Here is a 131,433-nt window from a genome sequence, read left to right as displayed (position 1 = left end):
AAGGCCACACAGGAAGCAGGGCCAAGGCTGGACTTCGGAGCTCCAAGAGTGACATGAAGTTGGGAACTTCTGATCCCTCCCCAGCTCTGCTCTTTCTCCATCTGAGGCCAGCTCAGCCACAGCTGGTGAAGATATTGTCCTTGAGCCCACAAATCATTGATCACTGGGCCTCTCTTGATATGATAACAGAGGGCATTTCAGGGCAACAATGTGCATGTAGACACCAAGGGCCCCTAGGGAAGGAGAGGAGGAGTGAGATTTAATTTCCACTTGAATTAATTTAACAAATGTTTATCAAATTGCCTGCTTCTTAGGACATGGGGAACTAAGCAAGATTTTCACGGAGGAGTGACTATCTTCTCCCTGGACCACAGGCCACATTCACAGCTAGAAGTGTGTCCTTTCACATCTTTCTCTAAAAGGTCATTTGAAATAAGGAAACTCAAAGCTAGAGGTCCTTCAGGCCCAAAAATGGGGAGGCAAAGGAGGGTGAGAAAATGGGGGCAAAGCAGTTCAGGAGAGGGGTGGCGTAAAGGAGGGTGGGAAAATGCAGGACAGATAAGGGCAGGGAGGGTGGGAGGCAGAGAGCGGTGTGGACCTAGGGGCAGGGTAGAGCGCCTACCTTCAGAGGCGAGCAGCCCCATCGGGAACTAGAGAAAGCAGGACCCTGTGCCTGCATTGCCCCTCCGAAGACCCGCCCCCAGGCAGCCCCGCCCCAGCGTCACCGCCAAGGCAGAGGCCCAGGTCCCGGCCTCGCGCACCCCCTGGCGGCCACCAGAGGAAGCACGGCCCTACGTTCGCCCTGACTCCGGCGTCCCCCAGCCAGAGGCATATCCAAATGTGGAGCCGTCCCCGAGAGCCGCCGCTCAGCCTGACAGTGTGAGGAAACGAGAGGCAAGACCCACCCCCAAAGCCTCCCAACACAACCATTGAATTGATGCGAAAAGACAGAATAGTGCAGGCATCCGGCCAATTGCAAATACAAGACATGTGGCAAAAAAAAAAAAGCATGCAGAAAACCAGTGCAATTTATCTGTAGCAGATCAAAGGTTCTAGAAAACAGTGAAAAGCTCCTCTTGAAGTGGCGCTACAGAGCGATTAGGAGGACATTGAAATACCACTGTAGAAAACAGAAGAGCCACTCCAGTATTTCCGTAATTATAGGGCTTAGGGTGTACTGAGAGTCCTAGTGTATTTCTCCACATGCCTTGGTCTCCTTTTATTTTAGGAGATTTTTTTTTAAAAATACGATTTCCAAGAAAACGATATGTCTTAAACACACACAGACTATTTATGTCAATAACCCATGTTGATCTATGAACTGTCCTTAAATTGGAGTACTTGTCACCAACAGCAACAACAGGTGGCTCAGGAGATAGGTTCGCTTGGCCGATTGTTCATGTAAAATTAGTAGCATTGATATACTTGTGTGTTAAGTCCCCACAAAACCTGGATCCACCCCTGACAAGGGGAGATTTTACGGTTTAAGGTATTTTAGTAGCAATCACTGAAGGAGGAGGTGTCAAATCAGAATCTACCATCCAACAGAAAAGTCTGGAGCACAGGAGAGAAAGGTGCCTGTTCAGGGTGTGGCTGGTCCACTTCCTTGACATTATTCATTTGCTCTGGGGCTCCCAGGCCATGGACCTCAGCCTTTCACAGGGATGGAGGCATGGGTGTCACCAGGTCATAGCATCATGGGCTGAAATTTTTGACAAGATAGTAAAGGATCATAGTGACAATCATTGCTGCCAACTAAAAAGGAAACGAAAAGCATTTCCACCATTAGGGATTTTTTTGTTTGTCTTAATAGTTTTTAAAATCCTTTTGCTTCATCTTTTTTTACATTCTGGCTTATTTTTGAGTCTTTATGCTTGCTCTGAGGGCTGAGAGCCTGTGGGTTAGGGGGTGACAGGGAGGCAGGCCCTTGTCCTGTAGGGGATACTCACTGCTCTCCAAGATTCTCTTTTTCTCTACTTAAATATCTGGAATTTCTACGCCCTCAGCCTATCAGAATCTTAGCTTCTGGTAAAGAGTGGAATAAATCAAGAAGCACTGAAAGATTCTGGATTATATTCAGAATACTCAGCCACTCGGCTGGAACTGTCCTTCCTCGAGAGAAGATGGCAGGCAGGGCCCATCCACCATTGAGATCATTCAGAACCTGATCACTTACCACCACTTTCCAGGTCCAGCCCCTGTCCTCGCTGCCTCCTCCCAAGTCTCTGAGTTTCCGCCCTCCTTCCCACAGTGTGTTCCCCTCGACCGCCGCCAGAGGGCGGGTTTGGGCACCTGAGTCATTTCAGGCCATCCTCTGTTTAGAACACACACCCCCTCCTCCGCCGCCCCCTTCCCCCGTGGCTCCCACCTTACTTGGAGCAAAGCCTACAAGGCTCTGCTGTGTCCTCAGGGCCCAGAACAGTGCCTAGGTCCTCAATAAGTGCTTGCTGAGTGAGCAAATTAATGCAATGAGCAGACTTCCACATCTGATGATTATTGCAAACCTTCTGCGACATGAGGTATCATTGCCCAGTCAAGCTACTGCACATTAAACTGTGAGGGTGTAACTATTTTTGTGTCCATTTTAGAGATGTAAAAACTGAGGCCAAAAGGGGTGCCTTACCTGTCCAAGCTCATCCAGGGAACAAATAACAGAGCCGGGGTTTGAACCAAATGTGTCTTTTCCTCAAAATTTCCCTTCTGTTATAAGTCGAATTCCTCAAGTAGATTTGCTGACAAGCCTTCCAGACTATTGCTCATTGTCGGCATGCATCTCCCCAGGGGTTTTATCCTCCTGTCTGTGTTCTGGGCTCTAGCAAACTAGTCACCAAGAGACAGACCCACAGTCAGGCCAGCATGCTGAGATTCAAGGTCATTCACTAGCCAGGCAGCAAAGTTAGGCAGGGACGTGCCATATTTGCTTCACTTCATTTTAAAAATTTTTTTAATTGATGTATAGTTGATTTACAATGTGTTGATTTCTTGTGTGATTCAGTTATACATTTATATATATATTCTTTTTCATTTTAGGCTATTACAAGATACTGAAGGTAGTTGTAGGACCTTGTTGTTTATCTATTTGATATATAGTAGTTTGTGTCTGCTAATCCCAAACTCCGGCTTTATCCCTCCCTCCTCACTCCACTTCTTTCTATCATCAGTATCTGAGATCCTGCAAGATCCTGCTCCAGCCTCTACAGGCCAAGGGATGTATTTGTATCTTCTGCGAAGAACGCTAAGTCATGCGCATCAGCCTAGCTGTTGTATCCACAGCATTTCGTCTGAAATGGAGGAAGCTTTATTTGTGACCTTGAACTGCCAAGTTGCCCTGGAGTGATTCAGCAGTTGATGGTGTCGATTCCGGAGCTGCCTCCTTGCACAGCTCTAGGAGGCGCTGCTCTCGTGGAGGGGCGGGGAAATATATATATATATATATATATATATATATATATATATATATATATATTATATCCCCTCCTGGAGATTTCTAGAGCAGCAGTCCCCATCTTAGATGTACATACCATTCCTTCTGCCTGTGTCAGAACTTCCCCAGACACTTCCCTCGGATGGCGGTGGGTGGGGCAAACTTTTCTTCTTAATTGAAGAGGAAACAAGCCACAAAGCTTATAGAAGTCCCCTCAAGAACGCATCTCGCTCATTTTACCGGAGGTTTGGGAAGCACTCCAGGCCAAATCAGTCCCTGGAAATCCATCCAAGAGGAGTTAAAATAGAAGGTCAAGCAGGGTGCAAATTGTTACATTTAACAGAGGGCAGGTTGGCAGGAGGTATTGAAATTGACGCCTTCCGAATTCCACTTCTCCTAAGGAAGCCCAAAATTGTGGCTCTGGAGATGTTCGTCCGGTCAACATTTATAAACATGAGAAGGGGGAGTGACCTAGATGCCCATCAACAGGAGACTGATGATGACTGCTGGTTAAAGAAAGAGGCTGTATGTTAATTCAGATATTACTTCTGGGGAGGAGAATTGGTTGAGGAGGAAACTTAATGCGTATTAACAGAAAAAGGTTAAATGCATATTGCTAAGTGAATGAAGCCAGTCTGAAAGGGCTCTGTACTGTGTGCCTGTACTGTACCATGCATCCTGGAAAAGACAAACCTATACAGAGAGTAAAAACATCAGTGGTTACCAGGGATTGGGGGTGGGGGCAGGGAGGAATAGTGGTAAGCATGGGGGGTGTTGAGGGCAGTGAAACTGTCCCCTGTGATACTGTACTGGCCCATCTAGGACACTGTGCATTTGCCAAGACCTGTAGAATGTACACCACCAAGAGTGAGCCCCTAATGTGGACTATGGACTTTAGTTAATAGTAATGTATCAGTACTGGTTCATCACTTGTTGCAAGTGTACCACACCAATGCAAGATGTTAATAATAAAGCCAACTAGGAGCTGGGAGAGAGGAGATATGCGGGAACCCAACTTTCCATTCAATCTTCTGAACTTTTGTCCTTTTTTTTTTTTAATCACTCTGGGCAATTTTTTTTTTTAATGGAGGAGCGAGGGATTGAACCCAGGACCTCACGCATGCTAGGTATGTGCTCTACCACTGAGCTATTTCCCTCCCCCTGTAAGCCTAAAACTTTGAAAAAATTAACTCTATTAATTAAAAATAAAAAAGCAGCGGAGGGAGGGGTAAATTAGGAGTTTGGAATTTGCAGATACAAACTACGATATATAAAGTAGATAAACAAGGTCCTACTGTACAGCACAGGGAACTATGGTCAATACCTTATAATAACCTATAATGAAAAAGGTTATGCATATAAATGTATAACTGAATCACTATGTTGTACACCAGAACACAACATTGTAAATCAACAGTACTTCAATTAAAAAAAAAAAAGTTCAAAAAACAAAACAAAAGCAAAAACCTGAGACTGGCATCTATTTTTTTGCTCCAAACTCATCTGTACTGTTTGACATTTAATTTATTTTTGAATCTTTTTTTTCACAAGGACATAGGACACAAATACAGAAAGGGTCATAGAACATGTAAACCGGAAGTAATGAATCACAGCAAAGCAGACAACTTTGCCATGGGATGCGTGTTTTGTGATTTAACATAAATAATATAGTACCAGAGGGTGATTTTTTATGACTTGCTGGGGAGGCAGTGCGGTGTGTTTCTTAAGAACATGGAAATCCCTTTTCTGCAGTTGACTCACTGGGGGCCCCAGCATTGTTGTGAGAGTAAGTGGAATAATACATACCCATTTTACAGATGAAGAAACTGAGGCACAAAGATTATACCTCAGCAGTAGAGTGCATGCTGGGCGTGCATGAGGTCCTGGTTTCAATCCCCAGTACCTCCATTAAATAAATAAATAAACAAACAAACAAACAAACAAACAAATAAACCTAAGTACCCCCCCAAAAAAACCAAAAAAATACTATTAAAAAGAAAAGCCTCACAGAGTCAGAAAGTGGTGGGAGCTAGAATCTGACCCCCAGGGCTTCAGTATTAACCACCACATAGAAGTTTTGTTGTCCATCCATCCTGCCCCCCATTCCTGAATATGCAAAATCTTTCTTATCTTAAAATACAGACTCCATGATGGCCTTGGAGGGTCACTGGTGTCGGAAAACCCAGGTAGGAAAATCCAGACGTGCTGCTAAGAGGAGGTAGGCAGCAGGTTCCAAAGTCATTTGTTCAGAACAATCCCAACTTTTGAAAAGTTAGAACAGATACCTGTTCTGTAGGGGAAAAAAAAAAAAACAGAAGGAAATCCACAAAAATACCGGCATTGGTGGAATTTGGGGCAACCTATTTTTTTTTCCTCACATAGTCTTTTCTGGAAAATGTTCACAAATTGTCTACAGTGAGCATGTAATCCTTCGGCACTCGGAATAAATTGTTGTCAAGAAAATGGAGGGATGTTATGATTGTTTGTGAAAGGTGACCCAGAGGACCAGAGGACGGGCAGCCTCTTCCGCAGGGACCTCTGCATTCCTGGGAAGGCTTCCCGCCCTCTCAGCGATGCTCCTTGCTGAGCCTGGCGGGGATGTTGGAAACTACGACCTCATCTTGGACCATGCAAGTGAGAGATGATCTGTGGAAACAAAAAACAGCTCTGACCCGAAACTTAGCCAGGATCTCAGGGGTCATGGAAAACAGTCCCGCCCAGCACAGGAATTTGCTTTGCAGGCTGTATGCAGCCCATTTTCTGTGGTTCTCTCTTAAAAGATCTGAGATAGTTGGTGTAGATGTTTCTTGGAGCCCTCACTTCAGGCCAGATGCTCAGCGGTTGGTCTGAACATTGCCCTCCCATCCTTGGAGGTGGGTGCTGTTGTTACATCCATTCTACTGATAAGACACTAGAGGCACAGTGGGGGAAGCAATTGCAACATTGGACTTGGCTTCTTTCTGAGAACACTGGATGGTGGGGATCTCACTACCTGACAAAGCACCCTGGTCGGTTACTGGTGGACTCCAGTCTGAACCCCTTATTCCTTGCGCTGGGAAGCCTGGAGGCTTCCATGAGGCAGAGGGGACTTTGAACCCACAGGTGTCCCCTTCGGAAGTCCAGCCGTCCATCTGCATCCTCAGATGGAAACTCCTCTTCCTGGGCCTGGCTCCCAGAGCTCTTCATCTGAGCACGTCTAACATCCAAAGACCTAAGAGGCATCTCCTGACATCTTTTGTGTGTTTGATGTGGGCAGATGTAACTGCTGGCAGCAAGTATTTAAAAACAAAATGAAGTCTGGCCATTTTTCATCATACAAGACGCCTGTGATAAGATTTCACTTATATGAAACATCTAGAATGGGCAAGCTTACAGAGACAGAAAAGAGAGTAAAAGTTACCAGGCTCGTGAGGGCAGGGGAGTTCTTCCTAATGAGTGCAAAATGTCTGCTTGGAGCGATGAAAAATTGGGGGGGCTAGACGGTGGTGGTGGTCGCATGACATGGTGAATGAAATTAATGCCACTGAACTATACACTTTAAAAATAGTTAAGGGGGAGGGTCGTATTGCTCAGTGGTAGAGCAGCGCTTAGCATGAGGTACTAGGTTCAATTCCCAGTACCTCCATTAAAAAAAGAAAAGGAGAATATGATCACGTGTTACCTTATCCCCGTCTTATGAATGTTCAGGAGGGTAGGTTAGTGGTTGCTCAGGGGATGGGGACAGGGGACGGGGGACTGAGAGCTAAGGGAACAAGAGTTTTTGAGATGATGAAAATAGTTTACAATTGACCATGATGAGGTTTGGATGTGTCTGTGATTATATTTTTAAAAGCCATTGAATTGTACACTGTACACGGGGCACTGAATGGTATGTGAATTATTTCTCAAGAAAGCTTTTTTTTTTTTAAAGAACAATTTTTGCTTCTGAGCTGGGGACGAGGAGAAGCTGCACGCCGAGGGCAGCCCAAGGTCCGCTGTCCATCCATGGGAGCAAATCTGAGAGACCGAGGAGGGAGGAGGCGCCTGCAGCTCAGCCCCCAAGGCTGAGGTCAGGTCAGCCCATCCCTGAATCAGTAACAGTTTCCTTTGTGGCCTTAGAGAAACAGGCTACAACCTTACTTAGTGGCCTGAACCCACAAAGGAGGTTCCTGTTGTGGGATCTCCCCTCCCACATCAGAAGTTTTTCCTTGTGGGTCTTTGAAGCAAGCAGTGTGGCTTTTGTGGCTCTCAGGTCTGGCCCTGCCCGCCTTGAAGACCGCCCGCCCTCTGCATCACTTGAGCTGGCCTCGTAATCCCAGTTCCCCCAGACCTTTGTCTTTACCCAGGCCACCTCTGTACCCTGGGGTGGCTTTGTCTTCACTGAACCTCATTTTTAACTTATCTCTTTAAAGACCCTGTCTCCAAATACAGTCCCATTCTGAGGTCCTGGAAAGTAGGGCTTCAACATATGACTTGGTGGGGGGGTAGGGAGGAACACAATTTAGTCCATAAAAGGAAGTGAGACAGGCAAGGAAGTAAAGGGGGTTTAGGATAGGGAAACAGTGGAGGACACGAACCTCAGGCATCCCACCAAAAGGCGGGGGAGCGGGGGTATTTATCCACCACCCCAACCTCCCGTCACCACTGGCTGAAGGTTGCTCCTAAGGGGACATGAGTTCTCAGGTATTTCTCCCCTGCTCTGTGTAACCTCCAGAGAAAACCATCTGACAAAGTCATCTGGATGTTGGAGGATCTCAGTGGCCAGGTCCTCATCTACCATACTTCTATTCATCCCTCAGCTTTTAGTGTCACCTCCACAGGTGGCCTTCCTTGATTTCCCCACCTTTTTCATGTGTGCTCATTCAAACCCAGGCCAATCTGACCCCAGAATCTGAGCACTTAATCCTGTGCCATAGTTGTCCCCAAGGTCACATCAGGGGATAAATGACCACTTTGCTGAGTCTTGGTGTCCTCAACTGTAAAATGGGAAGGATGTACCAGTGAGAGAAGAAAGCCAGGCTAGGTTCACAGCACAGGGCTGAACCTGGCATGCAGCTGCTGGGGTGGGATCCCAGGTCCATTTTGCCACCCATTGTACAATCTCCTCTCTACCTCCAGGAGCCACAAGCAGGATGGTTATGAGCACAGATCTAGAGTCACATAGGACTAAGTTCAAGTCCCAGCTTGGCCTGCTGTGTGTGGCCTTGAAACAATGACTTTATCTCTCTGAGCCTGAGGCTGATTTGTTGAGCAGCTACTGTGTGGCAGGCTCGGTTCTAGGACTGGGGACACAGAGGTAAGCAAGGCAGACAAGCATCCCTTCCCTCCTGGAACTGACAGCCTCATGGTGGAGGCAGTGGTGTGGGAGATGGGGTCTGGGGGAGACGATAATCAGATGTGTGATATAATGTAAAATGTCAAGGAGAGAGACATGCTGTGAAGAAAAATAAAGCCAGGGCAGAGGAGCACTGTTTTTTACTGGGTGGTCAGGAAAGGTGGCCTTTAAATAGAGACCCAAGAGAGGAGGTGGGGGAGGGGCGCTGTGGCTACCTAGGGGAAGAGCATTCCAGGCAGTGGGAACAGCATGTGCAAAGGTCCTGGGGTTGAACCATGTGTGGGACAAGGAGGCTTGCGTGGCTGGAGCTGAGTGAGTGGCAGTGGGGGTGAGGGTGGGAGTGGGAGGATATGAGGGCAGGGAGGTGAAAAAGCAGGTTGTGCGGGGCCTTGTGGGCCGCAGGGAGAATTTGAGTTTTTACACTGAGTTGGGGGGAGCCATGCAAGGTTCTGAGCAAAAGAGCAGAGGAAATATGCCATCTGACTCAAGTGTTCACTAGTGCCCCCTGGCTGCTACATGAGGGACAGAGTGTGGGGGATGAGGAATACTGGCTGAAGTGACTACACTGGTTCAGGCGAGCAGTGAAGGAGGCTGCTGCAAGGTGGGGGCTGAAGGATAGGAGAGAAGTGTTCAGATTCTGGCCAGATCCTAAAGGCAGAGCCAAGGAGCTTTGCACTGGGCTGTCTGTTGGGGGCAGGGGTACCGCCTGTAACCGATGCTGGGATGCGTGATTAATTACAGGTGCTGTCATCTGTGCCTGACCACAGACTCGTTTGCGGTGTCCCAGCACACAAGCAGGACAAACCTGCCATCTAATTTTGGCGAACCTAGTAGCCATATAGTGACCTCTTGCTCAAATCCGCACACCAGTGAGTGTGAGCAACTCTTTACAAGCTCGTGCACCTTCTGGGCTTCCTTTGCCGGGCGGGGGGGGTGTATACTTAGGTTTATTTATTTACTTATTTAAGTGGAAGTACTGGGAAATTGAACCCAGTACCTCTACCACTGAGCTATACCCTCCCCAACTTGGATTTCCTGTTTTGAAAACCAACTTTCTTGAGGTATGATTGACATACAAAAGCGGTGAACATTTCGAGCACACAACTTGATGAGTTTGGGTGGGCTCCTGATGAGTTTGGGTGGGCTCCGCTTTTCTGAGTTATCTGTTTCTTTTCTTGGCCCATTTCCTATATGGGTTGGGCAGGGGCTGTCCTGTTCTGGTTGATTTGCAGAAGTTCCTCAAGCCTTTACTGGCTTCAGACTTCACAAATGTTATCTCCCATAAAACAGGCAACTGGAAGATCCTTTTGATTAAACACAAATTCTGTCCCTTCTGCATCCGAGTCTCTGTCAAGTCTGCCCACTTTTCTCCATCTCTGCCCTTGGCTTTGTTCCTTCAGGCCACCACCATCTCCTTCTTGCTACCTTCTGTCTTCCCCATCCCATGTGTCCCACCACTGTAGAACCAGGGCACTCTTTCTAAAATGAGATTAAGAAAGGTTGTCTGCCTTCCTCTCCTGCTCTAAATCTTCCCATGGCTCCCCAGTGCCCTTGAAATAAAGTCTGGTTAGATCCTGCCAACTCCTCCAGTCTTCTTTCTCTCCAGTTTTCATATCAAAATGGATGATGGTGGTGGGAAGGGGAATAGCTCAGGGGTAGAGCCCATGCTTAGCATGCATGAGGTCCCAAGTTCAGTCCCCAGTACTTCCATCAAAAAAAAAAAAGTACCTTCATTTAAAAAAAATAGATGAATCTCAAAAACATCTCTGTACACCAGTCAAATAAATGCCACCCAGTTTTATGGATGTCTGTCCTCTGGGCCTTTGTTCATGCTGTTCCCACTGCCTGACTCCAGCGCAGCCTGTAGGTCTCAGCTTAGACGTCCTCTCCTCTGAGACGCCTTCCAGCTGGGTCACACCCCAGTGTCTGGGATCCCCCCACAACAGCTCTGATTACTGGGTTATCACCATCTGCTGTCCTGCCAGTGAGCTCCAAAACTCCAAAACACCCCCCAAATTTTCCCCCTTTGTAGTCAGCCCAGCCCCCAGCCCCAGGCACACACTGATCTGCTCTTCCACACCAGACATCTGTTTTCTGAGAATCTTATATAAATGGAATCATATGATACGTAGCCTTTTGAGTCTGGCCTCTTTCACTGCAGCATAAAGCGTTTGAGCACAGAGCTCTGTTGCCTGTATCAATAGTCTGCTCCTTTCTGTTGCTGAAGGACATTCCATTGAATGAATGGACCCAAGTGTGTTTCATATTCACCCACTGAAGGACAACGGAGTGTTTCCAGCTATTGGTGATTATGAACAAAGGTGCTGTAAATAATCACGTATGGGTTTTTATGGGAACATAAATTTTCATTTCTGAATACGCAGCAGAGGGTTTACTGGGTCATACGGTGGTTGCATGTTCTGTGTTTTAAGAACCACTGAGCTGTTTCCCAGAGTGGCTGCACCGTTTTGCATTCCCACCAGCGCTGACTGAGAGGTCCAGTGTCTCCCCAGACTCACCTGCACTTGGTACTGTCGGTATTTTTAGTTTAGTCATTCTAATAAGCAGGGAACAAGTCTTTTCTTTTTTTAATTTAATTGTTTTGTTGAGGGGGAGGTAATTAGGTTTATTTATTTACTTATCTACCTATCTTTAATGGAGGTACTGGGGATCGAACCCAGGACCTTGTGCATGCTAAGCACACGCTCTGCCACCGAGCCATACCCTCCCCCCTCCCCAGAACACGTATTTTAAGGCTGGCTCCACGGGAGGTGCAGGATTTGAACCTGAGCATCAGAGCCTGTAACCACTGTGTGGTGTTGCCCACTTTCCTTGGCAGAGCTGTTTTCTAAAGCTAAGAGAAGGAGTGGAGCTTAGAAAACTTTGCCCACCTAGAAGATGGCGTTTTGTTGAGGTCATTGCTGCTTGCTCCAAAAAGTTGCACTAAGGAGGAAATGCTGCCGGCAGGAAGGCAGCGTTCTGGGGCAAGAGGGGGCTCTGGGTTACAGTCCTAACTCTACTACTTGTCAGCTGGGTCGCTGGAGTCTTTCTGAGCCTAGCTGGCTCATCTGGTGAATGTCCCTCAGATATCACATCTCACAGAGGCCAAGTATTCCCCAGAGCCCTGGCCGGTAGGTGAGACAGTTCCTGCATCATTTGCTCCAGCTCCCCAGAGTCAACTCACGCTTCTGCTTCGAGGGTGGAAGAGGTGGCACAGGGAACTCAGGAAGAGAGAAAGTCATTGTAAGGGCCAGTCCAGGGGAGCCAGCCAGGCTGAGGGCTCTGGGAACTCCGGGCAGCTTGTTGGCCTCAGTTTCCCCAAAGGGACCAAGAATATGAGCCCATACTGCAGCTGGAGTATGACTAGATATGATGCAAAGTGTCTCTCCCTGGCATATTACTCCATGCTAAAAAGAAATGAGCTCTTTAGCTAGGAAAAGACAGGAGGCGGGGGTCGGGGGTATAGCTCAGTGGTTAAGCACATGCTTGGCATGCACGAGGTCCTGGGTTCCATCCCCAAGTGCTTCCGTTAAGGTCGGGGTGGGGGTGAGTTAAAAAAAAAAGGAAAAGACACAGAGGAAGCTTAAATGCATAGGACTAAGTGAAAGAAGCCAATGTGAAAAGGCTACATGATGTGTATTTCCAACCATGTGACATCCTGGAAAAGGCAAAACTATGGGAACAGTAAAAAGATCAGTGGTTGGCAGGGGCTGGAGGGGCCAGAGCACAGACAATTTTGAGGGCCGTGGAACCATTCTGTGTGATACACTAATGATGGATAGATGTCATTATAAATTTGTCCAAACCTACAGAAGATGCAACACAGAGAATGAACCCTAATGTGACCTAGGGACTTAAGTTAATAATAGTGAATCAGTATTGATTCCTCATTTGTAACAAATGTATCTCACTGAAGCAAGATGTTAATAATAGAGTAAGCTGTGGGAGGATTGTAGATAATTGAGCTGATAATATGGGAACTCTGCATATTATTAGCTCCATTTTCTGTAAACTGGAACTGCTCTAAAAATAGTCTATTAATTAATTTTTAAAAATACTGTCTCTCCTGTCTTGTACCCTAGCCCCACCAGTTTCTTGGAATTCTTTGAAGAGGCTAGCCAGAAAATCAATTAAATATGGGCATAGACATTTTCTTCTACTGTTTTCCACAAAAGGTGGCTTTCCGTCCACCTTTTTTCTGCATCGTGCTTTTCTCATTCCAGTCCATTCTGTGTGCTGCAGGGATGTCATTCTCATTGTTTCTTTGGTTGAAATCCGGGTCTCGCTCTTTTTCACAGCTGTGTGTTATTCCACTGTGCAGAGATAGTAGAGCTGGCCGCCTACAAATAGTCATTTCTGATCTTGGCTGTTTAGTTGACACTGCCATGAATATCTTCATCATTTTCTATGGAAAGACTAGATTTCAAGAACCTTCTGAATTCAAGGGTTCATGGTCTGTGATTTTGAAACATCTAGCTGAGTTGTCCTCTTTTGACACTTACCTAAGTATACCTCTGCCAGTGATGGACCCGAGAATCAGATTTTCCTGAAACAAACTAGAGGGCGTCCTTGCCCTGCTCTGTGCCCCTCCAGGGTCCCCCACTGCCCACAGGGCTACACCCAGGCCCCCACTGGGAGGTCCTGCAGGACCTGATCCCACAAACCCACCGCCCTCAAGTCTCATCCTCTCCTCCCTGCCCTCCACATAGATGACTTCCACTTCTCCTCATCTTTGCCTTGCTGGTCCCTCTGCCTGGAACTCCCTCCTTCCCAGATTCAGCCTGAATTTCTGGTCTTAGGACTGACATTATCTCTTTCCCATGTCTGGCATACAGCAGGTGCTCATACATGCTGCTGGAATGAATGAAGGAAGGGGGAGAGAAAGGAAGGGGAACAGGCTTATGAGACAGATGAGGGAGTCTGTAGGCCACCGGGAGGAGCATGGCTCTTTCCTGGGGCAATGGGGAGCCACAGCAGGCTTTAAGCAGAGAAAGGCATGTTGGGAAATTCCTCTTACCTGCAGAGGCCCTTTTTTGTGCCATGGGCCCTTGGCAGTGGAAGTTTGTAAGTGCATAAAGTAAAACCCAGGTGGTAAAGGAAATCCGTTGCAAACCCATTGCATGGGATACAGTGATCAAAATACGTTTTAATGATGAAATTTGTGCATCTTTCCTCCCACATTAAATAGCCAGGCCTGGTGGCAGATCTAGTGACTGTTATGATTAGAAGCAGTGGGGAGTGTGAGTGATGTAAGTTTTTCCCTGCCAAATTCATGAACGCCCCCCACCCGCTGCTGAATTCTATTTGCAGACCCCTTGGGTGTCTAGGAACCCTGGAGAAAAACTCCCAGATGTTGGAATGTGGCAGAGCACCAGAAATGAGCTAACTTGACAAAGGTGTCACCAAGAAGGATAAGGAGTGGTCACCAGGGACGATGGACACACATTCAGTTAGACAAGCGTCTGGCGGCTGGGCCATCTGTTCAAAAAAAAAAAAAACAGGAAGCCTGTGGCCTGCCCCACTGTCCTCTCTGGGCCCAGCCTTTGTCTTTGTGACTTAAACTCCCAAAGGCAGGCCTGGACACCCTGAGTCAGCTCCCAGATTCCTTCCCCGGCTCCGGAAGCGGCAGGAAAAACAATCCAACAAACAGCATCTCCCCAGGTTCTGCGCTCAGCATCTCCCAGGTTCTGTGCTCTCCTGACTGCATCTCAACGGCACCAAACGTGGGCACTCTGAGAGTGACACCCCCATTTCACAGGTGAGGAAACTGAGACCCAGAGAGGCACCCCAGATCAGCCATCCTGGCTGTGGTCTAGCCGGGGCTGGAATCCATGTCTCTTTAGACTCCGAGTCCTGCCTGGGCTCATTCCTACTCTGAACTCACCACTGACTGCAAGACACCTCTTCCTTCTTTCTTTCCTTCCTTCCTTCCTTCCCTCCTTCTGGGGGTCACCAAGTTGCCAAAATGTATCTGAAGAACCACAGGAGCGGTTTCCCTGAACACGACTAACAGACCCACCCAAATGTGTGTAATTTGAGGCTGGGGGCCGTTCCTCTCTCAGCCTCAGTTTCCCGGACCTGTAGGCAGATGACCAGGGGTGATGACACCCCCTCCTGGGGTGAGTCGGTGCCTGCACACAGCAGGTGCTCGGGAGATGCCTGCTGAACAAGTGTCCCTTGCAACCCCCTTTCCCTACCCAACCTTCTCAGCTGACTCCCCCTACGCCCCTCCCCTTGTGACAAGAGGGTTCCCAGCCTGTGGGCAGGAGAGCAGCGGCAGAGGGTAGGGGCCCAGGGCAAGTGTCCTATTCCTACAATTCCTGCTGTGGGCACCAGGGGGCAGTGGGCACCCACATTCAGCCTCCTGCTATGTGTCCCAGCGCCCCTCTGATGGTGGAAACAGTAGGCACCAAGGGACAGGGAGGCAGCAGGGTCCTCTGGCCACTGAACCCTGTACCACTCTGTCTCATTCATTCTCTTATAGATCACCTACTGAATGCACAGCCATGTGCTAAGCCCTGGGGACACAGCAGTGAATAAGGCAGAGAAACACCCTTGCCCTTATAGAGCTGGCATTTAAGTGGGAGGGACAGACATCATGGAACCAGGCAGTTACAACCAAGGGCGATCAGGGCTGTGATGGGGAACCCCAGGGGCTAAAAGGGAGAGACGGGGTGCAGAGGAGCCCCTGACCCAGCCTGGGCAGAAGAGAGAGGTGGTCAAGAAAGCCCTTCAAGAAGTGTGAGGCCTGAAGAAAGAATAGAAGTTCTTTCCGGTCAAGAGTAGAGGAAACGGTGTTCCAGGCAGAGGGTAATCAGTGCAGATGTCTGGAGGTAGCTGCCCCTGCCAAGAATAGAAAGCACACACATTACAATGCTACAATGATTCAAATAGTGGGCGGGAGGGTATAGCTCAGTGGTACAGCGCATGCAGGAGGTCCTGGGTTTAATCCCAGTACCTCCATTAAATAAACAAACCTAATTACCTCCCCTCTCCAAACACACACACACACCACACACACATAGTGGGGTCCTGGAACAGGTGCTGAGCAGCAAATCAGGAAAGCAGAAGAGAGAGAAATAAATATTTATGAAGCTCTAACTATGTGGTTCTAGAGAGCTCCTGGAGATGGATAACTCGGCCACTCAGATACAGCATGATCAGGGCTATAATGGGGGATGCACTGGCAGCAGTTGGAGGCAGGGATGCCTACAAGGGGTCAGACAAGGCATGAGTGGAATCGCGTTCCAGGAGAAGGGAACAGCATTGGGCATCCTCATAACTTCGGGCCATCTCTACAGCCCACCCCGACCCAGGGACCAGTGCAGTCCCTCCTCCCAGGTCTGCAGGCTGCCGCCATCAGACCCCACAGTCTGTTCTCCCACAGAGGAGGCCAAAGTCTCCACCAAACTTTGAGCAGCTTCTGGGGATCACCCCAGCCTCACCCGGCTGAGTCAGGTCTGGCCACACCCCAGAGAAGTACTACTTCGGCAGTCGGGTCTGGCAGGCACCGGGCTCCAGGTAGCTGGGGCAGGGCTTTTATCTAGAGGGATCCTTGAAGAAGTCATTCCACTAAGCAGGGCTTGGGGTCACCTGGCACATAGCCACCACTGGCTGGTAGTTGAAATCAGTTCCCACAGAGGCCTGGAGCTGCTGCTTCAGGGCCTGACGGACTTGCTGATGTCTGTGCCTCCTGCTGTGACTGACCACACGCCCTCATGGAGTCGATGAAACAGAGACTCAGACAGGTTAAGGGATTTGCCCTGGGTCACACAGCCTGGCCTGGATTGAGCAACCTGACTGGGATTTAGAGGCAACCACTTTGGGGTCAGGTTCCCTGGGTCACAGATCTGGAATCACAGACCTGACACTGATTCCTTGGGTGAAATGGGGCAAGTCACTCTGCCTCTCTGGGCCTCAGTTTCCTCATCTGTAAAAGGGGGGTGTGGGAAGGGGGGACAGCACATACACAGGCCCTGAGGTACAGCTGTGTGCCTTAGTGTTTAGAGCAACAAGGAAGAGGCGGGTGGCTGGGGTGGAGCGATTAAGGGAGACAATGGAAGAAGGGGAGGGGAGGGAGGTGACAAGAGCAGATCATGTGAGGTCTTGTGGGCCTTGGTGAGGACTTTGGCTTTTACTCTGAATGAGGTGGGAGCCACAAAGGAGTCTAAGTGGAGGTGTCTTCTGGCTGCCAAGGAGAAAACAAACTGTAAGGGGTGAGCGTAGGAGCTGGGAAGACCAGGTATGATGGGGGCTGGACTGGAAAGAGGCAGAGAGGAGTGGAGAAATCTGCCAGTCTTTGCTCATCTGCATGTTTCCTGCCGAGCACCTCCCAGCAGCCTGAAAGGCAAGGCAAGGACTTTAGCTGGTAAGGCTGCAGGTTGGGGTGGGGCACAGCAGGGAGTGATGGGGCGTCTCCCAGGCCAAAGTGGCTGGACCACTCCGGCAGGCGCATAGGCTGCTGACACATGTGTGCACATGTCACATGCCAGACTGGGAGTCACCCTGCTGTGCCCTCAGGAGCCTAGGGCTAAGTGGCAGAGTAAGAGGGTTCCCTCACAATCCAGGTCTCCCTCCTGTGGGCTCAGGATCTGACACTGATCCACTGGGTCAAGTCACTCTGCTTCTCTGGGCCTCAGTTTTCTTATCTGTAAAAGGGGGTGGATAATGACCACATTCACACACTGGAATGGAACAGCACATGCAAATGCCCTGAGGTAGAGCAGAGCCCTAGTACTATTCAGCCCCGAATTCTACCTAGCACATTTTCTGACCAGGATTTGAAGGGTCATCAGGAGGAGGCGCCTGCCTGTGCAAAGGTCAGGAGGTGAGCAAGGAGTTGGCACACACAGAGAATGAGTGGGGACTGGAGACTCCTCTAAGACTGCTGCAATGGGACTGGGAGAAGAACCATTAGGAAGAGACTTGAGACCACATATTAGCCAGGATGTCCCCACATCCTCCTTCCAGTGGAGGCGGCAGGGCCAGTCCAGCCTCCTGGACTGGCTCACTCAGGTCCCACCACCAGGTCCCGTGTCATATCTCTCCGCACCTCGGAGCCCAGCTGGACATCTCTGCCTCTCTCACCCTAGACTGGGAGCACATCTCACGGAGACCTCTGAGACCCGTAGGCAAGTGCCCAAACTCCCCTGTGCCTCAGTTTACTCATCTGTAAAATGGGGGGCAACGACAGTTCCTTCCACACGTGAGACCTGCAGGGCCCTGCTTAATAAACGCTGAAGATTATACTTTTTATAGTACAGATAGATTCCTGGCTAGAGGGCAGAAAGAGCATCCCCGGGGAGTCCGAGATCCCCCCCCCACGGCCTCAGTCCCGGCCCCCCTCCTCTCCTGCCCCCTCTGAGCCTCAGTTTCCCCATCCCAGCCCCGAAGGCGCGGACGCGGTCAAAGGACCCCGCACCCCTCCGGCCGGCAGGGGCAGCACGGAGCGGCCTGGGACACCCGGAAGGGCCCCGCCCCCAGCCCCGCCCAGCCCGGGCTGCCCAGAGCCGGGAGGCGGCGGCGGCGGCGGCGGCCACGGCGGGGACGGTGCGCGCGGCGGCAGCGGCGGGACGCGCGGGGCGCCATGGCGGCCGCCGAGCGCCGCGCCTTCGCGCACAAGATCAACAGGTAGTGCGGCCGCCGGGCCCACCTCGGGCCGCCCCCACGTGTCTGAGCCCCGCCCCGGGGCGGCCCGGCGCCCCCCAGCCTGGGCGCCCCCCATTCAAGCCCCTTCCGCCTTCACCCGGTCCGGCCCGCTTCCTCCGGCCCGGGGCGGCGGCGGCGGCGGCGGCGGGGGCAGGCGAGGAGGGCGACGGGGGTCCGGGCTGGGGGTCGCGTCGGGGCGGCGGGCGCGATGGCGTCTGAGGTCCTCCCTCGGAACGGGTGGGACTCGTGGGGGCGTGTCCGGGGGCCTTCCTGGAGGAGGCGGCGCGGGGAAAGCCTTGCCCGGCGCCCTCTGCGCCTCCTCCCCAGCTTCTGGCCCCTCCCAGGTCCCCGAGCCCCAGGGCGTGGGAGTTGGGGGCTCTTTTCGTCCCATCCTCTGTGCCTGGTGTGGGGCAGGGATGCTCCAGGCGCCGGCTTTTAGGAACTGAGATGGTGCTTCTGGCGTCCTTTGAACCCCCTCGGGAAGTTTCCCGTGCTTAGGACCCGCCAGGGTCCTGTGCCCAGCTGTCTCTGGGGGGTAAGGGACAGCTGGGGATGTCCCCCCGCCCCCAGCCCTGCTTCAGGCTCTCCCAGCACCGCCTGGACGCGCTGGAGATGCATGGGTGATTGAATAGAAGGAGTGGGGGCTGGGGACAGAACCAGCTGGTGGGCAGACGGGGGAGGGGACAGGCGCCAGGCGCTGGGGGATCCATTTCCTTGGCCACTGGAGATTGTAAGGCTCTGCCTGGGAGGGGGATGTCAGACTCTCTGGGGCTGAAGAACCTCCCCGTCATGGGGGGTCTGTGCCTCTGTAGTGGGTTCGGAATCTGCTCAGGAGTCCCCTCCACGGGGGACTACCCCCCTCGGTGAAAGAGCCTGTGTGTCCAGCACTAGCTTGATGGAGACACAAGAAAAGATCCCACCCTTGGGGGCAGCTATAGCGGGGGAGACAGAAGCAGCAGGATAAAGTAGATTATATGTTAGTGGTAAGTCGTAATGGGACTTGTGGGACAGAGAAGGGAGATGGGGAGTTTGGGATCTACTCTGGGAGGCAGGTCCGGAAGGCCTGGATGAGAAGGTGACATGAAAGCAAAGATCTGAAGGAGGTGAGGGAGGGGCTCATACCCAGATGTGGGGGAAGAGCAGTCCAAACACAGGGAAGGACAAGTGCAAAGGCCCAGAGGCAGAAGCAGGCATAGCAAGAGCAATCTGTGGTGGCAGAGCGAGGAAGGGTGCAGTGGGATCAAGCTGTGCAGGGCCTTGTGGAGAGGAGTTTAACTTTTTACCCTCAATGAGGTGGGAGCCATGAAGAGCTCAGAACAGAGGAGGGGCATTGTGACCTGGTGTCTGGGGCACAGTGGTTGGGCAGTTTTTACGTTGTTATCTGTCTGAATTGTCCCTCTGTCTGGGACCTTTGGTGTTTCTGAGCCTGGATACATGATTATTGTCTGTTTCTTTGCCTCTGGGTCCCTATGTCCTTGGGTCCTGGCTTCCACATAAGGGGAAAAGGGGCCCTGAATTCCGCCCTGGGAAATGGATACTGTAGAGCCCAGAGTAAGAAGAGCAGAGAAAGATCCTGGGATCCCAGTGAGCCACAATCAAATGGCTCAAATCTTCCAGCCACCCTCGGACAAATTCTCCACAGCAGCCTAGTGGGCACCCAGGCGTATACATGCTCAGACCTAGGCCTGTATTCATCAGCTGGTTCGCTCAATCATTCATTCCACAAATGCCATATTAACCTGAATATTAGACAGTCCCCTGGTTTCCTATTGAAAGGATTCTTTTAAAACAAAGATTTGGGGGGACAACTTAAAAATCCAGACTCTTATGAATGTAAATCACATGGACAAACGTTACTGCATGCAGCGGAAAGTTCATTTTTTCCACTTGTACTATGTAAAATAAAATCTGATCTAGAAAGGTGATAATGACCAACATTTATAATGTGCTTTGTGCATGCTGGTCCCCATCTGAGATGTCACTAATTGTCACCAGAGCCTGTTGACATTCGTAGAACTATTGAAACCTAGACTCAAAGTGTTTAAGTCACTCTCAAGGGTCTCTGGTAGGAAAATGATCCCAGGAGCATGTGGCTCCAGAGTCCAGAACAGTCTCAGAAACCTTTCCCTGCACTCATATCCCCAAGCGTGTCCATTCCTTCCTCCCAGGCACCTGACAGCAGCATCTTCATTCTCCCCTCAGTTGTCTGATGTGAGGCAATTTGCGTTTCTCACTTAAAGAAATAATGATTTGTTCAAGGGCTGGGAGTGCAATGAGATGTACATCAACAGAATCCCAAAAGTACCTCTGGGATTTCAAGGAAATCGCCCTCCCACCCTTGTCCTCAAATATATCTGCAAACTCGAGCACATGCCTAGATTATTTTTGGTACCTTTTAAAGAATTATGATGGATGACATGCATACAGAGAAATGCAAAGTTTAAAGAATTATTATGAAACAAATGCCAGGGGAAAAACCACCTGAGTGAAGACAGGGGCTGTCTCCACCTTCCTGAGCCTCCCCACTCCAGCACTCCCCTCCCCTGGTGATCTGTACTTGGCTCTGTCCCTCAGGGAACTGCCATGCTGATGGTGGTTACTGTCCCTTCCTCATTTGCATAATGGTTTCTCCATCCAAGTTATCTGTCTATGTCCTGTGGGTTGGTTTTGCCTGTTTAGAACATCCTACAAATGGAACCATATGGGATGTCCAGTCCTGTCTGCTAGCATAATGCCAGGAGGAGGACTCCTCTGTGCCGCTGCCTGTAGCCAGGCGTGTCCTTTTTCATTGCTGCATATTATTCTGAAGCTTGTGTGTTCTCCATCTTTGGTCAAGGAACATGTGAGTTGTTTCACTTCCGGGCTGTCATGATCAGAGCTGCGGTGAACATTCCCAGCCATGTTTTTCCTCCTGAGTATCTGTGCCTCAGAGTGGAATTGCTGGATTGGCAGATCTTCAACTTGGCTTGTTAATTACAGGTGGTTTTCCAGAGGGGTTCCCCTAGCAGTGGAGGAGAGTTCCGATTGCTCTGGATCCTTGCTGGCACTCATATTATTTGTCTTTAAGTCTTTCTGCCAGTCCAGGAGGGGTAGGGTGGGATGTAAAGAGGAATCTCTTTAGGGTTTTATGTTTATTCATTTTCTTCCCCACTTTTTGCAGAAGTGGGAACACAGTATCTGAGGCTTATGTCATTCTTGTTTCTGGTTTTATTGTCCTCCTCCCCTGAAAGGATAGACCTCTGTTAATCTAGCCAGTCCTGGGATGAGGTCTCACGTGAATTCCAGCGATGCCACTGCTTCATCTTTCCCCTCTGAGTGTCTCTTGAGCATCACCTGGGGGTGTTGAGTTTTCACCATAGTAGGGTTTATCTCACCAATAGCTGTAACCCACTACCTGATCTTTCCAGTTTCCCTTACTGAATTCTGAGATCACTTCAGGAGAAAAACCATTAAATCCAGCTCAAGATTTTGCCTCCTTTTTTTTTCTTTCTTTCTTTTTTTCTTTTTTTTTCTTTCTTTTTTTTTTTTTGAGTAAAGGTAGATTTATTTAGAAAGATACATACTGCATAGAGTATAAAGCAAGAGAAAGGCAAGGAAAGAGGTGTGGGAGTTGGGTGCTCAGGTTAAAGTAAAAGTAGGTACACACTCCATGGACAGAGTGCGGGCCATCTCCGAAGGGGAGGAAGCAGAAAAAAGGGCTGCCTTTGCCTCCCTTTTTGAAATGTGCTCCATGGGGGCATCTGAAGCAGATCTGATGGGGGCAGATGAGAAAGAAAGGAGTTTGGGATGACTCCCAGGTGTGGGTCCTGAGAATCCAAGAGGGTGGGGCTGCCCTTAGTGACACGGGGGGGATGGTGGGAGGGCAGGTTATGGTCATATTGCTGCAGGATACCTGCAGGACCCCAATGTGAGCATGCACAGGAGGCAGGTGAGACACAGGATGGATCTGAGGATTTGTTTAGACAGTTTTGAAGCACTGAGGCTGGATGGGACTGCTCTTGGGGAGGGGGGTGGCCTGAGTGTGGGCAGAGGAGCAGAGAAGGGGCAGGTTCTGGAGCCCCAGTTCTTGGCCCTGCTCCCTGTCATGGGTGACGCAGAAGAACTGAAGGACCTCCAGCTGGCCAGGGTTTGATTCTGGGCACCTCTGTGTTCTGCTGTGTGACCCTGGGTGCCTCACAACCCCTCTCTGAGCCTCACTCACCTTTGGTATAAAAACCAAGGTCAGAAATTCCAGTTCCCCAGGATGCTCTTTGAGGCAATGTGGTGACAGTGAGCCTTAATTGAGCACTTACTGTGTGCCAAGCCCTACACTCAGAACAGCTTAGTAAGTGATGGGTACTCTCCCAAACCCAGAGGTCCAGCGAAGGGAAGTCACTCACCCCAACTTGTCCAGCTCCAAGTGCAGAGCCCTGTGACCCAGTAAACTGGCTCCGTGGCCGTACCGTTATGGACCCAGCCTTTTCCCACTCTGGGGGCCTCACTCTGAGGCCACTGGCAAATGAAGCTGGAGGCCCAGCTTCCTACCCACCCCCTGCTCTGGGGCAGCAGCTGCAGAACAGCTGGGACCAGGGCACAGACAAGTCCAGCATCTTTCATAACTCACCCCTCAGCCCTGCGTGCCCAGGCTTCCAGAGGAGGTGGCCCCAACCTGGGGGATTTGAGGACAAATCCCTAATTTTTCACATCCTTTGAATTTCCTGCAAGCTCCTCTTCCCCTCCCCTATCCCCCACCCAAGCCAATAGAAGCAAGACTCTGAGACAGTTGACAGAGGCAATAGAATACAGGGACAGAGAAGGAAGGAGGCTGGGGATCAGGGTTGTGGTCAAGTTTTGTTTGAACCACGTGGATTTGAATTCAGAAGCTTCCAGACAGGCCTGAAGCTCTCAATTGGCCCTACCCTACCCGACACCTGCCTTGCCTGGGCTTACCACACATATCCATCTCATTGGTGGCTCACAGCTGTGTTTGCAGTCCTCAGCGTAGCGCTGTACAGGGCACAACTTTTCATTAAGAAAATTTCCAAGGAAAGAGAAAAATGAGAAGTAGGAGGACTTGAGGCCTAAACCCCTGGGCAATTGCCTTCTTGATTTTAAGAGACCAAGGCCCAGAAAGGTTGTCCCACCTGCCTGAAGCCACACAGCTAAACGATAAGGGGCTTCCCCCAATTTACAGAAGGTTTAGGCAAGTTGAACCAAGAGGGAGATTGGGAGGGATTTATTCATTCCATCAAAAAAGTGCATTTATTGAGCATTCACTAAATGTGGGGTTCAGCGCTGGGGCCTCTGTGGGAACCACACAGTCCTAGTTCTGTCTTGATGAGGGAGCAGGGTTCTCCATCCCCAGAGCACAGAGCCCAGCCTCAGTGCCTTCGCACCTGCTGTTCCCTCTGGCTGGCACACTCTTTCCCTGGATAACTGCCTGGCTCTCTTTCTTGCCCCTCCTTCCAAGCTCAGCTGAAGGAATTGAACCTGGGGAGTCCCTGCCCCTTTAGGGTTCATTCCAAACTCCTGTGCTGGCCCCTCCCCTGTGGGTCTTGCCCCTTCACTCTCATCCACTGTGACTTTGAAGGCCAGAGCAGATGCTGGGGCGGCCCAGGAAGGCCACGGCACTGACCTTGGTTGCTGGGTGATGCTCACACGGTCAGCCCCATCTCAGACTCCCTGAGAAGGTGTGTGTGTGTGGAGCACCTACTGATTGCCAGGCCCCCTGCTCAGCTCTGCATAACAGCCATGTGAGGCCTGGGCAGCTACAGATGGGAAAACTGAGGCTTAGACGCAGGAATGACTTGTCCCCCAAGAGTAGAACAGGGCTCACTTCCTGGGTGGAGGCCAGGGGGCAGGCGCCAGGGTAGGCAGAGGTCCCCCAAATGAAGAAGTGGAGGCCAGGGGCCAGCAGGCCTCTCTCCAGGCCTGGAAGCCAGTCCAGGCAGGGCAGGACTCAGACCCCTGGGGCCAGGTGGGAAGAGAGAAGTGGGGATCAGTGACCCTCAGGCCCCACCCAGTGGGAGCTCCCGATCTGTACTTGGAGGCAGGAAGAGGGTGCAGCAGGCGATGAGTCTGCCCCAGCCTTGGGACCCACACACAGATTGGAGGATCCCCGAGACCCGGGTTCTTTTGGCCTGTGGTCTGTTTTATTCTTTCTGCAGCCTGGAGTTTCCTCTCTCCAGGAAGAGAGAACTCTGTTTCCTCTCATAGAGTGAACATGTTTGCCCCAAAGCCTGGGTTCCCAGGGCCCCACTGCCCAAGTTTTCCTGCCCTCAGTGGCCCTCTTCCTGTCCCTGCAGGACGGTGGCAGCCGAGGTGCGGAAGCAGGTGTCCCGGGAGCGCAGTGGCTCGCCCCACTCCAGCAGGCGCTGTAGCAGCTCCCCGGGGGTAAGTATTTGGGAGGTGCATCCTCCCCGCCACCCTCTGCAGGAGTAGGGGTCCCCTCTGCCAGGGTTCTGTCCCACCCACCCCTCCTACTAGTGCCCTGTCCTATGGGGAAGCTGAGGTGACTGCTGGGAGGGACCCAGCTGTGGCAGGGGAGGGGTCCCTGTCCGGCCCAGCACTGTCCTTGATTCCTGTTCCCAGGGAGCATGAGTGGGGAGGGTGGTCCCCCCTCTCTACAGCTGTTTCCTTGGCTGGGGAAGCAGCCCTTTGGGTGGTCAGGGGGGAGAGGTTCCAGCCTGCTGTCGCGGCACCTCCTGCTGCCTGGACCACCCAGATGGGGATGGTGGGGCCGGAGGCCTGGGGGGATGGGAGGTGCTTCTGACTGCAGTGGGCAGGGGGTGGGGCTCTCTTGCCCCAGGACCTTAGGAATTGTCTCTTGCTTTGCTGCCCTTCCACCATTAGTTTCCTGTCCCTCCAGGCACAGGGTGTGATTTCCTGCCTGGAAAGAGGGGGCAGGGCCAGCCAAGCTGGGGTGGGGGTGGAGCGGCTGAGGTTTCTGTCCTCCGCGGCCTTTCTGCGGCCCCTTCACAGCTCCAACACCCTCCATGGCTCCCACTGCCCTCATATTCTTCCAAGGTCAACCCAAGCCCACACTCACCCTCCAGTCCCCATGCCCAGTCCCCAGGGCAAGGGTTATAGCCACTTTGCTCTGACCCAGGTCCCACTGACTGAAGTCATCGAGCCCCTGGACTTCGAGGATGTGCTCCTGAGCCGACCACCAGATGCAGAGCCTGGGCCACTCCGGGAGCTGGTTGAGTTTCCAGCTGACGACCTGGAGTTGCTACTGCAGCCCCGGGAATGCCGCACCACAGAGCCCGGGATACCCGAGGACGGGTGGGTTCAGCCGTATAGCACACTGTCCATAACTCCACTCTGCCTCTGTGCCACCCAACACACCCTTTCAGCCCTGAGTTCATCCCTTGGTTTGGCTGTGTGACCTTAGACAAGTCCCCTTCCCTCTCTGAGCCTCTATCTCCAAATCTCTGAAACAGACAGAAGGACCGGCCCCACCTCACAAGCCACTGGAAAGATTAACCCTGGGCCCTGCCTCTGTTTACCCTGATTGTATTTTGTACAGAAAGCTGGATGCCCATGTGAGGGCAGTGGTGGAGATGTACACTGAGGACTGGATCATCGCCCACAGGAGGTTGGTCTGGCTGGGGGCAGCTCAGGGTAGAGGGTCAAGAGGCCGGGTCTGAGCCCAAAAGAGCCCACTGTCTTTAACTGGTATTCCTGTTTGTCCACGGTCCCTGCAAGTGTAGCTGGACTTCTCTGGTGAAGCACAGGGAGGGTGGATGGCCGTGTAGGCATCACAGGAGACTTGCGGGCATGTCAGCACATTGGGGAGCCCTGGGGAGCCCTATTCCTGCTACTCACCCAGCCCCGCCTCCTCCTAGGTACCAGCATCTGAGTGCAGCATACAGCCCCATCACCACAGAGACACAGCGAGAGCGGCAGAAGGGCCTCACCCGCCAGGTCTTTGAGCAGGACGCTTCTGGGGATGAGAGGTCTGGCCCAGAGGACTCGGTGAGGGAGCCACGGGCAGGGGTCACTAAGGGGGTATATGTGTGTGTGTGTGGGCTGTGGCCCCAGCTCTCAGTCACATGTGATGGGAAATGACCCAAACAGCCTTGAACACAAAAGGAATGTATCAGCTCCGTGAGTGTAAAGTTAAGGGTAATCATTTTAAGCAATTATTATGTACTTAGTGTATACTGAATGTTTTATACTTGTCCTCATCTTTCATCCTGTGAGGCAGGGCAGCACTCATTTTGCAGATAAAGAAACTGAGGCATGGCAAGGTTAGTAGAGGGCTTTCACTGGCTTGCTGATTCTTGAGCCTATGTTTTGTCAACCAACATTTATTTAGTGTCTGTTTTTCACCAATAATAGTCATACCAAGAATTATCGTTATTGTTTCCATTGTTAATATTTATAGATATAGATGGGGAAACTGAAGCCCTTAGAATTAGAGTCAGAGACCTAGGGTCACAGAACTAAGCTGTGATTTGAACCAGGGTAGCCTGGCTCTGACCATAGCTGAGTCTGGACGGTCAGGCAGGGTTGTGGGCCAGAGATAGCCACAGTGAGACGAATGCTCGCTCCCCTGGCAACGGTGAGCAAAGCCCCAGGGAAAGCTCTCATTGGCCCAGCCCAGGCATATCCTGGAGCCAATCCCGGGGTGGGGGGGGGCAAATGCTGTGTTCTGATTGGCCAGCCGAGGGTCACGTGAAGCCGAAAGTGGGAAGTAGTCTCCATCAATAACAAAGGAGGGGGGCTTTCCCAGACAGCAAATTCTAGAAGGAAGGGTCAGCAAAGCCCTCAGGTGACCCTTGTAGGGGTGACCCCAGCTCCTGGCCCTCAGCTTCCCTATCTATAGAATGGGCGTGAAGACAGTCTCACCTGAGTGGGATGAAGAAGGTGTATGCAGCTAATGCTCAGTGCTTGGCCGTTCTCCACTAGCAGGATGACCCCCGGCATTCCTCAAGCTCCCCAGACGACACTCCACGAAGCAGCGGGGCCTCTGGCATCTTTGACTTGAGGAATTTGGCAGCCGACTCATTGCTGCCCTCGCTGCTGGAGCGTGCAGCCCCGGAGGACGTGGACCGGCGCAATGAGGCCCTGCGGCGGCAGCAGCGGCCCCGCGCTCTGCTCGCCCTCTACCCAGCGCCGGACGAGGTGGGTGCCGGCTCGCCTGCAGCAGGCCTGAGGCCAATGCACATCCGCCTTGCATATATCCCGTTATGTGATCCCACTAACATTTACTGAGTGCCTACTGTATTCCCTGCGCTTTTATTCAATGGATTTTACTGGATGCCTACGAGATACCCCTATATTCATCCAACCAGCATTTATTGGGCACCTACTGTGTACTGCTTTATTTACTCAACCAATACTTACTATTGCCTACGAGTATATAGTTTTCTCTTTAATCAAACGGCATTTAATCAACCAGTATTTATCGAGCACTTACTATATATGCCTATATTTATCCACCCAGCATTTTATTAGGGTACCTATTGTGTACTCAATATTTTTATTCAATGACTTTTATTTTGTAATTGAAGTATAGTTGATTTACAATGTATGTTTCTGGTGTACAGCATAGTGATTCAGTTATACGTATATGTATATTCTTTTTCATTATAGGTTATTACAAGCTACTGAATACAGTTCCCTGTGCTGTACAGTAGGACCTTGTTGTTTATCTATTTTGTATACAGTACAAAATTCAATGATTTTTATTTATTTTATATATTCCCTTATATTTATCCGCCCAGCATTTATTGGGCATCAACTATACACGTATTTATCCAATCAATATTAATTGTATGCCTACTGTATGTCCTCTATTTAATCAAACAGCATTTGAGCAATATTTATTGAACACTTACTATATATGCCTATATTTATCCAACCACCTTTTATTAGGCATCTAGTGTATACATCTTTGTTTTAATTCAGCCATGTATCCAGTGCTTGATGTATATACCTTTATTTATTCAACCAGTACTTATTGGGTGCATAGTATATATCCCTATATATGTTCAATAAGCATTAATCAAATGCTTTCTGTATATGTCTATGTTTATTCAACCACTTTTTAGTAGATACCTACTATATACCTCTGTATTTATCTGACCAACTTGTCTGAGTGCCTGTTATTTCACAGGCACTGGGGATTCAACCATGAACAAAGCAGACGCAGTCCCAGCCCTCCGAGTTCACAGTCTAGGGGAAGAGAAACCTCCCTACCCGGAAATTACAACCCAAACAGAGTAGTGCCATAATGAGGTGCATGTAACTGTCCCTCACACGGCCCTCAGTGTCCTAGCCATGTGGCCTGTTGCAATAGGGCCTGGTGAGCATCTGTAGGAGGGGGCCACCCAGGCCTCAGGGAAGGTGTCCTAGAGGAGTGCCAGCTCAACTGACCTGACAATGAGCAGGTGGAGAGACAAGGAGGAAGGGAGAGGAAGGGCATTCCAGGCAGGGGGAACAGCATGTGCAAAGGCTCAGAGGTGGGGACCAAAAGAAGTTTAGTCAGGCTGGGGGTTGAGCCGGTCTTACACCACACATTTCAAGCCCTTCTTGGAGGACTTGTACCAGCTGCCCCTTTGGCTCTTGGCAGGATGAGGCTGTGGAACGCTGTAGCCGCCCGGAGCCACCCCGAGAGCATTTTGGACAGAGGATCCTGGTCAAGTGTCTGTCGCTCAAGTGAGTGTGCTGATTCGCCCCTCCCTTCGGGCAGGCCAGCCACGTGGGTTACAGTGCGGCTCACACTTGGTGCTCACTATGCAGGCCACGCTGTTACCGTTAACAGCCCTGAGACCCAGGAGGGCACCCGTGGGTTTTCAGGCTGGAAAATAAAACTTCCTTTTTCATTATTCAAAGCCACGAATCCTAAGCTCCGGTCGTGTGCCAGGCACAGTTCTCTGCCCGCTATACGTCCTATCTCTGATCTTCACAACATTGTGAAGTGGGCCCAGGTGGGAAACTGAGGCACAGAGTGGTGAAGACCTTGTGCCCAAGATCATATGACTTGTGAGGCTGGAGCTGGCTCTCGCTCACTCTGCTGCTGGGAGCCAGGCTGGAGGGGGCATTGGGGACCCTGGGCCTGGCTTCCAGCCGCCCAAGGCCGCCTCCACAACAGTCCCTGGGAGCAGCCAGAGTGCATGGGAATGGAGCTGAACAGGATGTGGCCTTGGACCTGAGCCCTGCCCCTCCCCACTCTGAGTTCCTGCCTGGACTGGGGCAGGAAAGGGAGGCCCCAGCCTGGCCTGAGGCCTGGGTGGGCCGCCTGCTCAGACACATGGGTTGGGAACATGGGAGCTCTGTGGGCTTATCCAGTCATTTGACAAACGCTCAATATCTGCTGTGTGCAGGCTCTGTAACTGTGGGATGACCACACAGGGCTGTCTAGGTGGGAACACAGCACACACAAAGCCTGGGGATGTCTGGAGAGAGGAAAAATGAGGCTGCTAAGAGGTGGGCAGGGCGGGACCACACAGGGCAGTGGGGCGCCTCAAATTTTAAGTTTTAAGATGTTTCCTTAGAAGGCATGTGGGTGGTGAGTGGGGCCCAGTGGGGCAGAATGAGGCAGGAAGGAGGTCCCCAAAAGGAGACCATTCAGGTGAGCAAAGAGGGGACTCAGCCCAGGATGGAGGACACCCCAGAGAGGGGAGACAAGGAGGCCCAGGAGTTGAGAATTTCCATATGGGGCAGGGGTGGGGGAGGAATTGACGTCTCAAAAGCTGTCTTCACGCCAACCAAATAAGGGCTCTGTGTGCATTACTTATTAAGGGAGGAAGTGGTGGTGGAGGGAAAAAAAAAAAAATCTATTTGTGCCTCAGTTTCCCCTTTTGCAAAATGGGATGGGCCTTTCTTGCAAGCCCTGAAATGGCGGTTCTGCATGACCCAGTGGAAATCAGATGCCCACCCCCTGCCCCACAATGCAGCGACCCTGGGCTGGGCCACAAGAGGGATTGGGGTGTGTGGAGGTAGAAGTTTCAGGGACAACCTCTGCCATTCACTGCAGGTTCGAGATCGAAATTGAGCCTATCTTTGGCATCTTGGCCCTGTACGATGTGCGGGAGAAAAAGAAGGTAGGAGCCCCTCTCTTCCCCTTCCTCCCACTCCTCCTCCGTACTGTAGGGTGGTGGGCTTCCTGGAGGTGGTGGCCCAGCTGCCTCTCGTACCCTCAGATCTCAGAGAACTTCTACTTTGACCTGAACTCGGACTCCATGAAGGGGCTGCTGCGGGCCCACGGCACCCATCCCGCCATCTCCACCCTGGCCCGCTCCGCAATCTTCTCCGTGACCTACCCCTCGCCTGACATCTTCCTGGTTATCAAGGTACCCGCCGGGGCTGGATAAGGCAGTGATAATGTTGGAGGCCATGGGCATGGTCCCTGCTCTCATGGAAGAAAACAAACATGTCACCAAAAGGGGGATCAGGGCTGTTGTGGGGGAGCAGAGGCAGCTGGGTGAGCCTGGAGGAGGCACCTGACTCAGCCCAGGCGAGGAGAAATCACCAAGAGCTTCCGCAGAGAGGTCACACCTGAGCTGACACCCATGAGTCGGCAGCCTAGGGGGAAATGGCATCTGGTATGTGTGGGTGGATGTTTAAAATGTTTTTTTGAGAGTCTTTCCAGTTTATTAGGGGAGGAAAGATCTAGTTGGTACATTGGTTTGGGATTTTCTGTTTTCAGGAGTGAGCTCAAATTTCCTTTCCTAAGACGTTCGGTTGAGTTACAGTAATGACATTAATTGAGTACCTCCAGGCAGGCCTTGCTCCCGGTCAGTCAGACTTCACAAGGATTCTGGCCTTTGGTCCTCACAGCAGCCCCAGGAGGTGGAGGTTGCCATGGGGCTCATTTTACAGATGGAAAAATGGAGGAATGTGCTCAGGGTGCCGTAGTCCCCGAATAGTCATGATTGGAGTCCAGGCTCAGAGCCATGCTTGGAGTGGCCTCCGTTTATACCAACAAAGAAAGATGTAAATGTGCGGATAACATGGAGTCTTGGGTTTGGGGCCGGTTTCAAAGGGTGGGGAGGGGGCAGCTGGTTGGGCAGGCTGACAGCTAGCACTCAATCTTGAGGACAGTGGGAGCCATGTTGGAGGTGTTGGAGCAAGAGCCCTAGCTGGATGGAATGTATGGAGGGCCGTGAGGGTCAGGGAGGTTGGGGGTGGGGTGAGGAGGTTGGGGTCCTGGCAGTGCCTCATTGGGCCTGCCTGCCCCTCAGCTGGAGAAGGTGCTGCAGCAGGGAGACATCAGTGAGTGCTGCGAGCCCTACATGGTGATGAAAGAGGTGGACACAGCCAAGGTAAGCGTGGGAGGCTGGCCGGGTGGTGATGGGGTCACCCGCTAGGTAGCGGCAGCAGCGATCCTGGATTCAGCAGCTCTCGGGCACTGAGCTTGTGGGGTGTTGGGGGGGCGTCTCCCCGCAGAACAGAGAGAAGCTGGAGAAGCTGCGTTTGGCCGCCGAGCAGTTCTGCACCCGCCTGGGCCGCTACCGCATGCCCTTCGCCTGGACGGCCGTGCACCTGGCCAACATCGTGAGCAGCGCGGGCCAGCCCGACCGCGACTCTGACTCTGAGGGCGGTGAGGAGGCGGGGCCGACGGGCCAGGGGCGGGGCTACCGGGGAGGGGAGGGGCGCCCTCTGCTGGCCGGACTTAGTACCAGCCCTGAGTCCAGAGGTCTCTGTCCCTCCCTGCCTCTCTATCTCCGTCTCCCTGCATCACTGTCACTGTCTTCTCTAGAGCGACGACCTGCCTGGACTGACCGCCGCCGTCGGGTGCCCCAGGATCGGACGAGCAGTGGGGATGATGCCTGCAGCTTCTCTGGTTTCCGCCCAGCCACACTAACTGTCACCAACTTTTTTAAGCAGGTGTAGTGGCTGCGGGGCAGGGGGCTGAAGGAAGGGTGCCCAAGGACACCCTCCCATTAGCCTGTGGCCGCATGGGTTATGGGGACCACAAACTCCTTGGCCCTAGTTCACGGGGGTGGGTTTTGTGCAGGAGGCTGAGCGGCTCAGTGACGAGGACCTCTTCAAGTTCCTGGCTGATATGCGTCGCCCCACATCCCTGCTGCGGCGCCTGCGGCCCGTGACTGGTGGGTGGCGCGCCCCGTAGATAAGACATGTCACTGTCATACAGCCACTCAACAAACCCACGCTTGAATACCTGCTGTGCCAGGTCCTGGGGACCCCCATGGTGACTGTGATAGACAAAGCCCCAACTTCAGGGGTGGACCTTCTAATGGGGGCCAGAGATGAGAAACAGAATAAGACAGATAGTGGGTTAAATGAAGGATGTGATGGGCAAAGCTGATTAAAAGTGGGAGCAAGAGACAGAGCTGAGGGCAACTTCTGGCCTTGGCACCTGAAGAGGGAGTCAGAGCCCCAACCCGAAGCCCAGAGATGGGGCCCGGTCAGAGGCTCCCAGGCAGATGCAAACTGGCTGCCCGCTCCCCAGCCCAGCTCAAGATCGACATCTCTCCGGCTCCTGAGAACCCCCACTTCTGCCTCTCCCCGGAGCTGCTTCATGTCAAGCCCTACCCAGATCCCAGAGGCCGGCCCACCAAGGAGATCCTGGAGTTCCCTGCCCGTGAGGTCTACGCCCCCCACACCAGCTACAGGTATAGCCTCTGGGGCAGCCAGGCACTTGAGTGGGGGCATTCAGGCATCGTGCAGAGGGGGATCTCCTTTCTCTGACATGCACAGACACCAGGGTGAGATGCCACTGCTCTGCTTTAATGTGGGGCCTGTAGGCATGAAGGAGCGTGTCCTTCCTCCACCCCTTCTCAACGGGGCCGTGTCCTCTGCTGTGTCCCCGCCTGTATCTGTCGCTACTCCTCGGCTGGCAGCGGGTCCCAGCACCCTGGCCGACCCCAGCGGATAGACAGGTCCTCCTCGGGCAGGGGGTGCCTGGGGCGTGGAAGCATCCCTCGATGCATGACTGGTCCTTACTTCTAGCCAGGCAGGCTCAGGCCGGGAGTGCCGCCATGTGGAGTCTGGGAGGGAAGTGCGGTTCAGCCAAGGCAAAGGGATCCCCATCCAGTTGCCCTGTTCACCACTCTGTCCAGCTGCCCCACATGCCCAACCCTTGCCAGGCTTACCTCTCCTGAATCTGTCTCAGCTGCTGCTGCTGGGCCACCATCTCCTGCCTCTGTCGCTGCACGTGGCCCCTGAGGGCCCACACGATGTGGCTCTGCTTGTCAGCGTGGGCCTGTGGGGTCAGGACAGAGACCTCAGCTGGGGACTGCTGTACCTCCTATCCCTTGACCCTGCCCAGCCCCATGCTCCCCCTTGCATCTGTGTGGCCTGGCCACTCTCTGGCCTCAACTTCCTCACTTGTAAAATGGGGAAGAGATAGGACTTGCTTTGTAGGGCTATTATGAGCATGATATGGGTTATCTTAGAGGGCATAAAACAACGCTGGGTGCTTAATGGGCATTCAAGAAATGCTCTGCTAGTATGCATGTACTGAATAACTACCATGTGCCCCGCCCCAGGCTGAGGATTTTATCTGCATCCAGTCCCTGGCTCTGCTTTGAGACATCATTTGTTGCCCATATTTGCAAATAGGGAAACTGAGGCATGGGAAGGGGTATGGGTTTTTGCCCAGGGTCACACAGAGTAGAGGCCATGGCTCTGAAAGGCTGACAGCAATTGGGGCTGGGGGGGGGTCTCTGGGACAAAAAGTTCAGAAATGAGATCTGGTTGTAAATCAAGTTCTTGATTCCCCAGCTGGGAACCCCTTACCTTTAAGGCCTCAAATTCTTGGCGGGCAAGGCCCAGCCAAGCACCCCTTAGCTGGACTTCTAGCCGTGTCACACTCTCCCGCAGTACCCGCAGTCCCTGGGCCGCTTCCCCCAGTGCCTGGGCTGTGGCCTCTGCCTGCAGCTTTAGAGTATCCTCTTCCATCTGATCGATAGATCATAGCTGTTAGTAGGATGACCCACTGGTACTGGCTTGATTTTAATGCTTGAAGTTCTATATTTCAGAATCTCCCCCAGTCCTGGGAAAACCTTGATAGTCACCCAAGGTATAACTCCACCATAGACTCATACCCACCCCACAGTACCCCCACTGCAATGCCTACCTGCATCTCTAACAGGCTTGCACGTAGCTCCTGGGCTGCATCCTGGCCCTGGCTGACCTCCTGCCCCAGAAGCCCCAGTGCCTGGCCGTAGAGGCCCAGGCTGTCCCCGGCCTCTGTCAGCTGTGCCTCCGTGGTCTTGTACACACCATTGAGAGCCTGGCTCAGCTGCAGGGCCCCGTGGAAGAGCAGAGTCAGCTCCTCATGCTGTGCTGGCTCCGAGCTGCTCGTGGAGGCTACTGGGGCAGGCCGGGCCACCGTTGCCAGGGCACACAGCAGGGACAGCATGAGCACGGGCATGGCTGGGAGGCAGGGGGGTGTGGCCACAGCACCACTGCTGCTGCCTTTTATGCCTCAACACCCCCCTTAACCTCCAGTCAATCGTTAACTGGCCAGCTGGGTGCCTCGTGTTGTGCAAGGGCCTGGCAATGATGTGACAGTTGCATCAGGCGAATGTGTGGCTGGGCCACTCTGGGATCACGCTGGATGGGGCTCAAGGCCAGGTATGGCCTGGGGGCACTGGGAGAGGACAGACCCAGGCTCCACTGGGGGACCCTAAGCTCTGAGCCTTGGTTTCCCACCCTGCGGATAGGCATGGCAGCATGTGGTAACAGTGGTAACAGTGAGGCTTTTGTGAGTACAGACGGTTTGCGCAGAGCTGTTCCACTGCCCTTACAGCAGCTGGTCTCCTTGTATCCTTCCCACAAGCCCTCGATGCTGGGATCTTTGTTGGCCTGATCGAGCTAGGGGAGCAGGTGCAGGGGGTGGAGACTCTCCCAAGGCCACACAACCTGACTCAGGACCTGCACATGCCCTGGATCAATGCTAACTGTCATTTTTCTCCCTGGATGACAGTGAGAGCCTCTGTTTCCCTGCCTGTGAAATGGGGGTGATGTGAGTCCTGCCTCACAGGCTGCTGGTGAGAAAGTTGAGTGCTTAGAACAGAGCCTGACACACAGTAGGAGCCACGTTAGTGTTTGGTGCAATTATTGACATTATTGTTGTTTACGGTCAGCTAGGTATTACAGAGGTTCAGCTAGAAGGCTGGTTTCCCCCATTATATAGATAGGAGGTTTGGGCTTGTACACAGTTACCCCTGAGGGAGGGGGCAGAACTCTAACCCCAGCCCAGTCCTTGCCTCCAACTCCAGCCTCAGTTTCCCCACCATATTACTTTAGTGGCCTCTTCTGGGGGAAGGAGCAGTCAGGCTTCTGAGCTGGGTGATGGGCAGGTCAGCCTGGGCGAGGCTCAGGCCCAATGCTGGCTGCCTGGACCACCTTCTTGGAAGCCTGGCCCTGAACACCCATCTGTCCCCTGCCCTCTGCCTCACAGTGCCCCCTCAGTGCCCCCAAAGTCCCTCTGCGTTCCCACCCTCTGCCATCTGTTCCCCCACTCTCTGCCAGTCACTTCTCCCACCTGATACTCATCATTGCCCCTTACCTGGCCTTCAGTGTCCCAGCTCTGTGGCTACTGTCCCCCTGGTTCCAGCAGCCCAGCCTCTCCGTCCCCCTACAGGAACCTGCTGTACGTGTACCCACACAGCCTCAATTTCAGCAGCCGCCAGGGCTCCGTGCGCAACCTCACCGTGCGAGTGCAGTACATGGCGGGCGAGGATCCCAGCCAGGCCCTGCCGGTCAGTGGCTGGGCCCCAGGGGAGACGGGCGGGCTGTCCCCAGCCAGCCCCTCATGCCCCTGCTCTATCAGGTCATCTTTGGCAAGTCCAGCTGCAGCGAATTCACCCGCGAGGCCTTCACACCAGTGGTCTACCACAACAAGTATGTGGGGTCTAGAGGAGATGGGGCACTGATGGGGACACAGTGGGGCAGGAAGAGGGGCGGCGGGGGGCAGGCTCTGGGAGTGCTGATGGGGGAAGCTGAGGCAGAGAGCAGAGCCGGGAGGAAACACGTGACAGAGGGGGGGGTGGGGCGGGCAAGGAGGATCTCAGCAACCCCCGCAGAACCACCAGCCCCGCCCTCCCAGGTCCCCTGAGTTCTACGAGGAATTCAAGCTGCGTCTCCCGGCCTGTGTGACCGAGAACCACCACCTCCTCTTCACCTTCTACCATGTCAGCTGCCAGCCCCGGCCAGGCACAGCCCTGGAGATCCCTGTGGGCTTTACTGTGAGCCCCTCCCTCGCCTCTCGCCATCCCACACCCCCCTGTCCAGCCCTCCCAGCCCTGTCCAACCCTACACTGACCCCTAGCCTCTCCCCAGTGGATCCCACTGCTGCAGCACGGGCGCCTGAGGACCGGCCCCTTCTGCCTACCTGTGTCCGTGGACCAGCCTCCGCCCAGCTACTCCGTGCTCACTCCAGATGTACGTGCCCTGGACCCCCTGCCAGCCAACACCCTGCTCCCAAGTCCCCCATTCCTGCCATGCCTTCCTTCGCATCGATACCCCAGGAGGCTTGTGTCCTCTGTTGGGGCCTCCAGGGCCCCTGCCTGCCTCATCACACCACGCCTTTCCTTTCATTATTAATCCTGTGTGTCCAACTGCCCCGGTGTTTGTCCCTCCTTGTCCCCGACCAGCCTGCCTCATTGACGCCCCCTACCCCTGCCTCTGCACTCTCTGTTCCCCACTAAGTTTCCACTGCCTCTCTGCAGCCCTGCCTGCCTCCCTGACCCCTGTCCCTAGGACCCGTGTCCGTTCTCTCCAATAACCCTGGGTCTCCATTCTGCATCCTTCCGTGAGCATCTCTGGCTCCCAGCCTGCTCCGTGGACCCCTGTAATGTCCCCTCCTATCTGCCCCCATCTCAGGCTGCGCTGGGCTGGGGGCAGGGTGCTCAGCTGCCCCCACCACACCCCTCCAGGCAGGGCTGTGCTCAGGCCACAGTGTCGCAATGGCCGAAGCTGGTGGCCTGAGCGGTGGGGGAGGGCTGGCCAGTGCCCACCTGGTGTGTCCCTCCCACAGGTGGCAATGCCGGGCATGCGCTGGGTGGATGGTCACAAGGGCGTATTCAGCGTGGAGCTCACGGCTGTGTCATCTGTGCACCCCCAGGTAGGGGGTGGGACCAGAACTCAAGAGTCTGGCCCTGGGGTTGGGCAAGAGTTTCCGCTGACCAGGGAAGCCTGGCCTTGGGCCATGGATGTGACTATGGTCAGCTGGGCCAGGTTCCCAGGGAAGCTGCTGACTCAGGCAGGGGCAACCATCCCTGTGGCCATCCCAGGTGGAGCTTTAGCCTTTGCGTGGTCTCTCCTCCCCGCATTGGTCTCTTGCTATTTCTGTGGTCCCTCCATGTCTTTTTCTTTCCTTCCTTGTCCCTTTCCTCATTTATTGTCCATTCACTGATCCCCAGCCTCAGTGTCTCTGCCCACTCAGTCCCTCACTCCATCCCCCTGGCCCTTCCTGGACTGGGAGCCCTAGCCCTGCCCTTCTCACTCCTGGTCCTCCCTCCAGGACCCCCACCTGGACAAGTTCTTCACCCTGGTGCACGTCCTGGAGGAGGGGGCCTTTCCATTCCGTCTCAAGGATCCCATGCTGAGTGAGGGCACTGTGGAGCAGGAGCTGCGTGCCAGCCTGGCAGCCCTGCGCCTTGCCAGCCCTGAACTCCTTGTCACCTTCTCCCACCACGTGCTGGACAAGCTTGTCCGTCTGGTCGTGAGGCCCCCTATCATTGGGGGCCAGATCGGTGAGTGGGTGTGGCCTTAGACCTCATCTGGAAAATGGGCCCTCAGTCTACTGGTTCTGGGTGACCTCCTATAGCCCATTTATCTCTCTGGCCTCAGTTTTCCCATCTGAAAACTGGCCCCAACCCCCGGGCTGAGAGCTGGTCTCCTGTGATCTTTTGATGGCCACACAACCCCCTAGGACCCTGAAGGCTCTTCCTCAGGGAGGTAAGAGGTTCTGGGATCTGGTACTTGACCTCTGCTCTGCTCGGCAGTGAACCTGGGTCGTGGAGCCTTTGAAGCAATGGCGCATGTAGTCAGCCTTGTCCACCGGAGCCTGGAGGCTGCCCAGGATGCCCGGGGTCACTGCCCACTGCTGGCTGCCTATGTCTACTATGCCTTCCGACTGCCTGGCACAGAGCCCAGCCTCCAGGGCGGTGAGTGTTGGCAGGGGACCCTGGAGCACAGGGAATACCCGTGAGGAGAGCATCCCAAGCAAAGGGAAGAGCATGTGCAAAGGTCCTGAAGCTGCACAGGCCTTGGTGGGTTTGAGCAACTTGCAAGAGAGAGAGGGAACTTTTTGCCTGACTCCAGGGGTTTATTCTCTGGAGACTTGAATTAGTGACTGACAAATGATTCAGCCAGTCAGCAAGCAAGGACTCAAGCAGAACTGCCTGGGTTTGAATCCTAGGTCTGCCCACAAGCTCTGTGAACCTGGGCAAGTGACCCCCCCCACCTCTCTGGGCCTGTTTTCCCATTTGTAAAATGATAGTAATATTAGTGCCTCTCTCATGGGGGCGCTGATGATAGTAAATGGCACAGTAATCCGTGCAAAATGCTTAGTACAGTGAGTGTTCAATAAAGTTGCATTTTTTTCATTTGTTAAAAAATAAATAACAACCATGAACCCCTCTGGATACTTACAATATGCTAGGCACTGTTCTCAGTGTCTTTCCGTCTTCCTCAAATTACTGTGAGGAACCCAGAGGTTCAGAGAAAGAAAGTGACTTCGCCAGGGGCAGCTGCCTGGGAAGGGCAGTGGGGCATCAGGGCAGGGGGGCAGGGGGCTGAGCACATTCCTTCCATCCTCAGGGCCCCCCCCGGTCACGGTGCAGCCTGCCACGCTGGCCCGTGGCTCCGGCCGCCCCACCAGCCTCTACCTGGCCCGTTCTAAGAGCATCAGCAGCAGCAATCCCGACCTGGCCGTGGCCCCTGGCTCTGTGGATGACGAGGTCTCCCGCATCCTGGCCAGCAAGGTAGGGCGATGGGACCTTGTTCTCTCCAGCCTCAGTGGCCATGGCTGCCAGGTGGGTGGGTGAAAGATCTCAGTGTTGACAAAGGACTGGCGACAACAGCCAGCAGCATGGATGACAGCTTGGCCCTGACACCAGAGCTGGGCTGAGGCTGTCATAGCTTGGGAGCTCTGACTTGGCAGACTTGGTGCTGGTCTCCACGCTCTGAGGCTGACCCAAAGATGAGTGGCTGGGGCTTGAAAAAAGAGCAGCGTGTACATAGTACAGGAGTGTATTTTCACGTGTACCTGACTCGTATGCGTACACAGGGCACATATTTGCACAAACCTCATGCACAGGGGATCACGGACGTGTGTACTATACTTGTGCCCCCCATGCACATCTTTGCACACACGTACTGCAGGGCTGTGTGTGGGTGCCCAGATGGGTACACGTGTGGTCCAGGGCAGTGAGCACGCTTGGTGATTCATGCTGGTTTCCCCGCCCTCTGCCCACGGATGCTACCACTTCTCTGTGTATCTCCAGGGTATCGACCGCTCACACTCCTGGGTGAATTCGGCTTATGCTCCAGGAGGCAGCAAGGCTGTGCTGCGACGGGCACCCCCTTATTGTGGGGCCGACCCCAGACAGGTGCCCTCCCTACCTGCCCCTGCACGTGGGTCACCCCACCTCAGCATGAGTTCCTCCCACCTTCCTGGCTGCAGCCGACTAACCTAGGGGGGCTGCCTAGAGGAGGCAGCAGACGCCCTCCTGCCTTTGTTTGGGGCTGTGGAGTGGGTGTTGTAGGCATCACAGGGTCATCTTAACCAGCCTTTTGCTGCCGCACCAACCACAGCCTCCGCCAGAGACAGAAGGGACAGGGTGGTATGCAAATAGCATGCAAATGATATGCACATCCAGCCACTGTAACCTCACTGCCCCGCATGGCCCTGCATTATCCTCTCTGTTCAGGAGACTCTCAACTGTCCCCTTGACCCAGCAACCTGAATGATGCCCAGGGGATGGAACTGAACCTCGGGGCTCCCCCACCCCATTTCAGGCAGCGGGACCCCTGTGGGCAGCATCCTTTGCTTTGTCCCTTTCCAGCAACCTAGTGTGATGAGGGCCTTTGTCATTAGAGAGACCTGGGTTCAAGTCCTGGCTCTTCTATGGGCTCACCCTGCACCCCAGGCTCTGAATTTTCAGACGTGGCGAAGGTGCAAAATCAAATGTTCAGCACAGTGGTCCTGAGCTTGGGAGGGAGTTAAGGCATCGCAGGTGGGATTTTGTTGGGGGAGAGATCATCAACCCAGCCTTGGCCCTGCTGCTGACTAGTCAAGGATTATAGAAGCTGATCCAGCAAACTCACAAATATCTAAGTGCAGGGTGTGAAAATGCCTGAGAGGAAATGAACATAAATTGGGCCACCAGCCTCCCTCCAGGCGGTCTAGGGGAGCCTCTCCTGGGAAGTGATATTTTTGTTGGGACATGAGGGTGAGATGGAGCCAGCCAGGGCAGGATGGATGTTCCAGGTGGAGGGAAAGTCATGTGCAGAGGTTGGTACCAAGCTCAGAGGCCCGTGAGCACCAAAAGGAGGCCACAGGAGCTGGATTCCCCGCACACTTGGCTCCAGGCCCTTCCATCTCTGCTCCCATCACCCAGGGAACCCGCACTGCATAGCAGCCAGGGCACTGTTAACAGCAAGAGCAGGGGGACTTTTGGGCAGTCTTCTCCCATGATTGCTAGGGATCTGGGCTCATGGGCCCTCCCAGTCCCCCCACATTTTTAACAGGTCTCCTCCCCAGTGCCCTCAGTTCTCTGAAGTGTCAGCCAGGCCTCGAAAAGCACATAGGAGGTGACAAGGTGGTAGGAGGGCAGGCATTCCAGGCAGGAGGAGGCAGTGAGGCTGGCCTCTGCAGCAGATGGCACATCTGATGCAGGCCAAGGAGCCCAGGGCCTGTGGCTGGGACTGTGGGAGCTGGGGGGCTCTCCAGTGTTGAGGCAGAGGCCTGGGCGGGTCCCCAGGCCAGGCCAGATCCATCACTGAGTCTCCTCTCCCTGTCAGTGGCCTCACATCCTGACCAGCAAAGGAGGAAGGGAGAGTGGAGCTTGGGCGCCCCATACGTACCCATTTCACAGATGGGGACACTGAGGCCTAGCGAGGCCCCAAACAAGGCTGAAGCAGGGCCAGACCTGGAACCTGGGACTCTCTCAGCTGCTCTGCTGCCTCATCACTATCTCACTTCCTCTGTCCTTTCTTTTTCTTCTTTTTCCTCCTTTAATCCCCTTTGTCTACACTCTACTACCCCATCTACACTCTCCCTCCTGCACCTTGATGCCCTTCTCCTCCTCCATCCATCCTACAATTCACTGATTCACACTCCATCCTTGTTCACACTCACTCACCTCCTCTGACCCACTGTCTCTCCCTTCACTGTCTACACTGATTTCACCCTCCCCACCTACACTTCCCTAACCCTTCTCTCACCTTTGTCCACTGGGTCCTGCTCGGCTGTGCTCCTCGCCTACCACGGGCTCCCATCCGCCTTCTCACCTGTTCTATTCACCTTAACTTGCTTATTCTCCTCTCTTCCATCACATTCTGACCTTCTCCATCTGCACTGGCACGCTTCGATCTTTATTAACCGGCTCTCTCCATCCATGCCCCCACTGTCCATCCACACGGACATGTTTTTCCTCTGTCCATGCCGACCATCTCTCTTCCCCATGTGTACCGCCTGCACCCGCACTAACCCCCTCGCCATCCCACCCCCCTCACCATCCCATCATAGGCCATCGACCGCAGCTCTAGCCGAACCTGTTCCTACCTCGAGGGCTCCTCCTCAGCCCCACCGGCCACCCAGCCGAGACCCACTGCACAGAAGGTAGTGGGAGGCAGGGGGTGGGTGACTCTATTCTGCCCCCAGGCCCCAGCAGAGGTGTCCAGGCAGGGGGGTACAGAACTCCCTTGCTCTCGAGCCCAGCAGGGTCTGGAGAGCCCCAGGGAAAGAGCACATGGACTCCTTCTGGCCCCTCTCCTCCCGCATGGCCTACCACTGCTCTAACCCCCAGCCTTCCAGCTGCATCCTCCCCTGTCATGCCCTCCAGATGGGATATGGGGTGGGCTCCTCTGCTGTCTGTGACCCCTGCCCCTGTCCCCAGCTGCTTCACGAGGAGCTGGCTCTACAGTGGGTGGTTAGCGGCAGTGCCGTGCGCGAAGCTGTCCTGCAGCACGCCTGGTTCTTCTTCCAGCTCATGGTGAGACGCCCTCTCCGCCCTGGAGCAGGAGGCCCCCAGGGAGAGAAGCCCCCTGAGAAATAGCCCTAAGAAATCCCCACATAGAGAGAAAAGAGATGCCTGAGGGGCTCTCTCCCTGAAGAGGCCCCCTGAGGCTTACCCGAACCGCCTTCAGCAGTGACAAGGCCCTTCCCGCCCTCAATCGCCACCTTCTCTATGAGACTATGTGGAGAGAGACCTCCTCTAGCTCCTCCCATACTCTATCAGCCCCGCCCCACGCAGGCTCCACCATAGTCTCCAGAGCCCCGCCCACAACCTACAAGTCCTGCCCACAGCTATCAGGCCCTGCCCTCACCCCATAATTGCAGGGCTCAAGTCACGTCCAGGGCCCCTTATGCGCACGTTTAGCCCACCTCAAGTCACCACCCACAGCCTCCAAAACTCCGCCCCCCTCTGGCAAGTCACCTCTACCCACAGCCCCTCAAGTCCCACCCCGGGCCCTCTCGCCCCGCCCCCAGGTGAAAAGCATGGCGCTGCACCTGCTTCTGGGCCAGCGGCTAGATACACCTCGAAAGCTTCGCTTCCCTGGGCGCTTCCTGGATGACATCGCAGCTCTGGTGGGCTCTGTGGGCCTGGAGGTCATCACCCGTGTCCACAAGGTGAGGGGGTGGGGCCTCAATGGTGGGGGCGGGGCCGGGGTGCTGAGGGAGGACATAGAGCCAGCCAGGTGGGGCACCAGCCCTGTCCAGTGCCTCCTAGGAAGAGTGCCTCCTAACAAGACTGAGAATCCTGTTTGCTTGATCGGTCTGTTCACTCAGCATCTATTTCTTAAGCGCCTACTGTGTACAGTCTTTTGCTGGGCACTAGAGACACAGCAGTGAACAAAATAGACCCAAATCCTTGCCCTCATGCAGCTGACTTAGGGGGAGACTTGAAGGAGGTAAGGGAGCAATCTCTGTGATACCTGCGGGAAGAGCGTTGTGGGCAGGGGGAACAGCAACTGCAAAGGCCCCGAGGCAGGACAGTGCCTCTGTTGGAGGAGCAGTGAGGTCAGTGGCTGAGGTGGAGTGAACAAAGAGGGGAATGAGAATTGGCAAGGGCAGGGAGGTGACACGGCAGATCCATTAGCCCTTAGCACAGTGCCAGTATACAGTAAGTACTCAATAAGTGGATGTTGATGTTCTGAGACCTTGATGGTTGTCCAGGCCCTGGATCACTAATACCAGTGCTCACAGGAGCTAGGCAAATAATAATAATGACAATAGTAATAAATCGTGCACTTATTGAGCACTTACTGTGTACCTGAATACTTCAGACGGATCCCATCATTAAATTCTCCCAATAACTCCATGAAGTTGGTATTACGGTTATCTCCATTTTACTGATGGAGAAACTGAGGCAAAGAATGACTGAGTAATGACCTGATAGCACATAACCAGGAAGGGGCAAGATGGGGATTTGAACCCTCACCACCAGCTTCTGTTGGGAGAGTGGGGCTTATAGTGGACTAGAGCGGAGCATGTGCACATTAGCAATGGCCAGAATGTCTGATTTTTAAAAAGCAGGGGGACTTTTGGATTGGATGGGAATTTTCCAGATTTTTGAAACGCCGGTCTGGCCCAATTGGCCCTTGTGCAATCCCCGGCGACCTCTGGGCTGGCCTCAAAGGTCTCAACCTTGTTTCACTAGAGCCTCCCCAAGGGCTGAGTTCCCAGGGGCTGAGCCAGGTTATTACCTCAGAAAGGGCTGCAGGGAAGAAGAACAGCCCTGAGAAACAGGATTGTCACAGCCGCAGGGAGCTCATCGGTGACGGGCCACAGCAGTTGCCTTCCTCTTCTTGACACGTCTTGAGCGTCAGCTGAATCAGGCTTTGTGCACAAGGCAGACTCAGTCTCTGGCCACTCTGTGGACTTGGAGCTCAGGCGGATTTTGCATTTTGTTTCTTTGTGTTGCGGGGAACTGAGGGTCACCGAGACTAACTTGTGAGGCCATGAAGGAGGAGGGCAGCCAACACCAGCTGGACCTTGAGGCTGTAGCAGCCTCCTTGCTGTTCCTCACACCTGCCAGGCAGGCACTTCCTGCTCCAGGGCCTTTGCACTTATTGTTCCCTCTCTTCAGAATGCCTTTCTCCCCCAGGCTCTTTCTCATCCTTCAGCCTTCCTTTGAAACAGCCCCCTGTTGCCTCTCTTTTAAACACATAGAAGTATCCGGAATACTTTTATTTATTCTCCCCTTCCCCACCTCCCCCACCGCTGAGACTGACCTGGACGAGCAGCAAGGACTGTGTCTCATTCACAGGACTTGGCACGTAATAGATGCTTGGTACATGCTTGTTAGACAATGTCTATATCAGTTGGGGCAGAGGTTAATTTGCTTGAACATCATCACAAGTGGTTTAAATGTGACCAGAGTTTATTTCTGAGCGTAAGTGAGCTGCAGGGGGCTCCACCATATAGGCCTAGCCACCTCTGTTCATTGTGGCACCTGCCACATCAGGCATTACAAGCAGTGAGAACAGGAGGACCCACCCCTTCTGTGGCTACAACACTCCTCTCAAATCCCATTGGTCAGAATGTGGTCACATGGTTGTTCTCAGCTACAAGGGAGGCTGGGAAATGTAGTCCCAGCTCTGAACTCTGAAGAAGGGTCTCAGCACTGAAAGAGGGGAAGAGAGCATGAGGGAGGTCTGCAGCCAGTGTTTGCCATCCGTGTTGTGTTATTCAGATCTGGGGAGAGGGGACAGAAGAGTGTCCTTGACAGAGCTGTGTGGAAGGTAGGGTAGGTAGGCACGTAACTGTTGGGGAAGGAAGGGCTAGTCAGATGGAGGAGAACAACCAGCAAGGCCAGGAGTCCGGAGCCCAAAGATAAGGGCATGTCCAGGAGACCCCAAGGCTTTGGGGCAGTGACGCGGCTCCTGGGGGTCACTGGTGGCCTTGGCGAGAGGAGGCCCAGTGCAGGGACTGAGGCTTGAGGGGGCAAGTGGGTGTGGGCTGACAGGCCCTGTGCCCCCAGGACGCAGAGCTGGCGGAGCGCCTCAACGCCAGTCTGGCCTTCTTCCTCAGCGATCTGCTGTCCCTGGTGGACCGCGGCTTCATCTTCAGCCTGGTCCGGGCTCATTACAAGCAGGTAGGGGTGGGCGTGGCGGGAATGGCACACCTGCAGGGATGTGGGAGTGGGGGTGGTGGGCAGAGCAGTGTAAATGTCACCCACTGACGCCTCCCCCGCAGGTGGCCACACGACTTCAGTCAGCCCCTAACCCGGCAGTGCTGCTGACTCTGCGCATGGACTTTACCCGCATCCTGTGCAGCCACGAGCACTACGTGACCCTCAACCTCCCCTGCTGCCCACTGTCGCCCCCGGCCTCGCCCTCGCCCTCCATATCCTCCACCACCTCCCAGGTGAGCTGGTCTCACTTCTGGTTCCTCCTCGTGACCTATGACGTCTTTCCTTCAAGTCTCCTTCTGTGGTTCCTTCATCTCTGCCCATTTCACCGTGGGCCACTGCCCAGGGGATTGACTCCTTACCTCTGACCCTTCACCTCTGACCCCTCATTCTCAGCAGTTTCCCAGGGAGGACCAGCTTCTGATTTCTCACCCTGAAGTCCAAACTCCCAGACTGACGTTCCATCTGCTGTTTCACAGACCTCTGACTTTTGACCCTATGCCCTGTCATCTCATAGATGAGTTAACAACAACTTCTCACCGCTGACCTTTAACCCCATGCCCACTGTCACCTCCAGATGAGTTAACCCCAGTTTTGCACCTCTGACCCTGGGCCCCTGCTTTGTCCTTCATCCTCTACAGAGCTCCACCTTCTCCAGCCAGGCTCCAGACCCCAAGGTGACCAGCATGTTCGAGCTGAGTGGGCCCTTCCGGCAGCAGCACTTTCTGGCTGGGCTCCTGCTGACGGAACTGGCACTGGCCCTGGAACCTGAGGCTGAGGGGTGAGCACAGGCCCTGTCTGGTCCCAGGGCCAGGGAGGAAGGTCCAGGAGCCATGCCCACTCTGTCCTGAGCACCTCACTACCCCACAGGGCGTCCCTGCTGCACAAGAAGGCCATCAGTGCTGTCCACAGTCTGCTCTGTAGCCATGACGCTGACCCCCGCTATGCAGAGGCCACCGTGAAGGCCCGGGTGGCCGAGCTATACCTGCCGCTGCTATCACTCGCCCGGGACACGCTGCCACGGCTGCACGACTTTGCTGGTCAGTGGGCCAGGGCGGGATGAGGTCATACAATCTGGGGGTTTGATTGCTCACACAAGGCTCAGGTAAGGAAAGGCAGGAGAGCAGATTAGGAGTGAAAACACAGACGTTAGGGTCAGGGGTGTGAGTTCAAGTCCTGCTGCAGGGCCCCAGGACGGCCATTAACCTCTCTGAGCCTCAGGTTTCTCACCTGGGGGGAAGTGGTAGCACCAGCTACTTCCTAGGACTATGTGAAAACTTGGGGATTGTAGTACTGGGATACTGATAGCCCATGGTAAGTGTATTGTCTTCTAGAAAGAGGGTGTGAGGAGGGGAGGGTGGGGAATCAAGGTGAGGGGGCGGTTGGAGCCATGTATTCATTTGTTCACATGAGCGTTCATTGGCACCATTGAAGGACAAGTGTGTATAGTGGTTGGAGACACAGCCTTGGGATTGGTGGGTGGATCCCCTTCATCATTCAGGGGAAACTCAGTTGTTATCTCTTGAATTTTTTTCCTGCATCCTTTTCTCTTCTCTCCTCCTGGGACTCCAATTACACGTATGTTAGACCTTTATGATCATGTTATATGTGTCTGCTGTGCTCTGTTCTGTTTTTCATTCTGTGTGCTCTCTGTGCTTGAATTGGGGAACTATCTGTTCACCTGTGTTTGAGTTCACTACCTCTGTCTTCTGCTGTGTCTGGTATATTAACCTTCTCCATTGAGTTCTGAATTTCTGATGTTACATTTTACAGCTGTAAAATCTGATTTGTTGTTGTTGTAGATTCCAACTCTCTATTGAAATTCTCCACCTTTTTACCCATATTTGTGCATCTTTTTTGCTACTTTTTGTTTGAAAGTCCCTGTTTGCTCACTTCAACATACGGTCGTCTCTGTGCCTGCTTCTGCTGGCTTTTTTCCCCTATCAATCACATTTTCCTGCCTCTTCACGTCTTGTGATTTTTTATTGTATTCTGGACATTGCATATAAAAGAACCATCAGGACTGAAGCAATGTCATCTTTTCTCAGATGAGGGTTCCCCTTTCTGTCTCTTAGGTAGAGAGGATAAGGGGCTGATCACTCAATCCATTCAGGAATTAAGCTAGGTTAAGCTGGGCTGGAGCCTTAGTAAAACTCAGTCAGCCTTTTATTTCAGAAATCTCCGGGGTGAGACTTGTTCTGTATTTGGCAGCTCCTCTCTCTGATGAGACTGGCTTTTGGTGGGGGAGAGGTATTGGTGGAGAGGGTACTCTTTGATTTTTTTTTTTAATGTTAATTTTTTAAACACCTTTATTATGGTATGATCCCTGTACAGTAAACGACACATATTTAGATGAACAATTTGATGAATTTTGATAGATGTATACATACACCCATGAAACTACCACCACAATCAAGATAGCTGACATTTCTATCACACCCCAAGAGGTCCAGATTTCGACTTCCCAATTTATCCCTTCTCACTCCCTTAATCCCCGGTAACCATAAGTTTGTTGTCTGTTTCTGTTTTGTAGATACATTGATTTGTGTCCTTTTTTTATATTACACATATAAGCAATATCATGTGGTATTTTTCTCTCTGACTTATGAGGGCACTGTTTTAAGATCATAGATTTTGGAACCAGACTGTTTAGGTTAAAATCCTAGCTCTGCCATTTAACTGCTGCGTGACCCCAGGCAAGTAACTTAACCTCTCTGTGCCTCAGTTTCTTCATCCATAAAGTAAGGATGATAAAATACTTATCTCACGGGGTTGTTTTGAAGAGTAAGCATTAATATTTTTAAAGTGCTTAGAACAGTGCCTGGCACATAGGAAATGCTATGTAAGTGCCAGTTGATGCTATAAGAGTAGCAGCAACATTTATTATTATGGTTGTCATTGTCATCATCATCATCATCTTAATAATGTGCACCAGGCCATGTTCTCAGTGTTGAGCATAGTGCCCAGAGCAGATACAGTCCAGGCCTTTGTGGATCTTACAAACAGTTGCAGGATGAATTACAAGTACAATAAGTGAGCTCCGGGAGTCAATAACTAGAGACCCTACCTTGGTCTCAGAGGTGGTATCAGGGAAGGCTTCCCTGAGGAGGTGGCCTCTGAGATGAAATTTGAGATAGATACAACACCTACTACAGGCTCATTCTTCTCACCCCTCAGAGGGCCCAGGTCAACGGTCAAGGCTAGCCTCCATGCTCGACTCAGACACAGAAGGGGAAGGGGACATTGGAGGCACCATCAACCCATCAGTGGCCATGGCCATTGCTGGTGGCCCCCTGGCCCCTGGTTCCCGGGCCAGCATCTCCCAGGGCCCAGCGACGGTGAGTACCGGCCTTGTCCCCAGAGACACCATCCAACATTTAACCATCTCTCTGCCTGTGTCTACTGTCTTTTCTCCTTTTTCAATCACGTTTTCCTGCCTCTTCACGTCTTGTGATTTTTATTTTAATTTTTGGGGGGGAGGTAATTAGGTCTATTTATTTATTTATTTTTAGAGGAGGTACCAGGGATTGAACCCAGGACCTCATGCATGCTAAGCATGTGCTCTACCATTTGAGCTATACCCTCCCCCCCCCCCGATTTTTTTATTGTATCTTGGACATTGTTTGTAGAAGAACCGTAACCTGATAATAGAAGTTATATAATGAAGTGCCAATCAGCTGGTTCTCATCTTAATATGGAGAAAATGAAAGTGTACTGTCTCCCTTCTGAGCGCCCCGTCCCCTCTCCGGCCCCAGGCTGCTCGCTCAGGCTGTGCCCTCTCTGCTGAGTCCAGCCGGACCCTGCTGGTGTGTGTGCTCTGGGTTCTGAAGAACGCCGAGCCGGCCCTCCTGCAGCGCTGGGCTGCGGACCTGGCCCTCCCTCAGCTGGGTCGTCTCTTGGACTTGCTGTACCTCTGCCTGGCTGCCTTTGAGTACAAGGTTCGAGTTGTGGGCAGGGGGCTGGGGTTCTGGGGTGCCGTGGGCTGGGCGTGAAGGGGTGGGCTGTGTCTTCAAGCACAAGGTCCTGGAGGTTGGAAAGGGCCAGAAGAAACAGGTCCGGGCTAGCCCCCAGAAAAGGGCAGAGTCAACCTTGAACCTGTTCTCTGTCCTCCCAGGGCAAAAAGGCCTTTGAACGTATCAACAGCCTCACGTTTAAGAAATCACTGGATATGAAAGCCCGGCTGGAGGAAGCTATCTTGGGCACCATCGGAGCCCGGCAGGAGATGGTGCGGCGGAGCCGTGGTGAGAGGGAGATGCACGTCCCCACCTGGCGGCTCCCAGTCTGTGTCCCAGGGCCCTGAGGTCTGGCTCACTTTTCCCAGTAAGAAGTCCACATGTTATGCCCATACACATGGGTGTCTGTGTTTCCCACTCATGTCTAACTGCATCCACTCCGCAAGTGCCCGCATCACCCAGTGTCCTTGCAGGTTTCCCACGTGTGTATCTTGTCATGGTCACGCGTGTCCTTATGTTTTTGCACATCTGTGAACACACACCTGTGCTTCTCAGAGAGAAGCCCATTTGGGAACCAGGAGAACGTACGCTGGCGGAAGAGCATCACACACTGGAGACAAACCTCGGACCGTGTGGACAAGTAAGCGTGGGTGGGAAGTATTTCGCTGGGGTCAGACCAATTTCCAGAGAACCAGCACCTTGAGGGCAGCTGAGGGAGGGGAAAGAGCTCAGCCATGGGGTGGAGTCTGGCCCTGAGAGGCACCCCCAAGCCCTTTCCATCCCCTCCAGGACCAAGGATGAAATGGAACACGAGGCCTTGGTGGACGGGAACCTGGCAACTGAGGCCAGCCTGGTGGTTCTGGATACACTGGAGATTATCGTGCAGGTAGGGCTTGATCCAGCATCTCCCTGACCTCTGACCTTACCACAATGCCTTGTGATCTCTGACTCCAGAATCCCTCTCCTTCCCTAACTCCTTAACCACGCCAGCCTCTAACAGCTGGATTTCTGGCCCCCCAGACGGTGATGCTGTCAGAGGCCCGGGAGAGTGTCTTGGGCGCAATACTGAAGGTTGTGTTGTACAGTCTGGGCAGTGCCCAGAGTGCCCTCTTCTTACAGCATGGCCTGGCCACACAGCGGGCCCTGGTGTCCAAGGTGAGCACCCCTGACAGCCACGCTTCTCAGAGTAATAGTCACAGCCCACTCATTGAACACCTGCTGTGTGCTCAGCGGCTCCATGGAGCAGACACTCCTTAGCCACAGTCTGCAGAGGAGGGAACTAAGGGTCAGGGTGGCAGAGTCACTCATCCAGAGTCACACAGCAAGCTTAAACCCAGGTCTGACTCAGGAAGCCTGCTGGGCTTGGCCAGAGAAGACAGAACACAGACAGATGCCCCTGCCCAAGTCCTTACCTTCTGAGCCAAAATGGCAAGGGGCTGACCAGTGTCTGTCTCACCCTGGGGCCCAGTTCCCAGAGCTGCTCTTTGAGGAGGATACCGAGCTGTGTGCCGACCTCTGCTTGAGGCTCCTGCGACACTGTGGCAGCCGCATCAGCACCATCCGCACGCAGGCCAGCGCCTCCCTCTACCTCCTCATGCGCCAGAACTTCGAGATTGGAAACGTGAGTGGGGGTGGGGGGCGTGGTCTGCAGGAGGCTCTGGTGAAGAAGGCCCGCCCAGGGTCTCCATGCGATAGACACAGGGCGGGAGGGGAGAGGTGAAGTCAGCAGGGCAGGCAGGCCCTGGTGTGAGGGTCCGAGGCCCACAGGCAGCCTTGCTCTTCCTCCCCGGCCCGCCCAGAACTTTGCCCGAGTGAAGATGCAGGTGACCATGTCGCTTTCATCCCTGGTGGGGACCACGCAGAACTTCAGCGAAGAGCACCTGCGACGCTCGCTCAAGACCATCCTCACCTACGCCGAGGAGGACATGGGGCTGCGGGACAGCACCTTTGCTGAGCAGGTGACCCTGCCGGGCCCCCGCCCCACCTTCTGCAACCCGGATCTTTGCCCCTCCCTGCTTGACCCCTGACCCCATCACCTTGGCCCCGTCACTCCCTGCTGCTGTTCCCCCATCCCAGGTCCAGGACCTGATGTTCAACTTGCACATGATCCTGACTGACACGGTGAAAATGAAGGAGCATCAGGAGGACCCCGAGATGCTCATCGACCTCATGTACAGGTGAGGAGGGTCAGTCGGGACCTTCCACCACTCATACCACAGACAGGTGATGGGAGGGGAGAGGGTGAAAGGGACAGGTGAGGGGAGCTGGGAGCAGGTGAGCGTACAGGTAATAAGAGATAAGTAAGGATGGCAGGTGAAGAGGAACCAGGAGAGCAGACAGATGACAATGGCCGAGTCAGTAAGCAGACAGGCGAGGGGCCAGGTAAGTGGACAGGTGAGCAGACAGATGAAGGCACAGGTAAGGTGAGGGCAGGTAAATGACCAGGTAGAAAGGGTACCAGATGAACGTACGGATGCAGATGACAGGGGAGAACAAGGACAAGTGAGGGGGACAGGTGTGAGAGACAGGTGAGGTGCTCACCCACGAAGCGGTGACAGACCAGGGGAACAAGTGACCTGGAGGAGAGTGAGGGGTATTTAGTAAGAAACTGGGGAGTGGGAGATGAGGGCACAGGTGATGGAGATGAGACGGAGGGCAGGGGGCATACAGGAGGGATGGGCCTGGGCAAACAGGTGACTTGGCTCAAGTTTCCAGGTAAAGTAAACTGATGCACTGAAGGACAAGTGAGAGATGGACCGCTGTGGGGGTGGTGCAGGGCTGGACAGGTGAGGGGTGGGCTAAGTTAGGAGCCAGGTGAATAGAGGAAGAGAGGAGATGAGGGACAGGTGAGGGGATGGACAGGTGATTGGGGCACAGGGGAGGAGACTGGCTGGTCAGTGGGGCAGATGAGTGTGGTGACAAGTGAGGGATGAGCAGGGGAGGGCAGGGTGGGTCTCCAGCCTCCTCACATCACCCTCACCTGGGCTCCAGGATTGCCCGGGGCTACCAGGGCTCCCCGGACCTGCGGCTGACGTGGCTGCAGAACATGGCAGGGAAGCACGCAGAGCTTGGCAACCACGCAGAGGCCGCGCAGTGCATGGTGCACGCAGCCGCCCTGGTGGCCGAGTACCTCGCTCTGCTAGAAGACAGCCGCCACCTGCCAGTGGGCTGTGTTTCCTTCCAGGTAAGCGCCCGGGCTTTGGGTGGCGGGGCAGAGCAGGGCGGGTGCGGTGTGTGTGGGTCGAGGACCACATCCTGATGTCACATCCCACCCAGAATATCTCATCCAACGTGCTGGAGGAGTCCGCCATCTCTGACGACATCCTGTCCCCTGACGAGGAGGGCTTCTGTTCCGGGAAGCATTTCACGGAGCTGGGGTTGGTGGGGCTGCTTGAGCAGGCGGCCGCCTACTTCACCATGGTGAGGCCTGGGGCCGGGGCGGCGGCGTGACTTCGCTGACGGGCCCCATACCGGCTCCCGGAGAATCAGGGCGAAGCTGCTGCCTGGACTCTTTCCGGGCAGGGGATTTGTGGAGGAGAAGAATTGGGATCCCTCAGAGGCCCTGTTACCTCCTTTCCCCCCAGAAAACCCTTGACACATGGTCTGGATATAGTAAGCCTTCAGTGTGTTTAGTTATTATTTGAAATTCTTTTTTATTGTACGAAATTTCAAGAACACATAAAAGAGGAAAGTTGTGACCACACCACTCGCCATACCCAGCACTCAAACTCACTGACCGTCTACATTTACCATCCTGTATTCTGTTTCAGTTTTTGACATCGAACCTTCTTTTCTTTTTTATTTTTCTGGAGAGTTTTTTTGGTCAATGTTTTCATTACTATCACTTTGCTGGAGTCTCAGAGACAAAGGCCTCAAGAATAAGCTAGACAGTAGACACAGACCTCTGACAGTCAGCAAACATCCCAGGACACCTGCTGTGTGCCAGGCTTGTTGCCGGTGCTGGCTGGGGTCCCGGGACTTAAGGAGTGGTCATTACCAACGCGTCAGGAGGCAGTTGGGTATGGAGGTCTTAGGCACCAGGCCAGAAGGGCTGGCATTCAGGGCCTGGCCCTGGTGAGCCTCTCCATGTCTCTGAGGTTCAGTTTCTTCTCTGCGAAACGAGGGAAAAAATGGCTTCTCCCACAAATGATGGGACATGGTAAGGTGTACATGTGCACAGCATCTGGTCCATAGTAAGTGTAGCGGAGACCACAGAGGATGTCTGAGGGGCTGAGTGGAAAAGCTGGTGCCCCTTTTGGGGCAGATGTGGTCAAGGTGGGCTTCCTGGAGGAGGTGATGGAAGATGGCACCCTGGATACTGGGTAGGAGCATGCAGGGAGGGCTGTTCCAGGCAGGAGAGAAGACCAGGGCAGGTCCTGAGAATCCTAATGTGCTCCCACCCCTACCCCCAGGGTGGGCTCTACGAGGCAGTGAATGAAGTCTACAAGACCCTCATCCCCATCCTGGAAGCCCACCGTGACTACAAGAAGTTGGCGGCCGTGCACGGCAAACTACAGGAGGCCTTCACTAAGATCATGCACCAGGTGGGCCCAGGACGCCCTCCCAGACCCTGCCCTCAGCCCCAGCCTCTGGCTTCTGTGGGGCTCAGCTGACCTTGACCCTTTTCTCCTTGCAACAGAGCTCCGGCTGGGAGGTGAGTGGCCGCCTGCCCCTGGGGCCCCCATGACGCCCAGTCTCCGCAGTCAGGGGCCACCAGGGGGCGCTGGAGGAGCACAGCCACCTGGCCGCGGGGGCTCAGTGGGCGATGATGACGCACCCCCACTACTTCCCCCCAGATCCCCCCTCCCTGCCCCAGATCTCCAGGGCAGCCTGTGACTCACACAGCTGGGAGCCCTCCAGAGACACCCCTCCCTCGGGCAGGGCCAGCTTGGTCACTGCCTGGAAGAGGGGGGGCCTCTGACTCCCTCCCTCTGTTTCTTTTTGTCTCTGTCTCTTTGTGTCTCTTGATCTCTTCCCCTCCATCTCTCCCTGTCTCTCTGTGTTTCTCCTTGATCACTCTCTCTGTGTGTCTGTCTTGGTCTCTGTCTCTGTCTCCCAGCTTGCCCCAGAATCTCTGCTCCTCATTGCCATTTAATGTTCCCCCTCTCCCGCCACTCCTCCACTTGGGTCTATTTTTAGGCATCTCCTAGTTTGGGGAGAATTTTCAGGCCAAAGATGGCAGGAACCCAGAGCCAAGGCGGGAGGCCTGGGTGGAGGCCGGGCGGGGCGGGCAGGTCTCCGCTCCCCAGATCTCCTGTCTCTGCTCATGGAATGGTTCTCATGAGGCAGCATAACCAGGACCGTCGGGGTTGGGGACTCTGACCTCTGACCTCTCCCATGATTTTGTCTCTCTGCCCCCTGCTCCCCCATCTCCCGGTGCCCACCCCACTGTGCCTGGATCTACCTTGGTGAGTGAACATGGAGCCACCCCCATTCTTTCTGGTGGAGGGTAGACTACCTGGGGGTGGGGAGACCCTCCTTCCAAACTTAGGTCTGGGAGGGGAGGGGGTGTTCTGGAACGAGGGAACCAAAGCCTCTGTCCCAGACCAAGAGTTGGCCATGTCTTCCCTCAGCCATACGCATTTATTGAGCACCTGCAGTATACCCAGCCTTGTAGGCACTGAGGACACAGTTGAGAGCAACAGAGCCCCAATCCTCATTTCATATTGAGATTCAGACTCTGAAGAACTGCATGGGGCAAGAGGGAGAATCAGAAACTAGGGCTTTGTGTTAAATGAGAAAGGTTTGAGGGAGGCAGGAAACAGGCTGGGGAGAAGGAGTGAGGTGTGGGCAGTTGGCTGTCGCCTGGGTCCATGCTCGGATATTCCCAGGGTCCTCCTGCCTGTGCCTGGGATGTGACGTTCTTGGAGTCCTCAGGGTCCTCTGCCCATGCCAGTGTCTTCGGGTACGGGCTGGAGGACACGTGTCTCTGGGGCAGGGGGACCTCCCGTGAGGCCTCGTGAGCAACGACAGCTTTCCCACAGCCGCAGCGCGTGTTCGGGACGTATTTCCGCGTGGGCTTCTATGGTGCCCGCTTCGGCGACCTGGACGAGCAGGAGTTTGTGTACAAGGAGCCGTCCATCACGAAGCTGGCTGAGATCTCTCACCGGCTGGAGGCACGTCCTGGTGGTGGTGGGGTGGACAGGGCTCTGGGCTGACCTGGGGTGGAGTGGGGGCTGCAGCTGTGCGGCCCCAAGTCAGCCGCGTGTCTCCAGGAGTTCTACACGGAGAGATTCGGGGAGGATGTGGTCGAGATCATCAAAGATTCTAACCCTGTGGACAAGACCAAGCTGGACGCCCAGAAGGTGAGGGCTCCCAGCCATCCCCATGGGGTACTATATTCAAGTACTAAAACCTGTAGCCCCTCAAATCCTATTTCTCTGGGAAACTCCAAACCTTATCTCCCTCAGAGAGCCCCAAAATCCTATTCCTCAGGGGATGCCCAAGCATTCAGACGAAACATAGGGAGACCTAGAAACCCCAGATCCAGAGCTCCCAGACCCAGGGAGGCCCAAATCCCCTTTCTCCAGGGAAGGGTCCCCTGCGGGAGGCCGGCAAGCCCCAGGTGTGTGTGCTGGGGCTGAGAGCCTCACCCCTGAGCCCTGCACCCCAGGCCTACATCCAGATCACGTACGTGGAGCCGCACTTCGACACCTATGAGCTCAAGGACCGGGTGACCTACTTTGACCGCAACTACGGGCTGCGCACCTTCCTGTTTTGCACGCCCTTCACGCCCGACGGGCGCGCGCACGGGGAGCTGCCCGAGCAGCACAAGCGCAAGACGCTGCTCAGCACAGACCACGCTTTCCCTTACATCAAGACGCGCATCCGCGTGTGCCACCGGGAGGAGGTGGGCGGGGCAGGCCTGGGGAGGGAGGTGCAGGGACCCCAAATTCCAACCTCCAGACCCCAATCTGCAGACTCAACCCTACCTCCAGACCTTGCCGACCCACGACTGGACTAGAACCAAAGTTCCCAGAACCAGACAAAGGCACCTGAACCTTGAGTTCCACCCTGCCAGACCCAGGCACACAAGAGCCCCCAGACCCTTACACAGTCTCTTGGACCCCTATCCACCCCAGGGTGGGGTCCAGGCTGCCGTGGGCTGATTTGGGTCAAGACATCTTCAGGCCCCAGCCCATGCATCCTCATCCCCACCCTGTAGACAGTGCTGACACCAGTGGAAGTGGCCATCGAGGACATGCAGAAGAAGACCCGGGAGCTGGCCTTTGCCACTGAACAGGACCCACCCGATGCCAAGATGCTGCAGATGGTGCTGCAGGGTTCCGTGGGGCCCACGGTCAACCAGGCACGGCCGGTGTGGGGGGCAGGCTGCCCAAGGCCCCCGGGGCCCATGCAGACATCCTTACCAGCCCCTCGTACTCCACAGGGTCCACTGGAGGTGGCCCAGGTGTTTTTGGCCGAGATCCCGGAAGACCCCAAGCTCTTTAGGCATCACAACAAGCTGCGACTCTGTTTCAAGGACTTCTGCAAGAAGTAGGCCTGACCCCCACCCCATCAGAGCCCCTCTAACTCCCCATTATGACTTTCTGCCTACTTGACTCCCAGTACAGCCTGTCAATCAGCCTGAACAGCCATTATAGTCTCTGATTTCCATTAAGTCATACCCACCTGTCAGGCCCCCCATTATAGTTCCTCTGAATGCCTGATGCCCTCTCATGGACTCCCCACTTTCTGTCTTGCTTCCTCTCCTGAGTATCAGCCCCTGAGCATCTCCTGGCATGTGGTCCTCAGGTGTGAGGATGCGCTACGGAAGAACAAAGCCCTGATTGGGCCGGACCAGAAGGAGTACCACCGTGAGCTGGAGCGCAACTACTCCCGCCTGCGGGAGGCTCTGCAGCCCCTGCTCACCCAGCGCCTGCCCCAGCTGCTGGCTCCGACCACAACCAGCAGCCTCAGGTGCCTGACCTGGGCCCCCCACCCTAGAGAGGGCGAGAGGGGGCAGGCAAAGCTGGGCACAGCAAGAGGGCTGGCATACATGTGCACATCAACATGGGTGGTCACGGCTCGGGATGTGACCCACAAGCATGTGAATCCTCAGACGTGTGCATAAGTGCCAGCTCTGAGCAGTCGTTTCTGACCCTGGCTAGGTCAGTTCCCAGACATGTGACTTCAATTTTCTGAGCCTCGGTTTCCACATCTGTAAAATGGGCATGATTCATATCGTCAGGGGTGGATTCTATGAGAGAATCTCTAATTCCGCGGCCAGATCAGAACCAACATGAAAGGAGCCAGGAAGACCATAGAAGGATCTTTGGAGGGGGGAGGAGGAGGAAGAAGCTGGGGAGCATTATGAAGTTGGGGGCCCTATGGCCATGTTGACGCACCTTATTCCTTCCCCAGAAACTCCTTGAACAGAGCAAGTTTCCGGAAGGCTGATCTCTGAGCCCACAAGGCCTGAAGCCACACCCAGAGGAGCCAGCACCTTGACCTCAGCTGTCTGCCTTCCTGAGAGTCTCCCCCACTGTGGGGTGACCACATTGCACGTGGGGCTGGGCCCTCTGTCCCTCTGTTCTTGTCTGTGTGCACTGATGCTTCTCACCTTTTCTAATTTAAAGTGGTTTTTATAAACAGCTTGCGTGGTGTGGTCCCTAGGGGCTGGGTCCTGTGTGCTCACTACCTGCACCCCCTGACTGTTGATACAAAGACACTGAGAACTAATTGGGTGCCAGGGACACAGCAGGAACAAATCCCCTGTCTAGTGGGGAATGCAACGCACAAATGACAATGTCACATGTGTGCACAGAGAATGCTTGCTGAGTGCCCAGCCCTGTATAATTGGCTCCCAGAAAGACGCTGCCCCCTCCCCCTGTTCTTGGGCCTTTCTGCCTGAGGGAACCTCCATTAGGGCCTTGCCTCATGGTTAGTGAATCTTCTCCACACCACTGTTAGTCAGGCAGCATTCTTAACCCCGTTTTACAGATGGGGAAACTGAGGCAGCAGAAAGTTAAAAGGCTTGGTGGTGTTGGAGCCTAGGTCTTGCTGGCCATGGAGCCCAGGCCTGAGCTACGCCTGTGCAACCTAGCGCTGACCCAGCACCCCCCTCCCCCGCCTTCCCGCCCCGCGGTGGTCACGCCACCATGTACCAGGCCTGCGCTGGGCGGCTTCCAGCCCTAGGCCGGCTGGGGGAGGGGTGACCTCCCACAGCCACCACCACCGCCCGCCCTCCGCGCCCTCCAGGAGCTGGGCCCCGGCCAGCCCCGGCCAGCCCCGCCCCCTCCCGCCCTCCCGCAGCGGCCCAGCTGCAGTGGGCCGGGGAGGACAGCGATGGGGGGACCTTGCCCCGGGGGCTGGAGGAGGGGGCGAGGCCGGGCACCCCCACGAGGACACACACACCTGCCGTCCAGGTGCAATCGTGTCTCCTCCCCATCCCCCTCCACCGTGGCGGGGCCAAAGGCGACTAGAGGGGGCGGGTCGGCCCAGAGGGGGCGGGGCGGGGGCGGAGCTACCAGTGAGGGCCGCTTGGCCGGGCGGCGGCGCGCGGAGGACGCACGGGCGGCGGGACTCTGGGACGGCAGCGGCTGGAGCGCGGGAGGCGAGTAGGACCCGGGCTGGGTCGGGGTTCGAGTCCGGTTCGGGGTTCGAGCGTAGTCCCCATCCCACCCTACCCCACCTCCAATCCCGGGGCGGGATCTCGCCGGTCTCTACCAGCTGCTACCTCCAACTCCATCAACTATGCCCAAACTTTCCGGACTTTTGAGTGTTTCGGTCCCCGTGCCTCTGTCCCGTTCGCATCTTTGACCCTGTCCCTGCTTCTCTCCCCCAACCCCATCTCCCATCTGTACCTCCGTGTCCCTTTGCTCCATCACTGCCTCCCCTCTGCTCCTCTCCCATGTCTCCGTCCTCCTTTCTATCTCAGCCTCGCCACCTCCCCCCTCGTCTGTCCTCCTTCGCCCTCCTTCGCGGCCGGGCCAGAGCCAGGCCCCAGGCGGCGGGAAGGCGGCCGAGCGTCCGGCCAGGCTGGGCCTCGGCCTGGCTGCTGAGCCGGTGTGGGGAGCGGCAGCTGTTTGCCATTAGCAGGGGACCCCGCAGGCCCCGCCCCCTCCCTGCACGGGGCGGGGGTCCCCCTCGCTCCTGTCTTTGGGGCGGGGAGAGGGGAGGGAAGACCCCAGAGACGCCCAGGCTGGTCTGGGAGAGGGGCTTTAGAAAGACCCCGCCCGACATTCAGGCCTGCCCCGAACGCAGCACCCCTTCCCAGGTCCTCCTACCTATCCCCTGTTGGGATGTCCTGTCTCCCTTTCTCTCCATATTTCTCTGTCCTTTCCCGTGTCCTCCCCAAAGTCCAGGAGTCCTATAAAGGGAGAGGAACCTCAGCCACAGACACCCACCGCCACTACACTTCCCCCCACCATCTTCTTTGTCCACGTTGAGTCCACACGGAGGATAGATGACTGGAGACTCTCAGACCTCAGTCTGGCTGTCTGGGAAATGGGCAGAGGGATGTGGAGAAGGAGGTGAGGGTGGCTTGGCTGGCAGTGGGGTAATCCATCAGGCTTAGGATTCAAATCCAGACCCAGCCACTTCCCGCTTCAGTGACCCTGGGCAAGTCACGGTGCATTCCTGTGCCCCCAGGTACCTCCTCTGTAAAACTGGGTGATAGCTACCTACCTGGTAGGGTTGTGTTGATCAAATGAGTTGCCAGGATGATGATTATAGTTAATATTGTTATTCACCCCACTCCTCTCCACCTCCAGGGGTCCCCGCAGGGGACCGTTCCTGCTCCCTGCCTCTGGTCTCTCTCAGGTCCCCAGAAAATATTTTTGATCAACTCTCTGTTGTGCATGGGGTGAGCCTCGAGGCAGGTGGAAAACCAAATTTCCTACAATCAGTGACTGTGTTCCAGGTATTGAAAGACGGAGAAGTGAGGACAGAGACGCGGAGAGACAGGGAGAGAGAAGTGAAGAGAGACGCAGAGAGACAGACGTGGAGAGACGCAGAGAGACAGACGTGGAGAGACGCAGAGACGGGGAGAGAGACGAAGTAAGACACAAAGCAAGTGGGGCGTGAGACAGGACAAGCTCGGCTGCCCCTGGAGCCCCAGCCCCGCCTTCATGCCCGGCAGGTGCCCCATCTGGCCCATCCTCCCAGGTACGCCCTGCCCTGGCACCCATAGGCTGGAAAAGGTCCTCTCTGGTGGTGGTTTGGGCTAGGACCTCCACAGCAGGGTGACTAGAAGTCAGACAACAGAAAGGACTGGCCAAACTCAGGAGGAGTGTTGGGGACAAAAGTGCCCTGGCAGGCCTCCAGGGATGGGGGGGTGGGTTAGTGAGAGGCCCTGATTGTCTCTCTTCTTTGCAGCCTCCAGGCATCCCCTCTGACTTCCTCCTCCCACCCCTGTGACTTCCCGGGCCTTCACCCGGCCTTCTGTCCCTGCTGCGCCCCCAAGCCTCCAGCCGGACGCATCCTGAGGGGGGAGCAGGAAGTTCTCGTGTAGCCCGGCAGCGAAACTGTTTATTTTTAGAGAAAATTGTTTCCATAAAGGGGAAAGGCTTTACTCCTCATTGCCTACCCTCAACTTTCCCTACCACTCCCCCACCCCTGCCTGGCCTGACCCAGCTCTGCTTTGGGGTCCCCAGCCCTGAGCTCTAGTTCTCTTTGTGCCCCTGTGTCTCTGTCTCCCAGAGTCCTTGCAGGAAGACTGTCTCCCCATTAGTGCCCCAACCCTCTGCCCACCTAAGCCCCCATCTGTCCCGGTAGCCAGCTCTTGGCCTGGGCTGGGGGGGAGGTGCAGGAAGGGTGGGGCCTGTCGGGCTTAGGCCCCCATCCTCTGGCCCTGGGGGGGGGTGGGCCTTGTGGAGGCGGGGCTGTGGGAACAGCTGGAGCCTGTCCAGGGGCTGGACAGATGTGCGGGCGGACCGTGAGGATTGGTTTCTTTGTTCCAGGCCATGGGGGCCCCCCACCCCTTTCCACAGCCAGGCCGGGTGTGTGCCTATGAGAGGGTCCCACGCACGGGGGAAGGGGGAAGTTCCAGGGGAGACAGTGATAGAGGGGGGTGGCCACATCCCCTTCCCTCCCCGCGCAGACTCCTGACTCCAGGCTCCATCACACCCCTTTCCCAGGTAAGCCTCAGCCTGTGCTGCAGGCAGTCTGACTCACGTCCCCCAAGTGACTCTCGAGGAACATCTGCAGCAAGAGGATGGCCCAAGTCCTGCACGTGCCAGCCCCCTTCCCAGGTCAGGGGTCTCGCTGAGAAGAGGGCCCTGCTCTGGGGTTGGAGGTGGGGGGTCACAGTCCTTTCCTGGAGGCCCAAGGAAGGATACAACCCTGCCCTGAGAGGCGTAGGGGAGGGGAGGGGGCCCTCCTTGAGGCGGTTGAGGGAGGACACGGCCCTACCCTGAGGACTTAAATGGGGACAGCTTGGCTCTGCACCAGAGGGTCTTCCAGGGAAGGAAGTTTGAGTGTGGAGACAAGGTCTTGTCTTGGTTGGGGGTCTGAGACCAGAGACAGTTGAGTGATTGAGTGCCTGGTGGGCTCCCATCCTTTGGGCAAATAAACCTTGACTCTCCCACCTTCACCCGGAGGAGGGGACCACAGTGTTCAGAAGCGCTGGCATCTCTCCCCATCCCAGGGACCCCTGGCCCAGCCTCCCCGCCCGCCTTCCCCACCAAGGAGCCCGACCTGCCCTACTCCGTGGAGACGCCCTATGGCTACCGCCTCGACCTGGACTTTCTTAAGTACGTGGATGACATCGAGAAGGGCCACACGCTACGGCGGGTGGCTGTGCAGCGCCGGCCGCGCCTGGGCTCCCTGCCCCGCGGCCCTGGCTCCTGGTGGACCTCCACCGAGTCCCTGTGCTCCAACGCCAGCGGGGACAGCCGCCACTCTGCCTACTCCTACTGCGGCCGCGGCTTCTACCCACAGTACGGCGCCCTGGAGGCCCGCACCGGCTTCAACCCTCGCGTGGAGCGCACGCTGCTGGATGCCCGTCGCCGCCTCGAGGACCAGACGGCCACACCCACCGGCCTGGGCTCCCTGACCCCCAGTGCGGCCGGCTCAACGAGCTCATTGGTGGGTGTGGGGCTGCCACCCCCGACGCCAAGAAGCTCGGGACTGTCCACGCCGGTGCCGCCCAGCGCGGGCCACCTGGCCCATGTGCGGGAGCAGATGGCCGGCGCCCTGCGGAAACTGCGGCAGCTGGAGGAGCAGGTGAAGCTGATCCCCGTGCTCCAGGTGAAGCTGTCGGTACTGCAGGAGGAGAAGCGGCAGCTCACGGTGCAGCTCAAGAGCCAGAAATTCCTAGGCCACCCCACAGGGGCCCGGGGCCGCAGCGAGCTCTGCCTGGATCTCCCTGAGACCCCCGAGGACCCGGTGGCCCTCGAGACCCGGAGCGTGGGCACGTGGGTCCGAGAGCGGGACTTGGGCATGCCCGATGGGGAGGCAGCCCTTGCCGCTAAGGTTGCCGTGCTGGAGACCCAGCTCAAGAAAGCGCTCCAGGAGCTGCAGGCAGCTCAGGCCCGGCAGGCCGACCTCCAGCCCCAGGCCTGGCCACCACCGGACAGTCCGGTCCGTGTGGACACCGTCCGGGTGGTGGAGGGCCCACGGGAGGTGGAGGTGGCAGCCAGCATAGCTGCCGGGGCCCCTGCACAGCGAGCCCAAAGTCTGGAGCCCTACGGGACAGGGCTGCGGGCCCTGGCGACTTCCGGCGGGGCTGAGAGCGCCCCTGTATTCCGCAGCCATGAGGTGGTGGAGACAATGTTCCCAACGCCCACTGCATCCACCGGCAACGTCCACCTGGTGAAGAAGATCAGCATCACAGAGCGCAGCTGTGATGGGGTAGCAGGTGAGCCATAGCGGGCCAGGGAGGATGGTGGAGGGTCCCTCTTTCTTCCTCTGAATGCCAGGGTCCAGCCCAGCCCTGGGCTTCCACCAGACAGACCAACTCCAGCTTTCAGAGCCTCAGTCTTTTTCTGCAAAAAGGGCATTGTTGTGCTGCCGACTCAGTGCCTCTAGGGACCATGCAAAGAGATTGATTGTCTGTTAAGTATGTGTGCTCATGTCTAGCATGTTGTAAATGTCTAGAAAACAGGAGGTCCATGTGGGACGGTCCCCATGGCAGTTGGTTGCTGGGCAGAAAAAAACCCTCCCTGTTTGTTCAGTTCAGTAAGTGGCAGGAACCAATCTCAGACCATGAAAAGGAAATACATTATTCACATAATTTGGTGACAGCTTCAGGTGTAGCTGGATCCAGGTGCTTAAATATCATCAGGAATCTCTAATTCTTTCTTTCTCTTCCTGTGTGCATCCTGGAGGCTTCTCTCTCAAGCGAGCAAAGATTACCCCACCTCTCCGGGCATCTATTCTTGCAGCAACATGGACTGGGAGCCCCTCAATCCAGATAGCACCAGTAAAAATCCCAGGGGTGGCTCTCCTTGGCTGGCTTGGGTCATGTGCCATCACTGAGCTAATGACTATGTCCCTCATTGCCCAGGCCCAGATCCTGGGGATAGAGGAGTCCCACCCAAATCCTCAAGGAGGAAGAGGTTGCTCCCTGGAGGAAGTACTGAGTCCTCATGCCAGGAAAGGGGATGTGGGATGTGCAGAACGGCAGCTGCCCCACCACCACTGTCCTGAGGCCCCTGGGAGAAGCTGCCAGAATGATTCATAATAATAACAGCTGTTCTTTATTGAACACCAGCCTGGTGCTGAGTGCTCTGATAAGTGTTTCCCCCATGGAGGGGCTACAAACAGTGGGCTGTGCAGCCAGGCAACCTGGGTTCAAATTCCACTTCTTAGTGTGTGACCTGAATGAGCAGCGTCACCATCTCCAGGTCTCAGCTTCCCCATCTGTGAAGCGACAGAATAACGGTCACCACCCCTAGAGCCCGTGTGAATTAGCGCACTCAGTAAGCACTCAGTCAGTGTTTGTTGCTGCTTCTACTGATGATGTTCAGGTCAACTCCATTTGCATCTGGGGAAACCAAGGCTCAGGGAGAAGCTTCACTTGCCCTGTGTCACACAGCTGGGATCAAAGCCCAGGCCGGCTTGAACCTGCAGCCAGGCTCAAAGGTGGAGCTCAGATCCGCATCCCAGCCTCGAATGTCAGATGGTCAGAGCCCCATGGAGGGACCGGTGGGCACAAGCTGGAGGGCGGGGACCCAGCTGTGTTTTCTTGTTTCCCCATGTTGTTCCTGGCCAGCTCTGGACTCCACCCCTGGGTTCTGCGTCTATCCCAAACATCCAGCCCTGCGACTCTGGCCCCCAGCCAGGGGCTCCGCCCGGCCCAGCCTCAAGATCTCTTGAGAGGCAACCTCCATTCCAGAGATGCTTCTAGGGCAGCCATGGGGCCTCCTTCCTCCAGGACACACAGACGTAGTGATGCCCCACACTATGCAATCTGCTGCCCCCAGAAAGTTCTCCCTTATGTCTCCCTTAACTCCCTCTTGCTGCAGCCAGCCTCAATCTCTGCCATGCTTGTGCCGAACTGGCATGTGCTAATTCATTTTAGCGCCTTCTCATTCAGCAAATGTTTATTGAGTGCCTGCTATGGGCCAGACTCTTCTAGACACTGGGGACACAGCAGTGAACAAGACAGACAAAAGCCTCCTCAATAAACAGGAGACCACAAGAAACAAGTGAAGAAGTATCATTTCAGAGGACACATGTTTGAAGCAAATAAAACAGGGGCATGGGGTGGTGGCCTGGGTTCAAATCCTCATTTCCATGATCCCTAGCTCTGTGCCCTTGAGCGAGCTGTTTAACCTCTCTGTGCTGCACTTGCAGATTGGGGGTCCTGATAGCCCAATGTCACCAAATCAGTGTGAGCTTAAATGCATCAGTTGGTGTTGGTTCAACGTGGTACCAGGCACTGCTGGTTGCTCAAGGGTTAGCTGTTGGCTCTTTGAACCAAGATGTGAAAGGAAAGAAGCATTCGGGTGATAGCTTGACAGGTGTTTGGGCCACATGTTCTTTTAGGTCGATCAGCTCAGAGGATGAGTCAGGGAGGGCTCCCTGGGGGAGGAGGCAGCAAGGAGCCCAACCTCTCTGCCACCTAGAGTTTGTTCACTGCAGCCAAGAGCAGGGATGGTAAGAGGCAGCCTTCCTCTTAGGCTGGCAAAGGTAGGTGAGGTAGGCAGAGGCCTGGAGACCCCATAAAGTCTCAGCCACCCCTCACCTTTCAAAGGCACCACAGGGATTAGTGGGGGAAGGAGCAGCCAGGCACATGCATCCATAGGGTCTCTCCAAGGCTCTGAAATTTCCTGTGCTCTTGTTTGAAACATTCCTATGAAAGCAATTCATATTCTTTGTGGAAGGTCTGGAAAATACGGAAGAATCTACAACACAAAGTAAAACCCCCATCAACCCACCACCGCCCAGACACAGCTGCTGTCAACACTTCTTCTTTCCTTCCATTTTTTTTTTGTAATGCGGAAAATAATATGTAGTTTTCAATTCTGGCGACACCAAGCTGATGGAATTTGCTGTGCTGCCTTATTTTATTTTTAAAAGCATTTAGGCAGCCCTGACTATGGGCCAGGGCATCATTTGATGCCCATTTCATATTTTAATTCATTTATACCTCCAGGGCCCCAATGAGGTGGGTGGTGTTTTTAACCCTCATTTTACAGATGAGGAAACTGAGGCACAGGGAGATAAAGGAATTTGCCCACAGTTCTCAAAGCCAGGATTTAAACTCTTTGATTTCTTTGATTTAACATTATGCCAGGGAAATTTCTTCTTAATTTTTTTTCCTTAATTTTCTTTTTGTGAAGGGGAGGAGGTAATTAGGTTTACTTACTTATTTTTTTTTAGAGGAGGTACTGGGGTTTGAACCCAGGGCCTTGTGCATGCTAAGCGTGTGCTCTATCACTTGAACTATACCTTCCCCGCCTTAATTCTTCTTAATTGCTTTACACACCATCTCCCATGGACTCTCTCCCTTCCTGCACTGGTTGGCCAAGTGATTTAAATTTTTAAAATTTTCTTTTTGTACTTAAGGAGCCCAAACCTGAGTTAATCTAATTCTTTGGCTGGTGGCAGCTAGCCCCAATGGGCTGCATGTGGCACCTGTCTTATTTTGCTTTAATTCTTTTTCCAACTTCGTCCTCCATCTTTATTGCTGAAGGTTGACAAACATTTTCAGCTTTGCAAGGCATCTGATCTCTATTGCAGTGACTCAGTTCTTCCCCACCCTCCCCACCACCTCCAGCTTTACTGCGATATGTTTAATATACAGAAAATTGCACATTTTTAATATATACATTTTGATGAATTTGGTGCCTCCGTTCTGCCTTTGTAACATGTAAGCAGACATAGACAATATATAAATGAACGAGCATGGTTATGTGCCAATAAAACTCTATGGGCAGACACTGAAATTTTTATTTCATACGGTTTTCACATGTCCCAGAGAGATTCCTTCTTTTCATTTTTTTGCAGCCATTTCAAAATATAAAAACTGCCCACAGGCTGTGGTTCACCACCCTCTGCTCAATCACACCCCGCCCTCCCCACTGTAATATCATTCCTTGCAACCCACCTTCCAGAAGCTATATAGATATCTTAGTATTCTTAAAAAATATGCCCTGTGCCTGTTTAATTTCCTAAAATGGTATTGTGCTTTAGTTTAGGGGAAAAAAAAAATCTCATTCTGTTTCCTATTTTTTTCTTCCCTACACACTGTTTTCGAATTCTCCACCCTGATGTTTATAAATCTGGTTTGTCTCTTTTAATGACTGTGTAGCTTTCCGCCCTAGGTATGTGTTCTTTCTCATCTGATCCCCCCCTTGGTGGGCACCTAGGTTACTTCCAGCTCCTGGCTGCCGTGAACAGTGCTGGTACTATCATTGTCTGCTCCTTCCCAAGGGATTGCTGGGTCACAGAGAATTCAATTCATTCCAGATTTTGTCTGGTCTTCTCTGGAAAAGGTCTTCCTGTCCACGCTCCCAGCAGCCATGCTTTGGTCTGAGGTGCCCATTTCCTCACATCCCTACTAACATATAGTTTTACCTGTCTTTCTAAATTTTTGTCCATCTTAAGCTGGTGCCAAGTGGTGTCTTCTTGTTTTAATTTGCATTCCTTTGGGGAAGGGACCTGGGGCGTCAGGGGGGACACAGACAGCATCCCCAGAGTGGGATGCTGCGGTAACCACTCTCAAAGGAGACGCCACCGGGGAAACAGAATAAAGGAAAATTAGCATTCCTTTGATTTCTGGTGAGATGGGGCACCACCATGTATGTTTAATAAGAATCCTCTGTGAATCACTTACTTGTAGTCATTGTCCATTTTGCTTTGGGCAATTTTGAGATATACCTGGCATATTCCAGAATAGGGGTTGTCAAACTATAGCAGGCAGGCCAAATCCAGCCCACTGCCTGTTTTTATATACCCTGTGAGCTCAGAATGGTTTTTATGTTTTTATTTATTTTTATTTTTAATGGAGTTACTGGGGATTGAATCCAGGACCTCGTTTATGCTAAGCACGTACTCTGCCACTGAGCTATACCTACTCCCACCCTCGGTTTTTATGTTTTTAAATGGTTGAACAATGTGAAAAGAAGAATAACATTGTGCAATTATGAACAAAATTATATGAAATTCAAATTTATGAGAACACAGCCACACCCATTCATTTAATATGTACTGTCGAGGGCTGCTTTTTCTCTATTTGGGAACTTATGGTCCACTTGGCCAAAAATATTTACTCTATCTGGCCTCTTACAGAAAAATTTTGTTGACTCCTGTTCTAGGAGATAATTCCTTGCCTGTTTTTGGCGTTATGACTGTCTTCCCACAGCTTGTATCCTTCTGTCAATTAATTTTGCCTAGGAGTCCTTTTTTTTTTAAACCAAATAGAAATCTTCATGTTGAAATAGTTAAACTCATCATATTTTTCTTTTTTTAATTTTAATTTTTTTCTACTTGTGAGATATAATTGACATAACATGATATTAGTTTAAGGTGTACAAATTACTAATTTGATATATGTGTATATTGCAAAATGATTACCACAGTAAGTTTAATTAACATCTATCACCTCACAGAGTTACAGTTTTTTTTCCTGTGGTGAGAACTTTTAAGATCTACTCTCTTCGCAGCTTTCAAATACACAGTACAGTCATCATGCTGTACATTAATATCCCCAGGACTTATTTGCAAGCAGACCTCAGAGATATTGTGGGTTTGGTTCCAGACCCCTGCAGTATAAAACAAGTCACACACTTTTTTGGTGCATATGAAAGCTGTGTTTACACTGTAGTGTAGTCTATTATGTGTGTGGTAGAATTATGTCTAAAAAAAGTACACATCTTAATTAAAAAATAGTTCATTGCTAAAAACCGCTAACCATCAGCTGAGCCTTCAGCAAGTCCTAGTCTTTTTGCAATAGTAACATCAAAGATCACTGATTACAGATCACTGTAACAACTAAAATAATAATGAAAATGTTTGAATTATTGTGAGAATTACCAAAACGTGACACAGAGACATGGAGTGAACAAACACTTGGAAAAATGGTGCTGGTAGGTTTGCTCAATGCAGGGGTGCCACAAACCTTCAATTTGTAAAAAAATGCAATATCTGCAAAATGCAGTAAAGGTAGCCCAATAAAAGAAAGTGTTCCTGTATCTTATACCTGGAGGCTTGTACCTTTGGACCACCTTCCCCCGTCCTAGCCATCCCCCACCTCTGGCAGCCGCCAATCTGTTCTCTCTGTATCTTGAGTTCGGTTTCTTTTGATTCCACATTTAAGTGAGATCGCCTCGTACTTTCTACATGTGGTTTGTGCTTAGAGGACTTTTTTTCTTATTTGAAGTATAGTCAGTTACAGTGTGTCAGTTTCTGGTGTACAGCACAGTGTCCCAGTCATGCATATAAATATATTCATTTTCATATTCTTTTTTATTAAAGGTTATTACAAGATATTCAGTATAGTTCCCTGTGCCATACAGAAGAAATTTGTTTTTTAACTTTTTATATATAGTGGTTAACATTTGCAAATGCTTAAGGGACTTTTTAAAGTGGTCTTTCCCTTTCTTGAGGCCCCCAATATTCTGCTACATTGTCTTCCTGTCGCTTTGTAGTTGAGCCTTCATACTAATCCTTCAGAGGTTTTTTTATAAGAAAATGTTTTATTGACGTATAGTTGATTTACAATGTTGTATTAGTTTCTGGTGTACAGCATAGTGATTCAGTTATACATATATGTATATATACATATTCTTTTTCATATTGTCTTTTGTTATAGGTTATTATAAGATATTGAATATAGTTCCCTGTGCTGTACCATAGGACTTTGTTGTTTATCTATTTTATATGTAATAGTTTATTTGATTAATCCCAAGCTTCTAATTTATCCCTACCCTCCTTTCCCCTTTAGAAACCGTAAGTTTGTTTTCCATGTTCATGAGTCTATTTCTGGTTTGAAAATAAGTTTATTTGTCTCATTTTTTTAGAGTGCACATAAAAGTGACCTCATATGATATTAGTCTTCCTCTGTCTGACTTACTTCACTTAGTATGATAATCTCTAGGTCCATTCATTTTGCTACAAATGACATTAATTATTTTTATGGCTGAGTAGTATTCCATTGTGTGTGTGTGTGTGTGTGTGTGTACAATTTCTTTATCCAATCATCTGTCGATGGACATTTAGGTTGCTTCCATGTCTTGGCTACAGTATATCATGCTGCTATGAATACTGGGGTGCATGTATCTTTGAATTGGAGTTTTCTCTAGATATATATGCCTTGGAGTGGGATTGCTGAGTTGGACTTTAGTTCTTTTTTTTAAATGCATACACACATATATATATTTTTTTCAAATTCTTTACCATTATAGCTCATTACAAGAAATTAAATATAGTTCCCTGTGCTATACAGTAGGTCCTTGTTGTTTATCTGTTTTATATATAGTAATGTGTACCTATCAATACCAAACTCCTAATCTGTCCCTCCCCCCCAACCCCGGATTTTAGTTCTTATATATAAATTTTGATAACAGTTTACCCTGTCTCCCGGTGGAATAACAATAATAACTATTATCAGTTTCATTATTGTTATTGTTATTTCAGTATTGCAGTGCCTGACCTTGAACTTCTCAAGCTGGAAGGCACCATCCAAGCTTTTGAGGGGGTGGGGCCTGCTTCCCCCCGGGCAGGACTGGCCAGGAGGCTGCTCGACTTCACTTTTTTTTTTTTCACTTTTTAAAAAATTGTGGTAATATACATATAACATAAAACTTACTTTCTTAAGCATTTTTAAGTGTCCGGTTCAGTGTTAATAAGCACATTCACATTGTTGTACGTCCATCCCCACCATCCATCTCCAGAACTTTCCCATCTTCCCAAACTGAAACTCTTGCCCCAGTCACCACCAACTCCCCACCTCTGGCCCCCATCCCCTGGCAGCCACCAGTCTACTTTGTGTCTCTATGGATTTAACTCTCCTAGGGACCTCATATAAGTAGGATCATGCAGTATTTGTCCTTTTGTGACTGGCTCCTTTCACTGAGCAGCATGTCACTCCACCTGATTTTTTGAGCCTCCCAGGCATTTACATCAGGAGGCTTGAGTTCAGACTGACATTGAGATTGTCAACTGGTCCTTCTGCCTCCTGAGACCTTCCACTTGGCCACACAGTGCCACAAATTAGTTTGTTTGTTTGACGTGAATTTATTGACAAGGCTTAGAAAAATAAAAATTAGGAGATTCACATTAAAAGCCGGCGTTGGATCTTGGTTCCCCTTGGGAGTTGGAGTTCCGGCTCTGGAATCAGCCCAGCCCGGCCCTGCCCTGGGCTGGGACGCCGTCGGAAGTGTTTATGGCCAATGTGTCATCTGTTCAATGTGCTTTACTTGTGCTGAGTGTTGACTCCCTGTACTTAGCTCAAGTCAAGCGTCGCCCACGGACTTGAGGAAGTAGTTACTGTCAAAAAAAAGTTAACCGTTAAAGGGAATTAAAATGAATTGGTCTGCAGAGCCCATGGCTGGTGGCAGGAAGGGGACATCCTGGGGAAGTGGTGACAAGGAAGCCACATATGGCCTGGGAGGACCTGAGAGGGTTCCGAGACCCAGGCAGCCACTTGAAGTGGTGACTGGGTTTTTGGGATCCCCAGCTGGGGGAGCACCCTTGAGGGCAGGGGTGGGGGCTGGGTCCCACAAGGTCACATTTGTTCTCAGACCAACTTGGGTGGGCTTTTTCTAATTTTGATAAAGTGTGCACAACATAAAAGTTACCATTTTAACCACATTTGAGTATCCAGTTTGGTGGCATTAAGCACGTTCACATTGTTGTGCAGCCATTACCACCATCCATCTCATTTTCATTGGCCCGAATTGAAACTCTCCCTGGGTGGGGTTTTAATTTTCATTTTCTAATAGTCCTTATTGTTTCTTTTTCATGATTATTAACAGAACACCTGCTTCACTAAGTAAAGAAGGAAGCCAGATACAAAATGATTATGGCATAAGTCTGCTTCTGTTAAAAAAATTATAATATTAAATCTTATCAAAATACAGTTTACAATTCTCCTGAATTAACAAATTGTTCTTCAAGTGCTCTTGATGTGCAGCTGTTGCTCTAAGCTCTTTCCCTGACATTACTGTCTTTAGTCTGAACGACTCCGTGATGTAGGAAATGTCATTTGTCCGAGGCACAGAGAGGTTAAGTGACTTGCCTGAGGTCACACAGCACCTACCGGGACCAGACACAATGCTCAGTATGATGTCGGAGTGGGGGTCACAAGCCAGGATTACAGGGTCTCATGGTCCTCCCTGATCCTGACCAGCTGTGAGGCAGGAAACAAAGTGTGGTTGGAATTGGATTCTGCCACTTGTTAGCTGGGTGACCCTCTGTGCCTCAATTTCCTTATTTGTAATAACCCATCTTCTGCACGGGCTGGGAAGACTTGATGAAGAAATGTCAGAGTGAGCCTTCAGGGCACCTGGTTCTGTGACCCCAGGAGGCAGTTATTATTACTGTTCTTATTTTGCTATTGTTGCCCAGAGTGAGAGCCTCTTTTCGTGTCCCGTCAGGTTTCCCACAGGCTCCTGCAGAGTCGTCCTCCTCACGCTCGGAGTCTGAGGGGCCCTCCCTGGCACAGCCCGAGAAGAACACAGGCCGGGTGCCTGCCTGTGATGCCGCCAACAGGGAGCCCACCAGGCAAGCAGCCTCTCAGGAGTTGGAGTCACAGGAGGCCGGGGGAGTAGGTAAGTGGAGGTGGCCGCCGAGAGGGCCAGGCACCAGAGGCCCAGGGGTGGGGTCTGGCTTTGGGAGACCCTCACCACACCACCCTTCCCCACCAGGTGGGGCCCAGGCAGGCGTGCGGTCCATCATGAAGCGGAAAGAGGAGCCCGCAGACCCCGAGGGCCGGCGGAGGAGCCTCCAGTTCGTGGGGGTCAACGGCAGGTAAGAGGACTGGTCTCAGCCCCTTGCTTTGATTCATTCATTTAACAGAAGCACAGCAGACAGATGAGGAAACTGAGGCCCAGTGGGGCCCAGGGGGCTGGCTCCAGCGCCTGTGCAGTTACTGCTCAGCCATCCTGCCCCTCAGGAGCTGCCAGACTCCCCTCGCCTCCCCGCTGGAGCTGCTGGTCCAGCGCACTCTCAGGCACTAATGGGCAGTTTCAGCGCAGCATGGTTGGAACAATAATGGGGGATGCTTAGGCAGCATGGGGCCCTGGAGGAGGCAGTGATGGCCCCAGGGAAGTCACTGATGGAGGGGACACATGTCTACAGGACAAGCAGAAGCTTGCAGGGTGCAGAGTGGGGGGGCGCGGTCCCTTGGTGGAGGGCACAGCCTGGATGAAGTCTCAGAGCTGGGGCAGAGCACTGACGTGAGAAGCGGGAGAACTGGGGAATGATGGTCAGGGACAGTTGGGGGATGTGAAGCGTGGACTCTGTCTAGAGGAAGCAAGAAGCACGAGGGTCCTATATGCAGTGGGGTGAGGGTCTGAACCAGTATAACACCTGTGTAAAGAGCAAAGCAGGAAGGGTATCAAAGGATGGAAGGGAAAAGCAGTGCCCCTCCCTACCCCCAAGCACGATCACAAACATAGCCAGTATTTATTGAGCACTTACTGTGTGCCAGGTGCTGTAAGCGGCATCCCTGCAGCCCTGTGAGGTTGATACTGGCATTATACCCATTTAACAGATGGGGAAACTGAGGCCCAGAGAGGTCAAGTGCCCCTCCCCCACCATCTGCAGTGTCTCCCCCAGGTATGAGTCCTCATCTGAGGATTCCAGCACGGCAGAGAACTTCTCGGACAACGAGAGCACAGAGAACGAGGCCCCAGAGCCGGAGGAGAGGATCCCGAGTGTGGCCGAAGCCCCCCAGCTCAGGCCCAAGGAGGTGGCAAAGGCCAAGACCAGCCAGGAGGAGTGCCAGCTGTCCCGGGAGCCTCGGCACATGCCCACAGCTGAGGGGGCGTCAGGATCCAATGCAGAGGAGGAGATCCGGTCTGTTTTCTGTGTGGGAGGGATTCAGGCAGGGCTTAGGGGGACAGAGAGGTGACCTCCACCTCAAATGCCATCATTCAGACCCTCTGAGGGAAACTCCCATCAGTCATGCACACCTTAGTCTGAATTAGTGAACAAGTACTTTTCTCCTAGACATCTGAAGGTGTGGAGATTTTGATAAAAGGCCTGATGGGGGCAATTTGGGCTGTTGGGGCTAGGATTTAAGGGGCAGGCAGTTTGTCCTTAAGCCTCCCACCTTCTTTGGGACATTTGCCCCACCTGCCCCTCCTGTTTATGTTTCTTTTTCTCTCCCATGATGAAAAATCTGCCCTCAGAAAAAGATTTTCCATCTGCCACTGGCCACTTGGAATTTTGGCCTTTGCATCCACTTTGTCTTGGGGTCGGTATGTTCTTCATGTCGGCCCCTGGGGGTACAGTGTAAAAGTGTGTCCCCAGAGAAGGGGGGTGTGAGATTCCACCACTCTGGTAAGCCCTGGCAGGACTGGGTGAGGGCCGCCCTGGTGGAGGGAGTTGAGGCCCTCTCTGAGCACCACAGCTGGATGTGGGGAGTTGAGGGCACTCAGGAGGCTGAGGTGGGTGCTCCCAAGATAAACTCCCCATTCATCTGCCCCTGGCAGGATGGAGCTCAGCCCCGACCTCATCTCAGCCTGCTTGGCCCTGGAGAAGTACCTGGACAACCCCAAAGCCCTCAGCGAGCGGGAGCTGGTGCGCTGGGGCCCTGGGCCTGGGGTGGGGGTCTCCTTCCCTCCACCCCCACCCCAGCTTCTCTTCGTCTACAGTGTCTCTCTACTTCTGCCTCTTGGGGATCCAGGCTGGAAGCTTGGGGTGGGTGGGTGCTTGAGTCGTGGGTCTTAGAGATGTGCGAGGGAGGCGAGGAGGGGCCGAGGATGATGGCCTGCCAGCAAAGCTGGCCTTGGTTTGTTCCTTCAGGGGCTTGACGGAAGGGGCTGGATTATTTCCCTTCACGGGTGTCTGCACTTGCCTTTGAAGATCACATCCAGACTGCAGATGCTCACCCCTTCCTCTGAAGGCATATCTGGGATGGCAGTGTCTACACTTCCTGTAGGGTCTTGGGACGGGGACACTATACTTTGCTCCAGGGGGCTCGTCTGGTTCAGAATGGGGATGTCTACACACCCCTTGTGGGGCTTCATCTGGGCCCTCACGCCCCCTTGTCCTCCCCAACCTGCATCCAGAAAGTGGCCTACACCACGGTGCTGCAGGAGTGGCTGCGCCTGGCCTGCCGCAGCGACGCCCACCCGGAGCTGGTGCGGCGCCACCTGGTCACCTTCCGGGCCATGTCAGCGCGGCTGCTGGACTACGTGGTCAACATCGCCGACAGCAACGGCAACACCGCGCTGCACTACTCCGTGTCCCACGCCAACTTCCCCGTGGTGCGGCAGCTGCTGGACAGCGGTGAGCCCGGCGGGGCGGGACGAGGGGTTCCCTGGCAGGCAGGCTGGCCGACACCTCGGGTTTGATGATCTGATGAGGGAGCACCGCCCTCCCAGTCTGGCGGAGGAGATGCCACCCTCACATTATGATGGGGGAGACACTGTCCTCCCAGTCTGGTGAGGGAGGTACAGGCCCTACCTGTGGCCCCATTGTATTGGAAAAGGCAGACATGGTCTTATGGAAAACTAGTGGCCCTTCCACCACCCCTAACGACCCCTGTATAATGAAGGTGACACCTCTGGAACCCTACTCTGAGGGAAGGACGTGGCCTCTGGTCTGGGGATTGGAGAGAAGTTGGGGTCCTCAGTTAGTCAGGAAGAAAGTTGCCCTTCCTTGGTGTGATGGGGAAGACACAGCCCCCGTGTCCGTCTGATGAAGGAGGCAGAGCCCACACTCTAAAGGAAAAGACAGGGGCCAGTCTGAAAGGTGACTGGGAGCTCTTCCAGATTAACGAGGGAGACACAGTTCCTACTTTCAGCCGTAAGTGTCGGTGCCAGTGTCCTGGGAGCCCCAGTCTGCTGGAGCAGATGCAGCCTCCACCTCTAGGAGTCCCTCCCATAATGGAGATGGAGACCCGGGGGCAGAATGGGGTTCTCAGGCCAAGAGAAAGGAGGAATTAGGCCACGCCTAGCCTGATGGAAGAGACACAATGCCCAGCGCTCGTTACGGTGGTGAGCAAGGCTTCCAGTCTGACGGCAGAGACGTGGCCTGGTCCTCGGGGACCATCCCCCAGCCTTGAGGCACACTGGCCAGCATCAGGGGACCTGTGGGCTGATGTCCTCCCGGCGCCTCCCCTCAGGCGTCTGCCAGGTGGACAAGCAGAACCGCGCCGGCTACAGCCCCATCATGCTCACCGCCCTGGCCACCCTGAAGACCCCGGATGACCTCGAGACTGTCCTGCAGCTCTTCCGGCTCGGAGACGTCAACGCCAAAGCCAGCCAGGTACGGGCCCTCGGGGCTGCATACCAGGAGAGGCCTTCCCGCTTATTAAGTCCTGGCTGTGCCCCAAACCCAAGGGGAGGGTTCCCACCCAACAGGTGAAGAAACTGAGGCTCAGAGAAGTATTTGTTTCCTCTAGGTCAAATTAGAAGAGAGGGGACTTGAACCTGGCGGTCCAGCCCCTGAGCCCCATTCTTAATGAACTGCCTGTCAGGCTGCCTCTGATATAGGACCCTGTGATAGAAACGGGAGGATGTGGGAGGACATGGGGGTCCTCAGCCTCTCAGCCTTTCTTAATCCGACACCATCCCACATCCTGCTCGGTAATTTACTCAACAGCAACTGGACACTGGGGACTGCAGTACTGGACAAGCAGGCACAGTCCCTACCCTCCCAAAGCTCACCAGCCAGCCCAGAGCTCCGGGAGCCCAAGCATGGGAGGCTTGGAATGGGTTCAGACTCAGGGCTGCAGGAAGCCACTGGGGGCGTTTAAAAGCAGGACATGTGGGGTGGGCTGCCTTCTGGTTTGAAATCTCCCTTTGGCTGAGTGATAGGGAGCAGAAGCTGGGAGATTATGGAGGTGACTGGGGTGTGGACGAGTGTCAGGCAGAAGAGCAGGGCAGCCAGGACCCTGTGGGGACAGCGAAGAGGGGAGAGATTTGCAACAGCCTACACGCAGTGACAAAAGGGGCATGCTGTGATGACACATCACAGAAGCTACTTGCTTTTTTACTGTTTTCTTTCTTTTTAAAATTCTTTTGGTGGTTTAAATTTTTTAATTGAGGTGAAATGCACATAAGATTAACCCTTTTCTACTTTTTTATTTTTTTAATTAAAAATTTTCTTTTTTTTTTTGTCAGGGGTGGGTAATTATGTTTATTTAGTTTTTAGATGGAGGTACTGGGGATTGAACCTAGGACCTCATGCATGCTACCATTGAGCTATTTCCCTCCCTCTGATTTGATTTTTATGGAGGTTTACTTGGCACACAGAATAGTGTACAATTTTTAGCTCAACATATTTTTACATACATCTGTGCCTATGAGTTAGGAATGTGATTTAGGTGGGTGTAAGGGTGGGGAGGCATAGAGTGCCTCCCCGAGGAGGAGACATTTAAGCTGACCTGAGAGATGAGAAAGAGCCAGCAGGAGGAAGAGGGACCAGCAAGTGCAAAGGCCCAGTGGTAGGCAGAATTATTTGAGGTGCAGAAGGAGGCCCTCAAGTGGAGGTGCTGTTAGCATCAGAGTACTCAGGAACCGTGGAAGGTTCTGGAGCAGGGGTGTCACGCTCTGCAGTGTGCATGATCCATAAGCCTGTTCCTTGCCCTGCCCAGGCGGGGCAGACAGCCCTGATGCTGGCAGTCAGCCACGGGCGGGTGGACGTGGTCAAAGCCTTGCTTTCCTGCGAGGCGGACGTCAACGTGCAAGACGATGACGGCTCCACAGCCCTCATGTGCGCCTGCGAGCACGGCCACAAGGAGATCACGGGGCTGCTGCTAGCCGTGCCCAGCTGCGACATCTCCATCACCGACCGTGTGAGTCCCCATCCTGGCGCACCCCGGGGAGGGTGGGAGCCCGGTGCAGGGCGTCAGCATAGAAAACGGATGCTTTACAGGATGGGAGCACAGCTTTGATGGTGGCCTTGGACGCGGGACACAGTGAAATTGCCTCCATGCTGTATTCCCGCATGAACATCAAGTGCTCAGTGAGTCTCAGTCTCTGCCGGGCAGCAGAGGGGGGCGGGGGTCCTCAGGGGGCGGATGGTGTAGGGGGCCTACGTCAAGGACTGTGTGGTCAGCTGCTTGTTGAACCTTCCCGCTGCCCCCGTGAGGAAATAAGGCACAGAGAACTGAGACTGCAGCCCCAGGTGACATCACAATATTCGAACCCAGATCTGTCTGGTTCCAGATGCATGCCCTTCATTACCACACTGAGGACTTCCGCTTTGACTCGAAGCATGCAGTGTATTAACGGCCTTGAGAGGTCTCACTGTAAAGAGACCTAACCTAGCTGTGTCTAACTCAGTATTTCTCTGATTAGACCACAGAAGTCTGGGTTTGTTTTTTTTTTTTAAATCATGCCTGTTAGCAAAACACTTTTTTGGAAACCTTAACAGGAGGGTAATATTGATACTTTCTGTGTCCTGAGTGCTTGATGGAGGAGACAAGCCCTTCCAGTCTGATGGGGGAGACAGGGGTACACCTCATAAGTCTCCAAAGCCCTGCCCTTGTCTGATGGAGGAGACAGTCTAAGGGACTGTGTACCAGGTGCCTCTCAACAAGTGTGATTTCTTGAACCTCCCACAATAACCCAGTTCAATTGCATAAAGTACTGTTATTATTTCCATTTTTTAGGTGGGGAAGCTGAGGCTTAGAATGGTTACACTCCTGGCCCAAAGTCTCACAGACAGGAGGGACAGGGACCTCGGGGTCTGAATCCAAACTGGGGTCAGGAGCCTCGCTGCTCCTTTGCACTTGCCCAGCCTCCCTGAGGCATGTCTGGGGCTGGGTTTGAGGGGGGTGTGGTGGACGTCGACCACAGCAGTCTGCCAGGAGAGAGAAGGTTGCTGAGACGTAAGCCACGTGGCTCTCACCTGGCTTCCACGTTCTTCCTGAGGCTCCAGGTCTTTCTGGCTTCACTCCTCAGGGTGTGAGGACAGCTGAGCCTCAGGTGTGGCGCTCAGGGCATCACCTGGGGATCAGCTCTGGGCTTCTTTTCCTCAGCTGGGAGATGAGGGTGATGGGGCTGGGTAGTGGTGTCCTGCTATACAATGTGTGGTCCTGCTCCCAAGGACTGCTGAGGGACAAACCCCACTCCTCCATCACTGTCCACCTGGACCACTGCCGCTACCCCTGCCCTGGTTCCCTAGCTCCCACCCTCACTGCCCCTCCAATCTGTTCTCCCCAGAACAGCCAAGGTCACTTGTCGGGGTCCATCCCACCTCTGCTCACAGCCCTCTGTGGCTCCCACCACCCCACTTGGAGAAAAAGCCAAAGTCATCCACAAAGCCCACCAAGCCCTGCTTGACCACCCTCACCTGTCCACTCTCTCCTTCCCCTCTGCCTTCTCACTGTGCTCCAGCCACACTGGCCTTATCCTTGCCCCTGCCTCAGGGCCTTTGCACTTGATGTTTCCTTTGCCTGAACTGCCCTGCCCCTTAGCTGGCCCCCCAGCTCAGACATCACCCCCCACCATCACCCACTCTCCACATTCATCACCTTCCACTCCTTCTCCTTCGGGAATATCCTCTACTCCATTCACATGTGTGTTTCTCTGAAGCATCTCCTCCTCAGCGTTGCCTCCTTGAGGCCAGGAGGCCAAGGCCTCTTCACTCACTGCAGGTGCAGGGCCAGCCAACAAAGTTGGCACCTCAAAAGGATGCCAAATGAAAGGAATCCTGCTTCTCGTTTCAGTTTGCCCCGATGTCTGATGATGAGAGCCCTGCGTCGTCCTCTGCAGAAGAGTAGCCATGAGGCGGTGGTCCCCAGAGGTGCCTCTCCTCGGGGAAGGGGGTGCCAGGCAGCCCCAGAGTGGAGCCTCGTCCCTCATCCCTCCTTCCTGGTCCCCTCCCTGGCCAGCCCCCAACCCATCCCCACCAAGGCCCAAGTCTTCAAGGCAAGTGGGTTTTTCTTCTGCTTCCCAGGGGGAGCCCCCAGCAGTGACAAGACTTCAGCTACAAGCTGGTTTTTCCTAGTACCCCAGTTCAAAGCAGCCGCAACACAGACCAGAGCTAAATTCTTATATAATTGGTGCCAGTGGCTGATGCTGGGGCGTGGGTTTGTGAAGAACACTGAGAACAATTGACTGGCAATATACGTGGAGGAGGGTGAGAGGGGAAAAATACTGTATTTTTAAATCATTGTCGGGGGAGAGGGGAAAAAATCAGGTTATTTGTTGCCAGATTTGAAAGTCACTGGAATTGCACATTTTCCTTTGAATCCTGAATGTTACTACACATGGATCGGATCGCGTCTGGAGTGGCGTAACGCCCCCTCGTCACACCTCCCCCTCCATTTAATTGTCTGGTATATAATAGCGTCTTGTCCACTCCCACCCGACCCCAGACGGCTTTCTTAGTGGAATTTTCTTCTGGTCTCTTCACACAGCAGATCCTGTCCTTATCACCCGGGGTAGGAAATGTCATTGTTTCTTCTGCGTTCTGCTTGTTGTCACAGCCAGTGTCGCCCCTATTCAGGTGGGGTGGGGGTGGGGGGAGCTCAGGACCCAGCAGCCGAGATGTGCCAGCAGTTCCCATGGAGAAATTACCCAGCAATCCATCCCCTCCCTGCAGGGGGACCCTGGCAGATACTCATTTTCCTAGAAAAATCCTTCAGACCTGGAGACTCAGGAAATGAATCCAGTTCCCAGAGTGGCCGCTGCATCCCTGGGCTTGGCACCCCAGTAACGGGGCCATCCTTGTCCTCTCCAGACTCCAGAATTTCTCTCCTCAAAGGAAAGAAAACAGGGCATGAGACTGTGGCAAAGCATTGGCGCAGGGCCAGCAACGCCATGTGTGCTCCATTAAAAGTTGGCTGCCCCCAAGGGCTCCCAGTGCAAACTTAAAGAGACAGGGCTTTGCCGAAAACCAAACAAGGGCCAGCTGGGTTTTTTTGGTTTATTTGGTTTTTTGTTTTTTGTGTGTTTTTTTTTTTTTGGTTTTCAAACAACCTACAGGCTTTCCAGAGCTGCCTGGAACGGAGCCTGCTGGAAATGGGGCTCTCCCAGCACACGCAGTTCCCTGCATGACCTATTTTGTCCTGAGCATCTCAATGCAGTTTTTTCTCATTCTTTCCTTTTGTGACCAAAAAGAAGGTGGGGACCAGGTTTTGAGTCTCAAAAAGTGCCTTGTGACCAGACAGTGAGATCCCTAGCTCTTAGGTGTCCTGCCCTCCCTTGTCCAGTTCTCAGCTCGGCCATCAGGGTTGAAGCCAAACCCCAGCAGGACAGAGCAGTCCCTTCGGCTCTTACATGTTCATTCAGTAAAGCTAAGTGCAGGCTTCTCTTCTAGAAAAGTAGGTTTCCTGGCTTGATAGAGTCCTGCTTGCTTTGATTCTGATGGAAGGGATGTTACCTAAGACAAAGAGCTTGGATGATGAAAGGAGACATCCCGGTTTGTGTGTGTGTGTGTGTGTGTGTGTGTGTGTGTGTGTTTGTGCACGCGCACACACACGTACGCATAAACTGGAGGGGGGACAGAACCCAAGCTGACTGGGGGCGAGCATTAACAGAAGGCCACAGCTCTGGGCAGCTTTGGGAAGTGGTACAAGAATTGTGTGCCTGTGTGTCTGGCCCTGGAGCCAGTGGGTGTGTTTATTTGGAATTCCCAGACGCAGCTCTTTAAACTGCGCCCCCCCCCCCCGGGAAGTCCGTATTTATCCCTGTGCTCGCTGGTCCCCCACGCCCATTGCGCTTGGCGTGCCAGTCCACAGGGGTCCTGCCTCTGACCCCGCTCTCTTCTCACGTGTACTCATGACCTTGAACTTCACTTTGTGACCACGGTACGTCCATAAAGTCAGTATTACACTTAAATGAAGTATTCCTTTTTGTAATCGTTCTTTAGAAGGTAAAGGAATTTAATAAAGCTACCTTATGATAATACCAAAGCATCTGTATCTGGTCTTGTCTCACTGAACTCATCCTGAAGCTTTAAAATCGATCTCTTTTTAAAAACTGACTTACTTGAACAGTGTTCGACGCTACAGAAAAGTGGCAAGACTATTACAGTAAACTCCCTTACGCTCTGCCCTACACTGGCACTGTCCAAGACTGTAGCCACTAGCCACCTGTGGCAATTTCCACTTAAATGTAAATCAACTGTAATTAATTCATGCTCAGCGGCTGCCTGTGGCTGGTGGCTACTGTACTGGGCTGCAGAGACACAGAGCCGCCACCACTGTGGCAAAAAGTTCTAATCAAACCCACTGTGGACAGCTCAGGAAAATGTGGTCACTGTTTTTTTTTTTTTTAACTCATGACAAGATCATTTATAGTGATTATAAAACGGCAAAATTTTAAACATACAGCAACATTTGGCATGGTGGAGGGTGCCATGGTCCCTCTTGGTAGAAATGCCTGCCATTGTCAATACTTTGGAGTATTTCCTGCCAAACCTTTTTCTAATAGGTTGGGTATTAAACTATTAAATTTTCTAACAGGTTGTTTTGCTGTTGTATTTTTTATTGAGGTATCATAGACATTTTGTGTACAAGTCATGTACAAAAGTATACAGCTCCATGGTTTGTTTGTTTTGAGTTTTTTTGATTTTGTTTTGGAGCGGGGAGGTAATTAGGTTTATTTAGGCTTTTTTAATGGAGGTGCTGGGGATTGAACCCAGGACCCTATGCATGCTAAGCAAGCACTCTACCACTGAGCTACCTCACCCGCCAGCTCCATGGATTTTTGGAAAGTGAACCTTTCCACGTCACCAGCACCAGGACAGGGAGTGGAGCATCCTCAGGCACCCTCCGCCCCACCGAGGCCCCGGGCCACTCTCCCCTCTCCCCTCAAGGGTAGCCGATGATGGATGATTGCTCTCTTGATTATCACTTCCTTGGTTTTTCCTCCAGACTGTTCAACCAGGAGATAATGGGGCATTTTCAGACGGTGTAGGAAGTCCCCAACATTTTATGTGAAGTTGTATATTTCTGAGCAGAAGTTCCACTGATCTTGTCAGTTTTCCAGAAGGGTTTGTAACCCAAGAAAGGGCCTTTTGAAAAATTTTTAAAAAATTGTTTCTCAGGGGAGGGTGTATCTCAGTGGTAGAGCACGTGCTTAGCATTAAAATAAAATCTAATTACCGCCCCCAAAAGAAATTGTTTCTCACAAGCAATTACCCAGGACCGTTTCGTCATCTTTGTGACCTTGTTCAGCTCAGGCTTAAGACCCCATTCGCCACTCCCTTAACTCTGTGTCTCGCTTTGGTTTTTAAAAATATAGCTATGTTTATTTTTGTGGCAAAATATACATAACAAAACATTTACCGTCAAAACTATTTTTTTTATTCTTTCAATGGAGGTACTGGGAAATGAACCCAGGACCTCTTGCATGCTAAGCACGTGCTCTACCACTGAGCTATACCCTCCCCCCAAAACTATTTTTAACTGTGAAGTTCAGTGGCATTAGGTACATTCACATTGTTGTGCAATCATCACCACCATCGACCTCCAGAACTCTTTTCATCTTCCCAAAGTGAAACTCTGTCCTCATTAAACATTAACTCTTCAACACCCCCACCCACCCCCACTGATGGCAGCCACCATTCTACTCTTCATCTCTATGAATTTGACTCCTCTAGGGACCTCTTGTAAGTGGAATCCTGCAGTATTTGTCTTTTTGTGACTGGCTTATTTCACTTAGCATAATATCCTCAAGATCCATCCATGTTGTACAATATGGCAGTATTTCCTAACTTAAAAAAAGACTGAATAGGGGGTGGGGGTATAGCTCAGTGGTAGTGTGTGTGCTTGGCATGCACAGGATCCTGGGTAGCTCCATTAAGGGGGGAAAATAATGATTAATACAATAAAAATATATGAAAAAGGAAAATTTTTTAGAAAAAGATTGAGTAACATTTCACTGTTTGCATTTGTTTATCCATTCATCCATCAATGGACACTTGGTTGCTTCCACCTTTTGGCTGTTGTAAATAATGCTGGGTGTACAAATATCTCTTCAAGTCCCAGCTTTCAATGTTGGGGGTCTATACCTAGAAGTAAAATTGTGGGGTCATACGGCCCTTCTATTTTTAGTATTTTAAGTTACAGCTGTGTTCTTTTCCGTAGCAGCTGTACCAATTTCCATTCCCACCAACCAGTTTCTCCACCTCCTCACCAACAATTGTTATTTTCTGATTAAAAAAAAATTAGTAGCCATCCTAATGGCTGGGAGTGGTTTTTGCTTTGTTTTTTGGAAAAGAGGTAAGTGGCCTTTTGGAAGGGAGCATTTATATATCAGGCTGTGGTTGTGAAATCGGGACGGCCTATAACGGGAACATCCTACCCCAGCTGATAAGAGAGCTATCATTAGCCCATGGCTTAGAAAGGTAAGAACTTGCCAAGGTCACAGGTTAAAAACTGCAGAGCCAGAAACTGAACCTATGGTCTTATCTCCTCATTTTACTCAGCATTGTACGTTAACCCACTGCCTTTAGGCACAGAGACGGTGAGCCTGCTACCAAAGGTCACACAGCCAATGGTGACAGAGCAATCTCAGCATCAGATGCTCAGCCATCAGGAGGGTGAGTGATGATGTAAGTGCTGATTCCGGGGACCCAGCTTCGTACCCAACCACTTTGACATCTGCTAGCCACTCTCAGGCCGGACCAGGGGGCTTCTTAATCTGAAAATCTGAGGATGGCCTTCTGGGGTCCTGAACCCCCAAACTCTACAAATTCCAAAAATGTGTGGATGTTGGGTACGTTTTTCAAGGAAGATTCTCTCCCATTGCTTTCATTAGATCTCAAGGTCGGGGGCAGAGGGTAGAGCTCAGTGGTAGAGCATGAGTTTAGCATGCTTGAGGTCCTGGGTGCAATCCCCAGTACATTCAATTAAAAAAAACAACAGAAAGAAAAGCTTAAAAAAAAAGATTTCAAAGGAATCTGTGACCCAAGGGAGACTAAATATATAAGCCCTAAGGGTGTCCCCAGCTCCGTGACCCCTGTAAAATATTAAAACATGAGCAGCCCCAGGGTCTTGGCAAAAACTAGCTCAGGGCAGTAAGCTCTGGGCCTGGGGTTGGGGAGCTATCAGACTCTGGTGTTCAGTGGAAATCACATTTCCTAACGTCTCTGTTGTAGTTTCTCTCCTCCCTCCTGGGCTGTGCCTTTCCTGTCTCACCAGCTGCTTCTCTTTTCTCCGAAGTCTGCAATTGGGGTGGGGTGGGGGTCTCAGAACCTGGCTCTTGGACCTCTTTCTCTCCATACTCACCCCCAGGGCCATCTGGTGGCTGCACTCTGACAATGTCCGGATTTCTATTTGCAGCCCAGACTCATATAGCCAAGCAACCATCTTCTTGAAAGTCCCATGTGGCCATGCCCCAGGCACTGGGAGTGTCCCCAGACTTTCCATTTCATGTAGCCCCTCACCTGCTCCTGGCCACTGGCTCCTGCCCCTTTTGGCCACTAGCACCACCACCACCCAACAGGGCCAAACACCCAGGAGGCATCGTCCTCTTCCTCATTCTGCACATCCAGTTTTGCTGGCAAATTCTCTTGATTCCAGAAGATGTGGAGCCAATCCACTCTGTAGCTCTTTCCTACTTAAGGCCTTCCAGTGCCTCCCAATGTACCAGAATAAAGCTTCCAGGACCCCAGTGAAACCACTTGCTCAGTCCTCTCTGGCCATGCCAACCTCCTCACTATTCCTTAAAGAAATTAAACTACTCTACCTCAAGGGGCCTTTGCACATGCTCTTTCCTCTGCCTTGTCCTTTGTTTCTCAATACGTCTTCCATCACTCAGATCCCAGTTCATCTGTCCCCTCCTCAGGGAGTCCATCCCTGACCACCTAACCTAAAGTCATCCCTCCCTAACTCTCCTATGACCCTGCTTTATCGTCCACATGACAGGTCTAAAATGATCCCGATCATTTATTTCCTTGTTTATTGGGAGGGCTTGCCACTAGAGCAGTGGCTTTCAATGATTTTTTTTTACATAACCTGTGGCAAGACACAAATTTCACAGGTGATCCAGTGATCCAGGTGTTATGGCCACATAACAAATTACCCCCGAAATTACTGGCTTTAAACAACAGTATTGAGCATGCTCACAAACCTGCAGTTCAACCTGGGCTTGCTGGGAACAGCTCTCTCTCTGCTCCTTTTGATGTAAGCTGGGATGGCTCAAAGGCTGGAGGCTACAATCATCTCAATGCTCACTCACTTGCCTGGTGGTTGATGCTGGCTCTGGCTGGGACCTTATGTGGGAGACTCTTCATGTGGCTTGGGCTTCCTCACAACATGGAAGCTGGGCTCCAAGCACTAGCAACCTAAAATTGAGAGAGTGAACCAGCATCGGGCAAAAATGTATCCTCATTTCTAATCTAGTCACACAGTGTCCCTTCTGCCACATCTGTTTGTGGCACAAAGTTCAGTCCAAGTTCAAGAGAAGAACTGGAGTCTGCCTCTTGACAGGGAGTGGCAAAGTTGGAACTATTTCTGTAGCCATTTTGGGGGAAAATACAATACCACACCCAGTAGACAAAAGTCTTGTTTCCCAAAATAATACCTAGCTTTCTTCACACAATGCACTGATTTTTTCCCCCATTGTATTTTGTAGAAAATGCTGGTCCTGACCGCTGAGCTGATTTCTTCACCCCCTTTGAGGAACAGGTCACAAAAGTGAACATTTTGTCTTTCCTCTACTTTAACTCCGTACACAGGATGTTCGGTGAGAGTTAGACACCTCACCCACTAGCGTTCTAGCGTTTATTTAACGCCTATATAGCACGTACTGAGTATCAGGCACTGCCCTCATTTAACTCTCACGCTACGTCTTAAGTAGACACTCTGATGACCCTTATTTCACTAAGTTGGAAAGAGAAGTACAGAAGGATGAAGCAATTTGCCCGGGGGTAACACTGTCAAATCTGGGATTGGAACCCAATAAATCTGGTGGCAGACTCCATTTAGCTACGCAGCTTCTTAGAGAATTTACTTCTGTATGATGTTTACTCTAAGTATCCCACACACACACCGCAGAACGTCAGCTCCACAATAAGCAGCTCACTGCCTCGCCTCTAGAATCCCGCCCTGCACGCAGCAGGAGGACCCGAGGAGAAACTTGGCAGAAGTTGAAAGCCCTTGCAGCCGTTTTTTCCAGTCTGCGCAGGCGCATCAGGCAGGCTTGCGGGGTGGGGGGCATCCCCTTCCTGCGCAGATTGGGCAGCGCCGATACTGACAGAGGAGCCGGCGCAGGCGCACTGGTTCGACTCGAAATGGCCAACCTCATCCACTGATGACTGACGTGGGGTCAACCCAATAGAAACGGTCCTCTGCGGGAAGGGGGCGGGGCACCGGGGGCAGTTAAATTTGCGCGGGATTGATTCTGGCGTAGTCATGGCGGCCTTCCGCGACATGGAGGAGGTGAGCCAGGGGCTGCTGAGCCTGCTGGGCGCCAACCGCGCCGAGGCGCAGCAACGACGGCTGCTGGGGCGCCACGAGCAGGTGGTGGAGCGGCTGCTGGAGACGCAAGACGGCGCGGACCAGCGGCTGCGAGGTGAAGGCCGGGGTGGGCGCGGCCGGGGCCCGTGTGGTGGGAGGGGCGGCCTGGCAGGCCGCGAAACTGGCCTCTTGTGTGCCCCCATTCCCTATCCTGTTAACTCGTGGGACCGGCGAATGAGCCATTCGTGATGGACTTCAGGACAGCAGTTCACCCTCCTGGGGTTTAGTAGTGAATATAGGATCTCGCAGATCCGGCCCAGTTCTGAGCGCTCTGTGAGCAGGAGCTGGGGGACTTGGCGTTTGAATTGGGATTCATGTGTCCTCAAAGCACGGGATTGGAAACCCAGTACCCCCACTTCCCAGCTGTGAGATTTGAGGTGATTTACTTAACCTCTCAGTGCCTCTGTTTCCCATAAAATTGTAACAATAGTCTGCATCTTCCTGCTGAGGTTGTTCAGATGTTTTATTGAGCACCTGCTGTGTCTAGGCAGTGTCTGCCCCGGGGTGACAGCAGGGAACAAAACAGACAATAATCCCTTGGTGGGAGAAGCTGATATGCTGGTGGGGCAAGGACTGAAGATAAACAAGAGAAATGAATGTCAGAAAGTGGTGGGCTAAGGATTTCAGCTGTTAACTCATGAGCCCTGTGGTCCCAGCCCAGTGGCTTCCTTCTCAAGCCTCAGTTTCCTCATCTGTGAAATGGGGCTGCTGATAGCACCTCTTGATGGATCAAAGTGAGATTTGTGGACGTTGATCCTTGCACAACACTGCCTTTGAAGAAAGGCGGGGCCCTTGTTACAGCTTTTCTCAGCTTAAGGGTTTTTTTTTTTTAAGGCTAGGAACTTGTTTTTATTGTGATAAAATTGACATAATGTAGGATTTACCATTTTCACTCTTTTTAAATGTTCAGTAGCATGAAGTACATTCACAATGTTCTGCAACCATCACCACCATTCTTCTCCAGTATTCCATTGTACGGACTCACCACATTTTGTTTATCCATTCATCCGTCAGTGGACACTTGGGTTGCTTCCACCCCTTGGCTATTGTGAATAATGCTGCTATGAACATGAATGTACAAATATCTCTTTGAGTCCCTGCTGTCAATTCTTTTTTGTATTTTACCAGAAGTGGAAATGCTGGATCAGATGGTAATTTGATATTTAATTTCTTGAGGAACTGTCATTTAGTTTTCCACCGCAGTTTCAGTGCCAGGCAGCTGTAATGCCTTTTTACAGTTATACTTTATGAGTGCCGTTTGGGTTGAGACTTGAATGGCCTAGGAGCTAGCCATTGGATGACTGGGGAGGAGAGTTCCTGGCAGAGGGAACTGCAAAGACAAAGGTCAGGTGAGAAGGAGCCTGGAGACCCAAGAGAAAGTAGTAGAAGCTGGGGTTGGCAACAACCAGACCCTGCCAGACCTGTGAGTCCCCAGAAGTTTGGATGTTAGTCTAAGCATGACGGATGCCCTGGTCTGAGTCTTCTGCTCTTTCCTCCCCCTCCTCCCTCCTTCCCTCTTGTTTCTTTCCTCCTCTCCCCCTCCATTAATTCCCCCTCCATTGATAGTTGGGGAGATCAGCATAGCCCAGCCTGTCTGGATTTCAGCAGAACAGATGGATTCGGGGCAAGGAGACAACAGTCTGTGTTCCTGGGAGCTGGGGCTTGCATCAAAAGGATCGAGTTCAGATCCCGGCTTCGGAGCTAGGTGCTGTAGACAAGTCACTGAACCTCTTTGGGCATCTGCTCGTCGCCTCTCAAAGTGCGTCAGGGGTTAGGGCTCCCGGTCGCTCGTGGCACTTAGCACACACTCCGGTGAAGACGGCTTATAACGAATATCCATGGGGAAGAGCTCACCCCCAGGGAGGGTCCAAGGAGACTCAGTTGCTGTTTGGAGGGTGAGTAGAGAAAGGGCAGAAAGGCTGCGTAAGAAAAGCCAGGCCCTCAGCTCTCCTAACAGGAAATCAGCAGGCACCATCCAACTCAGACAAATCAAGAAATAGCAGCATAAGCAAATTATTTAGAAATATGAAGGTCGGTGCCAGAGAAAACAGTGAAGAGTTGAAAGTGGCTGCTTCAGAGGATGGAGAGACTTAGAGAGGGGTGTGTGCAAGTGTGTGTGTGTGTTTAAATTTTCGTAACCATATACATGTAATACTTTGACTAAAATTTAACTTAAAGTTTATAAACACTTAAACTGCGGCCCTTTGAGAAGCATTTTCATCTGTGCCTTTTCTGAGTTGGCAGGTTTCTCTGACTCTGTGGGCAGGAACACAGCAACCTCCTTCAGGTGTTTTTGATCCTTTTGGATGTTTTATTCAAAATGTATTTATTCTATGTAGGTGCTGGCAATAATGTGGTGAATTTAAGATGCAATCTCTGCTTCGAAGAAGAAAGACAAGGAATAAATAGTTTGGGGTGATAGAGGCTGTCCTGGAAGCACAGTCTCACCCCAGGAAAGAGAGGAGAGTGTCGGGCTTTACCCAGGAGGCCTTGAAGGCCGGGAATGGGTGTACCCCATGAGCAGGGACACAGGGGCATCCTTGGAGGACAAGCAGACAGAGGCCCAGGATTGAAAAATGTGGCATGTTTGCAGAATGATGAAGCATTTTTGCAGCCAGAGTGGAGGGAAAAGCACCTGGTGGGGCGAAAAGCTGGGAGAAGGGAGGTTGGCAGGGATGGTGAAGGTGCCCAAAGAGACCTGGACCTTATCCTGGAGGCACTGGGGAGCTTTGGGAGGTCTCTGAGCAGGGGAGTAATTCAACATTTGGCTCTAATGCAGCAGCTCTGAAGACAGATAGCAGAAAGGACTGGCAACTGTAGAGACCATGGAGGGGCACGACAGGGAGGCAGCTGGGTGGTCCTGGAGGGATAAAGGACCTGCACAAGGCAGGAGGGACCCACCAGGCAGGATGGTTAACTGGATGTGGATAGTGAGCCCCGGGCTGGTTGCTCAGGCAACAGAGTCGAGCGTGGCATCATAAATTAAGACGTATGCAAAGAAGGACCAGACTTTATTATTTTGGGTGGATTCAAGTGTGATTTGGTGAAATAGGAAGCACTTACACCAGGTCCAGGGGGGTGCCTTTGGTGGGCATTTGGAAATAGGGTGATGGGTTCGGGAGCTACAGATAGAAGTGAGAACATGGCCATAGATGGGCGATGAGGCCACAGGCAGATGAACCGCCTCTGTCCGAGGCTCTCCTTAGGAGCCCGAGTTGAGGGGCACAGACTTCTCCCCATCCTGCAGAGATCCTTGCTGCGGAGAAAGAGGTGGCCCAGAGCCTTCTTGACGCAAAGGAGCAGGCGCACCAGGGTGGCACCGAGCTGCAGCAGCTTGAAGCTGAGCTTCAGAGGGCCAGCGAGGAGGACACCCGTTTGAAGGCCAGCCTCCTATATCCTTTCCTGCATTTGCGGAACCACCGGGCCCCAGCCTTGCCTGGGAGGTGCTTGGAGCCAGCGGCCCCGGCCCCGAGGTGGTTGGTGTTAGCATGTGGGCAGCCCAGCCCTCCTTCCAAAGCAAGGGGTCCTTAACTGCCTGCCTTACTCAGCTCAGCAGAGAGTTGGAGGAGCTCAAGGAGATCGAGGCCGATCTTGAAAGACAGGAGAGGGAGGTTGATGAAGACACTACAGTCACCATCCCTTCAGCCGTGTAGGTCCACCGACGCGGTGTGAGTGTGTGTGTGTACAGCCTGCAGCTCTTTGCTGGAGTTGGTGCTGGAGTAACTTCCTTTTCTCTCTCTTGTCTTCTTGCATAGGTATGTGGCTCAACTTTATCGCCGAATTAGTAAAATCGAGTGGGATTATGAGTGTGAGCCGGGGATGATCAAAGGCAGTATCCTTTGTGGAGAAAGTGGAACCCTGTGCACTGTTGGTGGGAATGTTAAATGGTACAGACGCTATGGCAGGTCCTGAAAAATTAGACAGAATTACCTTATGACCCAGCAGTTCACTTCTGGTAGACACATGAAAGAATTGAAAGCAGGAACTTGAACAGATGGTCATACACCCATGTTCACCCACGTTTGGCACCATTCACAGTTGCCAAAAGGTGGACGTAGCCCCAGTGTCCATCAGCAAATGACCAGATAAACAGAATGTGGTCCATCCATATAATGGAATATTATTCACTCTTAAAAAGGAAAGAAATCTGGCCCATACTCTCTTACATGGGTGAACCCGGAACATAATATGCTGAGTGAAATAAGCCAGACCGAAGAAGTCAGTACTGTGTGATTCCACCTACATGAGGTCCGTAGGGGAGTCAGATTCCTGGAGACAAAGTAGGACTGTGGTTATCAGGGTCTGGGGGAGGCAGAGGGGGAGGCAGTGTTTAATGGGGACAGAGTTTCTGTTTCACAAGATGAAAAGAGTCCTGGAGGTGGATGGTGGTGATGGTTGCGCAGCAATGTGAATGTGCTTAATGCCACTGAAATGGACACTAAAATGTTTAAGATGTTAACTATATAGTGTTATATGTATTTTACCACAGTTTTTCTTAAAGGGCAGTGCGTGATCAGAATTTTACTTTTTGTTCATGAAAATGTGTTTCAGTCTCTAAATAGCTTCATAGTAAAAATGTAAAGCCAGTACCCTTTTGTCGAGGGGGAGGGCTGTGTGTGCCAGGTTTCCTTACATCATGCCCTAAGTACATCACGGCCCCAGCGTCGCCCAGCCCATCCACCTGGACAGCACCCAGCTGTCCAAGAAATTCATCAGCGACTATCTCTGGAGCTTGGTGGACACGGAGTGGTAGAGAGAAGCCTCTTGGACTGTGTCTTATAATCCCACACAGTGAGAGTCAGCCGTGGTGGGTGGTCAGTGCCTCAGTGGTGAGATCAGCTTAAAATTAAATGTTTACACATAAATGACTTTTTTTTTTTTTTTTTTACTGGACTTCCCTTTCCCCCATCTTGATTTTTGGCCTCAGATGCTAGACTGGCCTTGGCTAGGTAATCAGAGACTGACTGAACCATATAAGGCCTGTGACTTCACATCTTGACCACACGTGCAAATGGCACTGCAGTATCCGATGACAAATTCCAGGTCTTTGTCATCTGTTATTCAAGTTTGGTTCTTATTCATTCCGAGTTCCCACTCTGAGTGCCAATGTGTGCCCAGAACTGTGCTGGGTACCCAAGACAAGATGAAGGTGACAGATCCCTTCAGCCAGGGGAGGAGTCAAAAGTGATCAGATGCCACCCTTGAGCTAGAGAGAGTCCACAGTGCTGTGGGGCCCTGGCTGGGGAGGGGGTCTGCTTCCCAGAGGATGGGGGCAGTGTTTGTGCTGAAACTTGAAGGGATGAGTCAATCGTGAAGAGATTACATTATGGGATGTACATGGACCCATCCCTGCTCCAGGATGGGCTGTGTGTCAGAGACCACTGGTTGCCTCCCTAGTAGCCATTCTCCCCTGCACCCTTAGTAAGGGAATCCTTTTAGCTGCCAGGTCAAAACACAACATTTCCCAGCCTCCCTTGCAGCTAAGTTTCGGACAGTGAAGTATAAAAGGAAGTGTTGTGTGAGACTTGTAGGAAGATCCTTAAAAGGCAAGGGCATGTACCCTTTCCCCTCCCCTCTGTCTTCTGGAATTTGAATGTGGTGGCTGGAGCCCTGGCAGCTATGTTGCCACGCTTGAAGGCTGCAATCCTCTAGGTATGATAGGAGCTTGATTCCCTGATGATGGAGCCAGGTAACTATCCTGGACTTTGGGGGTGAGGGATTGTTACTTTGGTTTTTCTATCACAAACAGCTAAAGTAAATCCTAACTGATTCAGCATGCAGCCCAGGCCTGAGCTAGCCAATCAGTGTGCTCACCTAACCCCCATCCTCAGTGACTGAGGTACTACTAAGAGTGGGGAGCTTGTCTGCCAGCCTGCCTGGGGGTAGAGAGTGAGAAGGGTCGCTTTGATATCAGGTACCTCCTGGATACAGCTTTGCCTGAAGCCAGTAGATTTGTTAGTTACATGAACCTCTGGGTTTTGTGCACCCCTGTATGACTTAATTGTTTACAATACGTACAATGAGTATTTCTTAATCAGAGAGGAACACTCTAGGCAGAGGTAACATTAAGTTCTAGCAGCACCTGAGTACATTAAGTGGGCACTAAAAACAGTCCCTTCCGGTGACCCTCGGAGGACTAGGTCAAGGAGTCCTACCTGTCGGGCTCCAGGAAATAGACCCAAAAAAGGGGGTTGTTGGTTTCCCTGAAATGTAAGAAACCCCAGGCCACTCAGCTCACAGAGAAAGATTCCCAGAAGAACTTCAGAGGCCCTGCCTTCGTGCCGAGGGCCTGGCTTTAGATACTCAAGGAAATGTTCACATAAGCCCTCCTGGGCTGTTTTCACTTTCAAAGTTGGCGGAGTTTTTTATGATGTAAAAAAGAAGCAGAGCCCTTCATTTGTACCCTTGGCCTCCGAAGGGCGAAAGACTGGACCTGGACCAGGGTTTTCCTGCCTCAGCCTGGGACCAGGTCACTCTCTCCGGAGGGGGCTGTCCTGGACATGGTGGGACAGGTGGCATCACCCCTGCCTCCGCCCTCCAGATGTCAGGAGCTCACCCCTGTTGTGACAGCCCTGGGGGACCACTCAGGACTTGCAGCCTCAGCCAGGAACCAGTCTTCAGCCAAGGCCAGGGAAGGAGCCGCTGTCACCCTGGTGGCTGTTCCTGCTGACACAGCTGGACTGCACCTGTTCCCCTGCATGAGTGAAGGTGCCAGGAGGCCTCCCGCCCTGAGTAGATCCAGCCCAGCCACGGGTCCTGGGGGACTGGGAGTGGAGAGACTTGTTTCCCTGTAGTTAAACAGACTTACGGGCACAGGGTCCTGGGAGAGAATGCAGGTGCTGGGGGGCAGGCGCACTTATCTGTGCCCTGGGCCGGCTTCCCAACCCAAGCAGGCACCCCACTTTGTTCTGGGAGGGGCCCAAGAGGCGTTGCCTGCCTAGAGCTGTTTCCCCAAGAAGAGGAAGGTCACTTGAGGGAGGCTGCATGAACCCAGGCTCCTGTGTCCCTGTCTCCCCAAGCAGCCCCCATGACAGGCCCAGGGAGTGAGCAAGTGGGTGAGGAACGCAGCCCCGTGGGGCCTCGGCAGGCAGGCTCAGGGAGGTGCCTGAGCTCACAGGGGCCGGGAGAGGCCCTGGCCCTCCGCATGCCTGGGCCCTGACTCACTGCCTGGTGCTGGCCGGACGCCCGGACAGCCTCGGTCCACGGCCTCCAGCCCACACCCTGCCTTCCCCCTGCCCGTTCTCCCTCTGAGAGCCGGCACATTGGCAGCCACCAGCTCTTTCCCGAATTTTGGAGGCCAGCCAGAGACACACTGAGCCCCTGGCCAAGCCCCATGGAGGTGGGAGCAGGATGAGTCCCCAGACCAGGGAGTGGGGAACTGGAGCCGTGTGCCCGCAGAACTGACTTGACGCCACACCCCACCTCGTTCCTCCTCCTCCACCTCCTCAGGCCAGCGCCATCCCAAGTTGGTCAGTAGTATCCATTTTACAGGTGGGGAAACTGAGGCACAGCATGGTCACAGGATAGTGACACCCTGGGAAGCTGAACCTGGCAGTGGGGCCCCAGGGTCTCTGGAGGAACATTGTGGCTTTTCAGATGAGAAATGGCCTAAGTGCCTGCCCCTCATCCAAGGTCACCCAGCTAGAAAGTGGAGCCCTATGGGGCAGTGGAGCAGGTTGAGGTCTAGACGCTTAAAGTCACTACTGATCAGTGATTGTGGGTCAGATATCCACATACCCACCCAACCTGGCTTATAATTGGTGTTCCTGGGGGATATTGCCAAGGGTATGTGGGGTCGAGAAGCTGGACCCCCATAAAGCTTGGTGGGCCAAGGCTGGGAGGACTGGCCCCAGGGCATTGACACTATGGTATTTGGTTCACCCTCAGGGAGGCCCCAGGACCTCCTGGTGGCCTCCCCAACTGAGTCAAAAGTGTACCCTGGGCTTCTGTGAACTGCCAGGCCCCCTTCCAGGAAGCCACACTCCAGTGGAGGTCTTGAGCAGGTGCTGTGCTGGCTCCGTGTGTCCTTACAGGTGACGAAACTGAGCCACAGAGACAGCAAGCTATTTGTGGAAGTTTTCGCAGCTAATGAAGATTCACAGCTTGTGCTCTTAACCCCGACCTACGATTGAGTTCATCTCAGTTAGTGTATAGCTGTCACTGTTTCAGGGGAGGAGGAGTCATTTGAGCCCAGACAGACCTGAGCTCCTAGGGAACAAAAGTGTGGAGACAGTGATCCATGCAGAAGGAACAGCAAGTGCAAAGGCGGGTGTTCAGGGACAGCAAAGAGGCCAGGGTTGAGGGAACCATGCAGCCATGGGGCTGGATCACGCCAGGCCTGCAGTCCACAAGTGAGGCACAGGGAGGATTTTCAGATTCCAGGAGGGGCCCAGAGTTGGGGCTTGGGAAAGAGGAGCCTGATGTTGGTCTCTTGACACAGGTCATGGTGCAGAAGGCCAGCCGATTAGGGGGCTGGTCTCATTGTCAACCCCCAAGCTCCCTGCCTCCATCCCTGGCGCAAGTGTGGGAGCGGAGGCAGGGGTAAGCAGAGCAGCTGTGCTGGGGAGGGTGGAGCCCCTCCACTGAGGGCAGAAATCAGTGCTGAAACCTGAGCTGCCTGGAGGGGAGGCTGGACTGGACCCAGGAGTCCTGGGGGCTGTTCCCTGACCGGCCTCCACTCCCCCCCAATTCACGGCCCTGCTCAGTGGGGTGGGTGACGTGACCAGTGCGCATACTCACAACACTTAGCCGGCTCTCTCCTCCCTTCATCATTGAGGGAAGTCACTTCCTGGGGGAGCAGGAGGGCACTGACCCCCACTGTGGGGGAGGGACCAGCATTGGGAACACCCCTCCCCCCTCCTTCCTTCCCTCCCTGGGACCTGGGCTCAGCCCCTCAGGCTCCAGCCTGACTCACCACAGGCAGCTGTGGTTTCGGATGCCGGGGTGGGGGCCGGAGCGGGAGGCAGCAGAGGACACGAGTTAGGGCGTCAGGCTTGGGGGAGCAGCTTCCTCCCACCACCCAGCCGGTCCAGGCCAGAGCTGTCCAGCCCGCGGAGAGGGGGCTCTCAGGGCTGCCTGCCCTCGCCTTGTCCTTGGGGATGGCAGCCCCCAAACTCCAATCTGCCCCCCATCCCTCTGGGAGTGCCGAGCCCACAGACTAGCTCCAAGTGGCCGGCCAGCTGCCTGGTGCATCTTACCCAGGTGACATCCACACCCTTCCCTAGGGGACCCCGTGTGAGTCCAGAGACGTCACACCCCCTCCACCCCTCGGGCTGCTGGTGGAGAAACGCAAAGGGAGGGCGTCAGGGTCTCATCAGGAGCCGAAGGAGCTGAGCCAGTGACCCCAGTCTCCCCTTGCCCATCTGTGAAATGGCTCTGGGCCTGCCCCCTCCTTAGGTGGCCACCTCGAGGACCAGAAGAGTTAATCCCCAAGTAGCATTTGCTCTTATTTGTCCCAAAGCTCTCATCCCGCGTGTCTGTGTCATACTCAGTGCCGACGTGGGGGCGCCTGAGGAAGAATTTCAAGAACTACTTACTCCCTTCACAGAAAACTGCCCAGGCCAGAGACCAGAAATTTCCATCACCTCCAGCCTCTCCCAGGCACTCCCTCAGCCCAGGGACCACCCCCAGTCCTGCCCACCCTCCCCTGGGCGCCCTCAGCCACCTCCAGGCCCCTCCCGTGTGCCCGGCCATTCAGGCTCATTTGTCCCGTTAGCCACACGGCTGAGCATGGAGTCAGTCAATCAACCAATTATCGAGCCAGCCCCGGCCACTTCCTGTGCGGTCTGCTCAGCTTTCGCCCCCAGAGGCGTTTTGGAACCTTCCCAAGACAAAAGGCGGAAGGAAGGAAGGAAGTGCCACCCTGTGGACACAGGGAAGATAACAGTGACCACAGCGCCCAACGCCCACGGAGCCCACAGTGTTGGGGGGATCAGCTTTGGCCTCATTTTCTGTTGGGGAAACTGAGGCTCTGATGGGCCCAAGGTCACTCAACTCAGCACAGGCAGCCTGAACCAGCGGGTGTTCTTTCCCACCTGCTGCCCTGACACTCCGGGTCCCCTGCTCCTGGATACCCCCTGCCCTCCCTCAGTCCAGCCTGTAAGGCAGGGACCCCGTTTCCCAGGTCCTGCTGAGTTCAGCCTATGGGGGGCGCTGGCGGGAGGGGGGCCTGGAAGACGGGGGAAGCCGGAGTTTTTCTCTTCGCTCTCTGCTCTTGACGGGTCTCCTCCCAGGCTCCCACAGCTCCCAGGCTCCAGTAAAGCCACCCCTTCCTCTGCTGTTCTTCTGGATACTTCATAGTCCCTCACTTGGCCTTTTTTAAAAAATTATTATTATTTAGCATTATTTTCTATTATGGTCAATAAACTTTACCATCTTAACCGTGTTTCAGTGTGCAGTCAGGTGGCATTAAACACATTCATATTGTTGTGCGGCCATCACCCCCATCTATCCAGCTCTTTGGTCTTGCAGAACTGCAAGTCTGGGCTCAGCACCAACTCCCCCTCCCCCTCCCCCTCCCCCAGCCCCTGGCACCCACCGTCCTACTTTCCATCTCTAGGAATTTGATGGTACTCGGGACCTCCTATAAGTGGAATCATACAGTATTCATCTTTTTGTAACTGGCTGGTTTCACTTAGCACAATGTCATTGATATCCATCCATGTCATAGCATGTGTCAGGATTTCCTTCCTTTTATTGGCTGAATAATATTCCGTGTGTGTGTGTGTGTGTGTGTGTACACACACACTTTGTTTATAGATTTACCTGCTGACGGACAAGGGTTGTTTCCTCCTTTTGGCTATTATGAATAATACTGCTATGAACACGGGGGTGCAAATATCTGTAGTCCCTGATTTCAGTTCTTCTGTGCGTATATACCCAAAAGTGGACTTGCTGGATCCCATGGTAGTTCTATTTTTAATTTTAAAAATGTCTTGAGGTACTGTTTTTAATTTTTTGCGGAACCGCCATACTGTTTTCCACAGTGCCTGCATCATTCCAAGTTGCCAGTTTCTCATCCTCGCCTACACTTATCTTCTGTTTTTTGTTTTTCATTACAGCCATCCTAATGGGTGTAAGGTAGCATCTCGTTATGGTTTGCCACATTTGGTCTTTTATGCTTAGGTCCCTGTATTAAGTTTTTTTTTTCTTTTTCTTTTATTTTTTTGAGAGAGAAAACCATTTAAAATTTACATGTATGTACTGTTCATTGTTTCTAAGAACAGTTTAGAGATTTAACTTTTTAAACTTAAATAGTTACCAAAGAAATAAAGCCAACCACAAAATAAGAATCAACAGAATGCAGTAATCCAATCATAAAGGACAGTCAAATGTGCTTACACATATTCAAGAAATCAGCCATGTAAAATGACTGTAACTCAATAAAAAATGTTAAAAAAAAAGAAATCAGCCATCTAAGTTATAAATAATAAGTAGTTCATTTGTGTCTTTTTTAGATTTCACATGTAAGCAATATCAAATGGTATTTTTCTTTCTCTTTCTGGCTTATTTTACTTAGAATGACAATCTCCAGGTCCATCCATGTTGCTGCAAATGGCATTATTTGATTCTTTCTTTTTTATGATTGAGTAGTAGTCGTGTGTGTGTGTGTGTTTTCTTTATCCAGTCATCTGTTGATGGACATTTGGGTTGTTTCAATGTCTTGGCTGTTGTAAATAGTGCTGCTATGAATATTGGGGTGCATGTGTCCTTTTGAATTGTATTTTTCTTCAGACATACGCCCAGGAGTGAGATTGCTGGACCAAATGGTAAATCTATTTTTAGTTTTCTAAGGAATCTCCATACTATCCTCCATAGTGGCTGCACCAATTTACATTCCCACCAACAGTGTAGGGAGGGTTCCTTTTTTCCACACCCTCTCCTGCATGTGTCATCTGTGGACTTTTTAATGGTGGCCATTCTGGCTGGTGTGAGGAGATGTCTCATTGTGGTTTTGATTTGTATTTCTCTAACAATTAGTGATGCTGAGGATCTTTTCACGTACTTGTTGGCCATCTGTTTGCCTTCTTTGGGGAAATATCTGTTTAGGTCTTCTGCCTGTTTTTTTATTGGACTGCTTGTTTTTTTGCTATTAAGATGCGTGAGCTGTTTGTATATTTTGGAAATTAATCCCTTGTTGGTTGCATCATTTGCAAATACTTTCTCCCATTCTGTAAGTTGTCTTTTCATTTTGTTGATGGTATCCTTAGCTCTGCAAAAGCTTTTAATTAGATCCCATTTGTTTATTTTTGCTTTTATTTCCATTACTTCAGGAGCTGGTTGAAAAACTATATTGCTGTGATTTATGTCCAAGGGTGTTCTGCCTGTGTTTTCCTCTATGTTTGTTTCTATCCAGTGACCTGCTGTGTTCCTGACTGCACCCCAGCTGACATGCCAGTACGATTTGTGGTTCGACTGCCAAGCCCTAAGCTAGGGGTCTGAAATGCCCTCAAGGCCCAGGCTCAGGCAAAGCTGGGGTGCACAAGAGAAAGGGGGTGCAGGTGGACTACAGCCCACGTACTTGGCCAAATGTTACCACAATGAAGCCAAATTCGGCCAAACTTAAGATTGTTTGGCTTTGTGTTGTGAAATCTATTTTCTATATCTTAGCAGTGAATTTAATAGTTTCAGTTCAGTCCTTTGTCTTGTTGCTTAAGAGGTCCTCATGCCAACCGCTGCAGGGGCTCCGAAGGGCAGGGTCCTTCAGAAACATCACTTTGTGTTGATGGAGCCCAGTGAGGGGATCTCGGCCCGTCACTCTTTCCTCCCAGATCCTCACACGGCCAGTTCTTACTCTCCTGGGCTCAGCTCAGATGTCACCTCCTTGGCAATCCTTCCCTGATACTCCCCAGAAATAAAAGAGCCCCCTGCCAATCACTTCTCTGTCCCATCATCCTGTTTAATATTCTTCTAAAAAATTCTTTTGGGATATTCATTTTCCCTTCTAAAGTGTCCCCCCTTGAGGAAGGGGACTTTTATTCACTGCAGGATCCCACACACCTGGAACAGGACCTGGCGCACAACAGGCGCCCAATAAATGCTTGCTGAATGAATGAACAAGCAGGAAATTTAGCAAAACCCCGGCTCAGGGCTCTGGGGAAATGTTCTCTTTCCAGATCCGTCTCCCAGGGAGTCTGGTCCACCAATAATGGAGGAAACCAGAAGAAAGCGGTTCAGTTTAGCCAGACACTGTATTTAAGAAATTTAATCAATCACAGTAAGATGTTCAAGCTATAAAAAACATTCTATACAGTGGTTTAAAAAGCGATACCCATCCCTGAAAAGCAACCCATATATACAACACAGGCCTGATTTTCCTGAAGAGAGCGCTGTGCACAGCATGTGCACATCTTTGTACAGAAAGGCGAGGCGTCTCAGAGACAGTTTCCCTCGATGCAGCAAACCAGGGTTTGCAAAAATAAATAGATCTCTTTTCATATATATATATATAAGTGATAAATGTTTCAACAAATATACAAAGTGCAAACATAAAAAAGCCCCCATTGGCTGTCGGGGGGTTATTTACATGCTTCAGAAAGAGAGAAGGTGTTCACAGTCTCCTGCAGGGCGGGGTGCGGTGTTCTGCGGTTGTGCAGCAGGCAGGCAGACCCCTCAGACATCTCCCTGGCTGTCTGGTTGTAAATGTGGCGACACGTGCGTCAATTTCAGAAAGCATTCTTGTTTAGTAAGTCCCACAAAATGTGGGCGCCCAGGGCACGTCTTACAGGGTGGACCCGCCATTCATGTTGTTTCAGACCGAGCCCCCCAACCCCCGCCAACCACAACTGGCTTGTGAGGGAAATTAATGGCTCGGGGGCATCTGCATAGAAGTGGAAACACCAGTAGCGAGCTCGGCTTTGAAGTCGCAATCAAGCCGACCCCCTTTCTTCCGCACACAGTACGTCTCCTGCCACAGCCAGACATCCACCTGGGCTCTCCGGCCTGGGAACCTGAACCAACGGGAACAGAAAGCAGTGCAAAACAGTAATAGTGTCGACTTTACACAACATATAACCCTGAACTGAAAAAGTGCAAGGGGCGAGGCTGCGGTCCAGACACCCGCACTGGGACCAAGGGACACAGAGAACAGAGCCGCTTCTCGCACAAGGTGGGGTGTCTCAGGCACTTAATACACATTACGGGGGACCGGTGGCTCAGGCTTTCCCTGGGAATGGCTGGGTCTTGGTGAGCGAATGGGGTTCAGCAGGCACCACCCCCTGAGGCCGGATCCTGCTGTGTCAATACCAACACCAGGGGCCCCTCCCCAGCTTGAGGGGAGGGCAGATCCGGCTTGGAAGACCCTAGTTTGATCCTGACCTGGGGGTGGCAGAGCAAGAGCCGCCCTGGCGGTCCAGCCAGGCTCTCCAGGCAGAGGTAAACACGTTCAGTCCTGAGTGTGGGGCTCGGGCCGGAGGTGTGGGTCGCACCCGCTCTCAAGCGTGCAAAGCCACTAGGTTTCTCCTGCTCCGTGTCCCTCGGGAGGAGCCCGTCAAGGAGGAGAGAAGGAACTGTCCCCCAGCTGGCCCGCCCTCCTTCTCTTCTCCTTCACATGTAACGAAAGAAAAAAGCAACCCAAACCCGTGTGCGCCGTCGGAAGCCTGTCTGCCTCCCAGACAAATAAATATATAAAACAGAGCTCTGGCGGACAGGCAGACAATGCCGGGGCCACAGCCACCAGCAGTGCTTTTGGCGCCAAGGTCTCAGGAAGGGTTTTGGGGCAGGTCGGGGTCCAGGGAGAAAGTGTCCTTCCTGCATGTGAGTGACAGGCGGCAGGTTCCGGGGAGGCACGGGACTTGAGGCGCAGCTCACGCCACATCATCCTCGAGGCTGACCATCTGTCTCTGTCAGCAAAACGATAAACACCGGAAACGATCAGTCCAACCTCTAGTAAACATGGCCAGAGGCCACCTACGCCTCACTCCCTGTCAGCCCCCCAGGCCAGTCCCCCTCATCTCCTGCCTGGACCATCACAGTCTGCTCCACCCTGGTCTCTGGCTCGGCCCTGGCCCCGGTCTCTCCCCACCACAGCCGCCCAGGGGCACCTGTGAGCACCCGAGTCTGGTCCCATCCCTCCACGGCTCCCACCTCACTCAGAGCAAAGTCCTGGCGGTGGCCCAGACTCCTGCCCCATCTGCCCCCTGTCCTCCCACTCTCCCCAGCTCGCTCCACTCAGGCCACACTGGCGGCCCCTGAGCTCCTCAAATATACCTTCGCACAGGCTGTGCCTTCTGCACACCATGCACTCCCTGCTCAGGGAAGCCTGCGTAACTGCCTCACCTGAAGCTGCATCCCCTCCCCCTCACCCCCACAGGCCACTCTGTCCCCCTTCCTGTGATCCCTTTACTTATCCTCTGTCCCCGTCCCCCTACTGTGAGAACGCCTGCTGTCTGGGGAGGGCTGGGCCCCTAGGAGGCAGGATGGACACATAAAACCCTGTGCCCTGCAGGGTCCCGAGCACGCGCGGCTCACCGAGGGGTAGGTGTAGCCGTCCTGGCTGCGGCAGATGTGGACCTCGTCCTCCGTGGTCTTCTGGTACACAGGGTTGTCAAAGTTGATGCTGTTGATGTTCCTAAGCCTCCAGTTCTTCCAGAGGAGGAAGGTCCCGAAGCACAGGAGGATGAGCAGTGCTGCGGGGGAGGCGTACCATCACGGGCTGCTCTGCCTTTTGACTTGTAAGCATCTTGGTTTTTTGGGGTTTTTTGGGGGGGAATGAACCTAGGATCTCGTGCATGCTAAGCATGCACCCCACCACTGAGTTATACCCTCCCAAGTGTATTTGTTTTTAATGCTTTGCATTTAAAGCAGTACTTGCCCGTTGTAAAAAATAATCTATGAACATAACCCATCTCTAGCTTAAGGACCACTGTGAGTGCCTTACCGCCCCCCCCACCAAACACCCAACTATTGTCAGTTCTTCCAGGTTTGTTCTGTGATTAGTCATGTGAGCTACTACTTCTTCAGAAATGGGACTGTCCTCTACATATGGAGACACAATGCACTCTCTACTTCTATTTGAAGGCAGGTGGGGCTGGATCTCTCTTTGCATCATTTATGGTGGGCCTTGGGGTGATGGTCCCTCTCCCCTCCCTACCTCATCCCCAGGATCCAGGGGACAGCCAAGGGCTCACCCAGCCCGGGAGCGTAAAAGATTCCGGCCAGTGCCCAGAGGGCGGGAGAGACTCAGGCTCAGCTGGGAAGATGCCCAGGGAGGGAGTGGGTGTCACCCTTGGGCGGCCCCAAGGGAGGTGAGGGTCCCACTTGCCAAGCCTGCCAACCCACAGCTGGACAACTGTTGGGCACCTATATCTCTGGTCTCTGGATTTCCTCAGAGAAGGAGAAAAATGGATGTGATGCTAACTGAGCCATGACCGATGGGTGAAGGCAGGAAAGCAGAGCTCTCTAAACTCCCCCTGCAAGAGGAGCGCTCACCAGGAGGCTCCCATCTCTTGTGTGTCAGTGAGACTGCCTGTCACTCACACAGAGGGCCCTGGCCCAGCCCACTTCCCCCATGTAACACATCAGCTATCCTGTCAGCTCGGGGTGGGGGGGCGTTTATTCCTCTCATGGCTGTTGTCCCCAGAGCCCGGAAGTGGCCTTGGTATACAGTAGGTGCTCAACTTTATTTGTTAAGTGAAAGCAGCTAGGAAGGGAGGCCCAGTGATAAACGGGACATGCAGCAGGGCCACCCCATTCCTGGAGGTGTGTGGACACGAAAGCTTGCTGGAGAGGGAGGTCATTTTGCAGGAAGTGGGGAACATACAGGGGCGGGGGGCGCACACTCACCAATGGGGAGGACGATGTACAGGGCCCCTGTGCTCCGGGGCCTCTCCTCGTCCAGTTGGCCAGCAGCGTTGCCCAGGGCTGTGCAGGACAAGAGAGAAAGTGAGGGGCAGGAAAACACAGGTGTCATGTCGCAGCACAAGCAAAGGGAACCCCCGCCACTTCTCAGTGTCCCCAGAAGTTCAAAGGAACCTGAGCTTGATCTCTCAGGTTTGAGGTGCCAGGCTGACTTCTACTGGGGTCTTACTTGTTAGTAATCGGGGTTATGGGATTCGGTGCGTATTTAAGAGGGTCCTTTAGCCTCGAGTTACAAGGCACTGGAGAAGGGGCCACTGGTCTCTGAGACTTAAGTCAATCCTGCAGATACACTCCTAGGGCAGGCGAGGTCACTGGTGGAATTTTTCAACCTGCATCTGCATTTGATGACAAGGAGCCTGTTCTGGATGGGGCAGGGGCCACCTTCTGTCCTTGCAATGCTCAGCAATTCCAGTGCCTGGGTTGGGTCACACCAAAGCCCCATAGTCCTCCATCAACTGTCCCCCGATGATAAGAAATACTGGGGGAGGGAGACCTCATTATGTAACCATGTGTGTGCACCTGGGCGGGACATGAGGGCCTATGCGAGTGACAGTTTCAAGGCCTCCAAACAGGCTCGTGGGCTGGGAAGACGCACAGGCCACGTCCCGGCCGCACGTCACCAGTGAGCATGCCTGGCTCGTCAGTTATACTCAAATCTCCCCTGGGCTTTCCTTCTACCGGCTGGCGGTCACGCGTCCGTGCCTGGAGTTTATACCCAGTTTTACCTTTGCGCATCTTTAAGAAATCTTGTAACAAAAACAATTTACGGCAGCAGCAGCAGTGTCCTTGAGAAATTCTTCCCTTAAAAGGGCTCCTCTGCCAAATTCGAGAAGCCCTGGGTGGGCCCATCTGGGAACTGTTTTTTTCAAGCAGTGGTCCCCAAGGGAGAAGGGCTCCAGGCCTCCCTCAACCACAGTAGTTCCTGTTTTATCTCCTTTATGGCTGAACAAAGGACTCAGCTACTCTGAGGGCAAAAAAAGGTCTGAAACTTGCTGATGTGCCTTTTTATTCCCCCCCTGGCCAGAAAAGGCTGAGCTCCATTTCTGGGCTGCTGAAAACCCAGGTCGGGCGCCCTCTGCTGGACAAGGCGGAGAATGGCAGCCTGCCCTTAATGCAGAGCCCATCTCTGACCTCCAACTGGGGAGGTAGATCATGACTTTGAGGGCAGGCTGACAAGAGGAGAGCGAGGGACTCACCTCAGGCACAAAATGTAAAGGGGTCCCCCAAAACTCAGTAATTAGTAACATTTTAATGCATTATTTTAATTAATGTCAACACCTCAAAGAACAAAATATCAAAGTTTTTAGGAAGACAGGATCTGACTGCACATTTGCAAAATCCTGCCTCATTGGGACCCTGGCCTCGAGCAGACTTATTTACAAGAACAGGTGTTTGGCCCCACCGGACATAGTTCGACAATTTGATTTTTTTTTTCAATATTGCATTAAAATACTATTTGCGTCTTGGGTTTTTTGAGGGACTCCCTTTGATGCTGCCCCAGGGAGTGAGTGCCTGACTGCCTCACACTAGTCCTGGCCCTGTTGGGCAGACACCTGGGGCAGCCAATGGGCCTTGATCACATTTCAGACTCCCAGGCCCCTCACCTGGGGACTTTGGGACCGGGCCCTTCACACGCGGTAGCCCGTGTGATCTTCACTATTACAGGGAGGTGGGCAGGCACTGTTACTGGCCCCGCTTTATGGGAAGGGAAACTGAGGCTTCAAAAGTGCACAGGCCATGCCAGAGACAGTTAGCACGGAACCAAGACTAGATCCATGCTGCCTCTTCACCGAGATGCTTATAGTCCCCTCCAGATGAACCAGGGCCAGGGTGGTCCCAGTCTTTACCTTGGTGGGTCATCGTCACCAACTCGGCCGTGGTGAGCTCAGGGCTGGCTGTGCGCTGCGGCCCCTCGGCTGTCGAGCCGACCCTCGGCCTGACTGTGGAGGACACCCGGGTGGTCACTGCAGGTTCAGTCTCTGAAAGAAGAAACATTTCCTGAGTGCCCCGTGGCCTGAGCATCCCTCACATAGCTGTGCTGCTGATGACAATGGATAGGAAGCAAGTGCCCTCGGCCACAAATACCTGAAAAGAAATGAAGTGAAGATACAAACCCACTGATATCTATGTTATTACATTCCATGTGGTTGTTCAAAAAGGAGATTCGTAATCGTTACGGATACACTGGCCCCAGATGGAGACTCCCTGAGAATGAGAAGAATTAAAAGGGGGCCACTTTCCCCCTCAATGTCCGGGTCTAAAATCAGTCTCGACCCGAGAGAGAACTGGGCGTCAAAGGGGTACTGAGTCCAGGCACAGTGCTGACACGCCCAGCGCTTGAGAAAGGCAAACTGGTGGCCTGACAACTCCTCCTGGGGCCCTGCCCTCCCACTTGACAAAGGAGCGAAGAGCGGCTCAGGGAGGTCTGGCCGCAGGGCCAACAGGCAAGGGTGGTGCCCCCACCTGTGAGGCAGCTCCGCATGTCCTTGGCCAGCAGCAGGCCGTCGGGGCAGGCACAGGTGAACTTGGGCGAGCGTGGGTTGATCTGCGGGGCCGGCAGACACAGGTACTGGCAGCCACCGTTGTGGAGGGCAGTCCTCTCACACCAGTTCACCCCTGAGGTGAGAAGGCAGGGTGAGAACGAGGTCAGAAAATTCGAGAAAACTCCAGAGCACTGGCAGGGAAGTGGAGGTGGAGGCGGCCACCCCATCTTTACCTCTCGGCTGTGTGAGGTTGTGGAAAAGGACAATGTCCTCCGGAGACAACAGGTTTTCTGCCATCAGATTAATGTCTGAGCCTGTGAGGCGGTTGGCACTGAAAATGGCTTCGTTGATAATATCCGTCCAAAATACTTTATCCTACACAGGCAAGAAGGAAGATGACAGATCCCGTCAAACATGGGGACAAGGGGCTGGGACACAGACTGCTGTCTCCCCACCCCCAGAGCTCTGGGGTTCTCTAGGAAACAAACAGTGCTAGGTGCTAGCTTCATTTTTTTCTTCAAACTTTTTTTAATTGTGTAAAATACACATAAGGTAAAATGTACCATGTTGACCATTTTTAAGTGCCCATTTCTGTGGCATTAAGTACTTCCACATTGTTGTGCAACCATCCAGCTCTGAAACTTTCCCGTCTCCCCAAACTGAAACTCTGTCCCCAAGAAACACTGACTCCCCACCCGCTCCCCCAGCCCCAGGCCCCACCATCTACTTCCTGTCTCTGAATCTGTCTCCTCTGGGGACCACCTATGAGTAGAATCATGCAGTATTTTGTCTTTTTGCGTCTGGCTTATTCACTGAGCACTTAAGGTCCATCCATACTGTAGCACATGTCAGAATTCCCTTCCCTGTTAAGGCTGAGCAGTGTGCTGTTGTGTGGATGGACCACATTTTGTTTATCCGCTCATCTGCTGCTGGGCCCTGGGGTAGCTTACACTGCTTGGCTTTTGGGACTCATGCTGCGTGAACCTGGGTATGCAAATACAGTTGACCCTTGGACAACATGGGTTTGAGCTGCAAGGGTCCACTTATACACAGATCTTTCTTTTTCAGTAGCAAATGCTACAGTCAGACACAGTTCCTGGGTGGTTGACTCCATGGACGTGTATACCGACACACGGTGGATGTGGGGGGCCAACTGCAAGTTATACTCGGACTTCCCACCGTGCAGAGGGTCAGCGCTCCCGACCCCACGTTGTTATGGGTCAACTGTACAGCAACGTTCTTCAGTTTCCCCACGGGGCCTTTAGGGCCAGATAACCCCTCGTGGTGATGCTGAGCGGCATCCTGGCCTCTGCCTGCCGGATGCTGGCAGTGACCCCACCCCACCTGGTGACAACCAAGAAGTCCTCTGGCCGGTGAGATGGCCTCCCATTGAGAACCGCCGCTTTAGACCTTTCAAGACTCTTGGTGAGAAGATGGAAATACTTCCAGGTCTAAGACCTCTTCGTGTTCCTGGGCAGTTTTCTGGCTCAGGCTTGGCTAGAACGGCTAGGCCCTGTGTGTCGGCCCAGCAGCATGAGCGCCCGTGTGCCAGCGGCGCTCAGTCAGCGGCGCCTGGCGTGAATTCCTGCAGGCGTGGACGCCCCCAGCCCTCACCTCAAAGATGGCCAAGGAGAAGGGATGTGCGAGCTTCTTCTTGTCTTCCAGGACGGTCCTCCGGTTCCCCCCGTTGACATCGATGCTGGAGATGGAGTGGAGCTTGGAGTCGACCCAGTAGAGGCGGCCACCAGAAAGATCTAGAACCGCAGTGAGGGGTGGGAGTCAAAGAGAGGTCACACACAGTGCCGGGGTAGGGGGAGGCCCTGGGGCATAGGCAGCCTGCTCTCTGCAGGAAGGCGCCTGCAAAGGACCTGGCAGAGGCATGCGCAGAAAAGCCGCTTGGACTAGGCCCCTCCATGGGAGCCTGACCTGCAGGTGGTGTGCGGAGGGAGGGCAGCTGAGTTCCAGGGTGAAAACCTCAGGGATCCACCTCTCCTCTGCAGACACTGCCTGACCCCCAGGACCACGGTCCCACCAGCTTACCCAGGGCGATGCCATTGGGCCACTGGATGTCCTCTGTCACCAGCGAGTAAATGTCCACGCCATTCAGGCCCCCCTTCTTGATCTTGGCAGGGGTTCCCCAGTCCGTCCAGTACATGAAGCTGGTGGGAGAGTGGGGAGGACGTCAGGGGAGGAGGCTCCAGCCTGCCCAGAAGAGCCCCTTTCCCCGGACACAGCCAGGCTAGACTCCCAGTCAGTCCTGGGGAGACCCGGACCCCAGTTCTTTCTGCTCCTCCGAATGTGCTGACTCCAGGCCCACAACCTGGGGCGACCTAGCAGAATTTTAGGACCTTCAACAAAGGGAGGTTTTTCATTCCAATTTCAGAGCCTGGAAATCTGCTCCCTGAGCATTGTTTTGTGAGGGCTTTTATTTATAATTTTTTAATTTTCTGTAATTTTGCTTTGCTTTTCAAATATATGTATATTTCAAATAATATATTTTTCAAATTATACATTTTTGAAATATATATAATTTCAAATATATATATTTGAAAAAGTACATATAACTGTGGTAAAATAGACATAAATTTATTGTCTAACCATTGTTAAGTGCACAGCTCAGTGGCATTAAATGCATTTACATTGTTGTACCATCACCTCCGCCATCCATCTCCAGAATTTTCTCATCTTCCCAAACTGAAACTGTCCCCATGAAACACTGACTCCCCAGCCCTGGCCCCCACCATCTTACTTCCAGTCTCTGCGACTCTGACTGCTCTGGGGACCTCATGTAAGAGCAGTAACACAGTATTTCTCTTCTGTGACTGACTGACTTCATTTAGTATACTGTCAGGTACACTGAGTTGTAGTGAGAGTCCAAATTCCTTTTTAAGGCTGAATAAAGTTCCACTGTGTGCGCACACCACATTTTGTCTCTCGAATCCCCTGCAGATGGACACTGGCATTGCTTCCGCCTCTTGGCTATTGTGAATGATGCTGCTGTGACCACAGGTGTACAAATAATCTGTTCCCATCCCTGTTGTTAATTCTTTTGGATCTCCAAGGGCTTTAAACCTCCGAGGAGATGCTCAGACTGACTCACAAACAGCCAAATACAAATTAAAACTATAGTGGAATACACCCTCCCCATCACGATGGCCAAGGTGGAAAACCTGATGGTGAGAATGTAGGGGAAACAGGCCCTCGGGTGCAACTCTGGTGGGAGGGTCAGTTTTACAATGATTTTTGGAAAGACAATTTGATGCCCTATCTATGCACATAAACTCGGTCCTAGTGATCCAACTTCTAGAATGTTATCCTGCAAATAAACTGTGAAAGACTCACGTTCAAAGGTACTCATGGCTACTCTATGTGAGGTAGGAGGAAAAAACCTAAATTTCCATGTGCTGGATAACAGTTAAATGAATCACGGTCCATCCGTTGGGCAGAGAATGAACCCCATGGGCCAAGTGAGAGAGCCATGTGGAGGAGGGAGTTTCATGGTGTGCTGCTAACTGGGGAATAAGAAATAACAAGAACAGAGCACACGAGGGCGTGAGCACAGGTATCTAAGTGGAGCGTCTGGGAGGGGCTCTCCCCTGGCAGTCGGGTGGACTGGGTGTCCCTCCAGCAGATGAGATGCACGCCTGCCAGGCCCACCTCACCCTGGGGTCTGTCCAGTCTGAGCCACGGACATCACACAGCCTAGTGTGCCTTCGCCAACATTTTCTCCCTGAGGCCAGATGTTCCCTTTTCTCTAATGATTGCAGCCAGAACGGGCTGCCCGTCTTGGGGCGGTGAGAGTCCAGCTGAGAGGTGCTGTGGGGGCAGGTGTGGTCTGACAAGTGCCAGGTATGTGGGACGGACGCCATGCTTTCTACCAACTCCCCTTGCGAAAGTGGTCAGTTGGGGCGGGATGGGGGGTATAGCTCAGTGGTGGAGCTCATGCTTACCATTTATGAGGTCCTGGGTTCGATCGCCATACCTCCCTTAATAAATACATAAACAAACCCAATTTCCCCACACACCAAAAAAGAGGGTCAGTCGGCTATCGCTGGACAAGAGGCTTCTTACATCTCTCTCGTTCTGTTTTCGTGTAGGATGCTTTACCGTATAATATGATATCAGAATTTAAATTTCTAACAAGTATTCATTCCTACTATCAATTTAAATCAGTACTTCATTTCTGATTTTGGATTCTATTCCATCGGGCAGGGCTTTTCAGGATCCGATTCCACGTCAGGTGACACAGCACACGTGGCAAGCATCCACCCTCAGGGTCCTCGAAGGGCGGGTGGGGAGGCCCACATTCTCCGCCCTGTTCTCTCTGACAGCACGAGCATTCCAGGGCTCGGGACAGCCCCCAGCCAGCTCAAATATTCCGCCACCTGGAGCCCTAACCTGGTTCGTGAACCCCACCCACCTGCTGAGAATACCCACCCATGGACGGGATCCACCGCGATGGCCCGGGGTTTGGAGCCTTTCTCCTGGAATAGCGTCTTCCTCTTCATACCCTTGGTGTCGGCAACGGAGACAGTGCCCAGGATGGAGTCAGTCCAGTATATGTTGCTGTGGATCCAATCTACCGCCAGCCCGTCGGGGGCCTGGAGATCCTCGCCGATGACAGTGTCATAGGAGGAGAAGCTGGGGGCTCTGTCGATCTGGGCACTGAGAGGGGAGGCAGAGGAGGAAGACTGTCAGCACCAGGGGCCTTCAGTCCATGAAGCGCTGGGGGGCTGCACGCAGGGCCCAGGCTCACCTGTAGATCTTCCTGTGGGACAGGTCAGACCAGTAGATTCTGTTGCTGGCCACCTCCGTGTCCAGGGCGACAACATTCCTCAAGTTGGGGATGAGGCTGGTGTACTCACTGCGGTCCAGAGTCATCTTCCTCACCTCGTGACGGTTGGTGAAGAAAAGGTACGCGATGGTGCCTGGGGAGCCAGGAATGGTGCTCAGGGCAGTGGATGGGACCCCAGCCCCCGATGTCACCCTGCAGGGTCTGGGTGAATCAGCAGAGACACCTAGGACACCCGCCTCATATATGAACCATCACCTGGGTTCTGACGCAGACCCAGGAGGGCGGCCCTCCCAGGGCTTCCTGATTCCTAGACGTGGGAAACGGCTCACATCAACTGCAGACCAACCAGCCCACACCCCCACCAGCTCCTTTAATAGGGTCTCACACTCTGGCCCACTATCCACCTGCCCTAGTCACCCCAGGGCCAGGTGCTGGGCAACCAGGGCCAGCCCTCAGCCCCAGAGCCTCTGAAATTATTCAAACTAGCCAGTCTGAAGTCTGTTTACCCCACCTCATCTGTTCCTTCTCACAGAAACCACAATAAAGGCTCTTGCCCTCACTCCTTCTGCCTCCTGACTGTTCTCAGTGCTTCCCCGGGTGGCCCCCCGTGGCGGGCTATGCCTCCTCCCCTGGGATCTGTGCATAACAAACCGCCTTCTCAATGGCACTCATGTCTCAGCCTCACCATAGCTGAACGATAGTAAAACCTAAAACCTAAACCCTAAAAGCCTAAGTGATAGCAAAACCTAGAAATGCCTAGACTCTAGCATTTCACATTTTAGAACATAAAGGTTAAAAACGACAAATGTATACAGAGTGATTCCTAAGGGTGGAGAATTCTGCTTACTGCTTTTCCTACCACTTTCCCTGTTTGATCTTCACACTCCTAAGAGGAAGGTGCTGTCGTCAACCCCGCTTACAGATGAGAGGATTAAAACTCAGAGAGGGGGAGTAACTTGGCCAAGGTCACACAGCTACTGAGTGGCAGAGCTGAGATTTAAACCAGGGCCACTCTGAGTGTGGGGGCTGTGCTGTGACCATGACACCAATATTCACCAACACACTGAGCCTTCTGCAACTGACCCGGCTCAGAATGTCCCTTCCCATGACACCATCCCAGCCCCGGGGATGGCATCTGTAGAGACACTGACCCTACAGAATGGGAGGAAAGTGAAATCTCAAAGACTGGAGGGCTTCACGCAGGGGGATGTGACAGAGCAAGGCCAAAGAGCCATCCAAACGACAACAGGGGAGAAAGGCTTAAAGGCTGAGAGACCCTTGGGGAAACAGCTCTAAAATATTTCTGCAAAAGTGGCCCTCGTTGGAATCACACCGCAAGGGTAGAAAGTGACACAAGACAAAGGATGCTGCGATGACCTGTCAGCCCCACCAGGACAGCTATGCCTCCAAAAGCATGGGACACCTTGACTTAGGTGCTTCTAAGAATTAGTGCAGGGTTGCAGTGCTAACCCAAACTTCAGGTAAAAGACACTCAACAATTTCTACTATGTGGTCTTACTATGAACTATTATATTTTGATCTCTTTTCAACGGATTTTCTTTTTTTTTCTTTATGGTATAAGTTCCTTTTGCTGGAGTGGGTGGGAGCTATTTGGGCCATGGCTTTCCATCTCTTGTCCCCTAAAGTCCCTGGGAGGACTGAGGGCTGCAAACTGTCCCACATGGGATTGACCTGAGTCTTCAGAGAAGCCAGACACATTTGGGCAGCCCCGCAGCAAGCCCAATTCCTAACAGGGCTAGGGGCTCACCTGCCAGAGGTCTAGGGAGCAAATGGTCTACCCCCAGGTCATTGCAGTCAGTGCAAAGTTCAGATGATGAAATTCCCCCACGTTTGTTTTCTGCTTGGCCAGGCCAGCCCCTCCCGCTGCCTCCCTGCACTCACCCACAGCCTTGCAGGCCTTGGTGAGGGGCTCCAGCTGGAAGCCCTCCTCACACTGGCACTTGTAGCTGCCCTCCAGGTTCACGCAGATCTGGCTGCAGGCGTCGGGATCCTGACACTCGTCAATATCTGTGAGTTGGGACAGAGAGAGATTTGGGGTGTCTTCCCCACAGGGCGTGGATGGAGCCATGGACTCCAACCAGAAGCCACGCCTCCCAGTGGCAAATAGGGGACAGCCCACCACCTCTGGGGAAGACCTCCAGGGCCGAGGATTTGGTGACTATCAGGTTCAGGAACAAAATCTTGGAAACAGCTAAGTGTTGTCTCTAACCATGACCCTGACCTCACCATTCACCTCAGAGTACAGCCAACAGGGCAAAGCTATGTCGGCTGAGATTTGCTTCTTAATTATGAATCCCAAAAGGCAAACAGCACATGCTCCCCAAGGGCCAAGCCTGTGACAGCTGGCCCATGCACCTGGCACCTCGTTAAAGCCCTGCTATCAGCCCTGAGGGGAGGACCACATCCACACCCACTTAACAGACGGGAACACTGAGGCAGAGGGCTTGACCAACATCCAGGGAAAGGATCGGGCCTAAGGAATCACCTTCACATCTGTGCTTGTCCACCAGCTGGAAGCCCTCAGGACACAGGCACTCGTAGCCAATCTTGAGGTCATTGCAGATGTGGGAGCAGCTGCCCTTGTTGTCCAGACACTCATTGGTCCCTGCATCGGACAGGGGTTGGGGACTGGTCACACTCCGGCCTCCAGCCCCCTCCCCCGCCAGCCTGTGCTCTTTCACCATCTCCATCACAATCCCCACAAAGACTTTGAGGCTCATGAAGTACCATGGCTCCATGGTAGCTATGGTCACATGCGACGCCATGGATGAACCACGAGGTCATTACAGTGAGTGAAATAAGTCGGGCACAGAAGGACAAATGCTGTACTCTTCCACCGTGAGGTCCCTAGAGGAGTCAGATCCATAGAGACAGAAGGTAGGACTGCGGATACGGAGGCTGGGGGAGGGAGTTGAGGGGGGTCAGTGTCTAATGGGGAAGAGCCTCAGTTTTGCAAGATGAAACAGTCCTGGAGATGGATGGTGGTGATGGTTGCACAACAATGTAAATGAATGTTAACACAACTGAACTGTAGACTTAAAAAATGGTTAAGATGGTAAATTATGTTTATTTTACCACAATTAAAAATTTTTTAATTATAAAAAATAAAAGCCAAAAAAAATCAAAAGAAAAAAGTTTTTAACAAAAGCCACATACCACTTACTATAGCTACATATATTAACTCATTTAATCCTCCCTACAACCCTAAAGGCAAGGGAACTCTAGCTGGGGAAACTGGGGCATGGCCGGGTTAAATGACTTTCCCAGGATCACAGTGCTGAACTCAAAACCGGGGCGCTCAGCTCCAGAATCCATGCTCTGACCCTCTACACTGGGCGCCGGCCAAAGCCAGCCCGCTCCCAGCTCTGGCACTGGCCCACAGGTAAGGTTGGTTTTGACATTTCAAAAGAGTTGAAAAGAATAAATAAAAATCAAAAGAAAAGTGATATTTCATGCCACATCAGAGTTCTTTGAAATTCAAGTTTCTGTGTCTGTACTGAAGTTTCCCGGGAGGGAACTCGGCCCCCAGCAGTCATGCGCACACATGTGCGTTTGTATGGCTGCTTTCCTGCTACACGGCCGAGCTGAACAGCTGCGACAGGGGCCGTATGGCCCGAAAAGTCCAAAATATTTACACAGCTCTGCCGAGACGACAAGCATCACATCGGCCGATGCCCAGGAGCCCTGGGAGGCGTGGGCAGCTGTTCTTCCAACTTACGGCTGTGAAAACTGAGGCGTAGAGGCCAATCCACTTATTCCCCCTCCCCCACCACGTCCCTCTCACCCCAGAGCCACAGCACTCACGGGCCTGGGTCCCACCCTGGGGCTCACCGCACTCCTTGAGGGGCTCATCTGACCAGTCCCGGCAGTCCCGGACCGAGTTGCACACTTTATCCAGGGAGATGCACTCGCCGCTCTGGCACTTGAACTTGCTGGGTCCCTCACACAAAGTCACTACGAGAGCCACAGAGGAGGGTCAGGTGCTTCTGGGCACCAGGAGCCCGCCTAGTGCTCTTTATTATATGACAGTTCATTCATGCAAGAGCAGATGCAAATGCATTTGCTAATGAAACAGAAGAATGACTGAACACCCGTGAAGCTTCCACCTAGCTTAAGAATTAGAATGATACCAAGGGCAGGGGCTGGGAAAGTCCAGGCCCACTCCCTGTTTGTTTAAATAAAGTTTTATTAGCACATAGCCCTGCCCACTGGTTTACATACAGTCAGTGGCGGTTTTCACACTATAATAGCAGAGTTGAGTAATTATAACTGAGACTATGGCCAGAAAAGCCAAAAATACTATCTGGCCTTTTATGGAGCCCTGACCTAGCCTATGACAGTGGTCTTTGCCGTCCCACCCCACTACCCCTCTTAGCAGAAGTAATGATGATCCTGAATTTGGGGGTTACCATTTCCTTATTTTTTCATTAATAGTTCTATCAAACAGTTATAAATGAGTAATAAATTGTTGAATTTTGCTTGGTTTTGAGCCTTATATAAAAACTGTATCTAGTCACCTCCTGCAACTTGCTCCTTGCTGCCAACCCCAAGGTTATGAGGTTGGCCTGTGCTGCAGCTGGGGGCTGTGGCCTCATCTTCTCAGCTGTATGATATTCCACTGTGCAACTACATCCTCCATTTTAAAATTATTTCCATATACCCCTGTTCATAGGAGCACTGTTCACAATGGCCCAGGGGTGGAAGCAACCCAAGTGTCCATCGACAGATGAATGGATAAACAAAATGTGGTCCAGCAATACAATAAAATATTATTCAGCCTTAAAAAAGAAGGAAATTCTAACACATGCTACTAAATAGATGCACACTGAAGACATTATGCTAAATGCAAGAAACCAGTCACAAAAGACAAACACTGTGTGGTTTCACTTACATGAGGTCCCTAGAGGAGTCAGATTCCTGGAGACAGAAAGTAGGATGGTGGGTGCTGGGGGCTGGGGGAGGGGGCCGGGGACTGAGTGTTTAATGGGGACAGAGTCTCAATTCGGGAAGATGAAAAGAGTACCGGGGATGGATGGTGGTGATGGTTGTACAACCCGTGAATGTACTTAGCACAACTGAACTGTACCCATAAAAATGGTTAAGACGGTAAGTTTTATATGTATTTTACCACAATTAAAAATTTTTTTAAATCTTTTAAAAACTGAATTATAGTTGATTTATAATGTGTTTCTAGTACAGCACAGTGATTCAGGTATACATATACATATATATTCCTTTTCATATTCTTTTCCATTACAGTTTATCACAAGATATTAACATAGTTCCCTGTGCTGTACAGTAGGACCTTGTTGTTTATTTTACATATAGTTGTTTGTATCTGCTAATCCCAAACTCCTGATTTATCCCTACCCCACTAAAATTTTTTTTTAAATTAATTCTACTGCTGATGAAGATTTGGGTTGCTTCCAGTGATTTGCTGTTACGAGAGGGCTGCCCTGCACGGTCCCGAGCCTGTCTCCCAGGGCCCAGGGGCAAGTTTTTCCTGGCATCGTTCCCAGGAACTGCTATCTTGCAAATTCAGGGAAGTGCTTTACACAGAACGGTCCTGTGCAGGTATTTCCGAGCTCAAGTTCATCAGCTCTGTACTCTGGCACCTCATGAAACCTCACAGTCCCTGAAGTAGGTGCTTTAGTTTTGCACATTTTTCAGATAAGCAGCAGTAAGGCTCAGGGAGGTCAAGTAACTTGCTGCAGGACACACAGCCGGTGTGAAGCCGACCTAGGAGGCTCCCCCCTTGTCTGGGATGCAGTGGGCTTGTGCTCCAACGCCACCCCACAGCCCAGGAGCTCACCGTTGATGCAGCCCAGCTCGTCGCTCAGGTCCTTACAGTCATACTCCCTGTCGCACTGCCGGCTGCCGTGGATGCAGGCCCCGTCCGAGCACTGGAACTCGTCGGGCCGGCAGGTGGCCTCGGCTGGGAAAGGCAGAGCCAAGTGTGGAAAGTAAGAAGGTGGGTAGGAAAGCACCCTAACCCAACCATTAAGTTTTCTTAAGACTTCTCCCCAGTCTGTCCTACGCATGTTTCAAAACAGGACATTTCATTAAAAAAGTAGGTCAACCTGAGAGGCCATTCTCAGCAGAAAAGCAATGGTGTGATCCCAGTCGAGACAGAGGCCGGCCAGGTACGTTCTGATAAATCAGATCAAGACCACCGAGTGTAATACAGCCAATCAAGCGAACATAAAAACTGTTTCTGAGCTGACACTACCTGAACATGATGACATTGACATCACAGTGAAATCTTGGAGAATGCATGTGGGTCACTGGGATAGGGCAATTCGAGCCATGATCTAGAACTTGACCTCAAACAGGGTTTGCTGCTTCACGCAAATTTATGCTTATAGGTTTCCCGTGGGTTATTATACTTCACAATAAAAATGTTTACCATTTGAAATTTTGACTTCAGGATGTCTGTGAAAAGCGATGATATATCTATGGGCAGAATGATTCCTCCCTTCACCTTCTAAAAAACATGCTAATTTTTAGAGCTCTTTATTTTTAAGTGGGTACTGGCTGTGCTGAGCCCTACGTAAAGAAGGATCCTGTTCTTCACCTATGTGTGTATCATTGCATTAAAGGCTCATGAGTTATGGAGAGTCAGTGAGTTTGTCTTCAGTTTTAGACCTGATCACATAAAATACAAACAGCTGAAGACTTTGTTTTCTAATTTTTAAAAAAATTTGAGGTAATTAGTTTTGTTTATTTACTTATTTTACTTTAACGAGGGTACTGAGAAGTGAACCCAGGACTTCGTGCATGCTAAGTATGCGCTCTACCACTGAGCTATACCCTCCCTCCAATTGTTTTTAAAAGGTGACCTTTAAAACAGTCTACACAGCAGGTAGGGGGATATAAACTAACCATGTGTGGCTATTTAACTTTCAACAAATTAAAATGAAATAAACCTAAGAATTCCATTCTTCAGTGACACCAGCCACACTGGCTAGCGCTCGTGCATCACGGGAAGTTCTACCGGATGGCACTGGTCTCTAACCAAAGCCCATGAATGCCAACACCACTGCCTCACCTACAGGGGAGGAGACCCCAGCACAGTGAGGCTAAGTCCTTGGCCAAGCGTCACACAGCCAGGCCAGGAGCCCAGGATCTGTCTGGACCAAAATAATACTGCAGGCTGTAGTTTGCTCCCCTGGCCAGAAGAGATTAACTGATGGTGGGGTGGGCACAGCTCAGTGGTAGAGTGCCTGCTTAGTGTGCAGGATGTCCTGGGTTCAATCCCCAGTACCTCTGTTATGAATGAATGAATGAATAGAATCATATACTGCAAAAAAAAATACAAATAAAAAGTATCCTTTGGAGGATGGCTTGACTGCCATGTGATCAGAAAGACTGGAAGAAACAGGAAATGGGACTGACTTTCTTGCTGTGTGATTGGAAATTGTTTAACCACCTAAAGGCACTGTCCCTTTGCCCCACCTGGGGGAGCCCAGGGACAATTGTGGGGCCCCGCCAGGCACCCCTACCGCAGTTCTCCTCATCAGACTTGTCCTTGCAGTCAGGGTCACCGTCGCAGTGCCAGCTGGAGTGGATGCATTCACCGCTGCGGCAGTGGAACTCGAGGGCCGAGCAGGGGTGGTTGTCCTCTGAGGTGGCGGACGTGTTGCGGCCCCCGCAGCGCTCTGGCCACTCGTCCGACCCGTCCTCGCACTCGGGTTCACCGTCGCAAGCCCACAGCTCGGGGATGCAGGTGGAGCTGTTGCACTGGAAGCTGGCAGGGCCGCAGGTGGGCGGCGGGCAGGATGCCTCGTCTGAGCCGTCCAGGCAGTCCAGGTCCGAGTCACAGACGAACTTGAGGGTGATGCACTTTCCGTCATGGCAGCGGAACTCGTCCTCAGAGCACGTCTTGGGGGCTGCAGGGACAGATGGGACATGACAGCTTGGTCACCGGGGAGCCCCTGCCTCCCGACACCAGCCCATTGCACAGACGGGGACCCTGAGCAGGGGAGAGGCCAGAGCCCAGGGAGTGGACTCGGGGGTTGTGGTCAGGCGCCCTAGACTCGGAACCACTGCCCTGGCCAGACGCCCGCCCAGCTTCTGGGCCCCCTCTGTGCCTCGGTTTCCTCCCCGTTCATGCCTCAAGGCATTGCTGTGGGACTGAGGAGAAAGCTCTCAGGTTGGGCTGGGCACACAGGAAGCACTATGTAAGTTTGCACAGGGTACTGTATTCAATATCTTGTAATAAACTAAGGAAAATGGAAAATAATACAAAAATAATATATATATAACCGAATCACTTTGCTGTACACCAGAAATTAACACATTATAAATTAACCATACTTCAATTTTTAAAAAATAGCTGGGGAAAAAAGTTTGCTCTTGAGGGCTGGGTATAGCTCAGGGGTAGAGCCCACGCCATGGTCCAATCGCCAGTACCTTCATTAAAAAAAATAAAAAATGAAACACTTCAAAAAAGTTTGTTGTTATTATTTGATTTTTTTTAAATTTATGATGATACTGGATTTTTTTTAGAGGTATAATTGACGTACAGTGCTATGTTATTTTCAGGTGCAGAACACAGTGATTCAATATTTTTATGTATTACAAAATGATCACCACTATAAGTCTAGTTACCACGTGTTACCATACAAAGTTATTACAACATTATCGGCTATATTCTCCATGGTGTGCCTTACATCCCTGTGACTTACTTATTTTACAGCAGAAAGTTGGTACCTATTAATCACCCTCACCTATTTCACTCATGCTCCCACCTGCCAGATTCGCCAGTATTAAAGAGCCAAAAAAAAAGAGTGAGGTGATGGAGGTGTTAACTAACCCTACTGAGGTATATATATGTGTACCAAATCATCACATTGTATACTCTGAACTCACACGATGTTATATATCAATTATATCTCAACAAACCTGGAAGGAAAAAAAAAAGTGCCTGGAAAAGAACACCAATCCATTTATTTTTTAAATTAAAAAAAAATTTGGGGGGGGAATGAATTAGGTTTATTTATTTATTTTTAACAGAGGCACTGATGATTGAACCCAGGACCTCATGCATGCTAAGCACACACTCTACCACTGAGCTATCCCCTCCCTTCCCAATCCCTTTTATTTTAAAATGTTCCCCAGGGAGTTGTTTTATCACTAACCAAGGTCACATGTACATTCCTAAGGTAAAGGTAAGTAAACACTTTTTTGTTTTTAAGACTCTCTTAGGGGTTTTCATATTTTGTGAACTTGAAGATTTGATATGATCATAGTTATTTAAAATTTTCCCAGGGTTTCTTTTTTTAAACCCTTACTTAATTAAAAAAAAAAAACTACACAACTGAAAAAGAAATTAGAAATAATTAATAAAATCAAAGAGCCAAGACAGAACCAGCTGCAAAGTGCCTTCTCCTCTGAAACTCTCAGCCTTATTTCTTCAAGGAACCCTCAGCTTAGGGAACAAACTCCGACCTTGGACTGGAACCCAGTCAGGTCACTTGGATGCGGGCAGGGCCCTGAGGCCGCTAGGCAAGGGACCCCACTTACGACAGCCTTCCTCATCCGAGCCGTTCTCGCAGTCCACCTGCCCGTCACATCTCCAGAATCCAGGAATGCAGCGGTTGACCTGGCCTCCACAGCTGAAGTCCCCCACTTTGCAGGTGACAGACACTGTGCAAGAAACAGGACTGAGCCTTAGCACCAGAGGAAAGACCAATCTGCCTCACCAGTCCCAGCTTTGCAGAGGAAAGACTCAGAGTTCTCTGAAAGGGATTGCGGAGCCCATCTTTCTGGGTCACAATAAAGGACATTTAATGAAGATTGTTAAAAAAAATTAGATGCTAGGTGCTGCAAAGGTTTTGGAATGAGATAGAGGTGGTGGTTGCACAGCACTGTGAATGTGTTAATACGATTGAACAGGTCGCTTTATTTTTTGGCATTTTTTTAAACTGAAATATAGTTGATTTACAGTGTGTTAGTTTCATGGCCTAAATGTCCATCGACAGATGACTTGATAAAGATGTGATATATTTATAAAATGGAATAGTATTCAGCCATAAAAATGACAACATAACGCCATTTGCAGCAACTTGGATGTCCCTGGATAATGTCATTCTAAGTGAAGTAAGCCAGAAAGAGAAAGAAAAATACCATATGAGGTCGCTCATATGTGGAATCTACAAAAAAAAAAAAAAGAACATAAATACAAAACAGAAACAGACTCATAGACATAGAATACAAACTTGTGGTTGCCAAGGGGGAGAAGGGTGGGGAGGGACAGACTGGGAGTTCAAAATTTGTAGATACTGACAGGCATATACAGAATAGATAAACAAGTTTATACTGTATAGCACAGGGAAATATTTACAAGATCTTGTGGTAGTTCACAGCAAAAAAGAATGTGACAATGAATATATGTATGTTCATGTATAATTGAAAAATTGTGCTCTACACTGGAATTAGACACATTATAAAATGACTATAACTCAATAAAAAATGTTTAAAAAAAAAAGAAAAAACCAAAACAAAACAATGTGTAAGTTTCAGGCATATAGCAAGTGATTTAGTTTTTTATATATGTATATATATGTCTTTTTCAGATTCTATTCTATTTTAGGTTATTATAAAATATTGATTATAGTTCCCTGCTCTATACAATGGGTCCTCGTTGTTTATCTATTTTATATACAGTAGTGTGTATCTGTTAATACCAGACTCTTAATTTATCCCTCACCCATCCCACCAACTGGTCATTTTAAAATGGTTAATTTTGTGTTATGTGAATTTCACCTCAATTTTTTAAAAAGAGCTGTTAAAAGTCACAGTAACAACAAGGTCCTACTGTGTAGCACAGGGAACTATATTCAATATCTTGTAATACTCTATAATGAAAAAAAGTGAGAAGGAATACATATATAATTGAATCACTGTGTTGTACACCAGAAACTAACACAACATTGTAAATCGACTATACTTCAATTAAAAAAAAGGAAAGAAAGTTCCAGTAATATCTCCTCTCCCCAACTCTCAATTCATGGCCGAATACATCAGTATGACTATAGCCAATTTCCACCTCATCTGTCACCCGCTGTCTTCAAAATGTTTAGGAGACATGTCACGCCCACAGGGGACTCACTGCACGTATCCTGGGACTCATCGGAGCCATCCTGACACTCAGTGGTCCCGTCGCAAACCCATCTGTAGGAGATGCATTTCCCATCTTGGCACTGGAACTCGTTTCTCCCACATCTGTCTTCCACTGAGAGAGAAGGAAAGGAGAATGAAGGATCAGTGCCAGGATCTGAAACTGACCATGCTCCCTGTGTCTATTTCCTGCTAACTGAAGAATGAAACAGAAATACAATCCTATTCTAGCAGTCAGGTTTCCCAAGAAATGAAACTCACAACAAGCTAAATTTCATGAACCACAAGTATCTGGAGGGGCAAAGAATACATCCATAAGAGGGAGGGGTTAGCTCAGTGGTAGAGTGCCTGCCTAGCAAGCACAAGGTACTAAGTTCAATCCCTAGTACCTCCACTCAAATAATAAGTAAACCTAATTACCTCCTCCCCTAAAAAAAAAAAAAAGGAAAAAAGAATACACCCATTTCTCCATTTTTGGGAGGCGAGAAATACTCTAGCTCCTAATGATTTAGGTGGTGACTTGGAAGTCGACATTTATCACAACTCACAGAACTCTTCATTTAACCTCTATCCATTTTATAGTATGTCAATTACCCCTCAATTTAAAAAAAACAAACTCTGGGTTTTTCAAAGTTCAAGCCTAATGCTCACGCCAGAGGTTAGGAAACCAGTCAGGCGATATTAGGAGAGATATAAGGAGGGGCCACAAGGAGGCCAGAGGTGATAGAAATGCAAAGAGTGTTTGGAAGCATCCACAGAACTTGGTAACTGAGTTGCAAGGAGGCCAGGTGGGAGGTGGCCACCGTGAAGAGCCCAGGGAACAAGGAGAATGGTAGAAAGACAGGAGACAAGGGAAGGGAGAAGCAAGTGCGCTGAGCTCTGGAATCTGCTGCTTTTGGGACACAGACTGATAGAGACACGCAAATCAAAACTACAATGCTAGGGGAGGGTCGAGCTCGGTGGTAGAGCGCCTGCTTAGCATGTATGACGTCCTGGGTTCAATCCCCAGTGCCTCCATTAAATAAACAACAACAACAACAAAAACTACTGGTCAGAATGGTCATCATTAAAAAGTCCACAAACAAGGAATGCTGGAGAGGGTGTGGAGAAAAGGGAGGCCTCCTACACTATTGGTGGGAATGTAATTTGATGCAGCCCCTGTGGAAAATATGGAGATTCCTTAAAAAAAACTAAAGTTACCATGTGATCAAGTAATCCCACTACTGGACACATTTGGAGAAAACTTTGACTTGAAAAGATATGTGCACCCCAATGTTCATTACAGCACAATTTTTGGGGGGGGGAGGTAATTAGGTTTTATTTATCTATTTATTTATTTAAAGGAGGTACTGGGGATCAAAACCATGACGTCATGCATGCTAAGCATGCTCTTTACCACTGAGCTATATACCCTACCCTCTATGGCAGCACTATTTACAATAGCCAAGACATGGAAGCAACCTAAATGTCTATCTACAGATGAATGGATAAAGAAGATGTGGTGTGTACACACACACACACACACACACACACACACACACACACACACAGTGGAATACTACTCAGCCATAAAAAAGAATGCCATTCGCAACATGGATGGACCTAGAGATGATCATACTAAGTGAAGTAAGCCAGAAAGAGAAAGACAAATACCATACGATATTACTTATAATTGGAATCTAAAAGAATGACACACATGAACTTATTTACAAAACAGAGACAGATTCACAGGCATAGAAAACAAATGTATGGTTACCAAAAGGGAAAGAGAGGGAGGGATAAATTAGGAGTTTGGGATTAGCAGATACAAACTACTATATACAAAACAGACAAGCAGCAAGGTCCCTCTGTACAGCAAAGGGAACAATATTCGATATCTTATAATATCCTGTAATGAGACAGACTATGAAGAATAAAAAAAAAAAAAAACACAGACTGACAAATGAATTGCCCAGCTACGGGTCCAAACAGGATACCTCCCTCAGAGATGAGTCTACAATACACCCCACACCCTACACCCCACTGACTCACAGCCGAATTTTGATCATGCCTGAAAAAGGAAATGACTCACTTTCTGTTGCTGGCACACAGGGTGGGCAAAAAGCAATCGAAATTCCAGGACTCTCAGAAAAAAGTAAAAAAGGAAGTTCAGGCAAGGGGCATTCACAATGAGGATCCCGGAGGAACTTCTGTCATTCTGTCTCCCATTGAGGAGACCGGAGCTTTGGATACCACTAATCCACTTGGCAACAGGACCCATCTTACCAATGAAATGTGCCACCAGGAAGATGAGAAATATTCGTGATCTCTTTAAAGAGGGATAAGGAACAATAACCCCTTTCCCTGGACTACAAGCCTTCCCCTGGCAACAGTTATTCAAGTATTTGCTTGTCACAGATGGCTGAAGATCTCAGCAGCAGGAAGACCCCACCACTACCTATTTCTATCTGAACAGGTCATGCAACAGCCGGCCAACAGCCCCAGATGGATTTTACTGTTACAGACAGCGGTCTGCTGGGAAATAAGTCCCATGGCCCTGCTTGTGGGGATGGGGATGAGGACCAGAGAGCACCAAGGGACAACACATCAGATGGGTGTCCCCACAGCAGGCAAACGGACAGAACTAGTCCTGTTTCAAATACCACAGCCCAAAGAAACCACACGTCTTTCTGGCTTCCTTCCTGTTCCAGGAGCAAGGGTTGGGTTTTTCCTGTCAGTCTCATTTGAATTTCAGCCAAGGCAAACAGAGTTCCCCATCCCCTCTCTCCTCTTGCTGGAGATGCCTCAAACCACAGAAGCATCGCCCTGCCCTATCCAAATCTCTAAACTCTAGCCCTTAGATCTCTCTGGTCACGAGTGACAAGTCAGGAACAAGGTTATCGAAACACAAAGAGGAATACACATTTCTGCTTTTTTCTCCAGCACACAAATGAGGTGGTAAATGCTTTCGATGTTTTATTTCCGCAGCTACTGAAGATCGTAGTTGTTCGGGGAAATCAAATTCATACATAGAATCACTTCCTTGAGAAAAGAAATGGCTGGAGCTAACAGACTCAGAAGAAAATGAATGAGAAATCTGTTGATCAGTGCTCTTTTTCAAAAGAGGTGACACCAAGGTACTTTCCGCAGGGGTGATCTCTATGGTAGATTTTGTTGCCTGCTCCTTTGGGGAGGGGTACCCTGTTTCTGTCACTGTTCCCTGCTGGCTACTTCCACAGTGTCTTAGCAACACATGGTCACTTGCTTGACAGTGGGGCAGAGTGTGAACGCTGTTAACGTACTTAATACTGAAGGTAAGTGGGCATCAAAGCACCAAGCATAAAAAGCATCTAGAATTGGATCTTATCAGAGGACGAACCCTACAGAGAGAAGGAACACCCTAGAAAAACAGAATGAGGCACATATTTCCCCTGAAAGCTCTGCAGTCTCAAACAACACTCTCCCTATCTTTTGCCAGTGTTGCCCTGGAAGAAAAATATGTCTGGCAATGAACAATGAATCCCCTTGGGGCATGTTGCTAAAGCAGACACAATTCTCAGCAGGATCACCCAGAAAGGAGAGTTGGGGTGTGTCCCTAGCTAATTTGATACCCGCCCTGCCCCCCCGCCCCCCCCACCCAACTGATTTTGATCTGGCTAAGGGAAAGTATGCAATTAAGATTCCAACTACTTCAATTCCCAAAGGAAACAAGAAATTCCGGCCCCGAGGGCAAACTGGAGTAGCCAGGGCTGCTATAAACATACATCATTAACATCAGAGAAGTTACCCGGTAAATGCCAGCTCTCAAGAGTCTGGGGAATGCATCTGGACTCAGAGCTTCCTTGAGAACCGAAATACATCAGATTCTCAACCACAGTGAAAGAGGAAACTAAAGGAAGCAACACATCTTGCCCAAGACTTCATTGCCATTATTTCCTCTTCAGGAAGGAGTGGAGCAGTGTGTGAAATACAGGTTGATCAAATGCTTCTTGACCAAGCCAAGCTCCCTCCTTTTCACACAACTGGGCGGCCGAATTATTACACTAATCCCCTGCCATGTGGCTGCAACCTCCCTTCCTCTCCTCCTACAGGAAACTGATGTGTCACAAGTACTGATTCCAAGAGTTCAAAGGTCTCTGCTCAAAGCCACTTCCCTGCCAATAAAAAAAAGCTTCCTGCATCCGGTTAATCAAACAATCCCAATTCTTATCTAGGCTTAGCTGGTTGTAAGTAGGAAAGAACCATTACTCTATTATCCTGGGCGAGGTCAAACGCCTCTGGCAGGCAATGGATAACTCAGGATCGCGCACCAACTACCCAAGAGAAATTTAGACAAATCTAAATTTCAAACCCCCTAAAACGAAAGGTCGTCTTGTGGGGAGCTGCACAGAACACATTTAGCGCCTCTGAACAAACAAGGCAACCCCGAGGGGTTCATCGGTCCCTGAAGGTCTCCGTGAAGTGCCCTTCGCGTCCGATCGAGGGCCAGGAATTTGTGAGGCAACGGTTCAGCCTGGGAAGGAATCGAGGCCTTGAGGATGGCCTGTGGGGACATGTCTGCGAACTTGTCCAGGGCGGGCGGAGCGCGGGCGACCCCGATGGCAAAGTGGGGACGAAGGCCTCGCCACAAGAGCACGGAGGAAACCGAGGCCTTCGCTGAGGGGGCCCAGGCGCTCGGCGGGGGCCTCGTCCATGCTCGCGGTGAGTCTCCAGAGGCCCAGGACGTGTGGCCTCTTTTGTGACAGGAGCCCGGGACGGACGGGAGGAATCTCCTTCGACCTCACCAAGAACGAGGTGCGGCGTGAGTCGTGAGCCAGCCCCGCCCCGCGCCGCGCGCGCCTCCGCAGCCACGGCGTCCTATTGGCCAAGGGGAGTGGCTCGAGGCTCGCCTGTTCGAATGGCGCCCAATGGGAGCTCGGGGGAGGGCCCACGGGAAAGAAGGCGGGGCTGGAGGCGGTGGCCTCTGGCGGAAGCGTGGTTCGCGGACCGTGGTGGGCTCGTTCTGCTCAGCTCCGGGAGCTAGCAGCGCGCTCCGGGAGCTAGCAGCGCGCTCCGGGAGCTAGCAGCGCCCTCCGGCAGCACACAGCCAACTTGGCCGCCGCCGTAACCCCTGCCGGGGAATCTGCACGAGGAAGCGCCCGCAGGGACCTCCAGGCTGAGCAGCCTGGTTTCGGGTCATTCTCACCCCTGGAATAACTCTGGCAGGGGGTCCCAACCCCCGGGGCTGAAGGTCCGCGTGCCCCGCTCTAATAAGTCTCCATTGGGTGGTGACTTGTGGGGAAAGCCGCACCCCGTTTCCTCTGACTCTCCTAGACCCTCCAAACACTCGCGCGCCCTTTAGTGCTCCCTCCAGCCATTTGGGAGGGACTACGTGCGATTTTCCCACAAGTCACCCAAGGATGGAGTGATTTTTTTCCGTTCTCTCTCCCCCAGAATTACCAAGGGGGATCCCTGAGTTGGGGGCTCACCCCTACCCCGCACGGGCTTCTGGAGCCAGCCTTACCTGCAGCCGACCCCGCAGCGAGGAACAGGGCAACGGCCCAGCGCAGCCCCCAGCCCGCGGGTCTCATGCTCTCAGCCTCCACCTGCAACGCCCCGGCCCGGGCTGCTATCCGCTGTGTCCGCTCTGGTAACCCTGGCGTCGCGCGGCCCGGACGCGACTGCACGCGGGGCCCCAGTCATTTGCAGCATTTCAATGTGAGGTTTCTCGCGGAGGGAGGAGTTTGCAGTGGGGTGATTTTCAAATATCTTCACCTCACTGCAAGAGGAGGAGTCTCGAGAGGAGGAGTTTCGAACGGCCGATGTGACATGGGCTCCTTAACCCTTGAAGCCCTGACTCTGATTCCAGTCCTTCTCCAAAGCCGCTCCTGGACTGGCTGCTGAATTTATCCTATTTTGGCTGCCGGTGAAGAGCTGAGCCTCCCAGCCCCACCCCAAATTGGAATCACACGTCTCTTGAAGGAGCTCCTTTAAATTTCTCTCAACTTTTAATTACGTTCTCCTTGGTGCCCAAAGAAGATTAGCATCTGTCTGTCCTTCCAGATCATCTAATTGGCCAATGTCATCTCCCCTCTAACTCAAAAGGAAAAACTAGAAATGTTGGAAACCTACCCCTCTCCTTTCTCTACTTGCCTTTTCCTTTCTAGGAATTGTTTATAGATTTTAACTGTTTCTTCACGTATAGTTTTAGAGGGTTCTTTCAAATCACCACATAAACAGTAATCAATGAGGCATTTAAGTAAAGTCATCACGAAAATACAGCCAAAAACTGATTTTGTTTTGTGGGATCCAGCACTTGAATGAAGTATGAGCAAAAACATCTCTAAAATCAATTGACCCAGTATCTGGGGTCTGGACATAAATATTGATTTATCCTTTTACGAGGAGCTGAACAAACATAAAGGCCACCTCCTCTCCCTAAAGCAAAATTGAAACAGAACAGCGGTTTCAGGGTTGAACCTGACTGCCTAAACCACAGAAGTCTGGTTGAGAACAGGTTTTAAGAATCAGGGTATCTGTTGAGATACATCCTCTTGCCAGAGGCCCACTTGCCAAAAAGCCTCCCACAAAGGATCTGAAAGTTTTGGAGGGTTCCCTCAGGAAAGAGGGGAGTTGTCTGAGGTATTCCGAAATGAGCTTGACAGGGCACAGTAACCCCTCAGCAGGTTTACAGGGAAACCCAGGAAAGAAGGCAGAAAAGAGGCAGAGGGGATGATTGACTCCTTGGAAAGAGAAACAGTGATTAATCCAGGAACAGAAACTTTTAAAAAAAGAGTGTTTGGCAGGAAAGAGCCCCAGCTTCTGAGTCATACACCTGGGGCTAGTGACTTAGCTTTGCCAATAAAACCTGGGAGATAAAATTAATATGGGGGGGAAATAATACCTCCTTCCCTTACTTGGCAGGTTGAGTATCATGGTCAAAATGAGATCATTAGTAATCACCTGGAGAAATTGTCAAGAATGGGCAAGTTCTGGGAGTTTCAACACTTACAAATATGTCACCATCAAATGCCTTTCCTTAAGCCATATGCACATTTGGGGGGCGTGGTAATTGGGTTTATTTATTTATTTTTAATGGAGGTACTGGGGATTGAACCCAGGGCCTCACAGATGCTAAGCATGCGCTCTACCACTGAGCAATACCGCCCCCCTACTTTTTTTCTTTTTTTTTTTTAAGTCAGGAACAGTAGGTTTGATTTCCCTTCAGAAAAACTGCAAGACCTCACAGGCTCAGCTTCTGTTGTGAGCCCAGCTTTCTCTGATTCACCTGGTGGTAAGAAGCCCTTTTCCCCAACGGGCCTGAAAAGTGCTACTAGGAACGAGTTCTCCTCTAGAAAGGGCTTAGTTTAGTATGTCTCCAGAGCTAGTTCTGTAGAGATAGTAGGGGAGGCCTGTAAAAAGGCCACAAAATCTCTGAAAAGAACATTCTGGGGGTGTCAAGGCCTGGGCGAGAATTCCAGGATGGCTCTCCCCAGGTCTCCCTGTGACCTGCCTGCAGAAATCTCCGGGTCCCTTCTGTCCCAGCCACACATGGACATGGACACATGTTGCCTTGAGGTTGGAGCCACTCTTTTACTTCTTGGAGCCCTCATTGGCTCTTATGTAACTGGCTTATAGTGTTGTTGTGAGGATTAAGTAAAGATAGATACATAGGTAGGTAGATAGATAGATAGATAGATAGATAGATAGATAGATAGATAGATAGAGATTGGAACCCTGCTTGGCATCTAATAAACCCAGTATATGGGTTCCCTGATTTGTTTTTTGTTTTAGCTGTCTTTGCAACTACCTCTTTTTTTCTCTCTCTTTTCTTCAGGGAGGACCTTCTTCTTCCTAGGCGCTTAAAAAGAATCCTTCCGTGGAATCCACTTCACTTGAAAGTTCCTAATCTTGCAAAGTCACCTCAACCCTGAGCTGGCATTCTCCTCATTTTAATGGACAGTTCCCTTTGTCCTGGTTTTCACTAATCAAATTCTCCAGGAAGCTCAGACCAGAAAAGGTCTGCACCCAAAAGAGTCTGGTCTTTTAGCCAAGGTGTGCCTCTGGCCTTTGACCCAGCAGTCAGCAGAGAGAGGGTGAGTAACCGCAGGTGCCTTGATGCCTGCCAGTAGGTACAATTAGGGACCTCCTTTGACTCAGCAGCCACCAAATATCTCCAGAAAGCACCTCTAAGCCATGTGAGGGCAGAGACAATGGCTTATATTTCCCAGGCCTGCCTGTAATAACGGTTAAATAAATACGTGATAATAAGAGAAATTATTGCAGGCATGGCTGCAACAGCATTAGAGACACTCTGTTTCTGAATTCCAGGTTCCTTGAGATTTTGATAAGTCAGAACTCCGATTTGTCCTGGGCTGCCAGTTCTTCCTTTCAAGCAGAACACCAGATTTGAGATCAAACCTGTACTGAGGGCACAGACAGCCCTGAGCCAGTGGTCAGGGAGATTCAAAATTGACCAAGACACCATGTCACCTTCAAGCACAACAGGAGAGAGAGCAGGGCAGGATATGTGTGTATATATATATGTATATGCACGGGTCCATGCAGTGCAGGGCAGAGAGTGTAGAGGCTACTTCCGGTATGAGACACAG

At 52.0% G+C, this 131,433-nt stretch overlaps 5 protein-coding genes and 1 long non-coding RNA gene across 9 annotated transcripts; 4 read left to right on the top strand and 2 right to left on the bottom strand.

The window, feature by feature from the left end:
• The first annotated feature begins 18,243 nt into the window (after positions 1–18,243).
• Positions 18,244–58,199, top strand: DOCK6 (dedicator of cytokinesis 6). Of its 2 annotated transcripts, XM_072947738.1 has the most exons (50): positions 18,244–18,368; positions 24,671–24,758; positions 25,474–25,649; positions 25,894–25,962; positions 26,213–26,342; positions 27,282–27,494; positions 28,945–29,030; positions 30,352–30,418; positions 30,518–30,667; positions 31,559–31,639; positions 31,764–31,917; positions 32,077–32,204; positions 32,335–32,428; positions 32,791–32,953; positions 35,932–36,049; positions 36,121–36,191; positions 36,397–36,535; positions 36,630–36,731; positions 37,327–37,413; positions 37,813–38,044; positions 38,297–38,458; positions 39,114–39,277; positions 39,800–39,904; positions 42,046–42,138; positions 42,416–42,511; positions 43,009–43,149; positions 45,503–45,616; positions 45,718–45,888; positions 46,294–46,433; positions 46,523–46,692; positions 48,830–48,990; positions 49,408–49,590; positions 49,767–49,893; positions 50,161–50,245; positions 50,395–50,491; positions 50,626–50,760; positions 51,074–51,226; positions 51,405–51,563; positions 51,682–51,782; positions 52,597–52,789; positions 52,882–53,025; positions 54,018–54,149; positions 54,245–54,259; positions 55,596–55,721; positions 55,821–55,910; positions 56,219–56,455; positions 56,771–56,914; positions 56,996–57,102; positions 57,361–57,525; positions 57,970–58,199. In XM_072947738.1, the coding sequence occupies exons 1-50, from the start codon at positions 18,325–18,327 to the stop codon at positions 58,010–58,012; spliced, it is 6,345 nt and encodes a 2,114-aa protein (XP_072803839.1). In that variant the 5' UTR covers positions 18,244–18,324; the 3' UTR covers positions 58,013–58,199. The 2 variants fall into 2 exon arrangements, with proteins under 2 accessions (XP_072803839.1, XP_072803840.1); XM_072947739.1 differs by lacking the exon at positions 42,046–42,138.
• ANGPTL8 (angiopoietin like 8) lies at positions 33,053–34,725 on the bottom strand. Its single transcript, XM_031689619.2, has 4 exons — positions 34,420–34,725; positions 34,080–34,241; positions 33,434–33,543; positions 33,053–33,328 (listed from the first exon to the last, which is right to left on the bottom strand). The coding sequence occupies exons 1-4, from the start codon at positions 34,714–34,716 to the stop codon at positions 33,301–33,303; spliced, it is 597 nt and encodes a 198-aa protein (XP_031545479.1). The 5' UTR covers positions 34,717–34,725; the 3' UTR covers positions 33,053–33,300.
• An 835-nt stretch (positions 58,200–59,034) lies between the features above and the next one.
• KANK2 (KN motif and ankyrin repeat domains 2) lies at positions 59,035–82,033 on the top strand. 3 transcript variants are annotated; one of them, XM_072947734.1, is made up of 13 exons: positions 59,035–59,161; positions 60,470–60,714; positions 61,686–61,799; positions 62,195–63,406; positions 72,594–72,767; positions 72,864–72,966; positions 73,777–74,016; positions 74,655–74,742; positions 75,234–75,453; positions 76,292–76,434; positions 77,765–77,965; positions 78,046–78,135; positions 79,844–82,033. In XM_072947734.1, the coding sequence occupies exons 3-13, from the start codon at positions 61,763–61,765 to the stop codon at positions 79,895–79,897; spliced, it is 2,562 nt and encodes an 853-aa protein (XP_072803835.1). In that variant the 5' UTR covers positions 59,035–59,161; positions 60,470–60,714; positions 61,686–61,762; the 3' UTR covers positions 79,898–82,033. The 3 variants fall into 3 exon arrangements, with proteins under 3 accessions (XP_072803835.1, XP_072803838.1, XP_072803837.1); XM_072947737.1 differs by lacking the exon at positions 78,046–78,135; XM_072947736.1 differs by lacking the exon at positions 60,470–60,714 and having other exon boundaries at positions 59,067–59,161.
• A 5,403-nt stretch (positions 82,034–87,436) lies between these two features.
• On the top strand, positions 87,437–92,454 carry SPC24 (SPC24 component of NDC80 kinetochore complex). Its single transcript, XM_031689795.2, has 5 exons — positions 87,437–87,641; positions 90,834–90,978; positions 91,131–91,235; positions 91,342–91,418; positions 92,233–92,454. Exons 1-5 carry the CDS (start codon positions 87,482–87,484, stop codon positions 92,337–92,339), a joined length of 594 nt encoding a protein of 197 aa, XP_031545655.2. The 5' UTR covers positions 87,437–87,481; the 3' UTR covers positions 92,340–92,454.
• An 8,320-nt stretch (positions 92,455–100,774) lies between these two features.
• Positions 100,775–128,543, bottom strand: LDLR (low density lipoprotein receptor). The gene is made up of 18 exons (XM_006206295.4): positions 128,346–128,543; positions 122,856–122,978; positions 121,268–121,390; positions 119,245–119,631; positions 117,555–117,677; positions 115,574–115,696; positions 114,228–114,347; positions 113,624–113,749; positions 111,683–111,854; positions 111,364–111,591; positions 108,967–109,085; positions 108,541–108,680; positions 107,160–107,301; positions 106,907–107,059; positions 106,291–106,422; positions 104,369–104,446; positions 103,055–103,212; positions 100,775–102,426 (listed from the first exon to the last, which is right to left on the bottom strand). Exons 1-18 carry the CDS (start codon positions 128,410–128,412, stop codon positions 102,391–102,393), a joined length of 2,550 nt encoding a protein of 849 aa, XP_006206357.1. The 5' UTR covers positions 128,413–128,543; the 3' UTR covers positions 100,775–102,390.
• Positions 103,180–112,283, top strand: LOC140688471 (uncharacterized). The gene is made up of 2 exons (XR_012063196.1): positions 103,180–103,257; positions 111,258–112,283. It is a non-coding gene; the product is annotated as an uncharacterized lncRNA (long non-coding RNA).
• Positions 128,544–131,433: the final 2,890 nt, after the last annotated feature.

Source organism: Vicugna pacos, chromosome 22 (assembly GCF_048564905.1).
Source record: "Vicugna pacos chromosome 22, VicPac4, whole genome shotgun sequence".
In the NCBI taxonomy this organism is placed as follows: Eukaryota; Metazoa; Chordata; class Mammalia; order Artiodactyla; family Camelidae; genus Vicugna; species Vicugna pacos.
Note: the sequence above shows the minus strand (reverse complement) of the source record. Positions and strands in the feature narration are given on the sequence as shown.

Excerpts from the sequence above, each read along its gene's own strand:
- SPC24 (XM_031689795.2), top strand. The coding sequence starts at position 87,482 with ATGGCGGCCTTCCGCGACATGGAGGAGGTGAGCCAGGGGCTGCTGAGC. Across the intron at positions 91,236-91,341 it reads GTCACCATCCCTTCAGCCGT|GTATGTGGCTCAACTTTATC; the intron begins GTAGGTCCACCG and ends CTTCTTGCATAG. Across the intron at positions 91,419-92,232 it reads GCCGGGGATGATCAAAGGCA|TACATCACGGCCCCAGCGTC; the intron begins GTATCCTTTGTG and ends TCATGCCCTAAG.
- KANK2 (XM_072947734.1), top strand. The coding sequence starts at position 61,763 with ATGGCCCAAGTCCTGCACGTGCCAGCCCCCTTCCCAG. Across the intron at positions 63,407-72,593 it reads CAGCTGTGATGGGGTAGCAG|GTTTCCCACAGGCTCCTGCA; the intron begins GTGAGCCATAGC and ends GTGTCCCGTCAG. Across the intron at positions 74,743-75,233 it reads CCCTCAGCGAGCGGGAGCTG|AAAGTGGCCTACACCACGGT; the intron begins GTGCGCTGGGGC and ends ACCTGCATCCAG.
- LDLR (XM_006206295.4), bottom strand. The coding sequence starts at position 128,412 with ATGAGACCCGCGGGCTGGGGGCTGCGCTGGGCCGTTGCCCTGTTCCTC. Across the intron at positions 117,678-119,244 it reads GTCTGATGAGGAGAACTGCG|CCGAGGCCACCTGCCGGCCC; the intron begins GTAGGGGTGCCT and ends TGCCTTTCCCAG. Across the intron at positions 113,750-114,227 it reads GGACAAGCACAGATGTGAAG|ATATTGACGAGTGTCAGGAT; the intron begins GTGATTCCTTAG and ends CCCAACTCACAG.
- ANGPTL8 (XM_031689619.2), bottom strand. The coding sequence starts at position 34,716 with ATGCCCGTGCTCATGCTGTCCCTGCTGTGTGCCCTGGCAACGGTGGCC. Across the intron at positions 33,544-34,079 it reads AAGAATTTGAGGCCTTAAAG|GCCCACGCTGACAAGCAGAG; the intron begins GTAAGGGGTTCC and ends CTGACCCCACAG. Across the intron at positions 33,329-33,433 it reads CTGAGACAGATTCAGGAGAG|ACTCCACATGGCGGCACTCC; the intron begins GTAAGCCTGGCA and ends CTTCCCTCCCAG.
- DOCK6 (XM_072947738.1), top strand. The coding sequence starts at position 18,325 with ATGGCGGCCGCCGAGCGCCGCGCCTTCGCGCACAAGATCAACAG. Across the intron at positions 18,369-24,670 it reads TTCGCGCACAAGATCAACAG|GACGGTGGCAGCCGAGGTGC; the intron begins GTAGTGCGGCCG and ends CTGTCCCTGCAG. Across the intron at positions 49,591-49,766 it reads TGGCTGCCTTTGAGTACAAG|GGCAAAAAGGCCTTTGAACG; the intron begins GTTCGAGTTGTG and ends CTGTCCTCCCAG.